We start from the raw sequence: 144,179 nt of genomic DNA, 5'->3' as shown, positions 1-144,179 counted from the left end.
GGATTGTATCTGAGTCCTGGGAGTTAGCCACCACCTCAAACACATATGTCTTAACTATTTCCCAACATGATTTGAATAAATCTATGGTAAAGCCATGTTGGCGAGGAACCTTACCATTAGGCTGCTTGGGAAACTTCTTCCATGGAGATGGGTTTATTTATATTTTTATTATGCTCATTTTTTATCACTCTTGGGATATGCTTCACTATCTTTTGAATGATGTTTGATGTATCAAGTAGGGGATCCTTCGCAATCTTATGAAAATGTTGAACCAATACCTTCTCAATGTCTCTATGTGCCTCGTGAGACTACTTAGTTGTGTCCTTAATTATGAGAATTCTATTAGAGTTTCGATGTTCTATTGCAGATCCATGAAAGAATTTAGTATTTTTTTCACCTTTTTGGAGCCACAAGACTCTCGACTTTTGTTTCCATAAAATTCCTTCTTGAAGGAATCTTTCCTCCCATTGCTTTAGAAGTTATGCTTCCTCGCTCTTCCTCTCCTTAGTATACCCTTCTTCTATCAACAATTTTTGTAACGCGTCCATCTTAAGTGCCAAATATTTTTTGCCTAGAATATATTACAGAACTCTATTTTTTTCCACTGCGTTAGCTAGGATTTAATATATCTCTACTTGGCCTGCAGTTTAAACATCTTAGAGTCTTGGATTGGGAGCAGATGTTCTCACCATTTTTTGATATTATTCATAACTGAGGGGTGATTTATCCAAAAATCCTCAAATATGAATAGTCTATTTTTAGGTGGACCCAACATTGCAATCGTTAACACAATCAAACCAATGATTTGATCCCCCACAAGGGAGAATATTATCCTTTATATCCATCCCTTGCATCAACAAATCCTCCGATATTAGGAATCTATACAACCTAGATGTAACTTGATTCTCCCTTCCTCGCTTGTTGCTCCAGGTAAAGATTCTATTACATGTCTCCATATCTATTATATTTTATTCTTCAATGAATTGTTTAAAGGTATCATAATCTCTATCAATTCGCCTTTGCCCACGTTTTTTTTCTACCAGAGAAGTGATCAAATTAAACTATTCCCTTATAATCCAGGGGAGATGATGTTTTATTTCTTTGAGATCCTTTAGGGTCTGGTTGAAACTTAATTTTTTGTCTATCCTCTATTGACTGTAAACATTTGTGAACATAATCGAACCAGGACTCCTCTTATCTTCATCTCCATATATAGGAAAAATATAGTGGCTTTTGCATCTACTAGATTCATAACCCGTGGGTTCCACCAGGAAACCAGTCCTCTTGCATCACTTTGGGCTTCAACCTCTAAGTATGTAAACCCCCTTCCTAATTTCCTATCCACTTCCTTAATCTTCTCTATTGAGAATTTATTTTCTTACAGGAACACAATATGGTTTTTCCGTTTTTATCTTTTTCTTTAACAATATTTGTTTTCGTAGGCTATTGAGGCCTCTTACATTTCAAGTTACAACTTTCATTTTTAACTACAGAGGTAAGGTGGAAATCTTAGATCTCTCATCTTACTTGAGTTAATCAACATTGCTCCAAATTCTTAAAGGGCTACGTTGTTCAACTTCCTTCCTCGTTTCCTTCGTGTTTTCTTTGGTACCGAGAGGGTCTGAGATTCTGAAGCCTTGATGCCCATCTCCCCAATTTATTCATGTGATTGTTTATGCCCTTGAAGCTTTGCTTCCTCCCACATCATGTAGAAGTACTGGATTTGGTCCATTTGTTTTGTTGGGATGGCCTCCAATCCCTTTTTTCTCCACTGTTCCACCATATTCTGTAATTCTATCCCTTCCCTTTCCACTATATCCTGAAGATTTGGGTCCTCTATTTCCACTTTACTTGGGGCCATTTCAGAATCCCCTTCAAAGTATTTACCCAGATCTGGCATTTCCATATTTTTAATAGGGTCTATGGGGACTTCCATCATTCCTTCCTCTTTGTCCTCCTCCTAATTCTCGATTTTATCTTCTCCATTACTATTATCCTTGAGATTTTTCTCCAAAAGAATCCCAATATTATTCTTCGATGTCTTTCTCCCTCCTTGATTTTGTTGTTGTTGTCTCCTGTTGGAACATCCTATTGGGTTTGGCTTTACAAAAACTTCTGCATTTTTATGCTCTTGTTCTTTACTCTACTCCTCAGACCTATTCAGGGGACAATCTCTGATTAGATTCTCATGATCATGGCATCGTCTACATCTAAAGGGAATATTTTCATAATCGACAGGTTGCAACTAGATTTCATCCCGAAATTCCAATTTAATCGCTTATGGTAGCGCTCTTGACACATCCATATCCACACAAATATTTTCATATGATGTGTATCTGCCTTGCAGAGATGCATCTAAAATCTTTACAAACTTCCCTAACGTAACTCCTATAGGCTTCCAGTTCGAGGGTAGCCAATAATCCAAGGGTAGGGAAAAACAACCTGACGCATACCTAAACATTGGTAAATATCTCTTTTTTGGAGTAAATTTCTCTTTCTACATCCACATGTAAAGTCATGTAGATGCAAAGAAGTAGGGACCTTCATCAAAGACTAAGTCCCTGTCCCCAGATGAACAAAGACCAATGTAAAAAAAACCTTTGTACCCTAAATGCAACTCAATCTCACCACGAGGCTTTCAGTGATGCTTGATCGAGTCACATAAATATTTCTCTATGGGCCATAAACCCATGAAATTTAGATGATCAAATGCTTTCGTATGTGTTCCCTGAAGTCTTGGGTTTGGGGATCTGTGAGTAATGTTGTTGGTATTACCGTCGTTTTGGGCTTGCATGGGCCATTCCCGTTAGCCCTTTTTGACTTTTGTTGTTGATTTGATTGGCCACTTATTGTACCTTTATCCACATCTCTTCTATGACCATTGCCACCTTTATTACCTACCCCTATTGCTCCCTAACTAGTTCCTGTTGACCCTTCTTCTGAAATTTTAAACCTTGCCTTGGAACCTTTACCTTTATTAGCTACCACATTTTGTAGGAGGGAGCCCCACTCCCTCTGAAGACCATTAAAACCAGATTCTACCTACAACTGCTCGAAAATACCTAGCTATCATGCCTCCTAGGATTGCATATCAAATGTTTTCCAAAATTATTTTTCCTAGGTTCTAGAAATTATTGTTTAGATGCTTGTTTTGGGAATTATTTCTTAGGAACTTCACCTTTTGCATATTTTTCCATTGATTGATATCATTTATGGATTCCATGGAATGGTAAATCTAATTAAATTCAAATTTATTGGTAAGAACATATGAAGTATATTGTCACTAAACTTGAGGGAAAAGATATACCAGTTATGTTCTTAGAGGTTGGTTCTAGAAATTATTGTTTAGATGCTTGTTTTAGGAATTATTTTTTAGGAACTTCACCTTTTGCATTAGATAAGTAGCGTGAACTCCTTAAATGTAATAAAACTAGTGTTTTTTATCGTAATATGGTGGATTTAAATGATGCTAGCAATGCTACCTAAATTTACAAACTAACATTTTGTAATGACCTTTCCTAATTCTTAACTACCCACAACTTCAGGACAAGTCATTGTTGTTGTTGTTGTTTGTTTGCTAAATATATTTAATTTAAATATCTAATTAATTAACATCAAGAAAACAAATAATTAGAACTTGTTAAGTGATGCTGGTAGAGTTTCACATTAACACATTTAGTTAAAATTTCGCCGCTTTGTATAACGCTAACTTTGTTATCATGATTTCAACACAACTATGGATAATAATGTCATCAAATTGTACTTCTTACGACATGAATAGAAGTGTATTCCATGTTATTTACTTTACCATTAAAATTCTCTAACTTTTTTTTCCACTCGAATCATATATATAATTATTCGTTTATTTCAGTTATCACTATTATTAATAACCAATAAAATTTTTAAATTCATATTAATCAATAGGACACACCTTACTCCCTGGATATATCAAGATAATTATATGTAACTTGTGGATTGTTTGAGATTTAATTCATTATCATTAAACCAACGTTATTTAATATAAATAAAATTGGTCCTTCACCTAACTTAGAACAAAAAGTTGGTTAATTAAAGACAACTTAAAGTCTACAATTCATGGTGGGCCCATCGAACATCTATGGTGATTAATTAGCTATTGTCATAACAACCAGATATGGAGAAATTTTGCAAATATCCAATTGGTTAATGATACAACCACAACATACATTGTTTGTTTGTTATTTTTTAAATGAGAGTGAATTTATTCTAGAGTGTCCGCCCCCTTGAATTATTTACATCTCAGTTAATAAATAAAATTATATTGTTGAATCCATTGATTTGTAGCTTTTCATCTCAACAAGTTGATTCAATTTGAGTTTTTTCATTGCGTTACCTCTCATTACAGTATTAAATTCCATAGCCCTATGTGGAATTCATAGGATAAAATTATGAAGTAATACACATTGTTTACAACTGATCAAGTTGTAATTTTATGTTTAATGACCGAAGAGTGAATCTTGTTGCTCCACAACATAATTTTTAATTTAACATAAATGTGAATTTAAATAAATCTATTCTTAATGGCTTCGTTCAAGGTATAGATGAAGGTTTGCATAATCCATCTAATATTGTTAGTTAAGAATGAGATTAGCAGGGTATCTTATTGGCTCTTGGAAACCCCTTATTTGTTAGAATAAAGAATTACTAAGAGGGGGAGCGAACCAATAATTAGTAAGAATATTGAATTTTAAATCTAATTCTTACTTGGAAATCACTAATGTGGGCATTCACAACAAATTACATAAGAAACAATGTAAACCATTCACATAAACATGCACACCATTGATATGAGAAACATACACATATGGACATAGAGATTTAACATGGAAACCCAAAAGGGAAAAATCGTCAATTTATTTGTTAATATGATGCAATCTAATCTCCTACTCAGTTACATCAATTTGTTTGTGAGCACCTACTCACAGGAGGCCCCAACCCCCTTCGAATTAGCAAGCCACAACTTTCCAAAAGGCACCAAACTCATATGAATGCAGGCCACAACCTGCTTCAATCAACTTGGTGAGAACCAGTATTGTAGTAATAATGCTGCAACTCTTGGGCTGCCTACTTTACTCTTATCAACCCGGTAGTTCCTAACAAACTTGGAAGCGACGGTGCTGTATGCACAAGTACTAGTTCTTATTGCAGGTTGTCACTTGATCAGCTGGCGCAAGATCACTAGGAGCTCAAGCCAACTTCTATGGATTCTAGAGGAAGCTCTATATGTGATGAAAGGAAATCTTACTCTACAGAGGCTACTCTAATTGCAAAAAGGAAAAACAGTGAAATGTGAAGTAAACCTAGCAACCCTACTTAACCAACTAATCCTACTTTTTTAGAAAGCACTATGAAAACCATGAAATGAATGCCATTATCTACTCAAGGAAGTAAACAACATCTACTCAAGCTATTTCTAGAAAGAAATGAGGAAAAAACATCTTTTTGGATTTTCATGTATTTTTATGTGAATTTGTCATGCATGTAATTTATGTGTTTGTGAATGTGGTAGCGAATAGGTGGTGATGGAGGGCAGTTTTGGGACTTGAGAGGATGCAGGATGGTGTGGATGGATCCTAGGAGGTCTTAGGTGGCCTTCTGGAGGGTTTTCCCGCAATCGGCCTTCAAAAAGAAGCCTACAAGAAAATCTACAGGAGGACACAAGGGATCTACAGGAGGTCTACAGGAGGATGCCGAGAGCAATTTTGAAAGTTTTAAAGGTGTGAGAGTGGGTGGAAAGGGTAGATGAAGGCTGGGATGATGTGTTATGGCGCCTAGGGTTCACCAAGGATCACTAGAAGAGGGAAAGACGGTCGGAAGAGAGGAATAAATCCTATGGAAAAACGCAGAAAACTAAGGTAGAATTGAGGTGAACTTTGGGCGACCTGTAGGGCATAAATCAGGGAGAGAATGTGATGGCTGATAGGCTACCTACTATGAGAATAAAGCTGCTACAAAATAACTGGCAGTTAAACAATGAAATCAAGCAAGCAAGGAAATTAAGTACATCAAAAAAACAGAATTTTGCATCAAGCTAATCTAAATTATGAGCTATGGAAAGAAATGCTGAAAAATGCTACAAGGAAAGAAAGCATGGAAGAAGACTTATTGCAAAGACAGAAATGAGCATGGTGAAAGAGATCCAAAGCAAAGCATTAACCGTTTAACAAACTGCAACACTAAAAATCCTATGGAGAAGGAAAATCTGTGTTTTTGTGGCAGCAAGAGGGTCTTGGCCTCAGTTCATGGTCCCAAAGGGAGAAAAGGAGGCCAAGGCACTGTTGCTGGCCTTTTGTATCTTCTTTCTATCACTGTTTAACTTGCTATAGAAAAAACTAATGGAAAAAACCTTCTAAATCACCAAAAGCAACCTATTCTTAACCCAGAAAGAAATTCATCTAACAACAACTAATCCATAAATTGAAACAAAGCATATAAATAAAAACAAGAGGAGCTTGGCTGCTTGGATTGGGCCCTAGCCCAAGAGCTTCAGCCCTTTGAGGTAACTCAGTGCTAGCTCAAGAAGAATCTCATCTTTATTATCAAAATAGTAATAGGATTACATGAAACTGTCACCAAAAGTAAGCTCAAAGTTGAGCAGAGCAAAATTGCAACAAAAATTCGACCCTAGTGAGGCCCTAGGCCTCTCTACTTATACAACTAAAGCTCCCAACAACTTCCTTAAAATCAGGGAGGCTTGGCTCCCAAAACTCGAGATAAACATAAGTTATCCTCCACTTGCTCGGCTGCCTCCTAGTGCATTGATTTGGTTGTTTGTGCTCCAAGCTGCATGAAGGAGAATTCGAAGTGGGGATTAATAAATGAGGGGGATTCCCTCCTGTAAATACTCTCCTTTGTCCACTTTGAATTATTGCTGCCAATTGTCCACTTTGTCTTCAAAATTCAACAAAAATTTGCATTAAACACATATTAGACCTCATGGCATCATAACTAACCCAACTCACTCCCTAAGCATAAATATAATAAAAAAACGTGCAATAAACTAAGAGAATGGTTGATTTAACTATGTTAGGAGGCAAAATGAGCCCATATAATTACCCATTTATGGGGCTCATCATCACCCCCCTACTGAAGGTGTTGCTCATCCTCTAAGCAACTTAGTCCATCCCCTCATCTTTGATGGCCCTGGTTGTCTCCCTAACATCCCATGTTTATGATGTGATCTCCTCTTCTTTGTCATGGAATCCTGCCTTTCTGTCTACCTCTTCCGACTGTTGTTTCTCTTCTTCCTCTTTTCTGCCTTCTAGCATGCCTAGCAGTAGTGGGGGACTCAATTTGAGGCCAATCCAATTGACCCTTAAACTCTACATGGAGCACTTGTATAGTGGCACTCTCCCTAATGCCTCTTTCATCCTTGTTGGGGAGTGATACTCCCTGATCTGCAAATTGTGTGGTAGGGTGTTCCACCTCCTCATACAAGCATGAATACAGTCATCCCCAAGTAACCTTTCCATATCCTCAAAATGTGCAATGGCTTGAGCCTGATCATTGATATATTTAGGGGCAATTTGGGGATTATTTGCAAGTAGCTGGTGTGTGCTGATGAGAGCCATGGGATCTGATGGCTCAACTCTGATCATTAGTAGCTCATTCTACTCCTTTATTATCAACTTTCTTATTTCTTCCACCCTTAATTCTTCATGATTCATCCATGAGGCCATGGCCATTAGTTGTAGGTCCCCTAGCTTAGCATTGGGGTCCCACACATTCATGTCTGTGAGGGCCATGTTATGTAGATAGAATTTTGCTATTTTCCCCTTGTCTTCTGATGAGATTTGGTCACATAGGTCCATAAACTGTCTGTAATCTTGAAAAGGCATTGTGCCTCTTTGTGCCAAAGTCTTTATCTAAAACTGTAGCCATTGGTCCTTGAGGTATAATCCATAGGATTTTGCTGGTGTTCTACATTGCAGTGCCTCCATGGACCAGCTGGCCATGCATGCCAATTGTGTCTCTTTCTCCTTTAGCTGCCTTCTTAGCAATTCATTTTCAGTTTGGAGTTGGCTTCTTGCAATTGCCTCCCTATGTCTGACAACACTTAACTCCCTGCCCATTTCTCTAAGCTTGTTCTCCATGTGGCCAACATCCTCAACTCCCTTGGATTTGGCTATTTGCATCCACCTATGTGTTCTTATTCTTTCCTTTTCTAATTCAAAGAATAGGGGATTGCAAATGTTTGTGGAATTATCCTTCCTCCTTCAAGGAGATGGTAATAGGAGGCAAGGCTGGGCTGGGGATCAGGTTCTTGTGGCTCTGTAGCTTCCTCCTTCCCCTTTGGCTGTCCTTCTATCCTTTTTTCAAGTTTTTCGGTCTCCTGTAGTCTTGACAGGGTCTCCTGTAGAATAGTCTGTGCCTCCTGTAGAACTGTTTTTGAGTCCTGTAGTTGCACTTTTTCCTTCCAGGTGGAAGATCTAGGAGTTCCTCTTTCATATGTGATAGGGGTTTTAGAGGGAGATTCTTCCCCTTTGACAGTGGGTGAATCTTCAATTGTAATGGGCACTGTTGAAGATGGTTGGGGTTTCCCTGATTTGATCCTTGTGCTTTTCCTGGCCTTGAAATACATTGAGGTCTACCTCTTCCTCTTTTGTTTTGGTTTAATTGGGGTGTTGAGGGTAGTGAGAGCAGCTGCTACCTCTCTTTCTAGGGTCTCAGGAGACACTTCTGTCTTTTCTGCTCCTTTTTCTCCTCCTTCTGTCTTTTTCTCTATCTCTATTTGTTTTGTTTCTTCCTGCTCTGTTTTGGTTCCTTCCTTCTTCCCTTCTTGTTCCTCGGTTTCTTCCCCTTCTCCCCCTTTCCGCTCTTCCTCCTCACTATCAAAAGGACTGATATCATAGGTGAGGGCCTTTATGTCATCTTTTGCTGTCATGTTTCGGAAAATTTCCCATGCTATGGGGATTGTGAATGTATGGAGGGCCTCTTCCACTAAAATTTTAATTAACCCATGGTGAGCCAGCTGATCTGGACTCCCTGCCTTGAACTTAATGCTGGAGTCTATGAGGGACTGCAGGAGGAAATAGGGGATGCTGAGTTTCTGGGGTGTTGGAGTGTCCATGCCATATCTCAGCTCATGAAGGATTCTAAAATGGTAGCCATAGACTATGCTATACCTCCCTTCACAGGAAATATATTTGATGATTTGGTAACTAACCTCATCCCAAGGGTAGGGTATGCTTGTCCTTCTAATGCCATTTTTATCTTCTACAAGATGTTCATTGTTTTGGAAGAAGTTTTTCTTGGCAGCTTGTCCAATTGGTTTTTCATCTTTGCTCCAAGGTAATCCAAGAGGAAGGGTAGTAACCCAACTGATAAATTCTGAGGTGATTTCCATGGAAAGACCTCCAAGAGTGATAGTAGCATGGGTTCTTGAGTGAGGTACTAAAGAAAGGGCAAATTCCTGAGCAACTTCCTCATCAAACCCTTGGAATTTCTCAAAAAATGTCATCTAATTTGCCCTGGTGAATATGGCTACTACTTGGGGATGTTCATGGAGCCTGGTTGAATTAGTGGGCTCCTTCCTCATGAATCTTCCTATCGTTGTTCTTATACCCATTTTGAACACCAAATGTAGAGATGGAGACAAATTTTTTGAAGAAAACAGGAAAACAGAGGAAAACTGTGTTTTTTTAAGAAAACAGGCATAATTTTTTTTATGTAATTTCTCTTCTTCTATGGACTCAATTCTTCCTCAAAATGATATCATTCCTTGCACATATTGATAATCAAGGTGAGTATGCATGGAACCTACCTCCTCAAGCCAGAAATCGAGCAAAAAACCTGTGTTTTCTTCTTCAAAACAACTCACTGCCCCTCCTGTAGAATTGCCTGTAGGTGCTCCTGTAGAACCTGTAAGTGCTCCTGTAGAACGCCAATAGCAGGAGGATGGATGAGAGTGATGGAGAACGATGGTTTCAAGGCTGTGGGGTGGCAAGGAGCTTGCTGCAGCTAAGTGGACAAGGATAGAATGAAAGAAAAGGTGGTGAGAGTGTTTCGAGGAGAGTACTTATTTCTTCTTTTAGATATTTCTGGTGATGGGGGTGAGTTGGAAAAAGGTATGTTGGCCATATTTGGACCGTTGGTACCCACATGCCTTGTCATCATGGTTTCTTCCCGCAATCACCTCTCATCATTGCATCGGAGTTTGCAAACCCTCCACTACTCGTCCTTGGGATCTTTCTCTGAGTTGACTATGCGCACGTGCTGTGACATTTTCAGATGAGTGCAGTCAACTGGACGAAGGTGGCCAAGTTAACTAGCCACCTTTTCTCGTTCAATTGCAACCATCTCATTCTCTTATGCATATCTTTCAATTACACAAATGCAATAGAGGAGAGGGTTAGTCACTTACCTGTGAGTTGAATCTATGTGCTGTGAGTGTTTCTGGGAAAACTAGTATTCCTAAAGAATGCTAGCCCTCTAGGTTTGGCAACTACCCTAGAAACAACAGTTTAAAGCAATTCAATGATTTCTTCTATGTGTAATAGATAAGAGAAAGATAATGGGACCAACTCGGAACTTCTGCTTAATCCCTTGCTTGCTCTCTCTCTCCTTTGACAGAACCCGCAACTCCTCCCCGTACTTAACATGCTTGGAGAGTACCTGCACAAGTACAACAACAAAGAACTGTCAAAGCATCATGATCTATTACAACATAAACATTACAGAATCAGATATATAATGAACAAATGATAACATTCATAAATGATAACATTCACAGTTGCACAATCATATGGAAGAAAAATTGAAGAACTTTATTAATAGAAGGGAGAATTACAACCCAGTTGTATGATCCAACATCATCCTCCCAGCTTCAATCTTTCTTCACCTCATGAAATAGTAAGATCACACCAAAAATACAATGCTCTCTCCTTAATTACAAACTATCAACACTTACTTGCAATTCACCATATTCCAGCCTCTAGATCTCTTGGATGAGGGATCCATTTATAGATGTGTGCAAGGGTGTGAGTCATCCATGGGGTTTGATTAGTGTCATTCCACTTGTTACATTTGGTTCCACAAGAGAGGGGATAACTGAAGTTTAGATCCCTCATTCATCCTTGGGCGAATTCAGAGAGGCAAGTGGCATAGGAGAATTTCTAGAAGATTCTATGAGCATCCACTTAGAAAACAGTCACAGACATTTGTCCATCCTCACCCATTGCACCCTATAGAAGGCCTAAACAATATGCATCGCACCTTGGCAGTGTATCGCTCAGTATGCATCGCACTTTTCCCATGGTTCAATCAGTATGGTCTAGTTTAGGCATTTTCTGGATGGTTTCTCAGATGGAACTTTTGGGGAATGATGTATTCAGATGACTATGTTCCTTTAGGGTATGAAACAACTCTTTTAGGGTTTATGTGCCCAAATATGTCTATAATAGTTGCCCCCTAAAGCATGAAATCGTAAATATTGATGTCGGGTGAAATGCTTTATCATGAGGATCCAAAGTTTCGAACTGGAAGGTGACCTGCATAAGTTACAATATAATACATCATCATAATATAATTTTCATGATCTAGCTGAGGGAGGCATTCCCATGCTCAGCTTTATAAATTTCATTTCATGTACATAGATTAGATAGTCATCTGCAGATGCAGATTGGTGATTCTTCAGATATAGAGTCATCGTCCATGGTTAGGATGATTGTCTGTGCAGAGCCTTTGTACATTCGATTTATATTCTTGAATATATCACAGCCCGGATGGATGAAACTAGATCCGGGGTCTTCAAACTCATTCAATCTTCATTCGATGTACAAGCCGATCCATGTGAAAATATGTTCTGAAGTAGAACATGGAAAGACATCGCCTGATTACCAGCCAATGATGTAAGCTGTTAACATACGCAGGAGGAATCACCGATAATGATAATGGCCCTCAAGGTACTACAATACAATTCACGTGGTGTGAATATATGATCCGATGTCGAACACCACACAAAATCTTCCGGTCGAAGGCCATTGATGTCAACCTGTCCCCAAAAGTGAGAAACTTGCCATTGATGCATGCAAGCTTCAAAGCACTGAAAGGGTTGTTTCTAAGTCAACTTCTTGGATAATGAGCTGATGTCAACAATAAGTGACTCATCGTAGGAGGGCCTTGATGCATCCCACATCTACGACACGAAACGAAGCAAAAGATTTTCTGGAGGTGAAAGCGAACTGACGACACAAGGTTCATGAATGGCGGTCATGAAAAAATGAGGGTTGGAGGTATTGCAGTGGATGAGACATTGACTGGATGGTGATTTCTCAATTGAATGACTTCTCGTGAACATGTCGGAAACACTGAGATGAATTGGTAGCGTTAACCCCAAAAGATGGATGGTATGAAAGACCAATGGTGAGATGATCGATGAAAGGAGTAACCCAACCCAACTCAATAATGGAGATGAAGTGAAAGTGTCATGTTCAAGGGCGACTTGCTACCATAAATTCTTCAAGATTTTTCCCTTTTTCCCCAGTCATTGTTGACCAGTACCTCTTTATTTTTGTCAAGCTTGAGGAGGATAACATATGCTTGTTCTGTAATTCGCCTTTCGGGCAAATTTGTCGCTATGTTTTAATGAGTCTAGCGATAGTGAAACTTGGTCTCGTCTAGAATGGACAAGTTTGTCGCTATTGTTTTAACGAGTTTAACGACAAGGATAACTTGGTCCTTTTCATGTTTAGAGAGTTTGAAAAGGGATGAAAAGAGAACTCCATAAGTTCTTTTTCGTAAAATAATCACTCAGGTCTGAAAAAGGATAAAATAATACAAAAGGGATGACTTTTCCAATCACTTTAACGAGCTGAAAAAGACAAGTGCTCGACAATATTTTCATGTTTAACAAGTCTGAAAAGGGTTTGAAGAAGACTCGATTTTGAGGAACGAGTGGTGTCAAGGGTAGCAACTGGTTCCGGTGATTTTGGAACTTCTCAAAACATGTTGAATTCTGTGAAGAGGTTGGCTAATAAGACCACTCATTGCAACTGTTCCTCAAAAAGGTAAAACAACCAAGTGAGAGTGTATGGTCGACCAAAGGGATGGTGGTGATGGGAGGTACACAACCAAGGTTCAAAAGGCTGATAAAATGGCAATCACAAAGGTTAAATTTTTAAAATGGGTTCATTTTTTGACAAGCTTGAACCATGGGGGAACTATGCTTGGATTCGGTTTCATTTTTACACAAGCTTGAAACGAAAAACTATGCTTGACTTCAGTTTCATTTTTACACAAGCTTGAAATGAAAAGAACTATGCTTGAGTTGGTTTGCATGCCCCCAACATGATGAAAAGGAGAGTCCTTGTAACCAGATGGAAGTCACTGCGGTGAAGCAGGATGGCTTCGTCCAGAATAGACAAAGGTGAATGGTGTGACAATGTCTAAATGAACTAAAGGCAAAGCTCACTGAAGAAGAAGAGAATAGACTCTCTAGATGGTGTGAACCGAAGGCAAAGCTCACTGGGTATCCTATCATCCTGGAAAGACCCTGGTTGGCTACTGCCGATGCCTACATCAGCTGTCAAGTTGGGAACATGACCATCAAGAACGAGCATATGTCTAAACAGTTAATCTTATACCCTCCTGCCCAACCCTTGGTAGAACATGATATACCTCTCTTGTTGGAGGAGGAGGATGGGGATGAAATCTATTCTGCACCGCTTTGTGCACTAGAAACTGCCATGGGGGGGAAACTGCAAGATGAGGATGATATGATTGAAAATTTGATTCAGAATCCACCCCCTGGTGTCTTACCATTAGAGGACACAGTGGGAGAAACCCAAAACGACCCCTTAACTGATCTCTGTGTGGCCGACCCAACCTCTCTCCGTGTTAAGAATATAGAGTTCGGCCTAAAAAGAACCTTGAAAATCAATCCATCCCTATCCACTTCCCAGGAGAAGGAGTTGTGCAGCTTATTGAGAAAACATCTAGATGCCTTCGCCTGGGGTTATAAGGAGATGAAGGGAGTGCGCCCTTCAGTGTGTACTCATCATATATACATTAAGGAAGATTGCAAACTAGTCAGGCAGCCTCAAAAGAGGATGAATCCAGCACCTAAAGTCATTGTTAAGGAAGAGTTGCAAAATTTACTTGATGCAGGATTTATCTACCCCATCTCTGACAGTGAATGGGTCTCTCCTTTGGTGCTAGTGCCAAAGAAAAATGGTAAGTTGAGAATCTGTGTCGACTATCGGAAATTGAACAAAGCCACTAAAAAGGACCATTTTCCTTTGCCTTTCATAGATCAAGTGTTAGATAGTCTGGCAGGGAAAAGTTTTTCTCCTTTCTAGATGGGTTTAGCGGGTACAATTAGATTCAAATTAGCCCAGAAGACCAAGATAAGACCACTTTCACTTTCTTTTCCGGAAACTGTGTGTTCTACAGGAGGCCCTGTGTTTTCTATAGGAGGCTCCTGTAGGAATCACAGAGAGCCAGAAATGGTTCCAAAAAGCAGTTTGAGGGACTGGGAAGCTTTATGATGAACATAAAAACCCTCCTACAGCTATCAACCCTCCTTCCCATCCATTCCACACCTGCATCACATCATCGTCTATTCTCTTCTTCTTCAGTGAGCTTTGCCTTCGGTTCGGTGAATGGTGTGACATTGTCTTTCGAGAATAGACTCTCTAGATCAACAAGCTGATATAGAAAAGATTGTTTCAGAGTATGATGTCTTGTTTCAAGAACCTCAAGGTCTGCCACCCAAAAAGGGAATAGTACATGATATTATTTTGCAGCAAGATGTTCCTTTGCCTAACATTGGGATGTACAGGTTATCTGCTTTAGAGAATGCTGAAATCAAGAAGAAGGTGCAGGAGTTGCTCGAGAAAGGGTTCATCAGGCCTAGCACATCACCATGTGGGTCACCAATCGTTTTGGTGAGAAAGAAAGATGGCTCGTGGAGAATGTGCATTGATTATCGAGCACTAAATAAAATAACGATAAAAAATCGTTATCCCCTTCCTCGCATAGATGATCTTTTAGATCAATTGAAGGAAGCTGTTTATTTAACCAAGTTGGATTTACACAGTGGATACCATCAGGTCAGAGTTGCAGAGCAAGATGCATGGAAGACTACTTTAAAAAAAAAGCAGGGATTGTATGAATGGCTGGTTATGCCTTTTGGCTTGACCAATGCCCCTGCTACTTTCATGAGATTAATGAATGATGTACTCAGACCTTTTCTTGATGATTTTGTTATTGTGTATCTGGATGACATTCTGATTTTTAGTAAAACATGGGAAGAACATTTAAAGCATGTTAAGCAGACATTAGATGTTTTGAAAAGAGAAAAACTTTATGTTAAACTCTCCAAATGTGAATTTGGAAAAACCTCTCTAAATTATTTGGGTCATATAGTAGGGGGAGGTGAATTGAAAATAGATCCCTCTAAAGTGGCAGTCATTGTAAACTGGCCTAAACCTAAGTCTGCTACATAAGTGAGAAGCTTCTTTGGAGCAGCACAGTATTGGAGGAAGTTCATTTCAAATTTTTCCTCAATTGCATCTCCCTTACATGCTTTGACAGGATTGAACAAGGCGTTTCAGTGGGGAGGCAAACAGTAGAAAGCCTTCGACACCTTGAAAGAGAAAATTAGTACAACACCTGTACTAGCACTGCCAGATCTAAAAAGACCATTTGAGATCCAAACTGATGCCAGTGACTATGCCATGGGAGCAGTGTTGACACAACACGGTAAACCCATATGTTATCATTCTGAGACTTTTAATCCTGCAGTAGTTAACTATCCTACATATGATAAGGAATTGTATGCATTAGTTCAGAGTGTGAAAAAGTGGAGACATTACTTAATGGGCAAAGAAATAGTAATACATACTGATCATCAGCCACTTCAATATCTACACTCCCAAACTAAGTTGCAACAATCAAGACATTACAGATGGATGGGTTTTCTACAACAGTTTCATTTAGTCATCAGATATAAAAAGGGCATACATAACAAGGTTGCAGACATGTTATCTAGATCCATTATAAATGCATCTACCATACTTAAGCATAATTCTGTGCTACATGAAATCTACATAGAACAATATGCTCAGGATATGGACTTTAAATATGTATATGCAACTTTGAGTCAAGGCAAAAGAGTAGAAGAATTGGACTATCATGTGAAGGACCGACTCTTATATCATTGTGGGAAACTCTGCATTCCACAAACTAAGAGAGCAAAGATAATTAGGGAAGCACACACTTCTCTGCTATCAGGTCACTTCGGGGTAAGTAAAACAGTTGCACAGCTGCAAAGGTTCTGTTATTGGCCAAGAATGAGTGAGACAGTTTCTAGATATGTAAAGGGGTGTGCTATGTGTGCTAAAAGCAAGCCCAACAACAGAAAACTAGGCTTGTACACTCCATTGCCAGTTCCTTCTCACCCTTGGAAAAGAATTTCCATGGATTTTGTTGGAGGACTGCCTAAATCTAGGAAAGGTCGTGATTATCTATATGTTGTTGTGGATAGGTTCAGCAAAATGTGTATTTTGATACCCTGTAGTAAACATATTACAACTGAACAAACTGCAAAATTATTCTTTGAACATGTATGGGTTCATTTTGGATTACCCACTTCCATTATATCTGATCGAGATGCCCGATTTGTGGGAAAGTTTTGGTCCAGTTTGTGGGAACTAATGGACACCAAATTAAGGAAAAGCACAACTTTTCATCCACAAACAGATGGCTAGACAAAAGTAGTTAACAGAACAGTGATCTAGTTACCGAGAGGATATTGCAGCAAACACCCTAAGATTTGGGATGAACACTTGTGTTATGTGCATCATGCTTACAATAGAGCCAAACACTCTTCTACCTAGAGATCTCCTTTTGAGACCTGCTTTGGTTTCATACCAAGGTCTCCCTTGGATTTTGTCTTTGGTAAAGATACCATGGTTGATGGACACAGTGATGTGGACAAAGCAACTAGGTTCATTGAACAGATCCAGGAGATCCACCAGGCAGTACAGGAACAACTGGAAAAGAGCCAGGCCAAGTACAAGGCTAGGCATGATAAGCATCAGATGGAGCATAGTTTTCAAGTTGGAGACCAAGTCTGGCTGTATATCAGCAAGGACAGGATGCAAGGTGAAGGTAAGAAGCTAAAACCTATCAGGTATGGACCCTTCAGGATACTTGAGAAGATTGGTGAAAATGCTTTTCACCTTGATCTGCCAGCTTACATGCACATCTACTCAGTCGTGAACGTAGATTTCTTGAGGTTGTTTGAACCTTCAATGATTGAGGACCGTGAAGAGTAGAGTCAATTACCTTCTATTGATGACCTACTACCTGAATATCTTAATGAGTTGTAGGAAGATACAGTGCTGGACAGGAAGGTAAGGACAATGCGCAGTGGACAGGTGGAATACCTCAGAATTGGGCTTAAAGGTTCGAATCCGAGCAGTGTGAAGTGGATTGAGATTGGACAAGTGAGACAACGGTTTCCTCACTTAGTCGATGCTTGAAGAAAACCAACTTTTGGTGGTCCAAAATCTTTTTAGTTGGGAGGCCGTGATCCAAACCAGATCCATAAACGACTGTCATAGAACCATGACTATATCAGGATGAAACAAATCCTTGAAGAATCCAAAACAGCAATCGAAAACACCCTGAACTAGTGGCCATGGCAGCCGGCGCGGAACGACAAGGACCTTGGTCAAAGCACGTTGACCGAGGCCCATGGAGACTGCGCAGGAGGTCAAAATAGCCCCTGGGAGCCTTGGATCGGGAAAAGGAGCTGATTTTCGATGCGTGTTAGCGCTCGCTGGGCAAACAGGGCCGAAAAGGAGGAGTCTTAAGCACTCGGTCGCGTGGGGGAACCAGAGGACCGCGAGCGGAAAAAGGTAAAGGCGCTAAAGTACAAAGGCGAGACCCGCACCCTGGAAACCGACGGTATTGATTAGGGCACCCTTGAACGGTAAGCGGTTTTGGAGAAAACAGAGTGAGCACCCTCAACGATCAACGTGTGGCAGCGAAGGTGAGAGAAAAACCGCTGCGATCGCACGTTAGCGGTCGAGCAAGTCAACCGCGCTCGACGTGCGAATGACGTTGGATCTAGAGGAGCCCAGATCGTATGGTTGAGATTGCATCCAATAGATAGAGCGGAATTGATAGGGGATTAAGCTGCGATTTAAGAGGATTTGGAATCCGTTGACCGCCACGGTGGAGAAAGAAACGAATCAACGAACAGGCTGGCGTTGTTCTAGTGAGGACACGTGGCTAATTCTCGAGTGTTCATGCTGACACCGAACAGGGAACTCCAAGCACATAGGCGACAACTGAATCGACGTAGGCGGGAGAGGAACCGAACAGGCGTGGAGGTCGAATGGCTAAAGCCATAAATAGAGATAGTGAATGGGGATTCAGAGAGAGATTTAGAATGAAGAGTCCAAGCGACCAAGAGAGACTGTGAAAAGTGAACCCTGAGAGGAGGACTGAGCACAGAGAGCAGTAAAGCCAAGCAAAGGAGACAGAGGGCCGAGCTGACCATAGGCAGCATTGAGCACCAGAGAGCTTGAAGAATCAAGCCTTCCCATAGAGGAATCTATCCAGATTGAGCATCACAGTTGGCTCTTTCCACTGTAGACCGAGGGTCACAGAGCTGGTAGGAAGAACAAGAGTCTGTGTACTCCAAGTGGCTTGGGGAATCCAAGAACCACCTTGCCAAGCAAAATCTGCTTTAAGAGAACTCATATCGAGTCCCTGCATTGTAATTTCTCTACTGAAAGACACAATAAAACAAGGCCACCACTGAAGCTGGACCGGAGACGTAATGCTGGAGAATAGGGTGAACTCCTTATTAAAAATTGTTTGTGTCTTTGTATTGCTTACTGTATTTCTCTGCTGTCTTTCCATTTATTTTCTGTGGATTGGAAATATGATCATTCTGTTGTTTCAATAACACAGAACACACACTAGCACATGGGTCTGTAATACCTTTTATTTAATAAATCTTCACTGAGGTCACCCATAGGGTGATTATCATATCACTAATTAAGGTAATTTTGCTTACAAAATTTTCCTAGGTATCAGAGAAAATCAAACCATTGTGTTCCTTAGCCTCATAGACACTGTTTGAGACTAGAAAAAGTGTCCAAGCTACATAAACTAACAAGGTGTATTCTCCCCCATTGTTTGACCTCAAGACCTTGGTCCTCTTCTCACTTTGGTTTTCCATTTGGACCTTGAACTCGTCTAATCAAAGACAAATTTTCCTAGAAATGTCATCAATGAAAGTCACATGGTACAACACACCCTACACTAGTACCATTGACATCATTCCACCCACATTTGAATGTATAATATCCATGATACCATTAGACCTACTCTCGTTACATGGAAAATTATCCTTAGCATTATTTCCAATTACACACCCTTTACACATGCCTTGTTGCTCAATACATCTCCCTCAATATTAACAATGTCCTGTAGTGCAAGTGTCCCATCCTCTTGTGCCATAGGCCACATAAGTTGTTGTCATTTTCATGTACCAAGGCCTGAATAGGTTTTCACTTCAACTTTTATAATTTTCCCTCTCAAAACCTGATGTTGTGTTAGAGCTAGGCTCCCAATTAGCACCTACCCATTCTAAAACATAACTAGAAATCATTTTTCTTCGATAACAGAGATTGAGAGAAAAATTTTCTTTAGAATTTGTACATACAACACATCCTTGGCTTCCAATGATCCTATTGGCTCAAGTTGGAATAAAATGGTTCCCTCTTCCTTCAATGTATACTTAGCATATCACCAAATTCCACATGAAATCCTTGAGTCTTTCTTCATTACACTACTAAATAGTTCTTGTGCTTCTATTGTATCATGTGATGCATGACTGTCAAATTAGCATGCACTCTCAGTGATGGTGTTGGTAGAAGGACAAGAAAATAATGGGAATTCCTTCTCATTTTTTTTGCAAACTCATTTAGTTGAACCTCTATTGATTCTATTGTCTAATGTGACTTCCACTTCCCCTTCTTCTCTAGACACTATGATGCATAATGCCTATTATTGTGGAAAATGATACACTTTTTCTTACTCATGCCTTTCTTCTTCCCTAGCTAAGATTTTTCCCCTTCATTGTTACCCTTGGAATCCTTCCCTTTTCCCTTTGTGGCCTAATGGAATAGGGATAGGTGCCCCTACCCATTAGCTTGAAAACGCTCTCAAGCCTCTTCTTAGATGCAATTGTCCCAAAGCCTCTCCCAATTGTGAATTTTCTCTTGAGTGCAAAATCCCTTGATAAATGATTCCCATGGATTGGTGAAACCATTCAGCGCCACATTTACAAGTTCTACATCCTCCACTTTCTCCCCAATGGTTACAAGCTAATCATGTATATGTGTGATCCTCATGAAGTATCTGATAATGTTATTAGACCTTGATATCTAGATGAATCTAAACGTGTTCTTCAATATCATCTCCCTATTCATATTGTTGCTTTGGAACAAATCCACTAGAGCCTTGAATATCTCTCTAGCTGACTACTTCTCTACCAAGTGAGGGATCAAATGATCCTTCATCGTATCCATTATCATTCTCTATGCTCTAATTTCCTTATTTTCATGAGCCAAATTCAATTCTACACATGTCAATGTAGGAACAACCCTTTATATAATCTCCCAATGGTCATGCTCCTTCAAAAGGAAGGTTACGCTCGTTTTCTAGGATAGGAAGCTAGACACTCCATCCAAACTTTCTTCAAACTTGAGACTTTCTACTATCATTTCTAGATCTGATAAAAAGTGGTCATGTGCTTACTCCTTCAAGCACCCATAAGAATAAAATTATTTTTTTATAGATATGTTAAGATCTCCTTATAGATCAAATATATATACTACACATTATTGTAGCTCTATGTTTTGGTCCATTAAAACATGCATAAATTTCGTTTCTACCAAACTACTAAATGAGTATGACCTCCCTCTCTCCCTTTGAAATTTATGGCCTCTACTAATATTATTTTTGTTTGGTTTACTATAAAAACTGGAAATTTCCCTCCCTCTCACAGTGAAATCTCTAATACCATGTTAATTTTCCTCACTCCTAAAAACTAGCAAATTTATTTTCTAGTAAAATTCTTAGTTGTAAATTAATGAAAATTTTCATCTTACTAAATAAATAACTCTTTTATGATTTTAATAGTAAGCAAATAAACAATAAACTAACAAAACCAAATTGAGTCAATTTCACAGAAATGCACATAGATATTTACACCCTTAAAATATACTATTCATAATTAAATTCTCAACATACAAGGGCTCCCATCCTATGAAAATGGCCTACAAAAGAGGGTCATTAGAAAATTACAACAAAATAAATACCCTGGAAAATCTAGAAGTCTACCCCTAAAGAATCTCTATCTACACACTTGCGACCCATATGACCTTTGTACAACCCAATTTGTACACTTATGATTTGTAAAATCTTTGTATAGCCTGATCTGCACATGACACATGTGAGTTTTATTCATATGGCCTACACACATGTGGCTCAATATCTCTTTTTTGCAACATGTGTTGCTTTTACCAAGATTTACAACTTGATGCATGTGACTTGAGTGTCCTCTTGTTGCAAATTAGGAGCTCATAAAATATCTATAGCCTCCTCATTGAATAACCTCCACTTTATTTCCTAAATTAGAATATTTTCTTGCTTTTGCACTATTTCCCTCCTTCCCTTTGCATACACACTTGTATGAAACTCCTTCACCCAATCACTGAGATCCTCACTATCTCATTATGTTTTGTGCTCACTATTTTCATGTCTTCTTCGTTCACCTAGCCTTGATTTTATAAGCTTGATTTGTTGAACGAATCCATAACACTAATATCCAAAGTGATTGACAATTGAGATTAAATATCAACTCATATGAGTTAAATGACTAGGATTCATGTAAATCACTAATGCAAACAACCTTTGTATTTCAATAGATTAAACTCACTTTTCTTATAAAAAATAGCTTTGCTTTAATTAATCCTTTAATTAAAGTGAATTTGCTAAGGTTGAAGACATTGTATGACTTCCACACATCTAGACATTTAGACCTATGGGAAAGTACCTCTCTAATGCTACAATCATCAATAATATCAAGGCCATTTTGGATGATTTTGTTCCCCGGTTATCTAATTAGGCTTTCATCTAGGTTTTTTGGAAAAATATTATTAATGGAAGGTCTCTTATTTTGGCAGGATTTGTGGAATCATGAGCACCAACAATAATACACTTGTTTTTCTCTTAACTAAGCTCAAAGGTTCATTTGTTTAGACAAAATAGTTTTAGAGAGCCTAAGATTTATGATTATTTTTAATATACCTTTAAATGGGTTGATTATGTTATAAAGGGACCAAATATGGAGGAATGGGACGCCCTTATGTACTATGTGGAAAGGGACCTTTATGTTTGGTAAAGCACTCATCCAATATTGTTCTGTGCTCTGACTAAAGGTGGAGCTTGAGGGATTTTATATTGCTTTGGTTGAGGAGGTTCCCGGATTCTTTTTTAAACACAAAGTATGGGGGTGATTGTTGCTTCATCAAGGGTTCACACTCAAGAGAAAGTTTCATAAAATTGGTGTAACACATTTTCTTGCACCATGTGTGGTAAGGATAAAATGATTGAGCACTTTTTTTGGAGATGTCATTCTATCAAAAAATTTTGTGCATTCTTTCAAGATGAATTTCTCTTCTTTCTCACTTCCCCACTTTTTTGGAAAGGTCCTTTCTTGCAGGGTAGTTGGATGATTTGGGACAATTGTGAATCATTGGGTACATATTTGATGCACTAAAATTGGTTTTATGTGGAAATATTGGTGCAAATCTACTTTTCATGATGACTTATTTCCCTTTTGCTTATGGGAATTGTGGAACTTTAAGCAAGAGTTCACTTTTCTTGTGAAATTCATATTAGTATCTTTTGTTGATATTTTGTGTCCCTTTCATATGATTTTCAAGCTTATATGCTTGATTTTTTGGCCCAATTGAGGGTGAAATTTTCCCAACAACCTATTCTAAGTAAGTTCTAATTTTCTTTGTTCCATGATGTACATTTTTGTTTTATGAGAAATATGCACCATTTATCAAAAGACCAAATTGAAATAGAAAAAACTATTGTGATGACACATGGTGTGAAACATTGGCTCCACAAGATATGCATGGAATTATTTATGAGAACAGGGCATATGTTTTTGTTGATCCAACATTGCAGATCAACTGGAATATCACAAACACTTTTTCTATGACTACAACCATAAAACGTGGACTATTTCAAATGTGTGGGGGTGATTGTGGTAAAGTGTGTGTTAATCAATTAGTAAAATACCATTTTGATTGTCTATTGGGATATTTATAATAAGGTAGATTGGAATTCAACAAAAACTTCCATAGAAACATGAATGAAGATTTGAAGTTAGTGAACGAAACTCTATATTTGTAGTTGGTAGGAAGTTTGTTTATAACCTTATTGCTACTATGCCATATCTAGTAATATCATTTGGAGCATTTTATAATTCATGGAAAGGAGTAAAGATGTTCGTTGGAAAAGCAACAAAAACAATTTTAAGGTATGTGAAAAGGAAGTTGTATTAAGGAATTGAACATGCACAATGTGATAATTTCAAATTGGTGGGGTATATAGATTTATATTGGGTAGGTTTGATAGATGAAAGAAATTATACCACATGATATTAAATTATACCACATGATATTTTTCAACACGAATTTAGGATTAATTCCATGGGTTAGTAAAGGTGACCTATTGTTTCATAATCCTCTATAAATGTGGACTGCAATGAAATTGCTACGATGATGTGATACACAATATTGCTTAGAACAATTTTTTGTACTCTACTTCCATGGCGAACCATATACATTGATCTCCTTCTAGGTGATTCTCCAATCATCCTTGTAAAATCACTGTGATATGTTAAGTAATATCCCATCAAATAGCTTGTGTTAAGAAAAATTGTTTTTTCTTCTAATAGAGGAGGGAATGTAGGGTTGCATCATTTTGGGTCAAAATTTTAATCTTGTTTAGACATATATTTTCTTATAAAATTTTCAAAGGGCTTTTTTAGTTTTATTTCTTTTAGTTTTTAAACTCTTAAAGATCATATTTTTATAAGACCTTTGTGTAGCGCATAACCCTTTATCGCATCTTTTTTAATTGATAATTAGATTGTTCCTTTAAATAAGAAACATCAGTCTAGTAGTAAGACACACATAAAAAATTTATTCTAGTTGTAAGTCTACTAAAGAAGTGTTGAAGGACTCTAAACCTTGACTTTGTAGTATTGCACAACTCTTGGCAATGAGTTGTGTAAATAAAGTTTTTTTTTTTTTTTGAATCTCAGCAAAAGACAATGAGGGATCTGTTTGATATTCAATTCTTGCACCAAAATATAATGAAAGAAATGTTAGTAATGTTTCAACACATAATGGGTCAAATTCAAATCATCAAATGTTTCACAAATGTCTAAACCCCCATTTGAATCAACCACAAAAATCAAAATTGTTCATTTCAAGGGACTATGAGTGCTTACAAAGATGCTTGGATTTATAGCCTTGAAGTGTATCCTCAAACATAGAAATTTACTCATGAAATTATGATAGTCAAAGTACATATTAATACTTCAACTTTGACAACGTCGTAGGTGTTAGGTCCCTACAATGTATCCCCCTTATTGTTATTTTTGTGCCCATGTAGCCCCCATATTGTTATTGTTGTGCCCCATAGAAGCTCTTTATTTTTATGTTGTGCCCTTACATTATTATTGTTATGTAGGCTTTGATTATATTGTGACCCCTTAGACTCCTATATATACAAAGGAGATCTTGTCATTTGTATCATCGAATAATTGTTCATTTATGTAATGTAAAGGAGGTTTCCCCCTCGAAGAGGATAATTTTTAAGTTGTTGATCTATCTATTTGTGAGTTGGTTGTATAACATTTGGTATCAAAGATTTGGATTCTAGGGTTTCGCTTCTTCAAACAGGTCATCGTGAAATTTTCATTATAATTTTTTTTCTACAAAGCTTCAGAAGATTAAATTGAAACCACGTGGAGAAGAAATCTTGGTGAACCTTTTGTATGAATTTCAAAAAATGTCTCTGTACATTTTTGGAGGTATGATCCGAGGACGTTAGGGTTTTTGTAGGCTCCAGAATTCCATCTCAAACAGGTGATCTAGGGAAAATGATCATAACTTTCTGTCTGGGCATTAGATTTGAATTTCGTAAAAATTGACTAAAAGAGAACAAACTTTAGTTTTTTGGGTATCATTTTCAAGGCCGAAGGTTGAAACAGTGACACGTGGCACTCCATACAACTTCACTCTACTGAACCAGTCTATAATTAAGTCATCGTGGGATATTGGGCATAAATCTTTCTTGAAGAATCCAATCTTGGCATGAATTATTGGGTTGGAAATAAGATGCGTAGGGCTACTACAAGACTGAATTTCAGAACTTGGAGATCCAAAATTATAGAGTTACAACCGTTTCAAGATCGATATTCTAAAAGCAAGAAAAAGGTGTGTATTTTTTTTTAAATTGCATAACGTTTGTTTGAAAATTCAGTTTGAAGTGATTCCAAAGCCATATTGAAGCACATATATCAGTATTGGGTTCTAAAATTCCTCCTAAACAAAATAATTCTACACCCATTAAGCCCTTAAGAAATCTCTATTATGATGCATGAAGAGGAAGAAATGTAACATGTTATATCAAAATTACGGGACCAAGTGCAACAAATTTTGCTCTCACAAAGAGCAACCAAATATGAAATGAAAGGTGACATGGATGGTTTAAAAGTAGACATCGAAGTTTTAAACGATGGAATGGAAGCTAATATGGATGGTTTGAAAGTAGACATGAAAGGTTTGAAGGAAGGTTTGACAAAATTGTTGTAAGAAAGGCTTCCCAGTGATGACAAAATAATCCATGAAAATCATGATGACAACAAAAGGAATATGAATTACGATTTTAGACACTGTAACGTAGGGTTTAAGAACCACCACATTCCAAATATAGAGATGAGGAAGTTTTATGGCAAGGATCCGGTAACATGGATACTACAGATGGAGCAATATTTTGATCTACAATATGTGCAACCCTCACAAAATTGCATCTTTATATTTAGAACCCAATCAGTTTTTATGGTATAGATGGATTTTTTCTTGTAAACCACTTGTCACCTAGTAATTTTTTATGGAGAAAATGATAGCACATTATGAAGATACAAAGAGAAACACCTTCTTTAGCCAATTGATAAATCTCAAACAAAAGGGTTCAATGGCAGAGCACATTGAAGATTTCCAAAAATTGAATATTAGGGTAACCAATATTCCAAAGGAGTGTATGATTGATGTCTTCATAGGGAATTTAAAAGATAACATCCAACATGAGGTTCACCTTTGGGAACCTGATTCGTTGGAGAAGTCATTTAGGGTGGCAAGAAAATTTGAAAGCAAAATTATGGAAACAAGGAAATCTACCACTCACAACTATAAAGATGGAAGTGTTGTTGCTCCTAGTCTTCCATAACCAACAAGGTTGACATCACAAAAACTGGAGAAAAAAGAGCAAAATGGCTTTGTTATAGTTGTGATAACAGATACATTGAAGGTCATAAGTGTGCTGAGAAGAAATTATTCTACATAGACTGTGAAGAGAAGGAAGAAAAGGAACAAGAAACATCAAAAGAGGAGGATATACACCAAGAACCAACCCTAGAGAAAGAAGAAATTAACACAAACATATCTTGTAATGCATTGGTGGAAATTACCACTCCTCAAACTCTCGAGATAGAAGGATATATCAAGAAGAAAATGTAATAGTGTTGATTGATTTGGGTAGTACCCCTAATTTTATTCATTGTAAGATAGCCAGGGAATTGAATTGCTTCCTATATCCAGCAACATAGTGTCAAGTGATGGTTGCAAATAGAGGAACTATAAATTGCTCTGGAAAGTGCCATAATATTAAGCTAATAATGGGGGATATGTATTAAATATTCCAATGATTTCCATTTCAATGGGTGGTGTTGATGTTGTACTAGGAGTCCAATGGTTACAATCTTTGGGGACAATAAGCTTCAATTTTCAAGAAATTTTCTTGAAATTTTTTTAGGAAGGAAAGGAAGTTGAATTGAGTATCGCAGGGAAACTGGGAAATATAATAATATCTAATGGCATGACAAAACTTCTGAACAAGTAACAACGGGGTGTAATTGCACAATTATGATCTCTAGGGGTTCAAACATAGAAATCATCTATTTCTCCAGATCTTCAAAAAATCTTGGACAATCATTCCAAGGTGTTTGAGACTCCCAAAGGCCTCCCACCTATTTGGGATTAGTATCATGTGATTTATTTGATTCCAGGAATTGTTCCTACAAACATAAGGCCTTATAGATATCCTTATGCCCAAAAGAGTGAAATTGAACATATGGTTGCAAAAATGCTAGAGGCTGGCATAATTCAACCTAGTCAAAGTTCTTTCTCTGTTCCAGTATTATTGGTGCATAAGAAGGATGGATCATGGCATATGTCCAGATTATAGGGAGCTCAACAAGCTCACTATTAAAGATAAATTTCCCATTCCTGTCAATGATGAATTTTTGGATGAATTAAATGGAGAAATTTACTTCACCAAGCTGGATCTTTATTTAGGATATCATCAAATTAGAATGAATATTGAAGACATTCCAAAAACAACATTCATAACACATGAGGGTCATTATGAATTTTTGGTCATGCCTTTTGGCCTTACTAATGCACCTTCAACATTTCAAGGTTTGATGAATTCCATTTTCAAACCATTCCTTAGAAAATGTGTGTTAGTATTTTTTGATGATATACTAATCTACAACAAGTCTTGGAAGGATCATGTTCAACATGTTGACAGGGTGCTCAAAATTTTGGAGGAAAAACAATTATATGCAGAAATCTCCAAATGTTTCTTTGGAGTACAAGAGGTGGAATATTTGGGTCATATTGTATCTAATGAGGGTGTTAAGGTAGATCTTAACAAAATTAAATCTATTAAGGAATGGAAAATCCCTACAAACATAAAGCATCTTTGAGGATTTCTCAGGTTGACAGGGTATTATCACAAGTTTGTTAAGATTTGTGGGAGAATAGCGGCACCTCTAACATCATTACTAAAGAAAGATGCATTTTATTGGAGTACATAAGAATTGAAGGCCTTTGAACATACTAAAGAGGCAATGTGCCAAGCACCGGTCTTAGCTACACCAAACTTCACAAAAAAATTTATTATGGAATGTGATGCTTCAGGAAATGGAATTGGTGTGGTTTAATGCGAGAAGGAAGACCAATTTCTTTTGAAATTTGTCCAATCAAAGGAAAGTATTTACACAAACATATTTATGGGAAGGAAATGTTAGAAGTACTACATGGACTAAAGCAATGGTGACCTTACCTAATGGGAAGACACTTCAAGGTAAAAAAAATCATGATAGTCTTAAATACTTTTTGGAACAAAGATTATCTTCAGAAGAGCGGAAAAAATGGGCGACAAATATGTTGGGTTGTGACTTTGAAATCATCTACAAAAAAGGGAAGAAAAATGTTGTTGCGTATGCACTCTCAAGAGAGGATGAGGATGTGGAAGCATTGCTTTGTGCCATTTCTATTATCCAACCTAAGTCAATAACCAAAGCAAGGGATGAATGGAAGAATGACGAAGAGGTGTGGTCACTCATTCAAAAGTTGCAGCAAGATCCTAGTACATCTGATACATTTAGCTGGAAAAATGAGTCATTATAGTACAAATATTGCTTATATCTTTATAAGAATTCCCAACTGAAACAAAAGATTCTTTTGAAATTTCAAACCTCTCCCTTAGGAGGGCACTTGGGATTTTTAAAAACTTACCATAGGGTCAAGAAGGAATTTTTTTGGGATGGCTTTAAATCAAATATTCACAAGTTTGTGGTAGAATGTTTGGTTTGCCAAAAAAATAAAGTTGAGACAATTAAGACCACGAGTCTATTACAACCTTTATCCATTCCAAGTCAACATTGGGAGGAGGTCTAATGGATTTTATCATAGGTTTAACCAAGTTTGAAGGAAAGAGTGTCATCATGGGGGTAGTTGATATACTTACCAAGTATGCACATTTTTGTGCATTATCTCATCCTTTTAAAGCCAATACAATTTCTATTGAATTTATGGAAACAATTCCAAATCTTCATGGAAATCCAAATATTATAGTAAGTGACAAAGATCTTATTTTCTCTGGAAATATTTGGACGAAATTATTTTCTTGTCTTGGTACTCAATTAGCTCATAGCTCACCTTATCATCCTCAATATGATGAGCAAAATGAGATAGTGAATAAATGTTTGGAAGGATATCTTTGTTTCTTTGTATCTAATAAACAAACACGATGGGTCAAGTGGTTACCTCTAGTTGAATGGTGGTATAACACTTCCTTCCATATTGAAACAAAAATTACCCCATTTATAGCACTTTATGGATATCATTCAATATCCATCACATAATCTTTAAGAGAAAAATCTAAGGTTCAAGCAGTGGAAGATCACATCGAGCATCAACAACAAGTTCTCCAACTCTTAAAGGATAACCTCACTCTTGTGTAGAATCGAATGAAACAACAAGCAGATCAACATCATAGTGAAAGAATTTTTGATGTAGGTGACTGGGTATTTTTACAGCTACAACCATACAAACAAATGTCTCTCAAGAAAGCTAATAAGGATAATAAATTATCACCCAAGTACTACAATCCTTACAAGGTGTTGTAAAATATTGGTACTATGGCATACAAATTGGAGCTTCCTACATCTTCCCGATTACACAAAGTTTTCCATGTTTCATGCTTAAAGAAGGTTATCGATAACAAGTTGTCACTTCAAACAGTGTTTCCAAAACTTTACGAATAAGGAAAAATCATAGTTGAGCATTAAGAGGTCATAGAAAAAAGAACCCGACAGCTATGGAATAGATCAATTTCAGAGTATCTCATTAAGTGGAAGAAATTAACTGCTAAAGATTCCACATGGGAGGATGATAATTTTATGTGGTGGCATCCATAACTACTCAAGCATTGAGGACACCCTTTTTCGAAGGAGAGAGGCATGTTAGGTCCCTATAATATTAGTTTACCCCCCTATTGTTATTGTTGTGCCCCATAGAAGCCCACTATTTTTATGTTGTGCCCTTACATTATTATTATTATGTAGGTTCTGATTATATTGTGAACCCTTATACTCCTATATATAAAAAGGAGGTCTTGCCATTTGTATCATCCAAGAATTTTCATTTATGTAATATAAAGGAGGTTTCCCCCTTGAAGAGGATAATGTTTAAGTCGTTGATCTCTCTATTTGTGAGTTGGTTGCATAACAACAAGGCTATCTTGGATAGAGTGGGACAATTGAATTGTTATAAATGATGTGATTGTTTCAAGATAATGATTTCACCCCATTGGTTATATTAATGAAACCACCAAGTAGTGGTTGTGTCTCCAAAAAACTAGGCAATAATAATTTGATTTGTGATTAAAATTGAAGTTCAAGATTTAGATTTGGATGAAATTTGATGTTTGAAGTTTATTGGAGAACATTTCTTTCATATACCATATGGACTTACTAACAAATTGGTTGGAGAAATCTTTTCAACTCACATTGAATATTGCAAGAAAGTTACAAAAGGGATCTTCTTTTGAGTCATAGTAGGATTTAAAATAATTTTTCTTTTGAGGGGAGCATCTTAGGGTGTCTTTTATCCATCTTACCCTTCTGTCTAAGGAAAAAATTCAACATAGAAATAACAAAATGGTAATGGTAAAAGTCCAAGAAAATACTACAATTATTATAAAGTGTACAACCATTTTAATGATGAGTTCCTTTCAAACAATCTAACACTTTAGTGCTTGACCAAAAGAGAAGAGAAGAATAGCTTATGTCGATTTAAAAATATCGTTCACACAAAATTTTAGAATAAGATAGGGTGGTTCATTGCATCATTAGTAATGAGAGCATGCAAAATTCCATTTCCCAAGTTGTTTGTCAATATTCATATTTTTATTTAATTTTTGTAGTAGATTAAAGTAAATGAGAAAAGTCCACAAGTTGATAAACTTGGTCCTATTAGGTTTTCTATTGGTCCTTCCATTGATATTTTTAATGTGATGTCACTCTTATTGATTATCATGTTCTTCTCTTGGAAGACCTTATCGAAATGACTTCCATGCAACATGTGATGCATATCCCAATAGTTGTTTATTGCAAAAGGATGGGAAAGATTGAAAATCGTATCAATTCAAATCTTTGATCTCCACTATTGTACATGGAAAACTTGTTATCAAATTGGCCAATATTGTTAAACATTTTTTTTTCAAAGGTCAAAAATGATATTTTTAATTTGCATCCACATGATGCAATGATGAATCTTTTCACTACACTATTTTTTTTATGATCCTAAAGTCTTCTTATTCATGCATACTCTCTAGATGGCATCATTAGATAGTGCATTGGATTGTTCTTAGCAATTGATTTTGTGGAAGAAACTTCTTCCTTCGTGACAAATAGTTCTTCTTTCTCACCTTCTAATCCCTTATCCTATCTTATGGATATCTAGTTTATCTCTGGCACACTTTCTTCTTTACAATTTTTTGATGTAAATATTGGTCCATGTATTTCATGTTTTATCTCTCTTTATGCTTTCAGGGTAGCTTAAGGGATCCCTATAGATTGACATCATTGATTGTACGTCCTAGTCCCATTGACTTACTTTTTAATCATTTGTTGGACATTAATAAAATTATATAATCTAAAGATATTCCTTTTTTTAGAGTTGTTAAACATTCAATTAAACTTTTTTTGCGAGGGGGGTGGGGACATCCTAACCAACCTACTTATTTAAATTTTATTTGTTGGAATTATGATACAGGTGTTGTCCTTGATGGCAACTCACTCAGATGTCAGATCATGGTGTAGCAGGTCAATAAAAAAAAATTAATGATCAGAGAGAGGTATACGCAGGTTCATCTTGACAAAGGAGCGTATACACGCGAGTTAACAGACCAAAAGGAGTGTATAATGTACACACACACTTTCACAGAAGGAAAGGTGCGTATATCTTGGAAAACTAAGTTTTCAGGTATTTGGTCCATGGTATTTTGATCCATGGTATTGGTCCGAGGTATCTAGTCAGAGGCATTGACCCTAGGTATTTGGTCCAAGGTATTGGTCCTAAGTGGTTTTGGTCCATGGTATTTAGAAAGGCCTAAAACTATAAAAGGAGGAGAAGATCATTAGGTCAAGTGTGCAAGTATTGAATAGCTTATGAAGTGTGAGATCTAGTATGCAAGTTATGGGTTTGTGATGCTTTGCTAAGGATGCACCTATGTGGTGAATGAAGGTTGATGGACCTAGATCATGAAGACTAAAATGCATTATCATTATATGGTATGATCATGAATAGTTCATATCTGAATACTAACACATGTTTTATCCTTTATATATGATGATCTAGGTATGTATGAAGTAGAAAATGCAGTGAAGGTATAAGTAATTATTTTTAGATCTGTACGATGGTTCCCTTTGGTAAAAGGGCATATACACATTTTTTCAACACAGCCAAGTAGCGTATACCTTATGAACCTGATGGTTGAAGTATCAGTTACTTCTGATTGCTGTTACAGAGATCTGGGTTCTACTTTGTGTTCTAGTGACTGTGTTTTGTTGACTAAGTGATTCAGTTGGGGGTGATTCAGAGAATGATGATTGGTTAATGCAATGGTTGTATTGTAGTGGTGATTGATTTTGAGCTTCAATGTTGTTGATGGGTCCAGTATGAAATTGGATGAAACGTGGCCTTTCAGATTGTGGTGTTGTGTTCTAGGTGTATCCAGTCTGAAAATTTATGAAACATGGTCCCTAGAGGAAGAGAGATGGTCGTAGCCTTCAGTAGGCCGGTGCCTACATACTAGTAAATATATCGGCTAGTACAAGAGCCACAGGGTTGTAGCTCCCTTCCAGTAGAAGCTGGAGAACGAGAGAATGTTGTAACCTTCTACAGGTGGGTGCCTGTTTACTGGTATGAATCTGCGTCAGTACAAGATTGTAAACAGGTTTTTCTTATATTAAAGGAAGATAGCAGTAGGTGGTTTTTGTCTCGCATTGGGTTTCCACCGTATATCTTGGTGTTCATGTGTGTGATGATCTGTTCTGTTTTTACTGCACTTGGTTACTATTTATATGGTTAATGAAGTTCTGATGCACTAATTAAAGATCAATATATGATGAATTAACTGAATCATAAGTTTGCTGGATATACGCTAGTTGCATTAAACACAGTTGCGTGTACATGCGAGTTCCTGTAACTGAAGTAGCGTATATGAATCTGATTATGGAAATGAAAAGGTTATTGATTTGCTAATACTAATTCACCCCCCCCCCCTTCAGTATTATTTCCAAAAATTGGTATTAGAGCAGGTCCTTCAGAAGAAGCTTGATCACTTGAAGGGAGATCCATGAAAATGAATAATCAAGAGAACATGGGATCCATCAGACCACCAATCTTCGATGGGAACAATTTTGTTTACTGGAAAATAAGAACCACAGCCTATCTACAATCGCTTGGAACGGATGTTTGGGAAATTGTTGAAAAGGATATACATTTCCAACAACGATTCCTACAGACACGGCAGGTAAAAAGGATTATGAAACCAATGCCAAAGCTGTCACTATTTTATTGGGAAGCTTGTCAAAATCAGAGTGTGTCAAATTCATGCAGCTCAAATCAGCGAAAGAAATATGGGACAAAATCATTCTAAGCTACGAAGGAGACTCTCAGGTGAAACGTGCTAAGCTTCAAACTCTCAGAATTCAGTATGAAACTCTTAAGATGCATAGTGATGAAAGAATAGCCAATTACTTCCTTCATATAGATGAGGTTGTCAATTGTATGAAGAATTTGGGTGAAGAAATTAAGGAAGTTGTCTTAGTTGAGAAAATTTTGAGATCCTTGTCTGCTAAATTTGAACCCAAAGTGTCTGCCACAGAAGAAAAATAGGATCTGCAAAATATCACTATGATGTAGCTTCACGGAATCTTAATTACTTTTGAGATGAGAAAAGGATGACCATCAGATATGAGAGAAGCCGCATTTAAAGCATCAGCAAAGGGAAAAGAAAAAATCTATGAATTAGGACACATTTCAAAAGAAGAATATGAGGTAAATTTTGTCAAGAAGCTTCAATGGGGTTTTGGAAGGTTCAAAGGTAAGCTACCATTCAAATGTTTTTCTTGTGGAAGAGTTGGTCATTACGCTGCTAGATGCCCTCATAACAAAGGAAAGATGTTTGAAGAAGGTAATAGAATTTATTATACTCATGATGATAGTGATGTCTTGTCAATTAGTGATGAATACGATCAAGAAATTAAACTACTCATGGCATATGAAAATAATGTCTCGGAAAAGTAAGATTTCCTTAAAGAAATCAATCAACTTAAAATCAGTTTGGCAGAAAAGGATACAGTCATAAACACAGTGACACATCAACTCACTGAAAAGGTTAGAATTTGAAGTAGTAAGTATAAGAAAAGAACTTGAAAAGACAAAGACTCTAAATCTTAGATTTGCTAAAGGATCAGAAACGTTAGATGAAATCCTCAAAGTTCAGCGTTTGCCCATTATAAAGATTGGCCTTGGTTTTCATGAAGGTGAATCTAGCTCACAAGGTAAGGAAAGAAAATCCAATGAAAAATTTGAGATGCTCCATAAGGAAATAAAAGTCAATCCCATCAACAACCAAGGCAAAATTTGTCAAAGAAAATCTGTTTCTCCTAACTGTGGAAGTGATAGTCAGTTATCTCCTTCAAGGAATGATGTTGAATGTTTTATATGTCATAATTTTGGACATGTTGCAGCCAGATGTAAAAGTAGAATGGTTCAAAACCATCACATAGAAAGATCATCACATTCCAGGTACTTTAAGGGATATTGTTTTTCTTGCAATATGTTTGGTCACAAAGCTATTGATTGCAATAAAAGGAATATGAAACATGTAAGATGTTATGCATGTAACAAGTTTGGACAGAAAGTAAAGGAATGCAGGAGCAAAGTTCTGACATCAAATCAAAATGTGCATACATCATCATAATCCAAGGTATTGAAGAAGATGGAATTATTGTTAGAAAGATGTGGCATAGCTCAGTTTGCAGACATAAAAGACCCAGGGGAAGCTGAAAGTATAAACCTTCAATATTCCAATTTTCATACGCAACTATTATGAAGAGAAGTCACATATATACACGATTTAGATGTTGCACAGTCGCATATATGGTGCTCTGAAGAAAAAGCAGCAGGACAGACACAGGAAAAGAAGTCTGATATGGTTCGGTCATGGTATGTGTTGGTTGGCACAGGTTCTGGGGGAGCATATGCTTCTAATAATGCATTGTTGGCATTATCTTAGAATATCTCGGTGCAGATTTTGTTTCAGGGGGAACAGGTTCAGGGGGAGAACATGGTTGCTGGTCTAGATGCTGATTGACAGATGCTACTGATGATAGTTGCTGATGACTATCATGGTCTTGTCTAAGACATTTGGTCTCTGTTATATATGTCATGTATATCTTTTAATGTAATGGTCATGAAAAAGACCTAATTTGTAACCCCACTATGCATGGGATGGTTGATGTAATGGTTTTGACATGTATAAGCAATTGATATATCCCCACTTGGTTGGGTGGATGAGTCAAATTTGGTATATCCCCACTTGGTTGGGAGATGGATGTATGTATGAGTCATTGGTGATAGGAAGGTCATTTGTGATGCATGTATAGAGTCATGTTCTTCTTTTAGAACATCTTTTTGCAGACCTTGCTTGTGCTCAGGGGGAGCATGGACTCGATCATGGGAGCTCAATCAACACACTTCAACATATCAGAGAATACAACATGCACTCAGGTGGAGCATGACCCTTTTCCCTTGATGTCAAAGGGGGAGAGTGACTTGGTATGGTTGTTGCCATCAAGTCCAAAGGGGGAGATTGGTGGCATTATGATACAAGTGTTGTCCTTGATGGCAACTCACTCATATGTCAGATCATAGTGCAGCAGGTCAATAGCAAAGAATTAATGATCAGAGAGAGATATACGTAGGTTCATCTTGACAAAGGAGCATATACATGAAAATTAACAGACCAAAAGGAGCGTATAACATACACACGCATTTTCACAGAAGGAAAGGCGTGTATATATTGGAAAACTAAGTTTTGGTCCGAGGTATTTGGTCCATGATATTTTGATCCATGGTATTAGTCCAAGGTATCTAGTCCGAGGCATTGACCCCAGGTATTTGGTCCAAGGTATTAGTCCTAAGTGGTTTTGGTCCATGGTATTGAGAAAGGCCTAAAACTATAAAAGGAGGAGAAGATCATTAGGTCAAGTGTGCAAGTATTGAATAGCTGATGAAGTGTGAGATCTAGTATGCAGGTTATGGGTTTGTGATGCTTTGCTAAGGATGCACCTATGTGGCGAATGAAGGTTTATGGATCTGGATCATGAAGACTAAAAATGCATTATCATTATATGGTATGATAATGAATAGTTCAGATTTGAATACTGACGCATGTTTTATCCTTTATATATGATGATTTGGGTATGTCTGATGTAGAAAATGTAGTGAAGGTATAAGTAATTAGTTTTAGATCTGTACGCTGGTTCCCTTTGGTAAAAGGGTGTATACACGTTGTTTCGACACAACCAAGTAGCGTATACCTTATGAACTTGATGGTTGAAGTATCAGTTGCTTCTGATTGCTGTTATAGAGATCTGGGTTCTGCTCTGTGTTCTGGTGACTGTGTTTTGTTGACTGAGTGATTCAGTTGTGGGTGATTCAGAGAATGATGATTGGTTAATGCAATGGTTGTATTGTAGTGGTGATTGATTTTGAGCTTCAATGTTGTTGATGGGCCAGTATGAAAATTGGATGAAACGTGGCCTTTCAGATTGTGGTGTTGTGTTCCAGGTGTATCCAGTCTGAAAATTTATGAAACGTGGTCCCTGGAGGAAGAGAGAAGGTTGTAGCCTTCAGTAGGCTGGCACCTACGTACTAGTAAATATATTGGCTAGTACAAGAGCCAGGGGGTTGTAGCTCCCTTCCAGTAGAAGCTGGAGAATGAGAGAAGGTTGTAGCCTTCTGCAGGTGGGTGCCTGCGTATTGGTATGAGTCTGCGCCCGCACAAGATTGTAAATAGGTTTTTCTTATATTAATGGAAGACAACAACAAGTGGTTTTTGTCCCGCATTGGGTTTCCACCTTATATCTTGGTGTTCATGTGTGTGATAATCTGTTTTGTTTTTACTGCACTTGGTTACTGTTTATATGGTTAATGAAGTTCTGATGCACTATTTAAAGATCAATATATGATGAATTAACTGAATCATAAGTTTGCTGGATATATGCTGGTTGCATTAAACACAGTTGCATGTACACGCGAGCTCCCTTAACTGAAGTAGCGTATATGAATCTGATTATGGAAATGAAAAATTTATTGATTTGCTAATATTGATTCAACACCCCTCCCCCCCACCACCCCCTCTCAGTATTATTTCCAACATTGTTGTCAAAATTATCAAGCTGGAAGATAATTGACCAAGTTGATTAATGATGGAAAAATTCAACATCCTACATTCCCTTAGGGGTTTCAGGATCTACTAGTTTCTAAAAGGGACAACGAAAGGAGTTTGTGTACATATTGTAGAGCACTATTAAGAAGATATATACTCTTCCTTGAATTGATTATCTTGAAAGGAGCTAAAACATTTTACTAGAATTGGTCTTGCTTTGGTTATTTTCAAATGATAATCAACCCTTTTAATATTTGCCAAATGTTCTTAATAGTAGATATGTTATTTTTTAATAGGTAATGATGTAGTTTCTTTTATGAGTATCATTAATGAGCTTTTATTACCTTATTTGGAAAATTTGATTTATTTTATATTGATGTAATCCTTGTTTACAATAATAATGGAAAGATCATTTGTGACAAGCTCACATTATGCACAAACATCTTGAGAATCTTTGACATAAATCCAAGCTCAAAAGAGTTTCTTTGGGAAAGAATTATTTTTATATCTGAGTTATGTTATTGATTTCAAGGGGGTGCATGTTGATATTGAAAAATTTTAATTGATGTTTGAGTAGGCCAATTCCCACCAATGTCTTGAACTTTCAAAGTTTTATGGGAGGTGAATATTATCAAGAATGATAATTTACTTTAGTCTTTTTTTCTTGCACACTTAAAAACTTACGAGAAGTTGTAAGCATTTTTCTTCGTATTTAACTATTGATGACGCTTTTTGACAACTTAAGCATGCTCTATGACGCTATGCTCAACACCTATTCTCATTTCTCCTAACTTTCAACAACCATTTTCTAGTAGAAACTAATAGCTCACATTTCTTCTTGGGTGTTGTTCTCAAGCAAGGACATCCATTTGCATATCATTTTGAAACATTTCTCAAGCTAAGTTGAAATATGGTATAAACAATAAATAATTTTATGCATTGATTCAAGAATTTGAGTGTTGGAAACATTTCTTGCTTGGTAATATATTATTCATACAAATTATTAACTATTATAGTTTCTCAATTCGCCTTCAAAGAGATGAGAGTTTTTCCAAGTGAAGTGGGATTCTAACTTACATCAATTGCATCTAATGGTTAGGTATGAGAATAGGAATGGTAACCAAATTGTTCATTTTCTTAGTTGGTCACCAATTTTTGTCTTAGTCAACATATTTGATAATAAATGATGTGATTATGGAATGGAAACATAATCTTGTCCCTTTTTGCATCAAAAACATATCTTTTCCCCTATACTAAATGCTTGATTGACCTCTTCTTATCTAAAATAAAGATGGATCCATACACTATATAGTGTTTAGCTTCTTCAACTCAACTTAAAATCACAATTTTTTTCTTAGATGCTTATCTATCAAGAGTTGTCATGACTTGGTTAAGAGTGGGTTCACAAAGAGTCTATGTTCAATATGTGGTTGTCTTGAGATAATGACGCACATTGTTTATAATTTAAGTTAGATAAGATTTATTAGAAGCATGACCAATATCAACATTCAAAATTATTTCGTAGGGAAAATATTTGGCGAACAATTCTTTTTGAAGATTCACACTACCTAGTGATTTGGTTAGGATTTGGCATCACCTTCGAATCACTGCAATGCTCACCATTCAACATTTATGATTCAAGAATATTTTTTTTGTTTTTATGAGCTTAGTTTGTTTCAATCCATTTGTCATGTTTGGTGAGAGGAGGTAGGAATGGGATTGATAGTTAAAGGAAACATATTGATAAGGGATGCTAAATATTGTTTTTTGGTAAGCTTAGAGTATATTACCTCACAAAACCATAAACTCTGGTGCATCATTCATCCATCCATTGCCAACATGTTTTATGGTAGGTATTCTCAATCTACCCAATGGGAACCATATGTTTTTGACCACTTGCCTATAGAATATTTTGTCCAAAACTTCAAAAGTATTAATAGTTGTAACATAATTAGAGCATCTACTGCATAATCATGAAACAAAAAATTGATAGATATCATTTAATAGCTAGCAATCGGAAGATCTAATAGGTGTCTAATATATATATATATATATATATATATAAATTTTATAGCTAAGTGACAAATTAAAACCATGGGATGAGATTCCTCTTTTTGAGAGGACCAATTTTGACTATTGAAGCGCTTAATTTGGATAAGGGAAAGTTTATTTTTGAATTAAATCTAACATGTGCATATTTGATTAGGTCGGCCCTAAAGAAAATTGGACACCCTTGGAAGGCTATAAATACAAGTGACCTCAACGTCATTTTGACATCATCATTGTGATAATTCTTATTCTTTCTTTTGTTTTGCTCACACAGTTTTGATATGGTTAGCAGAGATTGGCTCTCAGAGGTCCGAAATTGCAGGGTCTGAAGATCGCACACGTGTTTAGGGTTTTGAATTGTGACCACAGGTTTGAAATAGGCAGATTTCGGTACAATCACAGGCTCGCATGGTGCTTCATTGGGGGAGAAATACCATAACACATGCATTCATATTGGGGGATATATACTAAGGAAAAACTCACATAATATATTGAGCATATAATAGGGGGTAAAGAGTTTTTATATTGGTAGGTATTCAAAAATTGAGCTCAAATTTAATGAAATAATATAAAGGGGTATAAAAAATGTTAATGAAAAATTGTATACCTACAATATATAGTGCAATTAGGGGTTTTTTAAATTGGGAAGGTGTATTGGATTCATATTGGTAGGGGCTTAAATAATGTGATTTTTAGAGGTATTTTACAATATGTAGTCAAATTAAGGGTATTGTTTAGTATGCCATAAACGCATGTGCTATGTCATAGGTTCATTGAGTGAAGACCCTATGGAAAGTTCATGAATGCAATTAAAGGGTTCCAACCACATGCACGACACTCTCTTTGTGCAGTTGGGACCTAGGGTTTTTTTTTATTAGTTGACCACAGATTTCGCTCATTGACCGCAAGGTTTGTCAGTTGACCACAGACAGTGACAATTGATTGCAGGCTTCTGAAGCAGGGTTGTGATTATTAGCATTGTTGGGTTCATCTCATGAATGTTGTATAACTAATATTTCTAGATAGAATTATAGCCGAAGACATGGACCATTGTACTCTCTTTTGCTGAATCATTCAATGAAAATCTAACAAGAAGAATAATTTGAAAGGGTTTTCCCCATAGTTTGTTTTCCCCTGGTCTCCGATCAATCCTGGTGTCTCTATGTGTGAATGTTTTTCTTCTATTGTTCCTTTATGTTTCACTACATGATGACGATGTTTTTCTTTCTATATAATTGCATATGTTGTTGAATAATGTTATGATGTTGTTGGGTGAATTTAATATGAAAATAATGAAATGCAATTATCAAAACAAAGAACAATATAGTTGTGACAAAAATCAACATGGTATAAAACATGGGCTGAAGAAAAGTAATTGAAGAACACCCATATGAAGACACCATTGATGGAAGCAAGAGAAGATGGTGGAGATCTAAAAGAATGTTAGGGTTTGAAGGAAACCATAGACAATTTGTGTATTAGGGTTTGATGGATATTATGAAGTTATGATTTGGAATAAACCCTGGATTATAAAAAATATTTTAGATATGCAATCTAGAAACCCTAGCATGATCAATGTGAAAATGTTCAAGCACTTGTGACATATTTGATGTAGCCCTATATGGGACAGTCTCAATTAGGCCTTCGTTATTGATGAATTTAATGAATATGTTGAACACCACAATGTTATATGGATGATGGATAGTCACGACTCTTTAAGGTTGGTTCAAGAGGAAGATGATCACCTCTATTTGTGAATGATTTTCTTCTATTGTTCCTTTATGTTCCCCTGCATTTATGATGATGTTTTTATTTCTATATAATTGCATATGTTGTTGAATAATGTTGTAAATATGAATAATGTTATGGTGTTGTGGGTTGAATTTAATATGAAAATAATGAAATGTAACTATCAAAGAAAAGAACAATATCCCTAAGAAAAATTAACATGGTATTAGAGTTGGGTTGAAGAAAAGTCAATGAAGATCACCCGTATGATGACACCATTGATGGAATCAAGAGAAGATAGTGGAGACCTAAAAGAATGTTAGGGTTTTAAGGAACCCCTAGGCAATTTGTGTATTAGGGTTTGATGGATATTATGAGGTTATGGTTTGGAAGAAACCTTGGATTATGAAAAATATTTGAGATATGCAATCTAGAAACCTAACATGATCAATGTGAAGATGTTTCTAACACTCTCATCCCACATCTACCCAAGTAACCGGCCAACCAGGGTAAATATGCAATGAGATGCCACTATAATGGGCTTCAACCTCCTAGGTGACCTTAAGGAAGTGGAATCAATGGAAACACACCACACAAACCTTCCACATCAGTAACATAACTCCCAGGAGCCATCCCAACCATTCAAGTAACTAGCCCCTGAAACCAATTGAAGTTTTAATGGATCAAACCCCTAGACGCTCCCTTGATATGGACAAGGGTGCATCTGGGAGGCTCCAATCGCCCCCACAACAAGGTGTGGGTGTGTCTGGGGACTTTTCTCCTCAGTCCTATTCCTGTGACTTCAGGATTTGTGCCACTTTTTCAGGCCCTAATCCTAGGTCACTACCTAGAACTCAATGATAGGTTCAGAAATGAAATTTCACAGCGGAACAAAGATACATTTGTGAAAACATCAACAAGAACTAGAATGGACCCCTACTAGCCATGACAGGCATTTCGTCTAACATATCACAAATATGAAATCTACAGGTCTTAACAGTAGAGTTGAACATAGGGGTCTCATACTTATCTGAGATTCACTACGAGGCATTGTTTCCTTATCGCATTAGATGCATTATCATCTATTAGGACATAGATACATTATTCGCTCCTTTACAAGTAAAAACGTGAGGAGAGACATACATGGCCACTGTCATAATACATGTTCATAACTAGCCTAATAACAATAGAAATATCAAGGAGACAACAACCATATAATCCACATACAAACCAGTATGATACTCATGAAATAACAAGGAGAAATAACCTCATATTAATGATGCAAAGGCCAACTGGGTTTGGGACTTTTGCGAACCACTCGACCATAGGTTGAACCAAATCTTTCTTTTAGCCAATCACCCCCATGCCATATTCCAAGCATGAATGTGGGACTCAAACCAAAAGAGCCAACTAGGAATTCCTGAGGCTAAACCACCTCACCTCATCAATAGAACTAGGCTTTACTGTAATCCCCACTGGATCACTAGGACAAAAAAATAAACATGTAATACCAAGATTTACCATGATCTCCACTAGATCACTATGCCAAAACAAGTATGGATGCCATTGGATTTCTCCACCTACACCGTGAGGAATTTTCCTGTCTCCTAGTTTTTAGGCTTTACCGCAATCCACATTGGATCATTAGGCCCTAATCGAGACTCCACCCTCTAGGCTTTATCGTATATCCCACCTCGTATTCCTAGGTCTGATCAAGGGAAACCACCTCTAGGATTTACCGTAATCCACACTGAATCACTATGCCCTAATTGGGACTCCACCCTCCATGATTTACCGTATGTCCCATCTTGGGATTCCTAGGCCTGATCAAGGCCAACCACCTCTAGGCTTTATCGTATATCCTGCCATTCGTCAATCGAGGATTCCTAGGCCCACTGAGGCACACAATACATGGCTTTACCACAACCCACAGTCCAGTGCATGGGTTACTAGGTCAGTGGATTTACTGTAATCCATAGTTTGGTTCAGGGATTACTAGGCCATGTGTTCTTTCATTCAAATATCCACCTCACTCAACTTCGAATCCAATTGGAAATCCATCTCAACCAAAACATGAGAAACCCATCACATCATGGCTATATGAAAATGGAAAGGCTAGGCTGAAAAACATTGTCACGCCTAGCAAAACCCATGCCAATGAGAGAGAGAACCAAGAACACACATGCAACACCATGCATGCCAAATATAGCAACGAAACCACACATGCAAATTGATACCTACAAAGAGTCTTGTTGTAACTTATTAATCCATCTCTTCCCTTTTTTAATCTTTACTTCCTCTTTGCCTCATTTTCCTTTCTTAATCCAATGTTTAAATGCTCCAAGAAAAACTCTAAGTGTCCAAGAGTATGAGAGAGAGAGCTCCAAAACTGAATTGACCAAAAGCCCTTGAACTGATCCTCATAAGCCTTTTTATCAATAAGGCCTCTATTTTCTTTAATTTATCAATAAGGCCTCTTTGCCTCATTTTCCTTTCTTAATCCAATGTTTAAATGCTCCAAGAAAAACTCTAAGTGTCCAAGAGTATGAGAGAGAGAGCTCCAAAACTGAATTGACCAAAAGCCCTTGAACTGATCCTCATAAGCCTTTTTATCAATAAGGCCTCTATTTTCTTTAATTCCCATTATTTTCATTCATTTTCCTCCTCACGTGCAACCTATTACCTTTCACCTTCCTTTTCTCCTAATTTCCATTATTTTCCTTTCCAAAACATTTTTCATTGCCTTTGCTAATTTCCTTAGCCATAATAAACCAATGAACACCCACACTAGGATGTTTTTCCCCACATTCAGCTTGGAATACGTGTCCCATGACCTTGGTCTTATATTTTTTATATGTGTTTTTAACCAGGGTTGTTACAATGTTCAAGCACTTGTGACATATTTGATGTAGCCCTAGGTGGGAAAGTATCAATTAGGCCTTGGTTATTGATAAATTTAATGAATATATTGAGGGCAACAGTGTTATATGGATGATGGATGGTCACAACTCTTGAAGGTTAGCTGAAGAGGGAGATGATCACCTCTCATTGAAGATAAGTACTTTCTCGACTTATGTTACTCCATTATGCATTTACTTTTGTTTAGATCATTAATTATAATTCCTTCATGTATGTTTGAGTATTAGGATACTTCTAACCTCCTAATGAGATGTGATAAGAGGATCCTTCTTGAGGATCATCTGATGGTGCAGGAAAAGATGGCTAGTGTAGAAGAGAATAGATAGTGTTAATAAAGTGCCCCAACTGCCAATGATAAATAAGAAATTTCACATCTATCTGAATATTACAAGGCATATATTGTGTTTGTTCCAATGTTATGTTTCGGCTGCAAATATTGGATGGCAAGGTAAGTCCTAAGGTATGATGGGAATTTCACCTTCACAAATGGCTCATGCATGCATATGAAAGTAAGTTTGATTCATGGGACTTATGATGAGATGGTGCACTTGGTATTGGAAAAATATCTTACATTTTATTAAGTCATGGTAAAGCTACTTGGAAACATTGATCTTTTGATATATTAGTATACTTGATATTTGAGAATCATCTTTTATTTTAGACATAATGGATTTCTTGATATTATAAAGAAGGCTATCACATTATATATGGTAGCTTGATACTATTTTTAATGATTGTGATAAGCATGATAACCATGATGATAGAAGTGTAACAGTAAGATTGATATTCAGGCTCTTCTTGTTGACCTTGTTTAGATTTTTGATAAGCTTAGTGAATTGGAAAATGTGATAAATCTAGATGCCCTGTTATGAAACCAGCGTATAGAAAAGATAGATCAACGCCTTAGAATTCAGCCTCTTCGAGGGGGCAACCTCCTTTACATTACATAAATGAACAATTATTCGATGATACAAATGACAAAACCTCCTTTCTATATATAGGAGTCTAAGGAGTCATAATATAATCCAGCCGACCTAACAATAATAATATAAAGCCACAAAAATAACAATAGAGGGATTCTATGGGGCATAGAAATAACAATATGGGGGTAATAGGGGCACAACAATATAAATAAGGGGTATAACTACAATAGTAATGGGGTAATCACTAGTATTATAGGGACCCAACATGCCCCTCTCCTTCAAAAAAGTGTTGTCCTCAACGCTTGAGTAGTTCTGGATACTTTTGCATAAAATTCTCATCCTCCCATGTGGAATCTTCAGCGGATAAGTTCTTCCACTTGATAAGATACTCTGAAATTGATCGATTTCGTAGCTATCGAGTTCTTGTTTCTGTGACTGCTTCCGGTTCCAATATAATTTTTCCTTCCTCGTCAAGTTCTGGCAATATTGTTTGAATTGGGAGCTTGTCGCCTATAACCTTCTTTAAACATGAAACATGGAAAACTGGGTGCAATCGAGAAGCTGCAGGAAGCTCCAATTTGTATGCCATAGTACCAATCTTTTGCAACACCTTGTATGGACCATAATACTTTGGTGATAATTTATTATCCTTCTTAGCTTGCTTTAGGGACATTTGCTTATATGGTTGTAGCCGTAGGAATACCCAATCACCTACATCAAAACTTCTTTCACTGCGATGTTGATCTACCTATTGTTTCATTCTATTTTGTGCCAACACGAGGTTATCCTTTAAGAGTTGGAGGACTTGTTGTTGATGTTCGATGTGATGTTCCACTACCTGAACCTTAGAATTTTCTCTTAAATATGATGTGATGGATGGTGGTTGATACCCATAAAGTGCCATAAATGGGGTCATTTTTGTTGCTGTATGGAAGGAAGTGTTATACCACCATTCAGCAAGAGGCAACCATTTGACCCATTGTGTCTGTTTATCAGATACAAAGCAACAAAGATATCCTTCCAAACATTTGTTTACTATCTCAGTTTGCCCATCAGATTGAGGATGATAAGATGAGCTATGAGCTAACTGAGTACCAAGACAAGAAAATAATTCTGTCCAAAAATTTCCAGTGAAAATGGGATCTCTGTCACTTACAATAATCTTTGGGTTTCCATGTAGCTTTTGAACTGTTTCCATAAATGCAGTAGAAACTGTACTGGCTTTAAATGGATGTGATAATGCACAAAAGTGTGCATACTTGGTAAGTCTATCAACTACCACCATGATGACACTCTTTCCCTCAGACTTGGGTAAACCTGTGATAAAATCCATTGAAACCTCCTCCCAACGTTGGCTTGGAATGGATAAAGGTTGTAATAGACCTGGTGTCTTAATTGTTTCAACTTTATTTTGTTGGCAAACCAAACATTCCGCCACAAACTTTTGAATATCTGATTTAAGGCCATCCCAAAAAATTCCTTCTTAACCCTGTGGTAAGTTTTTAAAAATCCTCAGTGCCCTCCTAAGGGAGAAGTGTGCAATTCCATAAGAATCTTTTGTTTTAGCTGGGAATTCTTACAGAGGTATAAGCGATCTTTGTACCATAACGAATCATTTTGCCAGCTAAATGTATCAGAAGTACTGGAATCTTGTTGTAGCTTTCGAATAAGTGCCCACACTTCTTTGTCATTCTTCCATTCCTCCCTTGCTTCGTTTATCCAATCTGGTTGGATAATAGAAATGGCACACAACAATGCTTCCACATCCTCATCCTTTCTTGAGAGTGCATCTGCCACCACATTTTGCTTCCCTTTTTTGTAGATGATTTCAAAGTCATAACCCAACATCTTTGTGACCCACTTTTGTTGCTCTTCAGAGGATAATCTTTGTTCTAAAAAGTATTTAAGGCTATCATGATCCGTTTTAACCTTGAAGTGTCTTCCCATTAGGTAGGGTCGCCATTTCTTAAGTGCATGGAGTATTGCCAACATTTCCTTCTCATAAATAGCTTTGCTTAAAAACTTTCCCTTGATTGGACGACTTTCAAAAGCAATGGGTCTTTCATCTTGCATTAGAACAACACCAATTCCATTTCCTGAAGCATCACATTCCACAATAAAGGTTTTTGTGAAGTCCGGTGTAGCTAAGACCGGTGCTTGGCACATTGCCTCTTTAAGATGTTCAAAGGCCTTTGTTGCTTCCGGAGTCCATGAAAATGAATCTTTCTTCAATAATGTTGTTAGAGGTGCTGCTATTCTCCCATAATTCTTAACAAACTTGCGATAATACCCTGTCAACCCAAGAAATCTTCGAAGATGCTTTATGGATGTGGGGATTTTCGATTCCTTAATGGCTTTAATTTTGCTAGGGTCTACCTTAACTCCTTCATGAGATACAATATGACCCAAATATTCCACCTCCTCGACTCCAAAACATTTGGATCTTTTTGCATATAATTGTTTCTCATCCAATAGTTGTAGCACCCTGTCAACATGTTCAACATGATCCTTCCAAGACTTGCTGTAGATTAGTATATCATCAAAAAATACTAACACAAATTTTCTAAGGAATGGTTTGAAAATTGAATTCATCAAACCTTGAAATGTTGAAGGTGCATTGGTAAGGCCAAAAGGCATGACCAAAAATTCATAATGACCCTCATGAGTTCTAAATGCCGTTTTCGGAATGTCTTCAATCTTCATTCTTATTTGATGATATCTCGAACGAAGATCCAACTTGGTGAAGTAAATTGATCCATGCAATTCATCTAGTAATTCATCAATGACAGGAATGGGGAACTTATCTTTAATAGTGAGCTTGTTGAGCTCCCTATAATCCGGACACATGCGCCATGATCCATCCTTCTTGTGCACCAATACTACTGGAGCTGCGAAAGAACTTTGACTCGGTTGAATTATACCAGCCTCTAGCATTTCTGCAACCATACGTTCAATTTCACTTTTTTGGACATAGGGATATCTGTACGGCCTGATGTTTGGAGGAACACTTCCTGGAATCAGATGAATAGCATGATCATGATCACGCATAGGTGGGAGACCTTTGAGAGTCTCAAATACCTTGGAATGATTGTCCAGGACTTTTTGGAGATCTGGAGAAATAGATGATTCCAATGTGGAAACATCTAGTGAACATAATTGTGCAATTACACCTCTTTGCTCCTTTTTTAGAAGCTTTGTCATGCCATTAGAGCTGATTATCTTTCCTGGTTTCCCTGCAATACCCCTTAATTCAACTTCCTTTCCTTCCGTAGAAAATTTGATGAAAAGTTCTTGAAAATTAAAAGCTATTGTACCCAAGGATTGTAGCCATTGGACTCCTAGTACAACATCAGCACCTCCCATTGGAATGGAAAGCATTGGGCTAGTCAATACATATTCTCCCATGGATAGCTTGATATTATGGCACTTTCCAGAGCAATTTATTGTTCCTCCATTTGCAATCATCACTTGACACTTTGGTGCTGGATATAGGAAGCAATTCAATTCTTTTGCTACCCTACAATGAATAAAATTGTGGGTGCTTCCTGAATCAATCAACACTATTACCTTTTTCTTCTTGATTTGTCCTTCTATCTTGATGGTTTGAGGAGTGGTAATTCCCGCCAATGCATTACAAGATATGGTCGGATTTATTTGTTCTTCATCTAGGCTTTGTTCCTGGAGTATATCCTCTTCTTTTGACCTTTCTTGCTCCTTTTCTTCTTCCTCTTCACAATCTATGTAGAATAATTTCTTCTCAGCACACTTATGACCTTTTGTGTATTTGATATCACAACTGTAACAAAGCCCTTTTGCTCTTTTTTCTTCCAATTGTTGTGGTGTCAACCTTGTAGGTTGTGGAAGACTAGGGGCAACAACACTTCCGTCTTTATAGTTGTGAGTGGTATGCTTCCTAGTTGCCATAATTTTGCTTTCCATTTTTCTTGCTAACCTGAATGCCTTCTCTAATGAATCAGGTTCCCAAAGGCGAACATCATGTTGGATATTATCCTTTAAAGACCCTATGAACACATCAATCCTATGCTCCTTTGGAATATCTTTTACCCTTATGTTCAATTTTTGGAACTCCTCAATGTGCTCCATTATTGAACCCTTTTGTTTGAGACTTATCAATTGGCTAAAAAAAGTGTTGCTTTTTGTATCCTCATAATGTGATATCAATTCTTCCGTAAAAATTGCCCAAGTGATAAATTGTTTACGAGAACAAAGCCATTGATACCATACAAATTGATTTGGTTCCAAATATACAGTTTCCATACGTACCTTTTGTGTGTTTTGCACATTATTGAGATCGAAGAATTGCTCCATCTATAATATCCATGTGGCGGGATCCTTGCCATCAAACTTCCTCATATCGATTTTTGGAATATGGTGATTCTTCGATCCAACATTAGCGTCTATGGAATCATGATTAACATTTCTTTTGTTCTCATCATGAGTTTCCTTTACTACCTTTTCACCATTAGTAAGTATTTCTTGTAGAAAATTTGTCAAATCTGTCTTCAAATCTGCCATGCCTGTCTTCAAATTTGTGTTCAAATCTATCTTCAAATTGTCCATCTTAGCTTCCATGCCATTCATCTTAGCTTCCACGCCATTTATCTTAGCTTCTGTTAACTTTTTTGAGCGTGACATTTGTTGCACTTGTTCTTGTAATTTTGATATATCATGTAGCATTTCTTCCTCTTCTTCATGAGTCATGCTAGAGCTTTCAGGTTCCTTACTAGGTGTTTGCATTTTCTTTCCTCGGGGCATCAGTTACCGATAATAATTATCTACTATGCCCTTTGAATTCCTTCAAAATAAATTTTCAAACCAAGCTTAAGCAAAAATTTAAAAAAATCTACACACCTTTTTTCACTTTGTAGGAGCTTGATATTGCCTCTGATGTATCTCTGTACTTTCCAATCATCTAGTTCTGAATTTGTGACCTGTAGAAGCTCTCTATGTCTTCTTTCCAATGCCACTAGTTTGATCCAAATTGGATTCTTCAAGAAAGAGTTATGCACAATCTCCCAAGATGACCTGATTATAGACCTTTCTAGAAGAGTGAACTTGTATGAAGTGCCACGTGTACAATTTTCAATATTTGGTTCTGAAAAAGATATACAAGAAACTATAGTCCATCCTCTTTCTGTACCTTCTTACGAAATTTCAATCTGATTCCCAGAGAGAAAGTTATGACGATTTTCCCTAGGTCACCTGTTTTGAATGTAATTCAGGAGTCTGCAAAAATACCAACTTCCTCAGCTCATATCTCTGCAAATATCACACGAAAAGCTCTGAAATTTGGACTCAAGGTTCAACACGATTTCTTCTCAAATGGGTTTTTTTTGAGACTTTTGAAACGTCACAGAAAAAAATTTATAGCGAAAATGCCACTATGACCTGTTTGGAGCAGCGAAACCCTAGAATCCAAAGCTCTGATACCAAATGTTATGGAACCAGCTCAAGAAAAGATAGAAAAGATAGATCAACGCCTTAGAATTCAGCCTCTTCGAGGGGGCAACCTCCTTTACATTACATAAATGAACAATTATTCGATGATATAAATGACAAAACCTCCTTTCTATATATAGGAGTCTAAGGAGTCACAGTATAATCCAACCGACCTAACAATAATAATATAAAGCCACAAAAATAACAATAGAGGGATTCTATGGGGCACAGAAATAACAATATGGGGGTAATAGGGGCACAAAAATATAAATAAGGGGTATAACTACAATAGCAATGGGGTAATCACTAGTATTATAGGGACCCAACATGCCCTGTCTTGATAATTAAAAAGAAGTGATGTAGTGATTATGGTATTTGAAGTATGAGGATGCACCTACTAGCTTCCTTTTTCATATGACTCTAACTCTTGATGAAAATTTGATTTCATGTTCATATGTGGTGATGAAGTAGTTGATGCTAACATGTTATATATATGATATAGTGTGACTTTATGATCTAACAGTTCTCTTGATGCATGACAATATTACGATATACACTTGATGGCTTGAATAATGATGACTGAAGTGACTACTCATTAAGAGGGAGAATCTCTCTATAATATACCTTCACCTATTATCATTTTCATTAAATGTGTAAAATATTTTTACTATTAAAATAAGATTGTTGACATAAATAAACAAATATCTGGTATTGTTTGTTTGCAGCAAGTTATGGTCTAAGAAGAGAGGGATTCCCTTAGTCTAAGCCCCAACTATGCGGAAGAGATCTTGTCAGTGTGGTTATAGGTCTCCAACCACATGGGAGAAAGTTATTGGGGATTACGATTGTCATTAAACCAAAACCCATAGTTGTTAGTCAACGATTGCATCGTCAGAGATGTAATGATTGATAGTTCGTAGATATAGTTTAGAACTTAGACATGATGACTGAACTCTTCAGTGAGTTGTTTAAGAAGATACCAGATATGAACATGATGATATTTTTTTGATCTATAGAGATCAAGACTGATCGAGAACACTGAGTCGGCTCTTCCCCCTTGTCTGAGCTCCCAAGGTGAGGAATTGAGATGGAGGGCTCCTGGGGTTGAGGGCTATCTGGACAATAGGGTCATAGATGTTGCTCCCTTATCTATTACCCATAGGGTTGGATATGTTGCTCCCCTATCTTGGTATTTACAGAGTATACCCCAGTTGGCATCATACCCACAAGTTGGCCTTGTTGGAATTACCGCTCCCCGTTTGGCCAACAGGTTGAGAGAGTACTTGGGGGTGTACAACCCAAGAGTATTATGATGCAAGTGACCTACCACATGACTATTAAGCGTCATTGTTGGGAAGATCAGTGCGAAATAGGATGGTTTGAGATGTGCTCCCCTATATCTCCTATTGCTCGATATGGGGTTGATGATGTTTTTCTCCCCCATGAGATTATGGGTTGAGATAGGCTCCACGCTGGCAATGATTTTGGGTTTAGATGTGCTCCCTGATGTAGCTTCAGGTTGAGATGTGTTCCCTGATATTGTTTTGGATTGAATGTTCTCTCCGACGTGATAGAGGTTGGTAGCTTAGGCTCTCCTCCAATGTCAAATTATTCTTCTTTTAGATTCGATAATGTTCAACATATGATAAGAGACAATCAAGAGATAAGTTGGGATAAGCAGAGATGAGCAGTTTCGAAATTTGATGACAAGATAATTGAGAGAGGATATGAATTGATTACAGGATACAGTTGGAATTTCTCCCTAGCTGAGAGGGAGTGTTAATTTGGCAGCTCAGTGACAAATTCCAACCATGGGACAAGATTCCTCTTTTCTAGAGGACCAATTTTGACTATTGAAGCACTCAATTTAGACAAGGGAAAGTGTATTTTTGAATTAAAACCTACATGTGCATATTTGATCAGGTCGGCCCTAAAGCAAATTGGACACCCTTGGAAGTCTATAAATACAAGTGACCTCAACCTCATTTGGATATCATCATTATGATTAATGTTCTTCTTTCTTTGGTTTGGCTCGCACATGTTTGAGATGGTTCACGAAGATTAGCTCGCACAGGTTCGAAATTGTAGGGTCTAAAGCTCACACATGTGTTTATGGTTTTGGATCACAACCATAGGCTTGACATAGGTAGTTTTTGGTCACAGTTGCATGCTCATGCATGCGTTGAAGAGGTTCCAACCAAACACACGACACTCTCTCCATGCGGTTGGGACCTAGGGTTTGCTTTGATCAGTTAATCATAGATTTCACTCGTTGACTGCAAGGTGCGGCAGTTGACCACAGACAGTGACAGTTGATCACAAGCTTCTGAAGTAGGGTTATGATTATTAGCATTGTTGGGTTCATCTCATGAATGTTTTTTAACTAATATTGCTGGATAGAATTATTAATGAAGATATGGACCATTTACTCTCTTTTGTTGAATCATTCAATGACAATCTAATAAGAAGAATAATTTAAAAGGTTTTTCCACATAGTGTGTTTTTCCCTGGTCTCCGACCATTTGTGGTGTCTCTATGTGTGAATGTTTTTCTTCTATTGTTCCTATATGTTCCATTGCATTGATGATGATGTTGTTCTTTCTATATAGTTGCATTTTTTTTTTAATAATGTTGTAAATATGAATGATGTTATGATGTTGTGGGTGAATTTAATATGAATATAATGAAATGCAATTGTAAAAAAAAAATCCCTAAGAAAAATTAACAATATCTTTCACACTAGATCCTAGAGGAGTTGACATAGTGGTGATGCATGGGAATATGCACTGAATTTGAGCCAGATGTGCATCCATTCTTTCCATATAAAATTGTTGATTTCTCTACATATTTCACATCCTCAAGACTTGCAAAGACATTGTACCTTTCGGCTTATCTCCCATTAAGGGCCCTCTTTGCTTAAGGGGGCCTGACCCAGGTTCAGAGTTGTTTGCGCCAACCAAAAAAACCCTGACTGTTGTCCCTTTCGGTAACAACTTGCATAGAACAGGCTATAGTCTCACCCGAAGCAGTATTAGGGGATGCTAGAACCAGGTTTTTACATCCAGGGACATGTAATAAGTGGTTCTTAAGCTCTGACAGTTCAGATATGCCTTCGCGTAGAGTGGTATCCTTCTAAGGTTCGTTACTATAAATCAAGTAAAATGGCTTCTAGACCTTCGCGAAGGTCTACGATTAGTCTTTACGGACCCTAAACATGCAAATTATCCACTTTTGTGCATTAATAAATAACCCTAGATTTGCCTTCGCGCAGATCTATCCAATTCATTAGAAAACATAAAAGAATTAACCCTTAACTTTGTGAACACAGATAATTACTTCATTCATGCAGAAATAAGATAGATTTAGTAGTTTCGCGCAACATTTATTCACTATTCCATGGAAAACATATTATAAAGCGACAAATCATAACATAAACAAAATCAACAATAATGCTCAGATTGCAAGATAATTCTTCAAAATTAGTCTTTATTCATTCTCAACGTTTAGATTACAGACTCTTTCACCCTGTGCACTTATCGCACTTATCTGTAGGGTTCCGTGCACTCAGCTACGGATTTTCCAAGGCCTCCTATGCACTTAGCTGCAGGAGCCTTCCCCTTTCGCCTAAGTACAGGAAGCAGAGCCTTCCTGCTTTAGCACTTGCCAAAAATAGTCTCTATCTTACTTTCCTACTCTTCGTTACCTCTTAGACTTGCTATGACTCAACTATATATAGCTTTCTTCAATACAATACCATGGTTTGTGGACCATGCGTGAGTCTCAAAACTGACCTATTTACTTACCCAAACAAGGGGATAAGACCCCTTTGACTCCTATATACATGCGCGCTCCGCATCCACATTTCACGAAGGCTTTACAACTTTCACAAAAACTTATACAAAAATTGGGTTAACTAACCCCAAAACTGACCCTAAGGACCCTATCCCAATAGGCTGTCTTAAGGGGGTCTGACCCAGGTTAAAAGTTGTTCCTGCCAACCAAAAAAAACCTAACTGTTGGCCCTTTCAACAACAACATGCATAGTGCAGGCTACAGTCTCACACGAAGCAGTATTGGGGGATGCTAGAACCAGGTTTCTGCATCTAAGGACATGTAATAAGTGGTTCTTAAGCTTTGATAGTTCAAATTTTCCTTTGTGCAGATTGGTATCCTTCTAGGCTCATTACTGTAACTTGGGTAAAATGGCTTCTAGACCTTCGCGAAGGTCTACGATCAGTCTTTGCGGACCCTAAACAGGAAAATTATCCACTTTCGCGCATTAATAAATAACCCTAGATCTGCCTTCGCACAGATCTATCCAATTCATTATAAAACATAACAAAATTAACCCTTAACTTCGTGAACACAGATAATTACTTCATTCATGCAGAAATAAGACAGATTCAGTTGTTTTGCACAACATTTATTCACTATTCCATGGAAAACATATTATAAATTGAAAAATCATAACATAAACAGAATCAACAATAATGCTCAGATTGCAAGATAATTCTTCAAAAATAGTCTTTATTCATTCTCAACATTCAGATTACAGAATCTTTCACCTTGCGCACTTAGCTATGGACTTGCCAAGGCCTCCTGCACACTCAGCTGTAGGAGGCTTACCCTTTCACCTAAGTAAAGGAAGCAGATCCTTCATGCGTTAGCACTTGCTCAAAACAATCTCTATCTTGCTTTCCTACTCTTCGTTACCTCTAAGACTCGCTATGAATGAACTATATATAGCTTTCTTCAATATAATACCATGGTCCACGGACCATGGGTGAGCCTCAAAACCAATCTATTTACTTAACCAAATAGGGGGCTAAGACCCCTTTGACTCATATCTACCTGTGCGCTCCGCATCCACATTTCGTGGAGGCTTTACATCTTTTAAAAAAACTTATACAAAAATTGGGTTAACTAACCCTAAAAATGACCCTAGGGACCCTATCCCAACAGGACCCCAACACAAATATCATGACTCACCCTTGAGTTGCTCAGTTGGCACCTCAATCTTGTTGCGAAGATGACCCAACTCAACTTGTAATACTACAACTTTGGCATCGCTCTGCGCTGCAGCCTGCTGTGCTTCTTCTACCAATTTTTCTGTTGTTGGGCCCTCCACTTCTAAGCGCATTGTCCTCTATGTCTGTTGTAGCACCTTTAGATTTTCTTGGAGTGATAGAGTAAGCTGATAAGCTTCCTCTAGCCACAACTATAATCTGGTCTTTAGAAGGTGTTGGATTGTATGGGTCTGACCCAGGTTCAGAGGTGATTTAGCCAAGCAAATCTCGATACTACTAGCCCTTTCGGCAACAGTCCGTGGAGTGCGGACTGAGGTCTTACCCGAAGTAGTATTGGAGGGTGCTAGAACTAGGTTTCCGCACCCTTGTGATGTCTGATGGGCTTCTGAAGGTCCACGGTATGACCTGTCGCTACACGTACTTGTGATCTCTTCGCAACCTGTGGTGCGGCTTCTGGGCAGTCCTACTTGGGGCGCGACCCGTATAATACCCAAGTCCCTTGCTACTTAACCGATTACTTAACTTGTGTGTGTAATATTTATGGTTATTACAGCATATTCAACAATCATATCAGTGCGCGTGATACATAAACCAATACAAACATAAAGAAGATAATGCACATCAAATACACAAAAATAGGAATCAACTTCTCTTTTATTAATCTTCAATCCCGCTTACAGACTCGACACCACCTTGTGCACTCAACTGCAGGGGTCCATGCACTCATCTGCGAACTCTACTAGGCCTATGCACACTCAGCTGCAGAGACTCTTCCTACTATTACAACCCAATACAATTTAGAATCCTACACTAAGCTTGAACCATTCCTTCGCTACTTACTTTATCATCCACTATCTTTACAACTTAGAGCCTCACTCTATTTATACAATCCCATGGTCTGCGGACCATGGGTAGGCTGACATGACTTTACATTACATTGCATTACTTTAGGGCAGATAGCCTATGACTTAACCTCTACTTCGCACTCTGCGCCCGTAATTCGTGCAGTCTTACAAAACCTTTGACCAAAACTTGGGCTTTGAGCCCCAAAACCTACTATGGGGGGATTCCATGCCCAACAGGCCCCCAACACAATCATCGTGACTTGTCCTGAGTCACTTATGTTGGTGCGGCGATCTTGGCACGGAGCCCCTCCAACTATTCTCGTACTGCCCGGAGGTCCGCGACGCACTGTTTTTTTGTTTGCTGAACCTGCTGCATGCACTCTTTTGTTGCTTGTGAGGCTCCGCTATCTATCTTAGCGCATATAGTCCCTACATCTGCATGATCTTGCCCTCAATCTCGACCGTAATGGTGAAGGCCTCATTAATCCAAGGCTGGACGCGTGCTTTGAGAATGGCCTCTTTCTATCTTGTAGCATCCACCTGCTCCTTTAGCGCCCTTGCCTACTGCATTTTAGCCAGTCATTGGGTGAGGACGACTGTTTGTGCCATTCCCCTGACACTATCATACTGTTGCTGCAATTCGCGCGCCTCTGTTTCCAGGTGCTGTTTGTTGGGGTCCTCCTGCAAGGATGTGAGGACATCGAACGCTTGATCCAACATAGCAGTGCAGTCCTGCACCACCCTTCCAATTTCTGCCAATCTTCTATGAATCACGCTAACGTGTTATTCTTTAACTTCTGGAGGAGTGGAAGGTTGCACCTTCATCTGTAGCTCAGCAATCTGGAGTTTCAGCTCCAATTTCACTCGTGTTGTTTCCTCTTGCGCGCTTCAGACTCCACTTGCCAGACTATGGATCTGCATCTCGGTTGGTAGGTCTGCGATGATGGATAATTTTGGCATGCGCCGACACACTTCATCCATTGTTTGTGCGATCTGTCAATTTTGTGACACTAGCTCGTCACGCTGCAGGCTGAGTTGTTTGATGTTAATCTTTTGCTCACTCAATACCTAGATGCGCGGCCTTCCCATGCATGTAACTCTATTGTTATGCTGTCCTGCAACTGGTACAATGTGTCCCATGGAAGGGTAGCCAAATTTATGCCAATTCCCTTGATCCGACCCACTGCAGCTCTGTCTTCCTTGCTCTCCATTGTTAGCACTCCTTCCGGTAGCACTATGGTGTTGGTCATTTTTGCGCGCAGTAACTGCTAGGCTGCTGATGTACCTGCAACGCCGTAGGCAACTACTGTTCCTTCCTTTGGGGCCTACACCTGAAGTTCCTGTAGTTGTGCCCTTAGGGGCCCCAACACATTATGTTGCTCCGTCATAGCTTCCTGGAGCACTTCCCTGGTGACCTTGCGAACTATGTCGCCGATATCATAGAGGTCACCCTCTGTCAATGTAATTGGCTTGATGTCTAGTTTGGAAGCCTTGGCCTTCTTTCGTGGGCCTGATCTTTCCATAACGCGCAACCATTTCAGCTGTGTAGATGTTGTGCTTAGGTCTGCGCCTTCTGTTGTGTCCTCTGCTCCTTGTCCTGTGGATAAGTTCGGGCCCTCTTCCCCCTGCATCGTGGTGGCCCCTGTTGCCTGTGCTGCTGCTACTTTGTCGGTGGCCTTGGCTTGCTTTGCGGCTGCCTTCACTGCCTCGCGGGCAGCCCTTAGCTCCGCGGCCAACTGTTCGTTGCACTTTTGTTGAGCCAACTGGTTGAAACGTAGCTTGGTGGCATCCTTTTTCTTTTGTGTCACTATTCTATCTTGCTCCTCCAAATTTAGGGCACGCCACTCGGGAGACCATGATTTGAGCACGAAGATGATGGCATCATCAATTGCGATGAAAGGAAGCTTGGTCCAGTTCTTCGCCAGATCCTTACGGCCTTGATATACACATTGTGCATATCCTCCTTGAAGTCTACAAAGCTCCGCAGAATGTTGTACACTGTGGGGGATAGGCGTGGACTCCTATTAATCCACATCCAGACGCTCACCTCCATGAGCACCCAGAAGATCTTAGTTTCACGGATCCGCGTGGCGTCCTTCGTAGCCCAGAGCGACGCATATTTTGTAGCCTCTGGCAAGTCCTGTTCAATATGAGGGAACTGACTGTCCTCAGGCAATTCCCCTGTCACCAATAAAATAGACAAGAACAACCACGCGTAGTGGAAGGTCTTGCCCTTCTCTTGAGCTTTGTTGTAGCTGTTTAGGAATTCTTCGTAGAGGAACTCAGCCTAGTTGAATTGGACCCCCTCCGTGCATTATTCTGCCAGCGCAACGACCAGCATTGGTACCTTGTCTCCACGGAATTTTCTCATCACCTTCCCGGCCAGCAGTTGGGTGGCTACACGCACCCATTTATCTTTAATGCTATTGATTGTGTAGCCTCTCTTTTTCTTTTCCAATTTGTACTTCTTCTTCATGGCCTTTGCGAGCGCCAAATCTCCGCTTTTGCCAGCTATCTCCGCGGGGTCTTTTCCCTTACAGGGAAGGCGGGAAATCCTATGGATAAGCTCCGCTGTGATGGGAATAGGCTCCTCCAACCATAAGTACCCATGGTGCACCAGGCAAAGTAGCTGCCTGATGACAAAGATTGTGATAGGTGCACGGTGAAGGTGTGGAATCCAAAGTAGGCGGAGTAGTCCAGCCTTCTCCACACCACGCAGCCATTTCTGTGGCTCTAGCACTGTAATTGACCCCGTCTTGCTCTGTTTCATGAGGTTCTCATTCTCTAAATGTGGGAACTTCTCGCTGTCTGCGAGGTCCAAATCTTCAAATTTCATTATGGGCACGTGGCCCAGGGCCGAGTCCTCAAACAGAATTCCGTTTGGGAGGAGCGGGGTTTGGAGTGTGCTCTTAGCAGCATCCAAATCCTTGGGTACCTTAGCTTTCCCTTTCCTTGGAGGAACATACTCAGGCAATTTTGCTACAACACGCACCTGCTGGATGTCTTCTTCCATTTATTCATCCACCTTTATCTCATCTATGAGAGCCTATAGGTTCTCCTCCTTATCATCCGTCTCAATGTTGACAACCTTTCCCTTTTCTTCCATGGAAAGTTTACCAAACCACGGATTTCGCGGAGACATGTGGATTGGTCCCGCTACCTGTTTATCCTTCTTGGGCCTCGGCATCCGAGGTGATTTCGGAATTTTCGGCACATCGCCAACCTGCACCGTAGGGTTCTGCGCGACTTCCTCGGTGGTACTCTCTGCAAAACCCACACCTCTTCAGGTAGTTGTCATTTTTTTCGACCTGTCTGTGGTTGTTCGCAAACTTGGGGGCTCAAATATTGCTTGGTGCTCCACACTTTGTGTTCTTCGTAATAGCTCAAATCTCAAACGAACAAGTGTTGTCTTGTGGCTAGTCTTTGGAGTTTTATAACGTATTTTGAATTTTAATTCAACCGTTCCCCCCACTTCTAAGTCATTAATGCATTCTTGGTGGCAGATCATCCCAAATCTAGCTCTTAATTCGTGTCTTAATTGCTCACCGCCCGCTCCCTTTTGCCTTAAATTGGACATCTCATCATGAACAGTGACACCAACGGTCACTTCCCAGCCTACCCCATGGTAGTGCAACCCCCTATGCGTGGTCGCGATCCTTGTGACATGTTGATTCTGCGCGCATCTCTCTTATTACGCAGCTCCCACACAGACTCTTTTATAGTCTCGTGCTCTCTTTCAACTGTTTGGAGTGTTGAGACTGTGCTCCCTACTACTATTCAGGTGGTTGCACCACCTATGCGAGACTTCAACTCAACTTCCAGCATAGGCCGTGAAAACTCCTCAATTGTCTATGCGACCCCTAGCGCGGTGCATTCTACCGTATGTAGTGCGCTCCCTGGTTACTGTGTTTGGTGAGGTGCGTTCATAGCCATGGAAACAGAGTCATAAATTCATGGCGACATTCTTCTAACGCAGTGGTACAATCACCTGTATCTCACCTTTTCTTCCATGGTTTATCGACGAAACATGCCTACGTGATCTCGTTTTCTAGCCTCTTGATCTCAATGTCCATCAAAATCCTTTTCTTCCTTAACCATACTCGATCCTTTTCAAGTTCTTGAAGTCTAAGGTTCCCTCGTCGAATGGCTTCCCAAATCCTTATATGGTCATCCTCGTGTAGCCATGTGATTCCTTCGTCCTGGTATTTGTGCGCTGCCATAACTGTGGTAGCTATTATGTGTGGATTCCTTTTGGTATTCCCTTCAAAAGTTTCAGTTTCTACTTTGTTTCGCACCTTTGGAATCATCTCCGCACTCGGGTTTTTGCACATGGTCCTATAGGCCCATCGAACTGCTGGCACACATAAGTCCCAATCACTTTGTCTCACCTGGTGAACCTTGTTCAGTACTCCGTGCATCCTATGGAATGCCTCGTCATGGATAATTGGTAGTGCATGTCGCCTTTCATGCTACTGTGGTTTGTTCTGATTCTCTAGGCTGGGGGTGGTGTGCCCTTGTGCGGACTATACAACATATGTCTCTACCCATCGGGAAAGGTGGGCACGCAAGTTGTTTTGCCTACTGATTGGCTTTCGTTCGAAGCTGGGGTTTTCCAAAACATAGGCACATCATCCTTTTACACCCACGCCAATCTTCAAAAGTTCCTTGATGCGTACCCTACTATCATGTGAGTGTTGCGTGCAGTGCCCACTTCAGCACATCGAACCGCTACTGTTCTAGTACTTTACTTTCGAATTTACTAGAAATTCATCCACCGCTAACAATCCATCATATATCAGCAGCTCCCTTGCCTCTGTTGTTATGCAAAGCAATGACCTGATCATCATGTTGTAGTTTAGTGTTGTTACTTCATGCAGCCGATTCTGCCATCGCTCTATCTCTTCGTCTGAATCCAAAGTGCAGGAGCTTTCCTTCCATCTGCAGTCAAATTCACCCAATCCTCTCCTTATGCAGTTATCTTGTAGATACAGTCGAGATCGTCATCACTATCATCGTCGTGCACCGGTTCAGTGTATCACGCTCCTTCGGCTGGATCTAGCGGTACTACTACGTGTAGGACTTTTTCTCAAAGATCATTTTGCGCTTCTTGAAATTTATGATTCCATTCATATCGGTAGCCCAGTCTATTCGTAGTAGCTTAGGATAGGGATTGCTGTCATTTACAATCTCTATCACTTCAAAATATGCCTACACGCTCACGCCTTCAATATCAACTGTCACCCCATGCAATATTCCCATGGGCAAAATCTTTTGTTGGTTCGCCATTCATAACTGAATAGGGAACCATTGTAACGTGGGTCTTCCCATGCATTCCCATGTTTGCTTTGGTAGTACATTCGCGTCCGAACCTAGATCCAGGATTACTTGATCCATTTTGTACTCGCCTATTTGCACAGTCAACCTCATCTCCCTTCCTGTGCACAATGCATGCTTTCCAAGTTTTCGGACCACATGCGGTTCTCCCGACCTTGCGCACCTAGTGATAAGTTCCTGTAGTCCTTTGAATGCCTTGTTGTCGCATAGCAGTTTCATGCATGTCTTTAGAAAGGTAGTGAGCATTGAAGGATCCATCCCTGGTTCTAGTTGATCCTTACTACCTGAAGTGGAGGCCTCCATGAAGCTCTTCTTAGCTTCCATGAATGTCTCCTTCGTGCGTTCTAAGTCAAACTTGGGTTCCTTTGTAGGAGCCTTGCGAACCCACGCGTTGTCTTCTGGTTGCTTCCCTTTATCATCTCCCATGGCCATACCACTCTTGAGCATCATGTTTACATTTGGGTCTTCTTCGCGTGGTTCAGACCTCATCATTTGTAAATTCTGGGTCAGAGGGGGCTGGAGTACCCCCTTTTCATGCATCTTCACTATCAGCGAAGGGCAATATTCTGCCTCATGATCAAACTGATTACAGTACCGACATGATATCCTAGTCAGGTTTGTACAATCACGGGCATAATTCCCTGGCCCTCCGCAATTGTAAAAAATTATCTGTCAACGACCCATTCCTGGTCCCATTCCACCTCGACCCCGATCGTGCCCTTGAAACCAAGCATGCGCCATCCTTACATTTGGTTCGAGGGCTCGCATTTTGGTCTGCACCCAGTAGGTAGGAGTCTGATCCATCATTAGTTCATAGCTTTGGCAGGTGCGTTCATCATGGCCTACTGACCTGTAGAAATTACAAAACAATTGTTGGGCCGTCTGCATATACTTTTGCAACAAATGACAATTATCCATGATGTGTTTTCCTCCTATCTGGCAAATCACGCACCATAATGCAGGCGTCGCGCTTGGCCCCGCCTATGCCTATGGTCTTAATGGAATTGGCCCTCCCCCTACCAACTAGTTTGCGAACACTAGAAAATGCTCCTCGACGTGCCCTTGGCCTTTGCATTTTATGCACCATACTTCCTCGCGCACCTCCGGCCGAGTTGTCCTGTACTATTTCAAACTTTACATCTCCAAACACAGATTCTGCAGCTGTGCATGGATTTGTTGGACTCCCAACCTAGGGTCTTGTATAGGGGTCTCATGCAATCTCATTGCCATCTCCAACTCTTCGGCCTGGGTGGAAAGTTTTTGTTGTGATAGTGTCATCCTTAAGTGTGGCGTAAGTGAGGCCACAAACCATGTGCGATGATGTTTATCTATTAACATCATATTGGCTTCACGAATCGTACTCTTCAACCTTTGGTCTAGATCTTAGGGGGTCTCACCCGGGAGCATCGCAATCTCCTTAAACCCGATGATTGATTGTGTCTTTGAGCTTGGCCTATTAAATTCCCTGTTCAGCGCGGTCTGGATCTCTGCAATTCCTGCGTTCAGGTGTTCATTAGAATGCTTGATATACCACGTTAATGCACGATCCTGTAGCACACTCACTAGTGTGGCCTTGTTAATATTATCATCCATGACGCCCTGTGCTTCCCATATTTCCCTTACCACGAACCATAATTGGTTCGGATCTTTATTTCCTACTCCTCTGAACACCGGTAGTTTGATCACACTTGCCATACTGAACTACGGTGGTGGCGGAGGTGGAGTGGGTGGAGATGGAGGTGAGGGTGGTGAAACGGGTGGCAGTGTGGGTCGATGTGGTAAACGCGGAATTCTCTGTCTTATCAAACTGACTGCGCTTCTCGGAGAGACTTTCGCGAGCTCCTCCTTGCTTTCCCGTGAGGGTGAAACTGAGGGACTGTTTTCCAACTCCTCACTACTTCCACTTCTATAGATATTTCTGCTTCGTGTAGTCCCAAACATTAATTTATTCGCATAACCTGCTTTTCACACAGTAGCATCTTAATCCAAGTGTTCAAAGATTTAACATACTTACCTCGTGGTCCTTTGAGAAAACGTCGATCTGCCTCACTGTAGCTGATGGTTGTGTCTACTACAAACTCAGTGATAAATCCTCGTATTATTCGGTCGAGCCAGTGGTCCACAGCTCGCACTATCTTATCTTCTAATGCTTCTAGTCTGCACACTAGTTCCAGAGTCCACACTATTGGTTTGTCGAGCCTACACCTTCCCTGGCTATCTGCTAACTTCATAATCCACTCATATAGCTCAGACAGAAAAGATGAAAAGAAAATTTCGTGGATTTCGTGTACAAGTAGCGTTCCAACCACTGTTCCTTAGATACTCGCGGATTTCTATTTTCCTGTGTGACGAACTCACGAATCTTCTTGTCTAACCACTCTTCAATTTCTTTCTTCGTAGGATTCTAGTGGCACAACATCAAACATCCTTTATGCAAATCCCGGTCCTGACAATGGAACCATTTGTTGGCTTGTATGGGCCTAACCCAGGTTCAGAGGTGATTTAGCCAAGCAAATCGTGGTACTATTGGCCCTTTCGGCAATAGTTCGTAGAGAGCGCACTGAGTTCTCACCCAAAGTAGTATGAGAGGGTGCTAGATTTCCGCACCCTTGGTATTTCTGATGGGCTTCTGGAGGTCCGCGATCTGACCTGTCGCTACGCGCACTTGCAATCCCTTTGCAACCTACTATGCTACTTCCGCGCATCCCTACTCGAGGTGCGACCGCTATAATACCCAAGTCCCTTGCTACTTAACCGATTACTTAACTTGTGTGCATAAGATTTATAGTTATTAAAGCATATTCAACAATCATATCAGTGTGTGCTATACATAAACCAATACAAACATAAAGAAGATAATGCACAACAAATACATAGAAATAGGAATCAACTTCTCTTTTATTAATCTTCAATCTCGCTTAGAGACTCGACACCGCCCTGCGCACTCAGCTGCAGGGTTCTATGTACTCAGTTGCGGACTCTACTAGGCCTCTGCACACTCATTTGCAGAGCCTCTTCCTACTACTATGACCCAATACACTTAGAATCCTACTCTAAGCTCGAACCATTCCTTCGCTACTTACTCTATCATCCATTATCTTTACAACTTAGAGCCTCGCTCTATTTATACAATCCCATGGTCCACGGACCATGGGTAGGCTGACATGACTTTACGTTACATTGCATTACTTTAGGGCAACCAGTCCTATGACTTAACCTCTACTTCGTGCTCCGCACCTGCAATTCACGGAGTCTTACAAAACCTTTGACCAAAACTTGGGCTTTGAGCCCCAAAACCTGATGTGGGGGGATTGCATGCCCAATAGAATGGCCTCTTTCCTTTGAAATTCTTCCACCTGTGCTTGCAGTTGCTTTCCTTCCTGTAGCTTCGCGAGGCATTGCATTGGTACCAAAGTGCATGTAGTCACTCAGACCTCATCATACTTATGTTGTGTTTCTCAGACATCGGTGTTCAACTTTTGTAGATTCAGGTTCTCCTGTAGATTTTTCCATAATTCCATTGCTTGGTCGAACATCATTGCGTAGTCAGTGACTGCGGTATCCAATGTGGTCATTTTCACCATGATTGCTACTCTGCATTGCTCCTGTACCTCTAGCAGAGTCATTGGCTGCAACTTCAACTGCAGCTCTGATATCTTCATTTGGAAGTCAAAAGTAACCTTGCTGACTTCATCCTTTGATGCACGTACTGCAACAACCAATTTCCTTACTTTTTTCGAAGCTTCGACATCCTTAGGGATGTTCAATTTTGGCACTGTTTTGCAGGCCTGCTCTATCATTGTCTCTAGGCTCTGACTTTGTTGTTTCATCTCCTCCTTTGCCTTCAGTGCCTGTGATTTTTCTGTGAACATATGTTCATTATTTACCTTGAACTCATTGATGACTTTAAGGGCGAGTTGTTCTCTGATCTGCAACTCATCTAAAACCCCCTGATGTAGCACGTGGAGGGTCTAGAGCGATAGCGCGGCCAAATTTACTCCCATTTCTTTCATTGTATTGAGCACAGCGTGATCCTCATCTGACTCTGTGCATGAACCCTTTTGGAAATGGTATGACTCTGAGGTCCAGAGTCTCTTCCAGCTCTGTGATTATTCCTCTTCCTTGTGTCAGGCTCGCTTGCACCCCGTTTGCTTTCCTGACACTTGCCTGAATCCTACTAGTTTGGATCTATAGCTCGCACAGATCCTTTTGGATGCTCCCCAGTGTCTATATGTACTGTTGCTCAAACTTATGTAACAACTTAGTGATCATGTCTGTAACCTTGTCACCGATCTCATCGAGATTTCCTTCTGTAAGCACCATTGGGTCAATGTGCATCTGCTTATCAACTTATGCTTTTTACAATGTCCACCCGTCTTCTCTTGCCCGCACCTTTTCAAGGTGAATGAAGTGCTCTACTCATCTCCACCGCCTCCTTCATGCTCCGAAAACTCCTACTCATATGTGTGTTGTGAAGCTGACTTTTCAACTTCTTCTGTATCTCGACGTTTTTTCTCAGCCTACTCTTTAGTAGCACACTCTTTCTCTGCCCATTTTTCCTCCACAGTTGCCATAGCAGCAACTTCCTTATTCTTCTTCTCAACTAGAGCTCGTGTGGCCTTTTGAGTGGCTTCCTTATGCTTTTGCGTAGCAGAGCTCTCTACACCTTTGCTTGTACCCACACCCAGCTTCGTGGGTTCGCGCCACTCTATTGGCCAAGTCCCCACGATTTCCTGCAAGTTCGTCTCAGAGACCAAGTATGGCACCTTGTGCCATAGGTGCTTTGGGTCCTTTCGTGCTATGATTGACACACTGTGGAAATCGACCTTGAACTTCGTGTAGGTCGTGAATTGCTCGAAAAAGGTTGGGTACAATCTTGTCCTCTAACTAATAAACATGTGAAGGTCCATCTCCATCAGAATCCAAAAAAAAGTTGACTCCTTCATCCTTTCTTGATCCTTTGTTGTCTACAGTGAAGCGAACCTCGCTGCCTCGGGTAAATCTTCTCGCCGCGGAGGAAACTGACTGTCCTCTAGCAATCTCCAAGCAACTAAAACAATAGATAATAAAATCCATGCATAATGGAATGACTTTCTCTCTTCCTGAGCCTTGTGACAGATCACAAGGAACTATTTGCATAGATATTTTTCCTAGTTGTATTGAACATCCTTCACGCACTGGGCTGCTAGTGATACTATTGGCGTCGGAACTTCGCCTGTGTGGCATTTCGTCATGATTTTCCCTGCAAGAATATGGGTGGCGAACTACACCGCCTGGTCCTGAATAAGGTGTGTATAATATTCATGTGACTTCTTAACAAGCCCATATTCGGTCTTCATTTTATTTGCTAATTCTCTTTCCCCACTTTTCCCTCCAAACTCCTTGGCAAGGTTCGCTCCTTTGTAAGACATCTTCGTTATCTGATGGATTAAAATGTCTGTAATCGGGATGGTCTCCCCAATCCATAGACACCCATCATGCACCAGCGCGAAGTGCTGGCACACACACCATGTAAATAGTTTATCTATGAAAATGCGGCACATAGAGCATGTGCAGCAACCCCACCTGCTCGACACCTCTGACCCACTTCTTGGGTTCCAACCGCATAACCTCAATCTCTTCATTGTATATCTTCGTCATATATTTGTTGGTCGCCAAATGTGGGAACCTCTCGTGGTTCGCGAGGTCCCAATCCTCCATTTTCAGCACAAGAATGTGCGTTAATGGTGTGCCTTCAAATTCCACTTGTTCAGGCAATAGGGGGTCGAAACTGAGAATTTCTTGGAATCGGGGTCTTTGGTAACCTTGGTTTTTCCCTTCCACGGAGGGATATATAGTGGGAGCCATGAGATAGGATTGACCTCTTCGGCATCCAATTCCTCCACACCTTGGTATTCCTCCTCCTCCAAATCAACCACTTTCTCCAGTTGTTTGTATTTTTTCTCCTTTTGTCGCACCTCTGGATTCTTCCTCGGTGATTGTCTCACCAGCATCGACTTCTTCTTCTTTTCTTTGGCTGTAGATTTTTTCGGCCTAGGCGACCTCGGCGCGGTAGCAACAGGGGTTGACACTTCCATACTTGAACTCTCAGGGCCTGGCGCGTCAGAAACAACAACTTCGGAACTTACGGCTTTAGCGGGGTTTGTAGCAGTCATCTGTTCTATGAACAACTCTCGGGATTTTGTGGTGTAGTTTGCGAATGAGGGGCACATCACGAACTCCTCCCAGAATTGATGACTCATAAGATTCAAATAGCAAAGTGCCTGGACAACTCTTAGAATGCAAAGTGTTCTTCGGTGGACCAACACGCATAATTTATAGGAAGTTTTGAATTCAAATCCGACCATTCCCCCCAAATTCTGATAATAAATGCATCTTTGGCAGCAGATCTCTAAAGATTTTCGCCATAAATGGCACCTACCCACTCCTCTTAACTGATTTTTGGCCATCAAATCGTGAATCGTAACCGCAAAGGCTATTTTTGGGCCCATCTGTGAGGCACCATCCTCCATGATGCAGCTCATCCAGCGCAGTTTCACCTGTCGTGCCCCTGTCATCCATTGTGTAGCCTCCCTACCATGTTTTTCATTTAGTCGGGCAGTCTAGTTTATAGTCTTGCAATCCCTTGCAACTGCTTGGATTACTAAGACTATCCTGCTTCCATATAGTCATTACGCAGGGGCAGGATCCCCTTTATACAGCTTCACCCTACTTCCGTTCCCTTTTCCAGGGAATGGTTCCCCATTCAGCTTCGCGAGTTGAACTGCACCATCATCTGTGATTTCCTTCATAACATATGGTCCCAACCAGTGCATTTGAAATTTTCCTGGAAATTTCGTGAACTTGCTGTCATATAATAGCATTAAATCATCTACCTTGAATGTGCACAACTTAATATGTCGATCATGCCATACCTTCTCGCGTTCATTTTGCACTTGTTGGTGAAACCTTGTAAGGAAGCGGTCTTCTTCTAACTCCATGACCTGTACGAGTCATTCCTCCAAGGTCTCGTGATCCACCATCTCTGTCAATGTTGCAATATGTAAACTTCAGACAATATGTTCCATAGGCATTACTGCTTCAATTCCATATACCAATCTAAACGGAGTTTGTCCTATCAAATTCTTGCAGGTTGTCTTATAATTCCACAAAATAGGAGGTACGTGCATGTCCCAATCATTCCTTTGTGTATTGTGTATCTTCATCAATGCATGTTCCAAAATCTTGTTAAAAGCTTCCACAGTTCCATTCGCTTGTGGGTGATAGGGCGTTCTCTTCTGATGATACACCTGAAACTATTCAAGCATTGTGTTGATTATTTCATTCAAAAAATGTGTACCCCTATCACTCATCAGAATCTTAGGGCATCCAAACCTTGTTAAGACATATTCGAATAGAAACTTCACAGCAGTGGCTGTTGTACAATCCTTCACTAGTTGCACTTCCGCCCACCTGGTTAAATACTCAGTTGCAGTAATGATATATCGTGCACCCGTCTTCTTTCCTAGTGGTTGTATTGGACCTATAAATTCAATGGCCCACTTATCAAATACCTGCAATGAAACTTGAGGATTTAAAGGAAATTCGTCCCTTCGCGAAGGCTTCCCTGTCCTTTGGCAAGCATCGCACGCCTTGCAGTATGCCTTAGAATCCTTGTGTAATGTTGGCCACCATAACCCAGCGCGCAAAATATTCTGTGCGGTTGCTTTTCCTACATAGTGACCTCTTGCCACTCCTCCATGGGCTTCAGCTAGGATACTAGCACATTCAAACTCTAGAACATACCTTCACAAGATCTCATATGTTCCCATCTTATACAAATGACCCACAATTATTGAAAAATCCACAACGTGAACTACTAAATCCTTCTTTTGTTGAGTGGAATAACCTTCTGACGCTATTCCCATTAATAAAAATTGAATAATATCGGCAAAATGATCATTCGCAACGTGCACCATAAAGAGTTGCATGTCTAGAAGTCCTTCCTCCAAACTACTTGGTTCCTCACCTGTTTCAATCCTAGATAGATGGTTTGGACCCGCATTCAGTCTTCCAGGCTTCACAATCACTTCAAAGTCATACTCCTGGAACAATAGTAACCATCGGCATATCTTCCCCCCCAACATAAGGTTATTAAATAGGTACTTTATCTTGGAGTGATCTGTATACATTTTAAAGTTCCCTCCCATCAAGTAATGCCTAAACTTCTGTAGCGCGTAGACCATCACCATCCCTTCACGCTCGGTAGTGGAGTAATTCTTCTCAGCTTTGGATAACTTTCTACTCGTGAAAGCTATATGATGATCAATCTCTCCCTCACCTTCATGTGTTAATATTTCTCCTAACGCAATGCAAAAGGCATCGACATGCACATGAAACTCCTTTTTCTAGTTTGAAAACACCAAAATAGGCATTGTCACCATTTTCTCCTTCAAGACATCCAAACTACACTAACAATCTTCATCCCTGTAAAACATCGCATATTTCTTTAACAATTTCTCCATCAGCACGGTTACCTGGGCATATGCCTTGATATACTTCTTGTAATACCTAGTGTGTCTCAATGTCGCGCGCAGTTGTTTCACATTCCTAGGAGCTTCCAAGTTCACAATTACGACGATCTTCGCCGGGTCCACCATCAATCCTTGCTTACATACAACATGGCTGAGCAAAAATCCAAAGGGTACACATAATATACACTTATTCAGGTTCAGCATGATATGATACCTTCGACATGTATCCAGTATGAGGTGCAGACTTGCAACATGGCACTTCACCAACCCAAACACAATCCAATCATCAAAATACACCTTTAGGAATTTGTGAATAAACTCCTTGAATGTTGCAATCACTATCTGAGAAAAGATTGCAAGCGCGTTCTTCAATCTGAAAGGCATAAATGTATATTGAAAGCAACCCCACTCAGTCGTGAAGGATGTTTTGCTTCGATCTTCCAGTGCGATCTTTATTTGATGATAGCCCTAATATCCATTAGTAAACGAATATGCCTCTTGTCCGCCAACATTTTCTAATACTTCTTTAGTAAACGGTGTTGGAAACAGATCATGTACATAGGCATCATTTAACTTCCGTATATCTATGCATATGTGGATCTCACCCTTCATCTTATTTTCTTGGACCACCATTGGGCTTACCCAATCTGATTCTTCTACTGGCTCAATAATACCAGCTTCCAACATTTTATCCAGTTTTTAGTGCACATTCTCCTTATATTTTGGTTTCATCCGATAAGGTCATTTCTTAACAAGCTTCGTATCCGGTTTCAATGTGATCTTCATAACACCTAAACCTCCGATAATCCCTTTCAAAACTGAAAACTTTGTTGGGAACAAATCCTAGTATTCACGTAGTAGCTCAACTACTTTATAAATCGTATCTTCGTCCCAATAATCTCCTATCTTCACGAACTTAGGTTCTTCTTCACATTCAATGTTTACTTGTCAATTTTTTAGAGGCTCTGATATATGCGGGTTTGCCACCTTCGGTCCTTCAACCTCACGCTGTCCTTCGGTTTCAAGAATGGTAATATTTCGTGGATCATCCTCTTCTTCTGCAGCAGTCACATTATAACATTCCAATGCATGGCGCAACTCTGAACTCCAATTTGGCTTAGTCCATTCTACCAGTTCCTTAGATGTTTTGAATATCACAGATTTTATCTCTTGTGGCACCTCATCAATGATCTCAAACCCATCCTCGAAGCTAAAAGTTAATAGAAATCTCTCTCTTAAAATCTCTCACTCAGTCGTTCCATGGAAAAGCTCCGTCTCCAAATACCAGTTCATTGGGATTGTATCTAATGTACGATAGAAGATGTGCACCTATTCTGGTTGTGGTTTTGTCGCCCAGGCCTTAGTCCATGGTGCCAAATGATCGTGCGGATCATCCTTCCTGCTGTATTTTTATGGCATTCTAGTATTAGCATACCCAAACCTTAAATTCAGCATTCTCCTGTATTATTTCCATCTAGCAAATTTCTCCTTATGTGTACCCCACCAACAAGCAGGCGTAGCATGCATTGCCAATTATAGTGCCTGGAATCGATGTTCTTTCGGTACTTCCCTTTCAAATTCATCCAAAAACAACTCCACATTAGTCAAACCATCATAATGTGAAAGATTTCTTACCTCAGTCGAGACACATCTTAGAGATTTGGTCATCATATTGCAGTGGAGCATAGATACTTCATGTAGCTAATTCTGCTAGTGTTCAAGCTCTTCATCTAAATTTGAGGCACAAGATCTCTTCTTGTCCCACGCAATTCATTCATCAGCTGTAGGATTGACCCAATTCTCATCTCACGTTGTTATCTTGTATATTTGATCTATATCATCGTCACTTTCTACATAGTCATGCACAGGTTCAGTATAACGCACTCCTTCTACAGGGTCTAATGGCACCACAACCCTGAGCGAATTCTTCTCAAATGACATCTTCCGCTTCTTCAAGTTGATTACCCTATTCATATCAATAGCCCAGTCAATTCCTAGCAGCATGGGGTATGGGTTACTATCATCCACTATTTCAATGACCTCAATGTCAGCCAGTGCACTCGCACCTTCAATGTCCACCATTACACTGTATATGCATCTCATTAGAATAATATTCTATTGATCTGTCATGCGTAAGTGAATAGGATACCATTGCAGCGCAGGTCTCCCCATCCTTTCCCATGTCTTCTTCAACAAGACATTCGCATCAGACCCCAGATCCAAGATTACCTGGTCCATTTCATAATCACCTATCTGCATAGTTAGCCTCATCTCGCACCCCATTTGCATCTTATGATTAACAATCTTTCTTACTTTGCGTTGTTCAATAAGAGTCTTCTCCTTATTAGCACACTTATCTATTAATTCTTGCAATCCTTCTAGTGCTTTTTGGTCGCGTAATAACGTCATACAATTCTTCAGGAAAGTAGCTAGTATTGAAGGATCTACTTCTTGTGTCGCACTAGTCTTTAGCATTTTCTCCTGACTTCCTGAGGTGGAGGCCTCAACGAAGTTATTTTTTGCTTCCATGAAGGTTTCCTTAGCTCAATTGAGATCAAAATCTACTTCCTTCTCATCATCCTTGCATACCCATCCACCTTCCTCAGGTTGCTTACCCTTATCTACACCAATTGTCATACCACTTCTCAACACGATATTTATACTCTGATCCTCTTTGCGGGGCTCCACCCTCATCATTTGAATGTTTTGCGTAGGCTATTGCGGCTATGCCTTCTTTTCTTGCATCTTTTCCATAAGGACTGGACATTCCTCTATAACATGGTCAAATTTTCAACAATACTTACATGAGGGATGTGTGGGGTTTGTACTATCTCGCGTGAAGTGCCCTGCTTCACCATAGTTATAGCAGATTACCTACCCACGCACTCGACCTGGTCCAACGCCTCTTCTGTGTCCTCAACCTTGAATCCTCCATGCGCTACTCCTGTGCCTTGATCCTAAGGCTAGTTCTCTGCCTACATTCTATAAGTAGGGGTTTTATCCATCATTAGCTCATAACTCCTACAATGGCGTTCATCATGCCCTACAGACTTACAGAAATTGCAAAATAACTGTTGAGGGGTTTGTACAAACTTCTGCAATAGATGGTAGTTATCAGTAGCATGTTGTCCTGTAACTTGATAGATAGCGCACCACAGCGCAGCTCCCACGCTCATCCCAACATTATTCTCTAGTTTCAGGAGTATCATGTCCATGGCTCTTACACTTCAGACACCAGACCTCAGTGCGCACCTCTGACTAAGCTTCTTTTCCTTTCTTCGGGTTCTACAATTCCAAGTACAATATCTCTAACTGGGAATGAATTTGTTGCACTCCCGGATATGTATCTTGGATAGGTAAGGCATCCAGCCTCATCGTGACCTACAAGGCTCCCACTTGCATTTCTATCTTCTGTTGTGACAGAGGTATTCTTAAATGTGGCAAGAGCGATGCTATAAACCAGTCGCGATGTTGGGAATCTGAGATTATCATATTAGCCTGCTTAATTAGGCACTTCAACCTCTGATCAAAGTCCCAAGGTGTCTCATCTATCTTCTGTTGGATTTCCTTAAATTCAATTACAGATTGCGCCTCTGACTTAGGCTTATTGAACTCCTTGTTCAAAGCTAGCTGGGTATCTACCAACGTCGCGTTGGGGTTATCAATGCAATACTTGATATACCATGTTAATGCATGATCCTGTAAGGCTGTAACCAATTGTGATTTCTTAATATTATGATCTGTAATGTGTTGTGCTGTCCAAACATCCCCTGTGACAAAAAAAAATTGTTATGGATCTTCGGTCCATGTTCCTTTCAAAATCGGCATCTTCATCGTGGTCACCATGTTGAATGGTGGGAATGGAGGTGGAAGGGTGAAGGCGTAGGTGTATGAGGCAGAGGTGGAGTGGATGGATGAGGTGTCCTTGGAATACCCTATGTAATTAACTGAACTTTACTTCGCGGCGTAGTCAGCGTTGTCCCTTCGTCGCCGCTTGAAGGGGGTTCATGAGCGGACTATATTATGGGTTGGATCCTTCATTTATTCTAAAGAATCTCCTGCTTCGTGTAGCCCCAAACATCAAGGTAACTACATAACCCTCTTTTCGCATAAAAGCATTTTAATCCAGGTCTTCAATTATTTCAAATACTTACCTCGCAGTCCTTTAAAGATCATTCATTTTGCTTCACTATAGCTATTATTTCTATCGATCACGAAATAAGTCACAAATCTTCCCAATGTGAGATCAATCCAATGGTCCACAACCCGTCTGATGCTTCCCGATGTCGCACCATTTCAAGAGTCCACACTATAGGGCCTTCGAGCCTCCATGTCCCTTGACTATCGGTCAATTTAGACAACCACTCGTATAGTTATTTAGGGAAAAAATAGAAGAACGTGTCGTTCTCGTCTATGTACAAAAATATCTACAACCATTGCTCCTTGGATAATTTACAGCGCCTGTTCTCCTGAGCCGTGAATGCGTGCAATTTCTGATCAATCCACTTATTAAGCTCTTTCTTTGTTGGAAACCATTTATCACGCATTTCTTAGATAGATCCGGGTCCTGGCAACAGAACCATTCATTGGCTTAAGGGGGCCTAACCCAGGTTTAGAGTTGTTCACAACAACCAACAAAACCCTAACTGTTGGCCCTTTCGGCAACACCCTGCATAACACAGGCTACAGTCTCACCTGAAGAAGTATTGGGGATGCTAGAACCAGGTTTCTGCATCCAGGGACATGTAATAAGTGGTTCGTAAGCTCTGATAGTTCAAATCTACCTTTGTGCAGATTGGTATCCTTCTAGGGCTCGTTACTATAACTCGGGTAAAATGGCTTCTAGACCTTCACGAAGGTCTACGATTAGTCTTTGTGAACCCTAAACAGGCAAATTATCCACTTTCATGCATTAATAAATAACCCTAGATCTGCCTTCGTGCGAATCTATCCAATTCATTAGAAAACATAACAAAATTAACCCTTAACTTCATGAATACAGATAATTACTTCATTCATGCAGAAATAAGACATGTTCCATGGAAAACATATTATAAAGAGCCAAATCATAACATAAATAGAATCAACAATAATGCTCAGATTGCAAGATAATTCTTCAAAATCAGTCTTTATTCATTCTCAACATTCAGATTACAGACTCTTTCACCATGTGCACTCAGTTGCAGGGGTCCACGCACTCAGTTGCAAACTTGCCAAGGCCACCTACGCACTCAACTACATGAGCCTTCCACTTTCGCATAAGTGCAGGAAGCAGAGCCTTCCTGCCTTATCACTTTCCTCTATCTTGCTTTCCTACTCTTTGTTACCTCACTCACTATGACTCAACTATATATAGCTTTCTTCAATACAATACCATGGTCCACGGACCATGGGTGAGTCTTAAAGCCGACCTATTTACTTACCCAAACAAGGGGCTAAGACCCCTTTGACTCCTATCTACCTATGCGCTCTGCGTCCACATTTCCCGGAGGCTTTACATCTTTTACAAAAACTTATACAAAAATTGGGTTAACTAACCCCAAAATTGACCCTGGGACCTTATCCCAACAGACCTTGCCCAACAGGGTTTTCATTTTCCAGTAAAGAGATAAAGCTTGATAGTATTGCTTTTTCCTTCCCCTAGTGTGGCTAGGGTCAAGAACCCACTATCTTATGTCCTTTATGAGCTCTGAATCAAAGAAGACCTGCCTCTGTCATACTTTCATAGTCTCTAGGTTCTACATTTCACTCCAAATTTCCAGGGGTATTGTTGCATGAAAGGTATCAATAGCCTCTTGGACCTGTTGTTGAGCTCAGTTTCGACCCTGTGGACCACAATCTCCCACCCCCCACAACTTCTACTTCTTATGTGTTGACAATACATTTGAGTTGACTAGAATTTCCTTCGTGGGTTAACACGGAGTTGGCTAAGAGAGGGTAACTAGGTGTAGATATAAAACAAACATACAAGCCACATTGAAACAAGAGGTGTAAATCCCATAGAATATGTGGTATTACTTAGACAAAATAAAACCTATCACCCCTGGTATAATTACAATGAGATTGGAAATCCATAACAAGAGAGGACAATACATAAACCCATCACAGATAAAGGGACCAAATGTTCCAACAAGAAAGGCTTGACATCATCCACCTCCAAACAACAATGCACCCCATAATTCCAATACTATAATCCGCAAAGAAACTTACATTCTTGTAACCAAATAGAGCATCGACATCAAAATTAGAGATTCTAGAGGGATGCGGAAATACTCAAGGAGAGGTGATTTCCAAGTGTCGAGTGTGAAGCCAACATATTTCTCACCATAGCCTCTGAGAATGGTCAAGCTATAGGATTTTCCTCTCTACTCACAGGTTGATTTCCTAATGCCCTTTCTTAGCATCATACCTCAAATATTCAAATCATAAATATCCTTAACACAGCTAGTACAGAGTTTCCCTCTAGTTTTATAATCTGTTAGAATTGTTCTCCTATTTTTCTAGCTGTCATAATTCCAAATTAGACTTGAAGCATTATCTCTCTCAAGCCCAACACCCACTTGAAAAGCAGTCCAGGTGTCACTTCCATAGGATACAAGCAGTTTCTTTACATGGATGTTCTATAGGCAGGCTTGTTGCACCCCTCTCTTCCTGCATTTTGCGTTCCTCATGGATATCGGGGAATGATATAATCACATGTATTTCATTTCACATGGGTGGCCACACCACCCCCTCCATTTAATGCTCTCACAAACATAGGGTTGCAGGCACACAACCCCAAGTCGCCATACTCCTCAAACCTCGCCCCATCAGGGTAAGGGATGCTAAAGATTTATTTAGGCCTACATATTCTAATTTTATACCTACCTTAGTAAAGAATGTGGTCTAGTTATGTCTATATCCTCTACCTTAATTCTCTTGCTTGTAACTATTTTTTTGTTAATGTAAGATGTATTTTGGAAGAAAAAACTTATGGTGTGGAAAGTTTTGTTCCCATCTAATCCACACTTTGGGTTTACTCTTCATATGATCATCACACACCAATAATTGATTCACACTCTTCCTTCTATGTTGAACATTTTGGGGTTGCTTGAACTCGTCATGCTTTAAAAATATATTTTTATTGATCCACGATGTAGAAATTTGACAAATATACATTTGGTGATGTGCTCTACATAGTCAGTAAAAATGTTCCAATAAAAAATGTGGGCTATATCAATTCCTTCTTGTTCTTTGAGACATTGAGAGTCTTTCTCAATTGATTATCTTAGTTGTATACCTTTGATCACGAGACATTTTGATTGTGTCTTTGTATCAGTTTCCATATTTTGCAAAATGACCATCCTTATTCCTTGAAACAAGGCTATTGGCACACTAAAATCAAATAATGAGTTTTTCTAGCATGTTTGGAGATATTGTTATGAACCTTGCACCTTAAAAGTGATAAGAAACCATAATGATCTTCATGTCTTTTAAAGGATTTTGAGGTGCCTTTATTGATTGGTTTTGTAACAACAAAAGCTACACCAGCCATGCAATTTTATCTAGCCCAAGGGTGAACCATACTTACATGTGTGCTTTGCACATTGTGTTGCACATTTAATGTCATTAATGCCAACTGCAGTGTTGTCATTGATGTGAAAGGAATTTTTGCAAAGTCATTGATGACTAAGGAAGTGCATATGTTATCAATAATGCACAAGGAAGCTCAGGTGGATCCCTTCCCATGATCAAGTAGCATAGGTCTAAATAGGGTGAGCGAATGATATTTGGTGATTCAAAAGTGTGCCCACATGGAATAAAATTTGGCATTCCACGATGCACCCAGAACGAAATTTGGTGTTTCCACAAGGAAACAAGGTAGGACAAAGTATGAGACCATGGATATTGAATGTCATATTGTACTAGCATGGAATGAGCAAGTCATTTTGGATACTGGGTATCGGATGAGCCCTTAGGGATTGAAAATGCTATAGTGGTGTAGTTTATACAAATAGAAGTGAAAGTATTTCATACTAAAATTAAACATTTTTTTACAAAATGTCACTTTTTTAATCTTGCTCGCTAATTCGTCATTAAACCTTAATCATATTAAATCAACTATGATTAGCATATATCGGACGAGATTAGAAATATTAAGCATTTAAGCATCATATGCTTCATTGATTGAGCATCATGTTATAATGTGAGCATATTTCCAGTGTGATGCAACAATGGTGGGTCTCGTACGAGGGTATCGGAGCACCAGACTTTGAATGGTATAAAACAAAAATGTTAGGTTGGTATCTAGTATGACGTGGCACCACATAGATGATGAGTGGCAGATCTAATGATGTGGAAGTAGCAGCAAGTGACATGTGGTAGGAAGAAATGGAAGTTTTAGTCAACCAATAGGGCTTTGGTGAGTGACACATGGCAGTGTCAGAGGATGACCTTGGCAGATGGAACACGTGGCAGATGGTGATTGGTCCACAATGGTTTGATGTGATATACCTAGATATTTGAGGACTCATGCCAAGACCATGTTTGGAAAGGTTTTCTCATGTTATTGGTTTTGGCCAAAAAGCTGAAAATTCATGGTTGGGGTTCGTGTGCAAGTTTGGTATACTAGAGTATTGAGGTTATGAGAGTGGACAACAAGCTTTAGCACTCTGGTATGCAATGTCCCAATGTGACAGGTAAATTACCATCAATTGTAGAATCTAGTGAAAAGTTCATAAATCAACAAGTACTAAGGTATCAAAATTAGCAACTATACCAGAGCTCTCTATATGTAGTGGTCTGGTATGGAAACAAGGTTTTAGCCTATCACAGTTCTACATAGAGGAAAAGATCCAACACGTGTTCGTGGGTGCTTGATGGTTTATCTCTTGGAGAAAAAGGGGTATGAAATAATCTGAGTATCTAGACATCTGTTTATATAGAAATAGACCCTCTTCAATGACTTGGACTCTTGATTCAACATATATATATATATATATATATATATATATATATATATATATATATATATGGGATTTAGTAATCTAGGTGTTTCTGACAGTGTCTTTGTTAAGAAGGACCCAAAATCTGGATCTATCAAAACTAATCATTTAGGAATGTGGTCTTGACACAAGGTCATGTGGGTTTGATGGTTGATCCCTTGGATCTAGGATTAGTGTTGGGTAACTAGGGTAAGAAAGTCACATCCAAGTATTCGTGCATCTGCTATACAAAAGTGGACCCAGATTCTAGATCTATTGGAACATCTCTTTTAGAGCATTTTCATGATGTGTTATCATGGGTGTTTGATGGTTTAAGCCCCAGGGCCAAAGAGTTATGAAATTTGATAAAGTAACCTTATTCATCTAGATCAGATCTCCATGGTATGTCAGCCCACATCTAGATCAGATCCACAAAGGCATGTCAACTCTGATCAAGTTACTCTTATGTTGTGGTGGCCCTAACCAACTCTTTGTTGACTTAGTTATGAAGATTTGCTATAAATAACTCAAGCCAAAAAGTTTTTGTTGGTGTGTGTGTGTGATATGGCTAACTAATCAAAGTATATTAGTAAGGGGGAGCATGGAGAAGTTTGAGGATGAAGTCTAAGGAGGTTGTGTAGACTATAGACAGGATTTCCAAAAAACTGAGCACAAACAAGTGTGAGTTTGGAAGCATGTAGTAGTCAATAGTGCGCAGTGAAATAAGTACATAATAGAGAGAAGTGTGTAGTGTCACAAATATTAGAGTTAGTATCATTTGTATAGCTATAAAAATACAAGGTATAATGTAGTATGCAAAATTAAAAGAACAATGTACAAGAGTTGTGAATAAATCAGAACATAACACAAAATCATTACTAATCAAGGGATAGGTGTGTCCTTTAGGCCAGTCCCTGAAAATCAAGGGATAGGAGTTTCCTTTAACTTGGTCCTTTTAAATTAGGGGATGAGTGTCTCCTTTAGTTTGGTGCATATAAATTAGTGAGGTAATTGGTGTCTTCTATAGGTTGGTTCCTACAAGATCAATTATTCAAATAAGTCTTGTGGTTTTCTACCTTTAATGGTTTCCCCGTATATCTGGTGTTATCATGTGTGGCTTATGTGATTGATGCATTATTTGGTTTGAATTATTTAATAAGTTTAAATTGGCCATGAAACTAATTCAACCCCTCCTCTTAGTATAATCATAATTTCAACAATTGGTATTAGATTTAGGTTCCTTCAATAGTATTCTAACCACTAAGTGGAGGAGAGAGAAGAATGGAGCTAAACAGAATTAGGGTTACACTGTGTGAAAATGGGGGATTGGGATCGACCGCCCTGATCTATCCCTTGGATGGCTCACAGGGAAACAAAGGATCCGAAGCACTGGGTCGCTAGAGGGTTCTGAATCTTGGGTGGGCGTATTCTGAAGATCCATATTTGAGTGAACAACCCGATTACTGGATCGTTGGAGACCTGGAATTTTCAAAAATAGGAGAACCATGTACTACAATGGACTCCAAATTCAGCGCAACAAAATCTTCATCGCTCTTCTGCATTCGGCTTCACTTTCGTCTTGGTCCCATAGATGCTGGTACACACCATATGGAATGGTTTAAGAGGGCTCCTTGTATTTCATTGATGGACTGTTGTTGGAGTCCCTGCGACTAGCGGTGACAACATATATTCAAGTGAACAGAGCACGTGATATTCATCTGATCTGTGACTCGGAACCCCACTGCAGCCTCAGTCTTGCATATGGCTTAAAATTGGTGAGAGGCATATCTTTGTGTGGCTCACTAAGGAAGGGACACAGGTTAATCAATGCGGTGGTGGAGGTGGGACCACTGTTACAACATCACCTGCTCCTAGTCACTGGGGGGGATGGGCAAATAACAATACTGGGTACTCTGGGACCAAAAAGTATTGTTATTGTTGGCAAACTGGATAAATGCCCCCTTCTCCTGATGCGCCACACCAACATTTTATCCCCCATACCTCGGTCGACTCAAGAGATGATTTTTGGCACTAATGAGTTGGCCCTAGTTCCAATCTTCGCAAACAAATGCACTATAGAGTCCACTATGCCATATTGGCTTCCCATAACTGAGTGGTCTATAGCAACAAAAGGGATTATGGCTCCCAAAACTTGGTATTTCCTCTCCGTTTCCAAATCTTTCTAAAAACCCCTGTTGGGATTTCCTTATTAATCTGGGTAAATAATATAGACAGAGTGAAACAATTGAAGCACAACATCTCGCAATATGTCAGATACCCTGCCCAAATGCAAAATTTGATATATGATGGTAGAGCATTATAGGATAACAGGTCTTTGAAGGATTATCATATTCTATCAGCATCCTCCATAACCCTCAACGTGAGACTTCATGGCGGTGCTGCGACATCCAACAAAACAAATAATGCGAGAGGTGGTTATGGGAGCAGTACTTCGAAAAACACAGAAGTCAAACATAAGCAAAAGAATGGAGGAGATTCCTTCAAGAAAATCCTACAAGGAAAAAGAGTAGATACAAAACCAACAACACAAGTAGGTCCTTCCCCTAGCTCATACATTGTGTAGGTTTTAACCCCGTACATAAATTCTCTGCATACGAATTCTAGAACACAGAAAATAAACAATGCGAGAGCATAACACATAAAACACATATACACAGAGATTTTCCCTTGGATCCCAAAACCGGGACTACCAGCTTGATTTTTCATTATTTTCCTTTCAATGTTACAATACATATATATACATGCCGAAGCATCCAATACCATGGACTGAAAACCATCGTGTCCAAAACCATGTGTGAAAAATCATGCACAAAACCATAGGTAGGTCAGCCCAACCTAATATAGGGTCCAAAAACAGAAAATTTTGGGGCGTTGCCCCGAACCCCATAGAGTGGGGTTACCTGCACCCATCAAACCCCCGTGACTCCCCCACTACGCAATTGGCACAACGAAGGGGGGGGGCTCCGCCCCCCTTCTAACCCCTCGGTTAACTATGTGGGCTAGTCGTGGAAAGAATATAACACAACCCAACATTCTCCCACTTGTTGTTTTCTTTCCACAAGGGCCACAAGAGAGCTTAGTCATTTATCTAGCCTTGCAATGCCCATTGTTTCTCTACACCAAGATAACTTCTTAGAGCTCATAGATTTTGTCAATGCATCTGCAATATTCTTCAAAGTGTCCACCTTTACCAGCAACACTTTTTTGTCTTCTATCATATCCCTCACAAAGTGATAATGAACATCAATGTGCTTTGTCTTTGAATGATATGCAGGATTCTTTGCCAAGAAAATTGCACTTTGGCTGTCACAGTCTATCCTTATAGCTCCCTGTACTAACCCCATACTTGAACACAATCTCTACAACCAAACTGCTTCCTTGCTTGCGTGAGTGGTTGCCATGTATTCCACCTTTGTAGTTGATAGTGCCACTACAAATTGCTTTTTACTCATCCAACTGACTACACCTCCAAATAGGTTAAACACATACCCACTTGTAGATCTTCTCTGATCCAGATCTCCAGCCCAGTCTGCATCAACAAAGCCACAAATATCCAACACTCTATCCAATCCTGGTCTTCCTTGGTAGCACAAACCATAATCACTAGTGCCACGCAAATATTTGAAAACCCGCTTCACTGCTGTCCAGTGCTCCTTCCATGGTTTTGACATAAACCTGCTCAATACTACCACTGCATGTGCAATGTCTGGTCTAGTATAGACGATCGCATACATTAGGCTATCGATTGCACTTGCATATGGAACACAGGACATGTCCTCTTCCTCTTCTTGTGTCTTGGGACACTGTTCAGCAGATAAATTTACACCTACAGGAATAGGAACCTTCACCGGTTTACTATCCTGCATATTAAACCTCTACAATATTGTCTCGACATACTTCCTCTGCTTTAACTAGAGCTTCCTCTGTGCCCGATCTCTTTTAATTTCCATGCCCAAAATATAGTTTGCAGCACCAAGATCTTTCATGTCGAATTTGGAGGACAAATGGGTCTTCAAATCCTGGATATTTTCTTTGTCATTTCCAACCAGCAACATATCATCCACATACAAGACCAAATAAATAACACAGTCACCAATTAGTTTAAAATACACACAGTGATCTTCTTTGCTTTTGGTGAAGCCAAGTCCCTGTATAAATGTATCAAATTTCTAATACCACATCCTTGGTGATTGTTTTAACCCATACACAGACTTCTTTAACTTGCATACCAGTTCTTTCTTACCCTTCACCACAAAGCCTTCAGGTTGCTTCATGTAGATCTCCTCTTCCAGATCCCCATGAAGAAATGTTATCATCACATCAATATGTTCTAACTCAAAATCAAAAGCAACAACAACAGATAAAAGTAATCTAATAGAAGTTACCTTGGCAACAGGAGAAAAAATATCACCAAAATCAATTCCCGACACCTGGGAATAACCTTTTGCTACCAACCAAGCTTTGTATTTCTCCACCTTTATTTCTGCATTTGTCTTTTTCTTGAACACCCATTTCCTACCAATGGGTTTCCTTTCAGCCGGCAACTCCACCAGATCCCAAGCTTCATTTTTGTGCAAAGATGCCATTTCATCAATCGTGGCCTCTTTCCAGAGTTTTCCATCCTCTAAATCTACTGCTTCCTTCACAGTTTTGGGATCATCATCAATAATAGATAAAGAAAAATTTGAACAGAAAGTAGATGGACTATACCTTTCTGGCTGCCTTCTTTCTCGAACTGATCTTCTCATACTCGGAGTTTGTAGCTCTTCATCTTCTGATTCCTCCTCTGCTGTAGAGTCTGATTCTTCCTCCTTTAGCTCAAACTCTATCTTCTTAGGTTCCTTTCATTGGACTTCATGTTTAATAACATCTTTCACCTCTTTGAACACCACATCTCAGTTGTATACAACCTTCCTTGTTATTGGGTTCCAAAGCTTATAACCCTTTAAACCATCCTTATACCCAATAAACATGCACTTTTTAGATTTACTATCCAACTTGGTTTGTTTCTCCTTTGGAACATGTACATATGCATCACATCCAAATACCCTCAGATGTGAAAGAGAGGGTTTCTTACCAATCCATACCTCTTGTGGAGTCATATCCTCCAACGCTGATGAAGGTTATCTATTGACCAGGTAACATGCTGTCTACACCGCCTCTGCCCAGAATTCCTGTCCTAACCTGACACCACTGAGCATGCTTCTTGCCCTTTCCATCAATGTCTTGTTTATTTTTTCTGCAACTCCATTTTGCTGAGGTGTATATGGAGTAGCCCTCTGTCGAGCTATACCACACTTCTTACAGAATTCTTCAAATTCCTTACTGCAAAACTCTCCATCGTTATCTGCCCTCAGCACCTTTATCTTCTTCTTAGTCTAGTTTTCCACCAGAACCTTAAATTCTTTAAACTTGTCAAAGACTTCAGATTTATTCTAAAGGAAATATATCCATGTATTCCTTGAGAAGTCATCTACAAATGATACATAGTACACAGACTTACCCAGTGATAGAACATTCACAAGTCCAAACACATCACTGCGCATAAGCTCTAATATCTGTGTTGCCCTCTTACCACCAGAGGGGAAACTCACCCGATTCTGCTTCCCATATACACAATTTTCACAGAAATCAAAATCCAAAGAGCTATTACTCATACCTTCTACCATACCTTTACCATGAAGTATTCCAAGGCCCTTCTCTCCAATATGTCCAAGCCTTTGATGCCACAACATGGTCTTCTCTCCAGAGACCACTAGATTTTCTGCTCCACTTTTAGGAACCACGGAACTGTTGCACCCATCAACAACAATGCTACCTTGTAGCTTGTACAGAGTTCCAATTCAAACTCCCCACATCAATACCAATGTCCCCCGAACCATCTTGCAGGTATCCTTCTTGAGCACTGTTTTTACACCTGCATCATCCAGCTTGCTTATAGAAATCAGATTTCTGGCTAATGCAGGAATATGCAGAACACCCAGAATTGTTATAACCCTTCCACCTTGCAACTTCAACTTTACTTTTCTGCGACCAACAATTCTAGCCTTCTTGTCATCCCCCAAGAAGACATCACCACCATCATATTTCTCATACTCGTAGAACCACTCTCTATGGGGAGTGAAGTGAAAGGATGCACCTGAGTCAATCAACCATGCCTCATGATCTACATGTGTATGTGAAGAAGCCAAGTACACATCCCCACCTTCATGTAAGGTGGTTTTCACCTCTGCAGAAGGAGCATCATTAGATCCCTTTCCTTTATCAGGAGCTTTAGATTTACAGTCCCTTTTGTAGTGCCCTTCCTTTCCGCATTTCCAGCACACCACCTTTACAGGTTTTCCTGGAGATTTATATCTTCCTTTAGATTTAGATCTCCCACTCGATGACTTATTTTTGTTTCTATTCTGGGACCATCCTCGTACAGACAAGGTATCACCATTCTGGCTCTTCATATTTTTTCGTCTCATCTACTCCGTCAACAAATGTTGGTATCAAATTATGACTATCCATTCCACTTAAAATCCTCTTGTGATTATCATTTTTGACCATTTAACCTTCATATTCCAGCTATAATCCTTAGAAACTAAATGATATGATGTCATTATCATTATTTTTAGCTTGAAATTAATTTTTAAATTATTATGTTAAAAATGACATTTTTCAGGAAATTACAAGAAATTGTGACTTCCTGTAAATGCTCCATTGTTTGACATGTTGCACAGCAGGTGATCGAATTTGAAGATTGTGGGCATGAAGTAAAATGTACACGGATGGTGGATCACCTATCCACTTTCAGCTTTGAAAGAAACAAGTATCTGGTCAACACTGGTCAAACCCAACCACTACAGCAAGATTTCTAGATTTTGTGAAGAAAATAATTTCTATTTTGAGAATTTTTGCATAAATGAAGGAACTGTTTCAATTTTGACCTTCTTGGATGTAATTAATAGAATTCTGTTAGGATAATATGGAGGAGGAATAGCTTCTTTTGTTATAGGATTCATGATAAATAACCTATGAAAGAAGACTATGTTTTTCAACTAGATGGTGAACATATGAAAGTATAGTTTGTGCATTTTTAATCTCAAGATTTAATACAGACTTCATTATCAAGTTTATGCTTCCAGATCCAATAGTCATACTCTCCTGAATCGTTTTTCAGTGTGCTTTTGAAGTGTTGAAGGGCCCTCATCACTACGTTGGTATACTCTGTTTTCAAGTTTCCTTACTAGTTGCATATTCGAATTTGAAAGTTAGAAGTTATTTTATGTGCTGTAGTAAAGGTTATGTTATTAAAGTTATCAATTGAAAAGGACTTGCATTTGTTGTGAAAAGAACCTTGTAAAAGGATTCAACCAATTCTGATCTTGAAAATTGATATATATGCTTGTTGTCATACAATTTCCATATTTGCTTATTGGCTTTGACTTTGAAGATAGTTCTAGTTTGATTTCCAAGTGATGCATATTGTAATTGTTAAATTCAATTTTCAGTTTGATAAGTGATTCTTGTAAAAAGATTCAACTATTATTGGTTTGCAACATTACTCATCTTATTCACTGTTTGATTTAGTCAGTTATTGAAATTAATTTGGATTGTTATGATTGGGAAAAGTTTTATTGAGCAATATTCTTGTAAGGGAATGATAGGATTTAAACCAGCCATTAATACTCTATTTTTGTTACTTAGGCAATCAGAATTTGATAAGATTTGTTTTATCTAGATTGATACTTGAGTGATTGAAAAGACAATGAAGGACCTCTTGTAAGAGATCATTGTTAATTTCATTTCACTACGTTGTTATTAGAACCTTAGATCCTTCTAGATCTATATACTTTAGGTGAGCACCTCTAAGTGTACTTTCCCAGGTTGATAAAGGAATTAAGAGCTTAACTTATCTTAGTAAGTAGAGACCAAACATTTTGGCGTCGTTGCTGGGGAGGTGCAATTTCACTCATGTTTATTTATGTCTAGGTTTAGGGATGAGAAATGAAGATTCACAAAAACCCCCCAACCAACAACTAATCCACCATTAGGAGCAGAACCATTAGAAAAGATTGAGTGCACAACACCAACTGGAAAAGTTACTGTGGAAAAACTTGAGGGAAAACAAAGATCAAGCCAAAGACTTACTTTCATTGAAAGACAAATCCTACTAGCTCATCAAGAAAAGAAAAGATATATACCTGAGACTTCTACAGTAGGGAAATTAAAAGAGAGTAGTACAAAAATCCAACAACCTATCTTTGAAAAAAAATTTCCTCAAGAACTAAAACAAGAATAAGAGATAGAAGCCTTAGACAAATCACAAATTACAATGGCTGAAGACAGAGGATCCAGAGGACCTACTCCTGAACAACTAAGAGAGTATGAGAAACAAACGGAAGAAAGAAGAAGGAAAAGGGAGAATGAAGAAAAACAAGGAAATGATAATATGTTTGGAGGAAATCCAAATCCACCAGACACAGAGGAATCCACATTTAAATTTCCAATTCAAGATAGAGGAGAGTATATGGACGAGGAAATTAAAATGAAGAATATACTGTCATCTGTATTACCAAACTTTTATGGTATGGCATCCGAAGACCCGGACTCATTTTTGTTCGAATTTGACATAGTATGCCGAACCTATGGATATACCGATGATGCACATAGACTTTGACTTTTTCCTGCTACCTTAAAAGCAGCAGCACTTAGGTGGTTCATGGGATTAGGTGAACATTCAATCACTGATTGGGATGACATGAGAAATATCTTTTTGAAAAAGTATCAACCTTATTGTCGATCAAAAGATTCTAAAGATGACATCTTTAGAATGAATCAACAAGAAGACGAGACCTTAGAGGAATATTTGGAAAGATTCTCATATAATCTACAAAAATCAAAACATAGAACCATGTCTATTGATCTTATTCGAACAATCTTTCTTAAAGGCATCCGAGATGAGTATCTAGATGACCTCAATCTCATGGGTAAAGGGGACATTTCTAATTTACCTTTTGAGGAGATTGTTGACTTGTGTCAAAAGTACTCTAGAAGTAGGACAAGAAATGGACAAAGAGCCATGACATAAAAAATCACAAAATCTACTACAGGAAATATTACTAGAGCTGAACTAGGCAATTTATTTGAAGATTTCAAAACAGACCTTCTAAGTACTTTGGGGAAGCAAATAGACACTTTGAAAACAAAGAAAAGATAAGATGAAAAAGAGCGAGAATTATCTATATTCTGTCCCAAATTCAGACAAAAACATGCTTTGAAAGAATGTCCTTTAGATAATGTGCAGATTTGTGGGTTTTGTACAGAAAATCATGACACTAAGGATTGCACAAAGATGAAAATTTGTAGAATTACAATTTGGAAGCCAATGCAGAAATGGAGAACATCTATTTCATGGGAGCTATAAGGCCATGGAAGCCAAGACCTCCAGGTATGTATCAAAATCAAAATTTAGCAAATTATAGCATGCCTGTTCAAAATTCTTGGAATGTTCCTATGCCTTGCCAAAATTGGTTTAATCAACAGCAACAAACATACCCACAAAATGGATGGAAAGGATATTCTTTTCCTCAACAATTTACTCAACAACAACCTCAGCAATATCAGCAACCATTTGCTCAGCCATATCCCCAACACTATTAGTCACAATACTCTTAGCCATATCCACAACAATACCCTCAGCAACCAGTAGCTTATCAACAACAGAATCCTCAACAAAATTTACCTACTCCTCCACAAATAAATTCACCTCAGCTACAACTACCATCCAACCAACCTCCTAGACCCACACAGCTACCAGCTCAACCCATAGCTAACCCAAACAACCAAATAGATAGACCAGCTTATAGTGTAGATGAGGGACCATTGTACCCAACTCTGCCACTGCAAAACATTGAACTAAGGTCAGGTCGAACTCTGCAAAAAGAACCTCCACCTGTTCAAACACAGTCACAAAAAGAGAATCAAAATGATGAACAAGAAAACCAACCACGTAGCAAACAAAGTGACCCAACACAAAACAATCTAGAACAGGGTCAACAAATCAAAACACTACAACCACCTCCATTTCCGGAACGATTACTTCAACCAAAATTACCCACACCATTGCCACAATTTGATGTTCTTGATGAATTGAGAAATGTGTATGTCAAAATTCCATTACTCTAGGCAATCAAGGATATTCTGATTTATACCAAAGCCATAAAAGAGCTCTGTCTCAAAAAGCCTGCAAAGAAAAGATTTGATCCACAAACAATACATGTCATTGGCAATTTAGCCGGCTTGATGTCAAATGGCATTTCCATGGAAAAATATGTTGACCCAGGCATACCTAGAGTCACAAATTTATAGTCAACCCCAATTGTTTTGGAATTAGCAGATCGCTCTAAATTCATTCCTGAGGGGGTACTGGAAGATATAATTGTTTCATTGGACTCTTGGGAGTATCTAGTTGATTTCTTATTACTCCAGCCAAAATCAAACTTAGGAGGAATCCACTTATGCTTGGAAGACCATGGTTGGAATCTGCTAATGCATTCATTGGATGTAGATCTAGTAACATGATCATTTCTAGAGGCACAAAGAGAAAACAACTTACCTTGTACCCATCAGCACAAGCCCCAACAGTAACACAAAACTTATGGCTTGATGACAAGTACAATGATCAAGAAGAAATATACTATGTTTTAAGCATCAATCAAATGTATGATATTGAGGAGAACAACAATGAAGATTTAGTGGAAATGTTTATCTCCCAACCTGATGTTTCAGAAGAATTGAGAAATGAACAATACACTACAGTAGATCACATGTTGGCACAAAGCTTTCAGGAAACTTGTACTATGTACTCTCTGAAAGCAATATTTGAGGAAATCTTTCCAATTGACTCCATTACAAACACACAAAGCAAGACAATAGAAATCAGTCCAGGAAAAACATTGAACATTGGGGCCTTTCTAAAAACATCTCAGGAACAAAAATTGCTTGACTTTCTCAACAGATACCAAAAGGCATTCGCTTGGACTACACTGACATGTAGGGAATTCACCCAGAGACTTGCACTCACCATATCTATACAGACACTAATACTCAATCAGTGAAGTAGCCACAGAGACAGATGAATCCCATGCTCAAAGAGGTTGTAAGAGATGAATTGCAAACATTACTAAAAGTGAAGTTCATTTACCCCATTTCTGACAGCCAATGGGTATCTCCATTAGTAATAGTTCCCAAGAAAAATGGTAAATGGCGAGTCTGTGTTGACTATCGAGAATTCAATAAGGCCACCCTTAAAGACTATTTTCCACTGCCATTTATTGACCAAGTTTTGGATACATTAGCTGGAAACATGTCATTTTCTTTTCTTGATGGTTTTAGTGGCTACAATCAGATTAGCATAGCCTCAGGAGACCAAGATAAAACAACATTTACCTGTCCCTGGGGCACATATGCTTACAATGTCCTACCATTTGGCTTGTGCAATGCACCCTCAACATTTCAGACACAAATGTGTTGAGGTATATATGGATGATTTTTCAGTATATGGTGATTCCTTTGACAATTCTTTGCAAAATCTTGAGAAATTTTTACAACAATGTATAGAAACCAACTTGTCTTTAAGTAATGAAAAATCTTATATGATGATGAATGAGGGAATAGTCTTAGGACATCATATTTCTCCTGAGGGAAACAAGGTAGACCAAAACAAAATACAAATTATTGTTGAATTGTCCATTCCAACAAATCCAAAAGATGTAAGAAGCTTTCTTGGTTATGCAAGTTATTATATGAGATTTATTGAAAACTTTAGCAGGATAGCATTGCCTTTGTTTAAACTTCTTGCAAAAGATGTAACCTTCAATTGGAATGAGGCTTGTCAAAATGATTTTGAGAAACTCAAAGAGAAACTAAGCACTGCTCCAGTTTTAAGGGGACCCAATTGGACTTTACCTTTTCACATTTCAACTAAGGCATCCGACACAACAGTAGGGGCTTCATTAGGGCAAAAAGAAGATGCTTTAACTTATGCCATTTACTTTATCAGTAAAAATTTGACTATGCTGAACTCAACTATACAGTAACGGAAAAGGAAATGCTTGTAATTATACATGCGGTGAACAAATTTCGTCATTATATAACTGGATATGAAGTCCTCGTTCACACGAACTATTCTGCCATTATATACTTAATGAAAAAACCTATTACTAATGGCAGGATCACCAGATGGTTACTCTTACTACAGGAATTTAATATCACCATGCTAGATAGACTAGGGAAAGACAACCAGTACTTTTCTAGACTACAAAATTTAGTTGAAGTTGTCCAAGTTGAAGATTCATTTCCTGATGAACATTTGTTTGCAATTTCAGTGTTAACTCCATGATATGCTGATTTAGCTAATTACTTGTCCACAGGAAAAGTACCACCATCTTTTAGTTCAAAGGAGAAGAAAAGGCTGATCAAACAAAGCGCAAGATATTCATGGGTTAATGGCGATTTGTTTTATACTAGTTATGATATGATCATTAGAAGATGCATTAGAGAGGATGAAATTATTGATATACTAACCTCATGCCATGATCAACCTTGTGGTGGTCATTTTGCAGCTAAGAGGACAGCACACAAAATTCTTAGCCTTGGCTACTATTGGCCATCAATTTTCAAAGATTCAAAGAAGTATGTAAGAAGTTGTGACAGCTGCCAACGCATGGGCAGACCAACCACCTCCAATGAGATTCCACTACAGCCACAAGTGCATCTAGAGCCATTTGAAAAATGGGCTCTCGACTTTGTCGGACCCATCAATCCACCATCCAAAGGTAAAAATTACATTCTTGTATGTACCGATTATGTGACTAAATGGGCTGAAGCAAAGGCACTTGCAAGGGCAACTGAACAAACAGTAGTCAATTTCCTTTTTGAAGAAATCTTTGTTAGATATGGAGTACCTAGAGAGATAGTAACTGACCAAGGGACTCAATTCACATCAAGACTGGTTCAAGAAATTACTGATAAGTACAAAATCAAGCACAGATAGAGCACACCCTACCATCTGCAGGCCAATGGCCAAGAGGACTCTACAAACAAAACACTAGAAGGGATCATGAAAAAACAGTGGCAACAAATAGGAAGGATTGGGTAGATAAGCTCAATGAAGCACTCTGGGCATATAGAATTACTTGGAAAAACACAACAGGGTTTACACCCTATCAGCTAATGTATGGCAAAGAGGTCATGCTACCAATAGAATTTCAAATACATATAAATTGGCTGCAGACTTAGAAATAGATCTTTTTGAAGCCCAACAAGAAAGAATCATGCAATTGAACCAGCTGGACGAGATGAGACAACAGGCAGTGAAAAGGACAACAATGATACAACAACAAAGGAGACAGTGGCATGATAAGTTAATCAAGAAGAAGGAATTTCAAGTTGGTGACTGGGAATTAATCTTCGACTCAAAATTCAAGGATTACAAATCTAAATTTACAACCCACTGGATGGGCCCTTATGAAATCATTGAAGTCTTTGAGAATGGATCAGTCAAACTAACTTCAATTGACCAGGAAGGATAGACATATCTAGTGAATGGACACAGGCTAAAGCTTTATCATAAGCCTATCAGCAAAGAAGACTTCATGAGGACAGTATCACAGAAAAAGGAGGTACAGATAGTACAACAGTCAGCTGTAATATCCAAGCCTTAATCAGTTTGTATTTTCTACAAAAGAACAACAACAACAACAACAATTAAAAAAACACAATAATGTTTAGATATGAAAACCAGAGATGGCATAATCTAAACACGAATTCTTATGAGGAAACCAAGAAATTGGCTTGTAAGAATTCCTTTTTAGCTTAGATTGAATTGCAAAATAAAAGGATTTTGAAAGAAACATGACTTGAGGACAAGTCAAATCATCAGTTGGGGAGAAGGAAGTCTGAACTTGTTCATGCTTTTCTATCTCCCTAAGTTCATCTCTAGCAGAGGAAGAGATTTGTCTTTACATTTTCTAATGGATTCTTAAAAAAAAATGATTGTTGTTCAATATTTTCCAAAAGGATTTGATTTTAAAATCAGAACATATCTCAAATAGGGACTTGTTATATAGAATTTCTTAGAAAGGGACCTGTTATATATAATTTCTTAGAAAGGGACCTGTTCTATGCACATTTTCAGAATGGGATCTGTTCAGAGGAAGATTGCACCTAAGAAGAAGAAAATTGCAAAGAAGAAGACTGCACCCAAGAAGAGGAAGATTGCATCTACAAAGAAGACTGGACTGCACCTAAGAAGAAAGAGATTACATTTAAGAGAGAAATGGACACCATCACAGGTCTGAACTATGCCTGAACATATCAAACAACAAAAGCCAGCCTCCAAACAAAGGGATATCAGAGGACTGTAAGAATTGTCATTTTAATATTTTTAATTTCTTTTATTAACTTCAATTTTTAAATGATGGTTTATGATGATTATTGATTTTAGTTTCTAAATACCCAGTTTATCCTATATCATTCATTCTTATATCTTGTAGGAGTCAGTCCTACTCTTCTACCTATATCCTATAACTGTAACCTATTTCCTATTTTTGAACATTAGTCCATTCTTCTATCTTGTATACGTTCCTAAAAGCTTGATCCTTAAAGCCTACCTTTTCATCCTATATATATTCCTAAAAGCTTGATCCTTAAAGCCTACCTTTTCATCTTGTACATATATTTCAATCAACCTACAATCATAAGTATCAACAGATCTACCAAAACTAAGCATGCATACTTAAGAACCAATTAAGTCACCAACTGTAGTTTAGAAGTCATTAATTAATAGGCTATAGAACTGAATTTTGAAGAAGGGATCAGGGCACGAAGACAAAGGATTTAAAATATTTATGGTTTTCAACATAAAGATTTTTAAATCTGGAAAATAAAACATATTTGATAGACAAAGGGTATGTGATCATAAGTAAGGATTAACGGCTAGTTCAACAAATCATCATGACCCAATGCTCTTACGATTTGTAGGTGCCATAATGATCCATATTCCTCATAATTTCAACGAAGGGCTTGCACCATACCCAATTTCATCATTCAAAGACCGCTGCCAGGACTTCGTAGGTCATCATTAAAAATCCTTGTGTAAGGCATTGAAGGAATTATCAGTGAAGTATATGTTGTGTGAAGAGACTGAGGATTCATTGCATAAGCAAGTAATGAATGGAGGTCGTAAGAATGAAACCACCATGTTAAAAAGGAAGTAAGTATTATATTCATCATGGAGTATAGGTAGAAGTTCGAACCTGTAGAAAACGTTGTGAATTAGGGTTGTTTACCATTCTGAAGGGCAATCCTCTCTGAGATACATAAGGGTATAGCGTTACGAGTATGTTGACAATAACAATGTCAACATACGAGTAAAAGGGCCACGACACAGGGGAGACTCTACAGAACTGGTTGAAGGGTATTTTGATTTAATTGGCAGCGTCCTCCATTAAACAAGAGATACGCATAGTACTTAGGCTCAGGTAGTTTCTTATCGTAACTATGGTGAAATTTGTTTTTACAGCATAAGGGAAATACAATAATTTTCTACAAACTATGGTAGAATTCTTTTTACAACTGTAAATTCTTCTTACACACAGGGTAACAGGAGATAAAAAATTTTCTCTCATGGCAAACCGAACAGAGCCACAACAATTTGACCCTACCAAATACCATAAGGACTGCATAGACATTTTTAGGGAAAAACAATGGTTGACATTCTTAGAGAAATTTAATGGGCATAATGAGCTAGCAGCAAGGGAGTTTTCCTCCTCATTCAATGGAGAGAGGGCTATTGTAGGAAAATTGTCTTTTAGGGTCTCAGAAGACACAATTGCTCAAGAAATAGGTATAAGCCCAAGAGGAGAAAAGTATTTTAAAACCAAGCAATTCAAAGAGAAAACATGGACACATTCCATATCTAGGACAAGGGTATCATCAGTTGACTGGAAATCAGGGATACCAAGGAGTTGGCTCATTCATCCATCGGATGAAATAGTTTATGTTATTCAAAAATTTATAACCTGTGAGGGAAGATACATCATTGTATTTCTTTATGATATCAAATTGTTAATGCATCTAAGAGGAGACTGCATCATAAGCTTACCATATTTTCTTTTGCAAAGCCTGACTAAAATGTATAAGACCATACAAAAACAAAGGAAAAATAAGGATAGGAGCCTATACCATTTTGATTTGGTAAAAATCTTTATTGAATTTGAACTGCAAAAGATAAGTGTGATATGGAAGAAATTCTTGGTGACTAATGAGTTTATGGCAAATGAGGAGCAAGCAAAGCAGCAGAATCCATAGGAGGAACAACATAATTTAAAGGAAGGGCAGTAACATGCAGAACTATTGATTGATGTCGATGTTATATAGGAAGACTTTTCAGAGTATAGACTAAGTAACTTTGTTCCATCCAGCATCAGTATCAGAACAAGGAGGCTGGTAAGGTAGGAGGCTGAAAGGGCTGAATAGGATAAAATTTTCTCCACTTACACAAGAAGGTCAAGAAAGACTAAGTTAGGCCAGAAAGAGAAAACGGTGGAAGAGGATGATATTCTACAATAGGCACAGTATGACTACATACAAGGATTGGAAAGTAAAGACAAGGAAAAGGAGCAACAAGAACAGAAATTCTTAGGTAAAAAGAAAAGAAAACTGGAAAGGAAAGTTGAGAAGTTACAACAACAGCTTATGGAATCAGAGGTTTTGGAAAGAGTGGTGAAAAGAGAAAATGAGACACTCAAAATACAAAGCAAGAAGTTTCAAGATGAGAATGAAAAATTGAAAAAGAAGGTTAAGAAACTCACAGCCTATAAAATGCAAATTTGTAGGAAGGCCTACAAACTTTACAAGCAAAAGAAAGAAATTAAAACCAAGTATCAAATCTTGAAGATAGAGTATGAAGCCCAAATGAACATCAACACTTTACTTCAAGTAGCAGAGGCAGAGGCAAAAGTCAGAATTTGATAGGTTAGAACTTATTTGCATGAGGGCATGCAAAATCTTGAGTTTGGGGGAATGTTGGTATCAAATTATGACTGTCCATTCCACTTAAAATCCTTTTTTGATTATCATTTTTTACCATTTAACCTTCATATTCCAACTATAATCCTTAAAAACTAAATGATATGATGTCATTATCATTATTTTTAGCTTGAAATTAATTTTTGAAATTATTATGTTAAAAATGACATTTTTCAGAAAATTACAAGAAGTTGTGACTTCCTGTAAATGCTCCATTGTTTGACATGTTGCACAGCAGGTGAGTGAATTTGAAGATTATGGGCATGAAGTAAAATGTATACGGATGGTGGCTCACCTATCCACTTTCAGTTTTGAAGGAAATAAGTGTCTGGTCAACACTGGTCAAACCCAACCACTTCAGCAAGATTTCCAAATTTTGTAAAGAGAATAATTTCTATTTTGAGAATTTTTGCATAAATGAAGGAACTAATTCAATTTCGACCTTCTTGGAGGTAATTAATAGAATTCTGTTGGAATAATATGGAGGAGGAATAACTTCTTTTGTTATAGGATTCATGATAAATAACCTATGGAAGAAGACTATGTTTTTCAGCTAGATGGTGAACATATGAAAGTACAGTTTGTGCATTTTTAATCTCCAGATTTAATATAGACTTCATTATCAAGTTTATGCTTCCAGATCCAATAGTCATACTCTCTTGAATCATTTTTCAATGTGCTTGTGAAGTGTTGAAGGGCCCTCATCACTACGTTGGTACACTCTGTTTTCAAGTTTCCTTACTAGTTGCATATTCGAATTTGAAAGTTAGAAGTTATTTTATGTGTTGTAGTAAAGATTATGTTATTAAAGTTATCAATTGAAAAGGACTTGCATTCATTGTGAAAAGAACCTTGTAAAAGGATTCAACCAATTCTGATCTTGAAAATTGATATATATGCTTGTTGTCATACAATTTTCGTATTTGCTTAGTGGCTTTGACTTTGAAGGTAGTTTTGGTTTGATTTCCAAGTGATGCAGATTGTAATTTTTAAATTCATTTCAGTTTGATAAGTGATTCTTGTAAAAAGATTCAACTGTTATTGGTTTGAAACATTACTCATCTTATTCACTGTTTGATTTAGTTAGTTATTGAAATTACTTTGGATTGTTATGATTGGGAAAAGTTATATTGGGTAATATTCTTGTAAGGGAATGATAGGATTTTAACCAATCATTAATACTCTGTTTTTGTTACTTAGGTAATCAGAATTTCATAAGATTTTTTTTATCTAGATTGATGCTTGAGTGATTGAAAAGACAATGAAGGACCTCTTGTAAGAGAGCACTGTTAATTTCATTTCACTAGGTTGTCATTAGAACCTTAGATCCTTCTAGATCTATATACTTTAGGTGAGCACCTCTAAGTGTACTTTCCTGGGTTGATAAAGGAATTAAAAGCTTAACTTACCTTAGTAAGTAGAGACTAAACAACAAGGATGAGACTATTTCATCAAACTGCAAGGTAGTTTCATTGCTACTTATTGCAATAACCAGACTATCCCACGAATCTGGTAGAGAACACAACAAACTGATGCACTTATCTTCATCTGAAATTTTAATATCAACAGATAATAACTGACTTACCACAGTATTAAATGCATTCAGATGTTCTGTCACTGAGTCTCCATCTTTCATCCTCAGGTTATACAGCTTTTTCCGTAGGAACAGTTTATTCACCAAAGACTTAGATTGGTACAAAGTCCCTAACTTGTCCCACAAAGCCTTTGTCGTAGCTTCCCATGATACATTCAACAATATTGAATCCGAGACACACAATCGTATTGTGCTCTTAGCCTTCTGATCCAACTTCTTCCATTCTTCATCGGAGACTCCCATTGGTTTAGTACCCAGATCTACCGTGATCCACTGATCTTTATCCACCAACAGATCCTCCATCTTGAGTTTCCATAACTCAAAACTCCGACCATTAAATTTCTCGATCTCTATCTTTCCACTACTCGCCATATTCTTTCACCATGTTAACTACGTGGGCTAGTCGTGGAAAGAATATAACACAACCCAACACATTGTGGAGCAACTGAACTCCATTCCAGAACTTGAAATAGACAATACAGAAACAAATGAGCATTGTTCTACATTTGAATCACAAGCCATCATTTGTCATTTCAACTATTTCTGGCCAAAACCTATTGAGCTTTTTCATTGGATTTTGACCAATTGGCCATTAGATTGTGAAATACACCTATGCTCCAAAGGGTTCTTCATTGTAAAATTCCCATCAACGGAGGCAAGAGACATCATATTACAGGATGGACCATGGTTTTGGGGATCGATGGGCCTATTCATCACACCTTGGTTCCTAGATTTTGATGCAAACACCATGGTTGTCACCAGAATGTCAGTGTGGGTCTGACTGCACAATCTCCCTCTTCATTTTTGGGATGAACAAGTTCTTGCAGGTATCGGGAACATCATTGGGAAATATATCAAGACATATACCCAAAGATTGGAAGAAAGGATCTACACACATGAATGTATATGTGTGGAAGTATATCTCAACAAATTACTGGATCGCATTCAACTGATCCATAAATAGAGGAATTTGACTCAGCTTCTAGACTATGAGAACACAACCTTCAGATGTAGAATTTGCAGGCAAACAGGGCACCTTCAAAATATGTGTCCAGATGCCAAGAAAGACACTGGTAGAAAGAAGAAGAATGGGAAACAACCCAAAGGATGGAATTTCCCTCCACCCAAGCCTAAAGAGGAGGAGGATGAGGCAAATGAGGAATCCATACTTTTTGGGAGAAACCAAACAACACAGGTACTAGAAACTTAGGGGGAACACTCTCGAGATCCCATTGAACCACATAACACTCAGGTAAAACCAGTAAACATACCAGAAGCAATGGAATCAAGTGGGTACAAAATTATACATTCATCAGAAAATTCAGATTCAGACAAGGAAAATGAAAGACCTTATGGAAATCAGCTTGCACTTGTCACTTCTTCGTCGTCTCAAGGGGGATGGCGCAAGGTCGAGAAAAAGAAAGGGAGAAAAGCCTAACTTTTATCCACATTGTATATTATTTTGAATATTGTATGCTTCTTCTTAACATCAGTCATGGACTTGATGATGCTATGTTTCTTAGCAAATACAACATGTAATTTGTTTTCACTAATAAAATTATGCTTTTTGCTGGGAAAAAAGTAGTCTAACCACTAGAAGGAATATCCAATAAGAAACATGGTGAGTCAAGATGGTGGTTTCACAAATAGAGTTCCCATATTTAATGGAACAAACTATGATTTCTAAAAAGTGAGAATGAGGGAGGGAGGTTGGAGCGAGAGGGGTAATCCTTAACCCCGACGAAATAAGAACAACATTCGCTTGAGACTGGGAATATCCACAAACAACTAGGCAGAAGAGTATGCATTGTGGTAAGGATTAAGGTTGGTGCTATCTGAAGGAATAACACATATTTTTGGAGACTCCCAAATCACCATCCAAAAGCACATGAACTAGCTCAAACCAAGAACTTCAATCCAAATCCAACAATTCAAAGAACAACATTATTGATGGATAGATTTGATTCCTTGGAGCTATACCACATTAAAAGGGAAAACAATGATTTAGCAGATACACAAGTGAGTCATGTTGCTTTGTTAGCATAAGAAAAAATAAGGGTTAATGAAGGCGCACCCACCATTTTTCATATCCCATAAATTCATATGAAAGGAAGGCTTCGAAAATGAGGAAGAACCTTGAGAGAAGAGATTTGTCTGATAGGGGAATTAAGTACCATAATTATTCCATGGTATAGTTTATAAGCAAGGGAAGTATATGGAATAAGTTGGTGCCATTAACACACAGCTGTACAATATTAAATACTAGTGGTAACATGAAGGACATTTGGGCTCATGCAGGAAGAAACTTAAGGCGGAAAGGATGTATTGAAAGGGTGATCTCTGAGATCGAGGATGATTAGCTCAGTTTGATTGTGTTTTCATACAACTCGAGGAAAGAAATTGTGAATTCTAGCATGGTTACAGGGCAAAAATTATCACAACACATTAATAATGGGAAATCCTCTCACACCATCAAAATGGAATTGAACATAGCTATAAGAAGATGGCTCTGGAAATTCTATGCATTATGGTTAGTTGCACATTCCCATTAGGCTAAAGTGATGGCTTCATCGTCGAGAAATGGTGTTGGAGATGCATCCAACAATTCCTTTGAATCTTTTAGGCAAGAGGTCAAGGATATGGTCTCAAAGATAGCAGGCCAAATTATCTCGGAGGCCAGGTCTCATTTCACCATTATTGTGAACTAGTTGGGGAGTTTATAAAAGGATGTAGAGAGTGTCTAGGTGTTTAAGGAGGTTATTATGACGAGGCTAGGAACACTGGACAAAAAATTCAAGAACCTCAATGAGAAGGTGGATATTGTTGTGGTGTTTGTCTTGAAAGAAGTCTTCGTACTTGAGGAGGGTGGCGCCAATGATCGAGTCAAAATGGGAGTTCCCTCTCGAGATCTCACTGTGCAAATGGAGATGTAGCAAGATTCAGAGCAGTAGGAACCTGAGGTCGTGGGTTAGTTGGGGGATGTAGAAGAGGAAGAAATGGAAGACGCAGTGGAGTATCCCACCTAGGGAGTTGAATAGATGCAATACAATAGTGATTTTTCGTTATTATTTGTGTGTGTGTGTGTGTGTATGGTTTTTTGTTAGTATTTGTGTGTGTGTGTGTGGTTTTTTGTTAGTGTGTGTGTATGGTTTTTTGTTAGTGTGTGTGTGTGTATGGTTTTTTGTTAGTATTTGTGTGTTTGTGTGTGTGCGTGTGATGCAAGTATGCTGAAGTGAATGGAATTTTTTGGAGAATGTACAAGAAAAATCATGTTGATTATCTGGAAACGATGCATGTGAAACTCTTTGTCTCTGGACAGAGTGATTTTGGAAAAATGAAGAAATTTCATCATTAAAATTGTAATGGATCTGGCCAGATTTCAGTTTTATTAATATAAATACAATCATTCTTTAAAATTAAAAAATATATATAAAAAAAATAAAGTGATAATGAGGATGTATCTAATATCTATGGTTGTTGATGTTTGGTATGCAGTGGTGGATGGATATAAAGAGTCAGAAACTCCTTTGATTGATAAATATGACAAACTATATTTCACCTACAATGCAAAGGAAATGAATGCTATCATTAGTTGCCTCTCTGAGTTAGAATTTGTCAAAGTTATGCATTGCAAATCAACAATAGAGATATGAGATAAATTAAAAAGGACCTATGAAAAATATTATTATGTAAAGCTAAACTTCAAGTTCAAAGTTTGAAATATTAACGATGAAAGAAGATGAAAACATAACATCCTTATTCCTTCATGTGAAAAAGGTAGTTAATATTATTAAAGGTCTTGATGAAGCAATTGAGAAGCTTCGGTAGTTTAGAAAGTTTCGAGATCTCTCCCCTCTAGGTTAAATGCAAAACTTTTAGCCCCCTGAGAGAACTAAAATATCTTAGGCAATTATCCATGGATCACCTTCATGGTAACTTTACAACCTATGAGATGAGGACCATTAAGGAGAAATCAATATTGAGGGAAGTAGCCTTCAAAGTATCAAAAAAGAAACATGATGATCATGATTGTTCAAGCTCTGAATCTGACGAGGAAGAAGCATAATTCATGAGGAAGCTGAAGAGAGGATCCACCAAGTATAAAGGTAATCTACCTTTCAAGTGTTTTAATTATGGTAGAATTGGTCATTATGCTTCTAAGTTCCCCTATGAAAATATAGATAATGATGAAAAAAATAAAAGAATAAATCTAGGAAATTCAAGAAGGAGAAGACTTTCAAGAAGAAAGGATTATATTCTAAAGAGGACAACCATTCATCAGGAAAAGAGGGAGAGCAATCATTTTATGAATATAAGGTGAAATATTTCATTCTCATGGATATGGAGACCCATAGTAATGGACAAGAGGAAATAGAGTCAGGTGAAGAAGAAGGGGAATTGATTAGTGCCTTGAGAGAAATAGACAATCTTAAGAAAAATAATAAGAAACTAAGATATCTACTGATGAGGTGTGAAAGGAAAGATCATGACTCTGATGAAACGCCAATCATTCTTATAAAAACTAAATTAGAAGAAGCTAAGAGTATTGAAGAAATACTTTTAATTTAGTTGAAAGAGAAGTCAAAGGAATATGAAAAACCAGAAAAATAAATTGTTTCTACGAAGAAACAATTAGAAAAGGTAGAATATCAAGCTAATTATAATCTATTTTTTTCCAAAGGAACCAAATCCTTAGACACAATTCTCATTAGACAAATATATCCCATCATTGAAACAGGTTTGAGTTATGAAGGAGAAACAAGCATGAAGAAATCCGAAAATAGCGAACCAAAAAGCTATGTTGAAATGCTCAAGGAATCCAGTAGCAATGAAAGCAGAGGCGCTAACAAAGACTACGAGTATAAATACTCAAATCATCAAGGCAAGAATCACTCAAGATAAAGTAAATAACCAAAAAGATCTCAAAATTCCTTATTAAAATGGTCAAAGGAGAGCTAGTAGAACCCTTTCTCTACAAAGGTCGCTTCCTCCCAGGTACCAAAATTTATTTTATGGCTATTATTACTCATGTACTAATTTTGGTTGCAAAGCTATAAATTGTAGAGCCTATGTTAGAAACAATTATTTGCAAACATCATCAAATAGGTATAAAAAATGTATAAATCTTCAAAAGAGCAATGATGAGGGAAATAACTCTTTTGTTCCCCTAATGGATCTCATTTAGTGCTACAACTGCAATAATTATGGACACAAGGTAGTTAATTGTAGGATTCAAAATAGATCTTGCAATCAAGATAAGAAAATAGAAGAAGTGGCAAAGACCTAGAAGAAAAAGAGACATGAAAACAAAAAGAGTGTGGCTTTGTCTTGCATGCACAAAACCAGGGAAATTAGTATATTGACAGTGGGTGCTCAAAACAGATGATAAGTGATAAAAGCAAGTTTCTGACTACGAAAGAAGATAAAATAGGTAGTGTTTCCTTTGGAAATAATGCACAAGGAAAGATAATTAGCAAAGGTAGGGTCTATTTAAACAATGGTAGAGGTCAAGCTCAAAATGTCATGTATGTTGACATAATTAAACACAATCTCTTGAGAGTAAGTCAAATGTGTGATCAGGCGTATGATGTCAACTTTCACTCTAAAGGGTGTGAAATCAAGAAACATGTTTACCAACTTAACAAAAAATGTAACCTCAAAACGAGAACACTAGCCGAAAAAATCCCTTTTTTTGCACAAAAAACATGAAAAACACCCCAAAATCGAAAAGTGGTGATGTTGCATCACCCTTTTTAGGGTCAAAATTCCAACATTTTTTAGCCATGACATTAAAAACCAAAATCATGATAATGGAAAACCTTAAAATTCCAACAATTTTCAACCATGTAATTAAAGATAAAATAACATAACTCTGGAAAAAACTTAAAATTTTGACATTTTTTAACCATGGAATTAAAACCAACTATCACAAGTAAAAAAAAACCTTAAAATTTCAACATTTTTCAACCATGACATTATAAACCAAATATCGTGACTATAAAAACCTTAAAAATCAAAACCTAAATCAAAGAGGAATTCTACCAAAAGCATTCTTTTTTAAGGCTAAAAGTATAGCTCGTTTGAGATATTAGCCTAATGCAACTTGATCTATTTTCAATGGGGTATTAAAAGTGCAATAGTTTTTAGCTATGGTTTATAAAATAATCATTAATGTACACAAAATCATGAAAGACACCCCTAAAAAAATGATGGAGCACAAATTCTTTTAATTTTTTAATTAAAAATATGAAAAAAAAAATATTTTTTTCTTAAGAATCATATATATATATATATAACTATAAAACTAAAACGTACTAAATTTTAAAATATTATTTAATAAAAAAAACATTAATTAAAAAATCTATTATAAAAATAATAATAAAATAAATAAAACCTTAAAATATTCATATACTCTAAGAAAAAAAAGTAGTCCCAAATATTTTTCTTCAACACTCATCTTAGCATTCAAACCTACCTTGCTCGAATCTTGGGTTTTCAGTGATCCATCCTCTTGGTTATTGACCTTGGGGCTCCTTTGGTTGAAAACTCTCTAAAATAATCCACTTGCACGATCTTCTTGACAAAATTAGACAGTTGGACTTTTTGAGCCCTCAACACAGTTGGAAGGCTAGTCCTTCTTAAGATGGTCCTACAAGCCCTCTTTATCTATAGGATTTATGTATTGGCAACCCCAAGGGGGTTCTTCGCTCCATTCACAATTTATGTCACTATTTCCTATGGGGTGGAGCAACTCATGATTGTCAATGGACCTTGCTCACGTGGGATAAAATTTTCTTGCCCAATTCTGCTGGCGATTATTAGGTCGCTAATTTGCCACCATTTACCATCATTAACAGTTATTCATTTTACCATTTATCCTACATGTTAGCTCATTGATCACCTCATTTACCATGATTTCTCGTAAAAACACCATGACACACTTTCTTATCCATTAGTGGTTGATTAATATCATTTCCTTCATTTTTAATAGGTTAAAGAAAATTATTCTATGATTTTACTAATTTACCATATTTATTCTTGAAGTTATTTTTATAGCCAAATCCATTATTGGCAAATTTGCACACCTTAAGGAGAAATCCTACTACCTAAGTTTTGTTACTAGGTAGTGTGATATGGTTCAGTTCCTACTAGATCATGCCTAGTTTGAATGCATAAGTCACCAGCTCTCAGTCAAATCTTTGGTCAACTTTAGCAGCAAATTCCAAGAAATTAACTTCTGACTTCATTTCTAGGTAGATGAGATGAATCTCAAAAATCCAAGACATAGATATCATGCAGAATGATCCAAATTAGGTGATTTGCAAGTAGATTTTCCATATTCATTGTCTTTTAGGAGATTAATATTATTTTTCTAAATATGAGTTTTTCAAATTCCGTGAATGGATGGTTTGATAACATGTCACCCAACGCCCAGTCAGCAAGGAGGTTGGAACGAGCTATGTTTTAGTGAATTTGTAATGGGGAGATGAGATGTAATTAGATCTTGGTCTATATTTTAATCCAATAGCCACTAAAATTGTATTTGATCTCATCTTTTCTAAGTTTATGGGCAAAAATTCTATCCTCCCATCATTCCTTTGTATAAATACATGCCCAAAAATCAAAAGAGGAAGGAAGAATTAGAGAGTATAAGCCTCATGTATTGAAACATTTTGTAGCTAATATAACTTTGCTAGTATCTTGTTTCTTGTGTTGTGTTGGCTCTGATTTATTTTAGAGTTATAGCATTTGAAAACACTGTGTTTAATTTATAAACATGTGGCCCAACCAGGAAGGGCCCCTTGCGATGAGGATGCATGTTGTCTTCATTTATTTACATAGTTTCATTTCTTTTCATTGCAGATTGAATTTCATTTTATTTGTAGAATAGAATAGATTTGATTACATTAGTTCATGATTAGCCTACAATGGTCCCATTGATGTTTACAATTGATATTCTTGCTTGTTTTTAAATTCAATCATCAGTTTGATTGGGAATTGTGTATCTAAGCATTCATAGCCTTGTTTAGTTGAATCACAAGGACAAAACCTTGTGTAATATGTCAATGCAGACTCTTGTGTAACCTGTGGAACTTACCTGAATTAAACCATTATAAGTTGATGATCAACTTCATAGTAATATTTTTTTTAATATATTAGTTCAATTAAATCACAAGGACAGAGCCTATGTAATTTGCCTATGTATAACCTTGTGTAATATGTGGCACTTATCTCAACATTTAATTTTTTCGATTTTTCATAGATTAAAAAAAGAAAATAGAAACTAAGTCTTACCATATATTGTGCCTTACACTTCACAAGCTTACCAACTAGGATTGATGAACTAAATGTAACATAATTCTTTTGCAATTGAATTAACCAACATTTTCGGTATAGTTGTCAGGGAAATGTACATAGGATTTAGTTTTTAATTTAGGTTGCCTTTAAATTACATCAATTTGGGGGAGGAGAAAGGGTAATATGAGAGGTATGATCCTACACAGCACCACTGTGAGGTTTCTCTAGAGCCTTCATTGTTCCTTTCATGCAAGTGTGTTTCCTCTATTTATGAACTAACTTGTACCAACAAATAACTTGGTGATAGTAAGGTCTCAATAGCATGAGGAGTTCAAATTGTGGTTTGCTTTAATTTTACAATTAATTTCATTTCATTTTTTTCAATAAATTAAAATTTAATTATTTTTAAAGTGTTTTAAGAACCCTCCATCTATTAATATATGTGATAGACATGGATTATCAACCAACAATAATAATTCAAGCATGTTCAAGAATTTTTTGAATAAATAAGAATGTTACTCCAAGATACATTTCAAATCCTAGAAGTAACTAGAAACATATGTGCATCTCAAGAGGAGCAAATCCTGATCACCATCAGGAGCATACTTGCACTCCAAGAATAATTAGAAGGGAAAATTTTCCATGAACAACATCCAGAAGAATATCTAAAGGGTACCAAAGAATCATGGACCACGTTTGATGGAGAGTGACCATTAGAATTTAAGATCAAGGAGTCCTTGACATACCTATCATCTAATACTTTATGCATCCAAGAGATCGGCCATCCAATAATAGAGGATCTAAATGACATGGTAGAGGAGGAAATATAGAGTGGTCCAAATTAGAAAGTGAACCAAGGGCATCACAGTTATATTGAACTTTGGGTCCTGTTGACGATGTTGGACCCGCAAACATGTCAGGGGATCTCCCTAGTAAGAAGTCCCAAATAGACCTCAGACCGTTTGGTGTAGGAGTCCCAGCAGTGGGTCGTACAGTATCGCCTTGACCGCGGTTGCACACAGAGGTAAGTAGGATGTCCATGTTGGTAGGAATGGTGTGACATGCACAACAAGCCAAGGAAGGTGTGTGAATGGTCCTAACACATGGAAGGTGGGGTGAGTGCACCCCTTGGAAACCTATGGAAACACACGGATTGGAAGGGAACACACGAGCAAAGATGCATCACAAACTGGAAGTCATATGAACCAACAATCCAAAGTGACGGTTAAACCAACAGCACATCTCAGTAAGATTCATACATACATATACAAAAAGAGTCTATACATACATGCGTAAGCAAAGAACTACATATATCATTAGAGTAATCAAGATAATTGAAATACAATAAAAACATATGCATGAAATGTGTTGGCTTTGTTATATTAAGAAGTGAAAGTTCCAATCATACAATACAACCATGACCAACCACTAGTCCCGATAACGGAACGTTATTGTCACTATTGCCTACTCCTCCAAAGAGATGTACTAGCTCTGCACTGTGGAGAAGTCAAGGTTCGTTACAATACACGCCAAGCTTTCTCTAAGATACTCCTATCAGAAGCTTGGCTACCCAAAAATCCTGTACAATGAATTATGAGGTTTTATAAATAGCAAAGGGTGGGGTGACCCTTGACATTCCCCTTTATGACTCTTCACCTACCCTCATGATTCTTCACCTACTACATGGTTGTTACATTCAATTATCGACACTTGGACTTTCACTTTAGAAGATGTTACATGCAATCTGCACATGTACCTATGTGAGACAAAATAGGCTTGAGCAAGCCATACAAGCTATCACTAACACTCAGATATTTGTGGAGAGAGCAACTCTTCAACATCCTCGCGATGATCGACGGTGGTGAACTAATACCAAGCTTAGTCATCTATGATGGTGTCTACACACTCAATGGCGACATCCTGTTGAAAGTGAACTCTTGCCTCCATTGCATCCGGGTACACTGATATGGCTCCTTTGTCCAACTCGTCTAATACCATGTGCATCATCATCTTGAGTGCAGGAGGACCAACAACATACTGATGCATAGTGCCTGTGTTGATCTCCAAGTGTGTGTTGGTGACTATGCACATCAATTTGTCAACTTACATGTTCAGCTTCAATCATACTTGGTTGTTGTCCTCACCTCGATGAGTGTGCCAATGGGTAGGATCGCATGCGTGTGCACAATGACATCCATGCTCCTGAACACTCTTGCATGCGATCAAAAACACTGCTCACCCTATCTACTCTGTGCCAGCTGTTGGGATGTGTCTATAACCTATATGGGCATAGTTTCATCAGTTTGTGCATGTTGCACCTCCTATTGTACCTATTCTTGCTGCAACACCTTCTCTCATCTGTGCAACTCCTGTTCTTCCTTGATTTGTTGCTTCAACACCTGTAACTCCTTTGTTTCTCTCTCTGCCTTCACGCGATCCTCCTGTCATGTTGTCACCTCATAGCCTCAATCTCCAAAGTTGCTCTCATCACAAGTGGATTTGCTTGAACTTGCAGCTTTGCTCTGCCTCTGCATTGTCAACAACCTTCCTCTTTCCTTTTCTACGCGCAGGTCTGCTACCTCATGCTACTGCTGATGGTGATGCTCGTTGTGATGTCACTGCCATTTCATCTTGATATCCTTGTCTATGAAAAACTTGATGTCTCCATAGATAGGCAAGTTCATAAACACTTGATCGACTGCATCCCCGGTTGCTCTCTCAACGGTGTCCTTTGACTCTGGTTTCTGGGGTCACTATTCTTGTACTGCTGAGAGGAAGACGAACACCTATGATACCTGGAGATATAGTGACACTCATGGCAAGAAATCTATCATTTGAAAACCAAAGCAAACTGGAGGACTGACATGCAACATACATGTGTGACTGTTTGTGAAGATTGCGTAATTTTCACCGGGAGGTTGGGAGACTAACTGCCAGAACTGCACAAGGCACAGTCCAGGTTGTTGGGAGGTTGACTAACTAATGGAACTATGCAATGCACATTCCAACCTAGCTTTCTGCGGATTGAAACTGTGTAATGTGCAATTTCAATCAGCAGTGACATGAAAACCAGCAAACTGCATTGCGCAGTTTCTGGGGCCAGCAAGGCACTGCCTCCCAAAATTGTGTAATGCAAGCTTGGAGGTCAGTGCTGGGCTAGACTTGCACAATTTCTAGAGGGAAAGTAGAGATTTCACTTTCATAAATGCACAATGTTAGCCGGGAAAAGTAAAGTCTGGGCCAAGGCAGCCCAGACCCAGTGACGGGCGACTGAAAACATGAGAATTTTGAATGCATGGTGAAATTGAGTGTAAACAAGAGTGAATGATCGTGCATGAAAACAGTAAGTGCAAGATTCAGGAAATGGAAAACATGCATGTGTGTGAAGCGGGTTTCCGCAACGGCGACCGTCGGTGCAAAAACAATGTCATGCATGTGACAATAATGAGATGCAAATGAAAACTAAAATGGTGCTTCTACAAGCTAACATACATTAAAACGACAACAAGTGCTCATTTAAATCAAGTATACAACACTTACACAAAGAGAAACATAAAAAGTGACAGAAACGCAATGCAAAACATGAGAAGCAGACTTACCCTGAAACAACGAAGTTAAAAGTGTCGAAGACTCCTGGATGCAATGTGGGATGTCAAAGCTACAAGATCAATGTGAGGAATGAGCTCTGTAGTGTCTGGTTCATAATTTTTGATAGGATTGAGGTTATGACATGCATGCCACAAATCTAGGAAAAAGCGACACTTGACAAGAGGTTTCTAAAATGACCTTTGCATGTAACCTCCAGCTGCTAAAAATAGATCCCTAAAATCTAGGGATGCCTTTTACAAGTTGCCTTTTTCTATTTTGGGAAAAGAAGCCCATGCATACAAATCAGTTTTGATTGGTCCCAAATGGAATCAGTCAACTTAAAGGCACATGCATCGGTTTGTGAGCCTGGGATGAAAATTTGCACAGTTTTTGGGGTAAGCAAAGCTGGTAGTCCGTCAAGCATTACAAAATTTCTGGGCTGAGCAGGTCACTGCCTCTCAGAATTGTGCAATTTTTTGGCCGGGGCCCAATGCTAGGTCAGATTGCATAGTTTTTTGAGAGAGGACTGCCTGACTATTTTGCACAATTCTAGAGCCCAGCATGTTGCCCAGCTGATTTGCGCAATTTCTGGAGGGAAGGCTGGTTCCCCTCCAGAATTGCGCAATTTTCTGGGGGAGTATCTGAGCCAACAAATAGTCTAAGTCTAGAATGTAGGTTTGTGGGAGGGAGAAAACAAGCTAACATGCACATCCCATCAGGCCACTAAAACTCAGTTGAAGCCTATGTACTTGACAGTGCAAGACATGCTGCTAAGGATGGTTGGTAGGGAGGCTCCAAAATGAAGCTAAGGAAAAATTTGGAGGGTGGTTGTAGCCACTACAACACTTGGCGACACACTAGTAGATCTCCAGCTCTCTGCATGGACCTTGTTCATGAAAAGCAAGTCTAACACCTCTGGAAGTATTGTTCAGTTCTCTAATCGTCTTGGCTTCCACACTTGCTTGATTGTAAGATGTAGCATCCACCATGCTCTTGATCAGTCGGCACACATTCCAAGCCAAGCCAACACAATTGTTTCGATTGGGATGAGGGGTATATTAGTGCACAAGCCATATGATAGTCAGAGTTTAAGTTTTCATCTTTGGTGTTGCTCCGCTGCCAGCAGGCTTGGACAGTACCCCAGCAGAGTCACGCAGGAACACAAGCATCGCTTCGCTGCCAACGAGCCTAGTCAGTACCCCGGCGGAATTACTTGTATCACCTCTCTACGCAGGAAGCCTTTCTCTTCTTTCACCTTATTCATTTTCATTTTTTTGAAATTTTCACATTTTCATTTTTTCATTTTCATTTTCATAATTGTGCATAGCACTTATTCATTTCAAAGGCGGAAGAGGGATCCCGACTTATTGAGAGCAGAAGAGGTTTTTCCTTCAAAGAAGTAGTTTGTATATACCTCTGACGTGCTTGTTAATGTTTTCCCCCTCACCTTACTCTACTTGACTGAGCTGACAAGGGTTAACCCAAAACAACCGACTAGAGTAGGTGACACTAGTTAGCGTGCAAGCGTTGTGTTTTCACCAAGGCTCACTTCGATCAGAACGTATTTTCCATTGATGTATCATGGACTGAAGACAACAAGTTCTTCATATAGAGGCAAGACAACAAATAACCAAGTATTGATAACTACATAAGTCCTCTTGTACTTTACCCAGATTGTTTCAAGAGTCACACACAGTTTCATGTGAAACTAACCTATGAACGTAAACAAGCAAAAAAACAACAAAACAAAGAAAAAGTAGAAGTAAATGCGTAAGAAAAGTGAGTAAGCAAACAAGCAGGAAAACAAACAAACGCGCAAAGTAAGAAGCAAACATTCATGCAAGAAAATAAACCAAAAGAAAACACTACACCTACTCCTAAGCTAATGATGCATGGGCTCACATAAAGTGATACTTCCAATGCAGCCACCAATGCATTGGTCGACCCATGTTGGTGAAGGCATGGTTCACAAATAGTACAGTTGTGTGAACCAACAAACATGAAAGATATAACAATGAAGTCAAACACACTTCGAGTTTAAATGTGTCCACAGAACATAAGGAGTGCAAACATGTGACATGCAATCCATGGACTTACAATGGTGATATGCTACACTGCGTGCATATGTTAAGTGTACGCATTCTCTTGACTGTGATATGCAAGCAAACGTGAGAAAGGTAGACCATTTATGTTGTGCAAGTGTGCTTGATGTGTAATATTCCTCTAATGCAAGAGCTATGGGATCGTGTAATTTGAGTGGAGGAAGAGAAATCTGGGTGTTTGGTTGATCTTCAACGCAAAGCAGAGAGTGATGAGGAGCCTTGCGCGTTTCAACAATTTCTTGATCGGAAGTGAAACCAACCCCAGGACAGTGAGGGCCTGACATAACCATCAGCTCGGGCTAAAGTGCCTCGACATCCTATGGGGTTTCGACCTTGTCGATAGGTAGATCGTCGGAGACCAATGGCTTAGACAGATTAATAGTGAGTGAATCAACATTGTGGTCAAATGAAGAAGTACAGAGATCACGACATCCACGATTAGAAAATCTGGGATGTTTGTCAGCATCCTCATGATTTGATGAATCATGCAGAGGGGTAGATGAGAAGTAAGAACGTTCACCCTCTGTGTTTTCAAAAATGACAAATGATGGATTGAACAGATTTTTAGAGGAAGATGTGTCCTCTCCGCATTGTAATGAAAGATTAACATTCGACGTGTCCTGTGAACGATCAGAAGTAGAAACATCCGAAAATGAGTTTTTACAAGGGAAATCAACAGTTGCATAATCACAAGGGATGTCAGGATAGATTGGGTGAGGCGTGGATGGAAGGGAGTCATCCTTCACCACGGGTTCTTCTTTAGATTCCCGCACACACTCATCATGAATGATGGCGTAGGTTGGCTGCATAACACCAACTCCATCTACAACTTGATCCACGTTCACAACCGGTGAGGAGTCTGGAATGGAAGAACAAGAGACATTACAATCCAGAGGATCAACAGAACACGGGGATGGAGGTTGAGGGAACGAATCCACGTGACAACCAGCAGGCTTGCAAGCCAAATCTGTGCAAATATCAGGATCAGGTGGGGTGGGAGGATGTGACAGTTCAATAGATGTGTGTGCATGTTCTCCCACAACACTCTGCATTGGTGGAGTTGTTTGATGGGGTGAAGGCATATAGCCACTTGTGATAGCAATTGTGCATGCCTGTGATTACGCAGCTCCATCACAGAATTGTGCTAAGCGGGATTCGAGTGATCTCAAGAATTGTGGATTTTCGGATATGTAAAGAAGATACTCAAATCTTCCATCAAGAAATTCCCAATCAATTTCATCTTTGGGAAATCGGTATGAAATATTATGAAAGCACGTGCAAAATCATTCAAGTGATTCATTAGGTTCTTTCCGTAATTCCAAAATTTCTATATTGAGTGCTTTACGGTCAAAATGATTGAAAGCACGGTTTATCTCTGTGACCTTGAGAAAGAGATGAATGGATTTTTTAGGCAATGTGGCACACCATTGCATGGGGTGCCCTCGAAGCATGTAGGCGAATAGCGCCCAAATTATGTACTCTTCAAATATTCCATGTCTTTCACATGATCCTACAATGTCGACCCCATGCCTAACCAAGGCTATGTAGCCTCCACCATCATATGTTTTATGTGACAAGTCATCCCATGGCTCTTCCGAGATTTCGAAGTCGTTTCCATAAGACATACACCCCGAAAGACGAACTTTGTAGTTAGTCAAGATAGATATGCAAATATTCAAAACAAATTGTGAGGACTTAGCTCGTCATCTGGCCCTCCTTTTAGTGCCAAAATGTTGATGGTGTTGGGCCTGCCAACATGTCAGGGGATCTCCCCAGTAAGAAGTCCCAACTAGACCTCATATGCGTTTGGTGTAGGAGTCCCAGCAGTGGGTTGTACGGTATCGCCTTGACTGTGGTTGCGCACAAAGGTAAGTAGGATGTCCTTGTTGGTATCAAGGGTGTGACATGTGCGGCAAGCTAAGGAAAGTGCATGAATGGTCCTAACATACGGAAGGTGGGGTGAGTGCACCCCTTGGAAACCTGTGGAAACATGTGGCTCGGAAGGGAACACACAAGCAAAGATGCATCACAAATTGGAAGGCAGGTGAATCAACAATCCAAAGTGATGGTTAAACCAACAGCACATCTTAGTAAGATTCCTAAATATATATACAAAAAGAGTCTATACATACATGTGTAAGCAAAGAACTACATATATCATTAGAGTAACCAAGATAACTGAAATACAATAAAAACATATGCATGAAACATGTTGGCTCTCTTATATTAAGAAGTGAAAGTTCAAATCATACAGTACAACCATGACCAACCACTAGTCCCAATAATGGAACGTTACAGTCACTGCCGCCTGCTCCTCCAAAGAGATGTACTAGCTCTGCACTATGGGGAAGTCAAGGCTCATTAAAATACACTCCAAGCTTTCTATAAGATACTCCTATCAGAAGCTTGGCTGCCCAAAAATCTCATACAATGAGTTATGAGGTTATATAAATAACAAAGGGTGGGGTGACCCTTGACATTCCCCTTTGTGACTCTTCACCTACCCTCATGACTGTTCACCTACTACATGACTGTTACATTCAACTATCGACACCTGGACTTTCACTTTAGAAGATGTTACATACAATCTACACATGTACCCATGTGAGACAAAATAGGCTTGAGAAAGTCATGCAAGCTATCACTAAGACTTGGATAGTTGTGGGAATACCAACTCTTCGACATCCTCGTGATGATCGACGGTGGCGAACTAATGCCAAGCTTGGTTGTCTGTGATGGTGACCGCGCACTCAATGGTGACATCCTGTTGAAAGCGAACTCTTGCCTCTATTGCATCCGGGTACACTGATATGGTCCTCTGTCCAACTCATCTGATAACATGTACATCATTGTCTTGAGCGTAGCAGGACCAACAACATATTGATGCATAGTGTCTGTGCTGATCTCCAAGTGTGTGTTGGTGACTATGCACATCAACTTGTCGACTTGCATGTTCAGCTCCAGTCGGAGTTGGTTGTTGTCTTCACCTCAGTGAGTGTGTCAATGGGTGGGATCGCATGCATGCGCACAATGACATGCATGATCTTTAACACCCTTGCATGTGATCGATATCACAGCTCACTCTGTCTACTCCATGCTAGCTACTAGGATGGGTCTATAACTTATATGGGTGCAGTTTCATTAGTCTGTGCATGTTGCACCTCCTGCTATACCTATTCTTGTTGCAATTCATTCTCTCATATGTGCAGCTCATGTTCTTCCTTGAGTTGTCGCTTCAACACCTGTAACTCATTCTCCATTTCTCTCTCTTCCTTCGTACAATCCTCCTGTCGTGTTGTCACCTCATAGCCTCAATCACCAAAGCTGCTCTCATCACAAGTGGATCTGCTTGAACTTGCAACTTTGCTCTGCCTCTACGTTGTCAACAACCTTCCTCTTGCCTTTGCCGCGCGTAGGTCTTCTACCTTTTGTTGCTGCTGATGGTGTTGCTCGTTGCGATGTCTCTACCATTTCATCTTGATATCATTTTCTATGAACAACTTGATGTCTCCATAGATAGGCAAGTTCATAGACACTTGATCGACTACATCCGCGCTCTCAACAGTGTCCTTTGACTCTGCTTTCTGGGGTCGTTTTACCTATACTACTAAGAGGCAGATGAACACTGGTGATACCTAGATACATAGCAACACTCATGGAAAGCAATATGTTAGTTGAAAACAAAAACAAACTGGAGGATTGACATGCAACATACCTGTGTGACTGTCTATGAAGATTGCACAATTTTCATCGGGAGACTGGGAGAATGACTTCCAGAACTTCACAAGGCATAGTTCGAGTTGTCGGGAGGCTGATTGACTGCTGGAATAGCGCAATGCATAATCCAAACTGGCCTTCTGAGGACTGAAATTGTGCAATGGAAATTTCAGTCAGCAGTGACATGCAAACCAACAAACTGCAATGCGCAGTTTCTTGGGCCAGTAAGGCACTGCCTCCCAGAATTGTGCATTTCAAGCCTAGAGGTCAATTTTGAGCCAGAATTGTGTAATTTTTGGAGGGAATACAGAGCCTTCACTTCCAGAAATTCACAATGCTAGCCGGGAAAAGCAAGTTCCGGGCCAAGGCAGCCCAGACCCACTGACATGTGACTGAAAACAAGAGAAGTCTGAATGCATGGTGAAATTGAGTGTAAACAAGAGTGAATGATCGTGCATGCAAACAGTAAGTGCAAGATTCAAAAAATGAAAAACATGCATGTGTGTGAAGCGGGTTGCCGCAATGGCAACCGTCGGTGCAAAAACAGTGTCATGCATGCAACAACAGTGAGATGCAAATGAAAATTGAAACGGTGCTTCTACAAGCTAACATACATTAAAATGATAGCAAGCACTCATTGAAATCAAGTAGACAACACTTACACAAAGCGAAACACAAAAAGCGATAAAAATGCAACGCAAGACATGAGAAGCAGACTTACCTTGAAACAACTAAGTTGAAAGTGTCGAAGACTCCTGGATGCGATGTGGGATGTCATAACATTCAAGAACAATGTAAGGAATGAGCTTTGTAGCATCCAGTTCATAAGTTTTGATAAGATCGAGGTTATGACACACATGCCACAAATCTAGGAAAAAGCAACACTTGGCGAGAGGTTTCTAAAATGATCTTTTCATGTAACCTCTAGCTGCTAAAAATAGATCCTTAAAATATAGGGATGCCTTTTGCATGCTGCCTTTTGCTATTTTGGGAAAAGCAGCCCATGCATACAAATAAGTTTTGCTCGGTCCCAGAGGGAACCAATCAACCTGAAGGCACATTCATTGATTTGTGAGACTGGGATGAAAATTTGCGCAATTTCTGGGTTAAGCAGAGTTATTTTTCTATCAGGTATTGCACAATTTCGAGGCTGAGCAGGTCACTACCTCCTAGAATTGCGTAATTTCTAGGCTGAGTCCCAATGCCGGGTCAGATTACGTAATTTTCTGAGGGAGGACTACCTAACTGTTCTGTGCAATTCTGAAGCCCAGCAGGCTACCCAGCTGATTTGCACATTTTCTGGAAGGAAGGTTGGTTCCCCTCCAGAATTGCACAATTTTAAGTAGAGTAGGATAGAATAAAGAAATAAATAAAATAGTAAATATAAAAAAAGTCTAGTTGTGAAAACCAGTTAACTACCGCAACTAGACATGAGTCTTGCTTGAAAACCTGGCTTCCTGGTGAGCATGATTCACAATAAGTTTTGTCATTTAATGTTGGTTCCAATATTTTGTTATGGTTCTTCAAAATATTTTTGGTTTTATGCTCAAGTTGGATGATGTGGGATTCCTTAAGGCCACCTTCTAACAAATCTTGTCCCATCTACTTCAACACCATATTTGGGACCAAGATCAGAGATTTTTTTGAGTGCGTTGGAGCTTACATACATCAATGGAAAGTCTTCTCATTGACAACAATGGGAATACAACAATTTCTCTTAATTGTCAAGATCTTGTAGGTTACTCAATTTCAGTACATTCATTCATACATGTCAATGTGCACTCTTGTACCTTGACACTCATTGACATTATTGGTGAGTTGTCCCGTATTGTTTAACAATTGCCATTAGTGGTCAATAATCCAATGAATTCTTTCTATGTTCAACTTCAGCTAAATCCATTCACATAGATTGAATTGCACAAATCAGGGTTATATGTGAAGACTATATGGTTTATGGTATCAATGACATATTTTAGCAATTTTCTTGTTTCAGAGTTTCTTTCAATGGTATATTATTTCAATAAAATTTGTCATTCAACAACAACATGATAGTAGCTACTACAACTCCTCTTAATTTGTTTCCTTTTCCAACAAATCAATAAATTTAGATTAGTTATTACAGTCAACAACATCTTGCTCATTTTCAAAAATTCAAATGTTCTCTTGACTCCATACACTTCATCTTCATCCCTTATCTAGTATACATCATGTTTCATGGTTTCTACTTCAATACACAGTACCATTCCAAGACTTCATCAAGCAGCAGGTAATCAAAGACTCGGCTTTAGGCTAACCCTATTTCATCAAGAAGAAGACTACTTTCAGATTTTGAAGCTACAGAAAACCTGTTGTAGCTATGAAAAGTTGTTGTAGAAGATTGTTTGATGGTTGTAGCAACTTGTGTCAGAGGCACCTTTTGCACAAAAATTGCAAGCAAAGGAATCCAAATTAAAAAATTCTGAAACATGGGATTTTTTGAGAGTATGATAAATTGAGTATTAGTTAGGTGAAATTGCAAACAAATGCATGATAAGGGATGCATAGGCATGTTGTTAAGGTTGCGTTAATAAATTTTTGTAAAAGTCACAATTATTATTTTATAGCAAATTTATAGTTTTTTATGGTTGTTCGTGTCCTAAGATTGGATCTTGGCTTTGATATGGCCTCAAATCATGAGTATATGGTCATCCACCCATTAGCTAATATTCCAAGTCCACCTCGTCAACATAAGAGTAAGGTCAAATTGTTCATCAACACATAATGCAATGGAAGAGTACCTGAATTAAATCAACCTTAAATCAACAATGAGTTTCAGACCTCTAGCAGCATACATTTGATTACATAGATCCTACTTCATCCTGCAGCACAAATATGAATTACAATCAAAGGTAAAACTTGAGGTAAAGTCAGTGTAAGTTTCTTGATTTATTAAAAATTTAGGAAATTTTGATAGAAAGACCATTTTTTCTATTCCATTTACTTTTTCCTTTGAACCACCATTTTCATCTCCATATGAATTTCACCTTTTCACATGTCCTTTTGTAACCCCATCTATTGGTTATACTCAACTATAAAAATCATATATGTACTCTATTTTGGAAAAGATAACGAGTTAGTTCTTGAGTATTAAAGCAAACATCAAAATGCAGTACCAAAAGTACGATAACCTCTATTTTTGTATTCATATATTTTAGTAAAAAATCCTGCAAGAGACAAAAGCATCAAGTTCTTCCATTTACCACCTGTATACGAATGAAAGAAATTTGGTCATGAAAATGTAAAAATAGAGTTTGTAAATATGTATCCTATGCAATCAAATGCACACATGAGAATGATAAGTATACCAAACAAAGACCATTGATCAAGTACTTCGCCTTATTTGCATGAGGACATGCAAAATTTTCGATGTGTTGGAGATGTTGGGTCGCTAATTTGCCACCATTTACCATTATCAACTGTTATTCATTTTACCATTTATCCTAAAATCTCGCTCATTGATCACCTCATTTACGATGATTTCATATAAAAACATATTATGCATTAATGGTTGATTAATATCCTTTTCCTTCACTTTTAATAAATTAAAGAAGATCATTCTATGATTTTACTAATGAAATTCTATCACATATATTCTTGAAGCTATTTATTTAGCCCAATCCATTGTTGGCACATTTTCATACCTCAAGGAGAAATTCTACCACCTAGTTTTTGTCACTAGGTAGCGTGATATGGTTTGGTTCCTATTAGATAATGCCCAAGTCACGCACATAAGTCTCCATCTCTTAGTCAATACATTTGGTCAAATTTAGTAGCAAATTCCAGGTAGTCAACTTTTGGCTTCATTTCTAGGAAGATAAAGACAAATATAAAAATTTTAAGGCATGGGTATTGTGAAAAATGAGCTAAATTAGGTGTGAGTAGATTTTATAGATTCATTATGGTTTAGGAGATAATATCATTTTTCTAAAGATTAATTTTCCATGTTTCATGAATGGGCAATTTGCCAAAGTGTCACCTGACGCCCAGTCAGCAAGGAGGTTGGAACAAATTATGTTTTAGTGAATTTGTGGTAGGGAGATAAGATGTAATCAGATATTGGTTTATATTTTGATCAAATATCCACTAAAAATGTATTTTATCTCATATTTTCTAAGTTTATGGGCAAAAATTATATCCTACCATCATTCCTATGTATAAATACATGCCCAAAAATCAAAAGAGGAAGGAATAATTAGAGATCAGAAGTGTGATGTATTGAAAAAATTTGCAGTTAATATAACTTTTCTAGTCTCTTATTGATTTTGATGTGTTGATCCTAATCTATTTCAAAGTTATAGTTACAACATTTTAAAGCACTGAGTTTACTTTAGCAACATGTGACCCAACCAGGAAGGCTCCCCTATGACAAGGGTGTGCGTTGTTGAAAATAGCAACAAGAAATGATAAAAATAGAAATGCTAAAAATAGCATTGCTATAAATAGCATTTCAGGATATACTCCAACTTTGTTGAAAATAGCAAGAAATAGAAATGCTAAAAATAGCATTGCTATAAATAGTGTTTCGGGATATATTCCAATTTTGATTTGTCCTTGAATCAAAATTGAGAATTAAAATTCGAATTTAGTCTCACTAGATGCTTGAAAAATAATTAATTAATTCATATTGAGTTAATTAGTTGGAGAAATTCAAACATGAAGTCTTTGTGAAGACATGCAACAGTTATCCCTTTGATTGAGGAAGTTATCCCTTAATTAAGGAGATAAGGATGAGTTCTATTTGAGTTGTAATTAGTTAGCTCAGTTAACTGAGTTAAGTCCAGTTAAATTAGTTCCAAACAATTGGAGGAAATAATTGTGAGTTCATTCAGTTAATGCATGCATGCATGCAACTAGTGTTCTCCAGATAATCGAATATTCTCTCATAAATAACCAATGCATGTCAGTGAAGACAGAGACCCAGTTGAGATTAAAGATAGGGACATTGTACTACCAGTTGGAGGAATTTTCCTATAAAGGAAACTCATACATGGAGAAGGAATTAACTCCTTTAGGATTGCGCAGTTATTTCAGAGGTCAATGTTGTGTGTGAGGTGAGAATCACATAGGTTGCAACTGGAGGACCAAGGAGAAACATCGCAAGGAAATAGGAGGCTTGGAGGACTGAAGGAAGGCATATGTGTTGTCTATTCTGTCTATGAGCAGCAGTGATGGATTGTACTGAGAGCTGGATAGCTTGAGAGCTAAAGCTTTGTGTAATCATGAGATATTTCCACTTGTATGATAATACAAATAGTGGGGATTTTAGCTGAGGCTTTCCCCAGAGTATTCTTCTGTGTTTCATGTGTGATTGAATCTTCTTCTCTGTTATATGTGTTATGTTTGATCTTGCTCAAATCAATTAAGCTTATGCAAGTTTGATAGTAGAAGTAGATTAAGTATTTTGCTTTAGTACATTGCATAATCAGTTTAATCTATAGTTAGAATTTCTACAAGGTATCAGAGCTAGCTGATCTATAGAGAAATTTCTACATGGTATTGGAGCAAAGGTGATCAAAGCGAAGAACAGTATACAAAGAAGGGAGAAGTTCGAAGTTTAAAGTTCTTGATTGAAGGTACAGAACCGATTTCTTATCACATCTCAAATTTCACCAATGGCGTTCAATGGCTTGAGACTCGAGTATGCCCTGGATGGCAGCTCGAATTGCATATTCTGGAAGGATCACATGGAAGCGGTATTAGAGGACAATGGTTTGAAGGACTTCATTGATCAATAAGTCCCCAAGCCAGCAGCAGCTAATGCCCAAGAATTGGCCGAATGGAAGAAATCTATGGCAAGAGCGAGGAGGATTCTTTTGGATGGAGTTCGAGACCATATTGTCTCAAGTCTCCATGGGAAGGAGACTTTGTTTTCAATGTGGAAGACATTGAAGGATCTATATTAGAACAGTAGCGACCAGAGGAAGCTGGTGCTGAAAGACAAGCTTCGGAAAATCAAGTGTGAAAAGAGCGACACGATCTCTACATATCTGAACAAGCTCACCACCTACAAAGATGAGCTTGGAAGTGTAGGAATCACGAAAGCTGATGATGACATGGTGAGCCTTGCTCTCCTTGGTCTTCCTAAGAGCTGGCATAGCTACCAAGACTTAGTGAATGGAAGAGAGAAACTGCCAAATTGGGAACGACTGTGGTCGGATTTGATGCAGGAGGAGATCAGGAGGAACACCAGAGATGGTTCTTCATCCAAGGAGGATGAAGAAAATCTAGCCTTAGCTAATAAGGCAAGGAAAGGGAAGGAGAAGGATTCTCATCCCAAATCAAGTTCTTCCCATGGTGGGAAGAAGATTGACAAATCTAAAGTGAGATGCTTTAATTGTCATGAAGTGGGCCATTATGCAACTAATTGTCAATTGAAGAAATAGAAGAAGGGATCCTCAGAAGGATCTGAAGGTGAGGCATTGGCCTCTCAGTTCGAATTGGACTTTACCCTCATCGCATGCATGGTTTCATCGATGATGGGTTGTGGTTGGTTTCTTGACAGTGGAGCCTCATTCCACATGACCAGCGATAAAAGTTTATTCAGTACCTTGGATGATAAAGACCTCAATATACTCATAGAGATGGGTAATGATGAAAAGTATAGTGTTTTAGGAGTGGGCACAGTTGCTTTTCAGAGGGAGAATGGAACTCTCATTACCTTGACAGATGTGTAGTATGTGCCAAGACTGAAGAAGAACTTGGTATCAATCACCATGGTGGAGGACAAAGGCTATGATGTTGTCTTCAGTAAGGGAAAGGTTTTCCTTAGACACATCACCACAGGTTAGGTGAAACAGATCAGTTCACAAGTACAAAACCTATATGCTCTTGAGGTTCAAGTTGCATGTAAAGCCTTGAGAAGCAAGGCAACTGTTAGAGACTTGGTGGTTTAGAGGGAGAGTACATTACCTCTCAACATGCAGCCTCAGAAGAAGTCTCAGACAATTGTGGAGGAGCCACAATTGGTGAAGCAGTTTCAGGAGGTTGTGGAGCAGCCGCAACTGGAGAAGTCGAGAGGAGACCGAGTGGAGGCATCCACTCATGCAGAGACCTCCAGTAGGGGGAAATTTCGAGCCAAGTGGGCAAAGGGATCACATGCAGCCATACCTCTAGGTGTGAGGTGGGGCGATGTGAAGTGATAGACCAAAGAAGGCTGAAATAGGGGTAGGATCCTTAAGGTACCCAACCTCTTTGATTAGACCTTGCTATGGGAGCCCTGACGAGGAGTAGCAAGACTGGCTGAGTGGGTAGAGACAGATGCAGATGGAGCGGAAGAGGGAGCTTGTTAGGCCCCTATACTACTAGTGTAACCCCTTATTGTTATTAGTACAACCCACTTATTATATTGATGTACCCATGTAGTGCCCATATTGTTACTATTGTGCCCTTACATTATTATTGTTATGTTTGCTCTGATTATGTTATGACCCCTTAGACTCCTATATATAGAAAGGAGGTCTTTTCATTTGTATCATCCAAGAATTGCTCATTTATGTAATGTAAAGGAGGTTGCCCCCTCGAAGAGGTTGAATTCTAAGGCGTTGATCTATCTTTTCTATCTTTTCTTGAGCTGGTTTCATAACATTTGGAATTAGAGCTTTGGATTCTAGGGTTTCACTGCTCCAAACAGGTCATCGTGGAATTTTCGCTATAACGTTTTTCTGTGTTGTTTCAGAAACTAAAAAAAAAAACCCATTTGAGAAGTCACGTTGAATCTTGGATCCAAAATTCAGAGCTTTTTGCGCTATATTTGCGGAGATATGATCTAAGGAAGTTTGTCTTTTTGCAAACTCCTGAATTACATTTCAAACAGGTGACCTGGGGAAAATCATCATAACTTTCTCTCTGAGCATCAGATTGAAATTTCGTAAGAAGGTACAAAAAGAGGACAGACTGTAGTTTCTTGTAGATATTTTTCAGAGCCAGTGGTCGAAACAGTGACACGTGGCACTTCATACAAGTTTGATCTTCTAGAAAGGTCTATAATCAGGTCATCTTGGGAGATTGTGCGTAACTCTTTCTTGGAGAATCCAATTTGGATCAGACTGGTGGCATTGGAAAGAGGACATAGAGGGCTACTATAAGTTGCAATTTTAGAACTTAAAGATTCGAAAGTACAGAGTTACAGTCATTTCAAGATCAAGCTCCTAAAATCAAGAAAAAGCAAGATGAGGAAGTTTGATGGCAAGGATCTGGTAAATTGGATACTTTAGATGGAGAAATATTTTGATCTACATGGTGTACCACTGTTACAAAAGGTATGTATTGCATCTTCATATTTAGAACCGAATCAATTTTTATGGTATGAAGGGCTTTGTTCTCGTAAACAACTTGTTACGTGGTCAATTTTCATGGAGGAAATGATAGCACATTATGAGGATACAAAGAGCAACACCTTCTTTAGAGCAACACCACAACAATTAGAAAGAGTAAAAGGGCTTTGTGACATAGTGGAAAGAAAAATTATGGAAACTAGGAAGCATACCCCTCACAACTATAAAGATGGAAGTGTTGTTTCTCCTAGCCTTCCACAACCTACAAGGGTTACACCACAACAATTGGAAGAAAAAAGAGAAAAAGGGCTTTGTTACAATTTTGATAGCAAATGCACTAAAGGTCATAAGTGTGCTGAGAAGAAATTATTTTACATAGAATATGCAGAGGAGGAAGAAAAGGATCAAGAAACATCAAAAGAAGAATATATACGCCAGGACCCCACCCCAGAGAAAGAAGAAATGAATCAGACCATATCTTGTAAAGAATTGGCAAGAATTACCACTCCTCAAACTCTCAAGATAGAAGGACATATCAAGAAGAAAAAGGTGCAAGAAGTGAAAGATCACATCGAGAAAGAAGAAATGAATCCAACCATCTCTTGTAATTCATTGGTCGAAATTACCACTCCTCAAACTATCAAGATAGAAGGACATATCAAGAAGAAAAATGTTCAAAAAGTGAAAGATCACATCGAGCATCAAGAAATGAATCCGACCATATCTTGTCAAGGATTGGAAGAAATTACCACTCCTCAAACTCTAGAGATAGAAGGACATATCAAGAAGAAAAAGGTTCAAGCAGTGAAAGATCACATCGAGCATCAACAACAAGTTCTCCAAATTTTAAAGGATAACGCCACTTTGGTGCAAAATCAAACGAAACAACAGGTAGATCAACATCGTAGTGAAAAATGTTTTGATGTAGGTGATTGGGTATTTTTACTGCTACATCTCAAGCAAGCTATTTATGAGAAGGAAATGTTGGCAATACTACATGCACTTAAAAAATGACGACCTTACCGAATGGGAAGACTCTTCAAGGATGAGGATGTGGAAGCATTGTTTTGTGCTATTTCTATTATCCAACCAGATTGGATAAAAAAAGCAAGGGATGAGTGGAAGAAGGATGAAGAAGTATGGCCACTTATTCAAAAGTTGCAAAAGATCCCAATTCAAACAATATTGCCAAAAATTGAAGAGGAAGGAAAAATCATATTGGAACCTGGAGCAGTCACAAAAACAAGAACTCGAAAGCTACGAAATCGATCAATTTCAGAGTATCTCATCAAGTGGAAGAACTTACCTGCTGAAGATTCCACATGGGAGGACAAGAATTTTATACAGAAGCATCAAGAACTACTCAGAAGCATCAAGAACTACTCAAGCATTGAGGACAACACTTTTTGAAGGAGAGGGGCATGTTAGGCCCCTATACTACTAGTGTAACCCCTTATTGTTATTAGTACAACCCACTTATTATATTGATGTACCCATGTAGTGCCCATATTGTTACTATTGTGCCCCATAGAAGCCCACTATTGTTATTATTGTGCCCTTACATTATTATTGTTATGTCGGCTCTAATTATGTTATGACCCCTTAGACTCCTATATATAGAAAGGAGGTCTTTTCATTTGTATCATCCAAGAATTGCTCATTTATGTAATGTAAAGGAGGTTGCCCCCTCGAAGAGGCTAAATTCTAAGGCGTTGATCTATCTTTTCTATCTTTTCTTGAGCTGGTTTCATAACAAAGCTTCAGCATTAGAGGGCGTTTCTAGTCCAACAGGGAGGTAAATTGGAAGATCATTTACTTACTTCTTAGTAACTGAGTTGCAGTGTAGCAGTGGGCAACACAATGCAACATGATGAGAGGAGGTGCAGTGTGGATGCATGTTGGGAGATAGGACCAGCAGCAGCACGGATGCAGCAGTAGGAATCAGTGTGATTGATGCAGTTAAAGATCAAAGTGACAGAGGCTAGAGTAGTCAAACACTGAAGAGGACGGTAGTAGCAGCACGGATGCAGCAATAGGAATCAGTGTGATTGATGCAGCCAGAGATCAAAGTGACAGAGGCCAGAGCAGTTAGATACTGAAGAGCACAGAGGTGCAGAGTTTTCAGTGGACAGAGGCAATAGCAATCAGAGACTTTGATGATAGAGGCATCATTCTGATTCAGGTTGGATGTTTTTTTTGTTTCTGAGTTGCCGGAGCAACAACACTTAAGAGAAGTGTTGCATGCAGAACATTCCAAAAGTTCAGGATCGGGTTCCAGTTGAATGCCTTTCTTGTTGAGAGGGAGTGTTGAAAATAGCAACAAGAAATGATAAAAATAGAAATGCTAAAAATATCATTGCTATAAATAGCATTTCAGGATATACTCCAACTCTGTTGAAAATAGAAAAAAATAGAAATGTTAAAAATAGCATTGCTATAAATAGCATTTCGGGATATATTCCAATTTTGGTTTTTCCTTGAATCAAAATTGAGAATTAAAATTTGAATTTAGTCTCACTAGCTATTTGAAAAATAATTAATTAACTCATCTTGAGTTAATTAGTTGGAGAAATTCAAACATGAAGTCTTTGTGAAGGCATGCAATAGTTATGCCTTTGATTGAGGAAGTTATCCCTTAATTAAGGAGATAAGGATGAGTTCTATTTGAGTTGTAATTAGTTAGTTCATTTAACTGAGTTAAGTCCAGTTAAATTAGTTCCAAACAGTTGGAGGAAATAATTGTGAGTTCAGTCAGTTAATGCATGAATGCATGCAACTAGTGTTCTCCAGATAACTGAATATTCTCTCATAAATAACCAATGCATGTCAGTTCAGACAAAGACCCAGTTGAGATTAAAGACAGGGACATTGTACTATCAGTTGGAGGAATTTTCCTATAAAGGAAACTCATCCATGCAGAAGGAATTAACTCCAAGATTGTGCAGTTATTTCAGAGGTCAGTGCTGTGTGTGAGGTGAGAATCACACAGGTTGCAGCTGGAGGACCCAGGAGAAACTGCGCAAGGAAATAGGAGGCTTGGAGGACTGAAGGAAGGCATATGTGTTGTCTATTCTATCTATGAGCAGCAGTGAGGGATTGTAATGAGAGATGGATAGCTTAAGAGCTAAAGCTTTGTGTAATCCTGAGATATTTCCACATGTATGATAATACAGATAGTAGGGTTTTTAGCTGAGGCTTTCCCCAAATTATTCTTCTGTGTTTCATGTGTGATTGAATCTTCTTCTCTGTTATATTGTTCTGTTTGATATTGCTCAAATCGATTAAGCTTTTGCAAGTTTGATAGTATAAGTAGATTAATTATTTTGCTTTAGTACATTGCATAATCAGTTTAATCTACAATTATAATTTCTACATGGTATCAGAGCTAATTGATTTATAGAGAAATTTATACACGTGTTGCATTCATTTATTTGCATAGTTTTATTACTCTTCATTGCAGATTGAATTTCACTTTTTTTACAAAATAGAATAGATTTTATTACAATTCATTATATAAGCTTTGGTTACATTAGTTCATGATTATCCTACAGTGATCACATCGATGTTTACAATTAAGCTTCTTGCTTTCTTTTAAATTTAATCATCATTTTTACTAAGAATAGTGTACATGAGGATTCAAAACCGTGTTTAGTTGAATCACAAGGATAATTGTATAATATGTTAATACAGAACCTTGTGTACCATTTGGCACTTGTCTCAAGCAAATCATTATAAGTTTATAATCAACTTCATAGTAATATTTTGTTTAATAGCTAGCTCAGTTCAATGGAGCCATGTGTAATCTACCTATGCAAAACCTTGTGAAATCTGTGGCACATGTCTCAACATTTTTTTATTATCAATTTTGCGTAGATTAAAAAAATAGAAACTAAGTCCTAGAATATATTGTGCCTTACACTTCACAAGCTTACGAACCCATATTGATGAATTAAATGTCAAAAAAAATCTAGTGCAACGGAGTTGACTGGAAATGATGCCTCTGAGGGGGACCAAACCTCTAGAAAACAATATGGAATGGAAAATTAAATCGGGGACTAAGTATGGCAATATAGTTGACTGGAAATTTGGAACCTAATGGAGTAGAATAAGACACTAATACAACAAAACTTCTTTTGGGAAATTAGAAATGGAGTTGCTCCCAAATTATGGAATGAATCATGGCAGCGAATGCCAAAGCTGACCTAATAAGCGTAGTACATTTAGTTGGCATATTTTATGAAAATAAAAGGTTATACCTAGGTTACTCAATATTGTAAATCTCAGGCAAAAAATTCAACTTGGCAGTCATGGAAAACCAAGGAGGACTAGGACTTTGAATTTCCTCGGCATGAATGATCTCTTCTCGAGAAAAATATTCAAAAAGAGAAAAATCCCAAATACAGAAGGGGAATATAACCTAAGGTTTGGATATAAGACAATTTTGAACTTCTCTATCAAGGAAGCCTACTTTAATGCCTCTACTTTTGATTGATTCTCTAGAGGAAAAATATGGGACTATATTTGGCATAAAAAATTGTAGACCAAGGTGGTGCATTTATTGTGGGTGCTAGTCAAGAAAATAATGTTTCACTTGGGGCAACATACAACACATAGGCTTTGAATGTCCTTCCTATTATTACTTATGCAATAATCATCAGGAGACAACAAAACACATTATTAACAATTGCCCATTTGTACAAACTTGCCACAAATTTTAGGAAAATGGATCGCTACTACATAGATATTTTGGAAACCATGTCTTCTTAGTGTTCCTCCACCTTCAAAAATCCCATACTAAACATATCTTAGGCCCTTTCCCCAAGATTCATTCTTTGGTCAATTTGGAAAGAGAGATATAATTGCATTTTCTAGGGAGCTTACATGGAAGAAGAAGTTGTTTAGTTGAAATCACTTAGGCCCTTTCCCCAAGATTCATTCTTTGGTCAATTTGGAAAGAGAGATATAATTGCATTTTCTAGGGAGCTTACATGGAAGAAGAAGTTGTTTAGTTGAAATCACTTAGGTATATAAGAGAGACCATGCTTTAAGTATAATGGTCTATGGAGGCTTTTTCCTGCAACAAACACCCTCCAAATTTTGGTCTACACTTGAATTTGGAGCCTACTGTGGATCTTGTGATCGTTCATTATGGAGTCACTTTATGTTTGATCGATAAGTGTCAAAGGCACATGCTCACACATGCTCAGACTGCAACAAGTTCATGAGTGCACTCTTTTATGAAAGCTTGAATAGGCATAGCACAATTCCATCAAGACAGTTCATGTGCGATGTTTAACCTGTGCCGACAGTCAGTGCACACTTTCATTGACATTCTCTCACTATTGGTTGCGATTGTACTTCTATTTCTGTGAGTTTTTCAAATTGTCACTTTTACGCACCTTCACTTTCACGAGTATCACTTTCATGTTTCAATTTTTGCTTTCGATTACCTTAATTATTATCTTTTTCATGTTATATTTTCTCTGGCATGTGTTGATTTCACCATCGTTTGCATATCGCAAGTGTCTCTCGCACTTTTCTCTTCATATAGAAAATGTCGTATTTTGGCATGGTAAGTGTCGCTTATCGTGTAAAGTGGAGTTTTGGATTATTTCAAAGGGTAACTTTAATGTTGATGAGTCCTTATAGTCCTGTAAATATGTATTACACTTATTCTCAAATATTTATGCACCATTGCACAAGTGTCGTCACTTTCGTCTTAAAGTGTACCTTTTTGTCGCACTTGGAGAGGTATGTTATATCATTGTCACATTGAGGACAACATATTGTTTTTTTTTTTAGTGAAAAATGTTGCATCGCCAACTATTATGAGTGTTTGATCATGATTTATTTTTCTCTCTATTCACTTGAGCTTCATTTATCCCACACTTAGCCTTATCTAGAAAATTTCACTCTCGGACAACTTGAGTTCACTCAGCCTTCCAGAACTATGCGCTGTGTAGTATCAACCCTCAAGCCCTGACATTGCCTCTTAGAATACACATTGCGCAACCATAGTGCCTAACCTTGCCCCTTGAGCTCCAAAACTACACAATTTTTTCCCTCCAATCAGCCACAAATATGACTGCGAAATGTCAAGCCTCAAGATTTTAGCCTGACCTCTTAAGCTGCATAATCCATGAGACTATTCTCCCTCCAAAACTATCTATTGGGAAACTTCAAGCCTCAAGCCCCAATCATGAGCCCTTGAACCCCTCAATTGAGTAATCTTCCATCTTGTTCTCCTGCTAGAACTCCGCATTAGGGAACTCCAAGCCTCAACCTTGAGCTCTTGAGCCCCTCAACTGTGTAGTCACCTAGTATGGCCTCTCAAAACTATGCATTGTTAAAATTCAAGGATCAAGCATCGATCTTGACCTCTTGAGTCCCTCAACTACATAGTTCCTTAAGTTTTTCCTTCCAGAATTGCGCACTAGGAAATCTCGAGCGTCAAGTGCCAAACTTGAGCTCTTAAACCCCTTAATTGTGTAATCATTTGACCCTAACCATCCTGAACTGTGCATTGCAAAGTCTCAAGCCTCAATTCTAGACCTTAGCCCCTAGAACTGCACAATCCCTATGTCAATCACTCAATCAAGTAAACATAATGAGCATGAGTAAAATTATCCAACACATGATCTTGAGTTTGCAGCGATCATACTTGCTTTGAAGATGTGGAGGCATTATCTTCTTGGCAGGCAGTTTATCTTGATGATTGATCACAGTAAATTGAGGTATATATTTGACCAACCGAATCTAAATAACAAGCAAGCTAAATGGTTGGCCACGATCAATGAGTTTTACTTTGATATTAGGTACATTAAAGGTAAAGAGAACAGGGTAGCAGATGCTCTTAGCAAGAGGATACAGGTGAATCATATAGCAGCTATGATCTCTTATGGGATAGATTGATAAGATACGATATTGCAGGCAAGACAGCAGGGTGACAGGTACATGGAGCTTATGCACAGGTTACAGCAGGGTACATGTCATCAGGATGTGGATTATCATCTAACAACAGATGGCTTGGTCATATTTAGGGGCAAGATATATGTGTCGGGCAGTAGTGATCTCGAGAAGCTTATCTTGAGTAAATTTCATGCTAATCCATATTCAGGTCACCTAGGATAGTAGAGGACATTGTCAACGGTTAAGAAGTTATACTATTGGTCAAACTTGAAGAAAGAAGTGGCAGAGTTTGTGGCTAAGTGCTTGGATTGTCAACAGGTAAAAGTAGAGTGTAAGAATTCAAGTGGTCTACTATAGCTGATTTTGATTCCAAAGTGGAAATGGAAGGTCATTTCCATGGATTTCATTACAGGTTCATCGAGGACATCTAGACAACATGATTTTTTCATGGTCATGGTTGACAGGTTGACAAAGGTAACACACTTCATTCCAGTGAAGTCTACTTATTCAGCTAATGATGTAGAATGGGTCTTCATCAGAGATGTAATGAGGTTCCATGGTGCTCTGAAGAAGATTATGTCAAATGGGGATTCCAAGTTCACTTCTAGATTTTGGAAAGAGTTATTTGCAGTGTAGCACCCTCCTCCCACATTTACCCAAGCAATCGGTCAGCTGGGGTAAACGTGCAACAAGGTGTCACTATAATATGATTTGACCTCCAAAGTCACATTGAGGAAGTGCAACTGACGGAAACACACCATACAGACATCCAACATCATCAACAGAACCCTCAGAGGACAAGTCAACCACTCAGACAGCCTGTCTCTAGGTCCCACTGTTGTTTTAGGTCTCTTGGGCCATAGTCGCTCTCATGCTATGGGCAAGGGGGTGGCCAAAAACCTAAAGCCACTCTCATAGGCCTGCCTTCTAGCGACTGTGGACAAAAATTGTCAGTGTTGTGTCAATGATCCCGGGATTTAAGCCACTTTTTAGGGTTAGAGCCTAGGTCACTGCCCAGAAGTGATCCATATCTTCGAATCAGTAGGATAACATGGAAATGATAGTACTAAAGAAAATACTTATTCAAGACATTGACTGGACCCCTACTAGCCATGACAGAGATTTCGTTAAAAATATTTCAAATGTGTAATTCATAGTTCTGAGCATAGGGGTCTCATAATTAGCTAAGAAGCACTAAGAATCATTGATGCCTCAATGCATCATCTGCCATTACATCCATTAGGTCATAGATACATTGATCATTCAATTATAAGTAAAAACATGATGAGAGCCACATATGAATGTTGTCATAAAACACATACATAACCAGCATAATAGCAGCAGAAAATACTCATGAAAGTACAATCATATAGACCACATATAATCCATCAAAATGCTCATAGAAATACAAGGGAAATAACCTTTCATTAATGATGCAAAATCCAAACCCGGGATGAGACTTCCGCATTCCACCCGACTGTAGAATGTTTGAGCCAAATCTCTCTTCTGCCATTCACCCCAGTGCCATATTCCAAGCATGAATGTGGGATCTCATAGAACACATCAACCAAAACTCATCCAAGGCTTCTAAAGGCCATCCACCTCAACCCATCAAACAGTGATTCCACCTCACGGTTGGACATCACAAAACCATCATTAGATTGGTCTCCATCCAAGCCTTCTAGGGCTTCAAGAGCATTTTTTCCAACCAAGGCTTCCAGGACTAGTAAATCAACCCACCAAGTGCTTCTAGAGCATTTTTCCAACCAAGGCTTCTAAGACTAATAACTCAACCCAATTTGTTACAGGGCTTCTAGAGAGTTTGTACAACTAGGGCTTTGTTGACAGTGTTGGACCCGCCAACATGTCAAGGGGATCTCCCCAGTAAGAAGTCCCAATTAGACCTCAGACTATTTGTTGTAGGAGTCCTAGCAGTGGGTCGTAAGGTAATGCCTTGACCGCGATGTCGCACATAGGCAAGTAGAATAACTCTGTCAGCAGAAAGGGTGTGACTGATGCAGTGCATCAAGGAAGGTGTATGGAAGGTTCCAACACTTTGAAGGGGGAAGGAGGTGAAGGTGAGTTCCATGTTGAAAGGGATCAGTCCCAACTCGGTTAGGAACACACAACACAAGGGACATGCACAGCTTTCGGTGGAGTAGTCCACTCAGATGCGGCAGTCACATCAGACAAGGTAAGATAACACGTACAACACTCACGGATCAGTCTGAGATGAGTGCGACAGTTGTTATCGCAAGGTTCAAGTGAAATATCTGTCTGATGTCCAGAAGAGCAGTTGACACGGACGGTGACAGCATTAAAAACATATGCAACACATTAACAACAAGATTCATATAGTTGCATGTGATTCAATTCATACACAAGTACGTAAGTTAAACAACATATATCATTAAAGCAACCAGAGCAGTCCAACTACAATAAAAACATATGCATGAAAATGTGTTGGCTCTTATTACATAAAGAAGTGTAAGTCACAACCATACAATACATCCATGTAAACCTGCTAGCCCCAACAGTGGAACGTTACAGCCACATCCACCTGCTCCTCCAAAGAGATGTACTAGCTCTGTGTAATGGAGAAGCTAAGGCGTGTTACAATATTGTCCAAGCCTTCTTCAAAATAGTCTTAGTAAAATCTTGGCTAACCAAAAGCCTATACAATGAGTTATAAGGGATTATTTATAGCAAAGGGTGGGGTGACCCTTGGCATTCCCCTTTGTGACAGTTCAACTACCCTCATGACTCTTCACCTACTGCATGACTATTACATCCAACTGTTGACACTTGACTTACACTTGACATGACTCGACATTACAATGCACATGTACTCATGTGAGACAACATGGCTTGAGCAAGCCTTGCAAGACATCACTGACACTTGATCCCTTGTGGTGAGACCAACTCTTTGACATGCTTGTGATGGTGAAGATGGTGAGTTGATGCCAAGCTTGGTCATTCGTGATGGTATGCATGCACCTCATGGTGACATCTTGTTGAAGCGAACTCTTGCTTTCGTTGCAACCAGTGCATTGGTTCAGCCCCTTCATCCAACTCGTTTGTTAACATGCACATGGTCTTCTTGGGTGTGGCAGAACCGGCAGCACACTGATGCATAGTGTTTGTGTTGATCTTCAAGTGTGAGTTGGTGGTCATGCGCATCAACTTGCCAAAGTACCCATTCGGCTCGAGTTGGACTTGCTTCTTGTCTTTGCCTTGGTGAGTGTGTTTAATGGATTGGATTTCATGCATGCACACAATGACATGCACGTTTTTGAATCCCTTGCATGCAATCAACCACACTGCTCACCATGTCTACTCTGTGTTAGCTGTTGGGATGGATCTTTAACTTGTCTGGGTGCAGTTTCATCCGTGAGTGCACTTCACGCCCACGGTTGTTCCTGATCCTCCTGCAACTCATTCGTTTGTTTGTGCAGCTTCATGTTCTTCCTGAGTTGCTGCTTCAGCACATGCAACTCCTTCTTTGTTACATCTTCTACATTTGTGCGATCTTCATTTCGCGTCGTCACTCCATAACCGGAGCCTCCAAAGTTGCTTTCATCATCAATGGACCTGCTTGAGCTTGCAACCTTGTTCCACCTTCATGTTGTCAACAACCCTCCTCTTACATTCATTGCATTTGGTATGTTGTCTTCAGTTTTTATTCATGATGCTGCTTGCTGTGATGTTTCCACTTAATGTCCTTGTCTATGAACAGCTTGATGTCTTCGTGAGTAGGCAAGCTCATAGACACTTGATTGACTGCATCCCCAAGTGTGATTTGAATGGTGTCCTCGTCTCTGCTCTCCTGGAAACCATTGTACCTATACTGCTAAGAGGCGGATGAACACCTGCGATACTTGGAGACATGGAAACACTCATAGCAAGCAATCTGTTAGTCGAAAACCAAAATGAACATGAGGACTGACTTGCAACATACCTGGGTCAATGATCATGAAGGTTGCACAATTTCAGTGGGGAGGTCGGGAGACCGACTGCCAAGACTACTCAAGGCACAGTCTGGGCTGCTGGGAGACTGGCTGACTATTTGAACTGTGCAATGCACAATCCAGTATGGCTGCTGACTGCTCGGATTGCGCAATGTGCAATTCCAGCTGGGAAGGACTATTGGCCTAGTGACATAGTTGCACAATTTCTTGGGCCAAGTAGCCACTGTCCTCTAGAAATGCGCAAAATAGTCATGGAGGCCAGTGCCAGGCAAGAATGCACAAATCTGGAGATGAAGGTGAGCCTTCCTTCCCAGATTGCGCAATGCAGCCTTGGTGAAGGTAAAGCCCAAGCCAAGGTTGGCCTGACTCGCCGACGGGCGACTGAAAGCAAGTAATTCAGTGAATGCATGGCAACACTAAGTGACAGCAGAAGTCATTGATAGTGCATGCAAAACATGAATGAAAGATTCAGCAAACAGATCAACATGCATGTGGGTGAGGCAATTCATCGGTTGGGCGAACGTCCGTGCAGAACAATTTCATGCATGCGACAGTAGTGAGATAGAAATGAAAACTGAAACAGAGCTAGGACAAGCTAGTATATATGTAAGCGACAACAAGCGTTCAAAGAAATCAAGCAAATAGTACTCCTACAAGCGAAAACAAAAAAAGTGACAAAAATGCAGCATAAGGCATGGGAAGTGGGCTTACCCCAAAACAGTTGAGCTAAATATGCTGACTACTCCTAGATGTGATGTGGGATGTCAGAGATGCAAGGTTGATGTGAGAAATGAGCTCTGCAGCATCTGGTTGATGAGTTTTGATAACATCAAGGTTGTGACACGCATGCCATGAATCTAGGGGAAGTGACACTTGGTGGGAGGTTTCAGAATTTCTCCTTGCATGTAACCTCCAACTGCTAAACATAGATCCCTAAAACAAGGGATGCCTTTGGATGTTTCCATGGGAGAAGCAACCCATGCATGAAAGTATGTTCTGCTCAGTCCCAAGGGAACCGGTCAACTCAGCTGCACATGCAAGAGACTGCTCGACTGTTAGAGAAAAATGCCCATTTCTGGCTGGGAGCTGGGCTAACTACCCAGGATATTTGCACAATTTCTAGGCAGAGCAGCTAACTGCTACCTAGATTTTTGCAAATCCTAGGCTGAACAACCTGCTACTGGGACAATTTGCACAAATCCTACTGGGAGGGTTGGCTGGTAGGATTGCACAATCCTAGAGCCCAGCAAGATGCCATATAGAATTGCGTAATTCTTGGAGGGAAGGTTGGTTGCCCTCCAGAAATGCACAATTTTCAAGGGGAAGTTGCTTAGCCTGTAGCTGGACCAAGTCTGGGTGAGCAACCTATGAGGGGAATGGATCAATTGTGATCGACAGGCTGCCTTTATGCGAGGAAAACACTTGAAGCTTGAGTACTTGATGAAGCAAGACAAAGTGTAGTGCAACGTTGGTAGGGAGGCTCCAAAATAGGCTAAGGAAAGATTTTGGAGGGTGGTTGTAGCCACTACAACAAGCTTCTAGGAACTAATAACTCAACCCAAGCTAAGGAACATGAGAACCAACCAAAAACACATAACGAAAATAAACCCACAATCACTATGGCTATCCAGGAAATGGCAAGGCTAGGCAATCCACTATCAATCAGAGTAATCCTCCATGCCAATTATAGATCACAACCAAGAAACCACATGCATGTGCCATGCATGCCAGAACTAGTGAAGGAAACATACATGCAACTCGGTACCTGCAAGCAAATCTTATGTAGCTGCTGATCCTGATGCCTCCTTGTAATTTACTACTTTTCCTTTACCTTCTTGCTCCAATATCCAATTATGCCACACCCTCCAAGAGTGATCCAAGAAAACTCTAAGTTTCCAAGAGTATGAGAGAGAGAATAATGAGAGAGAGCTCCAACGTTGAACTGACAAAAGGTTACCAACTGATCCTCATAAGACTTTTTATGGATGAGGCCTCTATTTTCTTCATTTTCCATTATTTTCCTTCATTTACCTCCTTACATGCAACCTATGACCTTTCACCTCCTTTTCTCCTCATTTCTATTATTTTCATAAATAAATCTGCCAAAAATTCCTTTTTACCTTTAAAGCCTTAGCCATTGCCTATGCCAATTCTCTTAGCCATAAACAACCAAATGAACACCCCCTAGGATGTCTTTCCCAACATTCAGCTTGGAATAAGTTTCCCATATACCGTGGTTATTGTTTTTAACTCTTATTACATGTAATTTTCACCAGGGCTATTATAGAACCCTCCCCCTTGGGGGACACCGTCCTCGGTGTTCAATCACACATATACCTCAACAACTTGTTGAAATGAGACATACTTCTCATGGAGCTTTATAAGATAGCTCGATGCAGTATTTACAATGAAAGATCTGCTCAAGAGAAAAACATCATGACAACATACCGCAAAGTGTAGCTTTATAACATAACTCATTACGGTATTTACAATGATCATCCTGCTGAACGCCAACTCATATAACATCATAACATCATGATAACATAACCACACGATAGCATAATAACATGACACCCATACCGCATAGTGGATTTTATAACATAGCTTGTTATGGTATTTACATCCATACACGGGTGTACATATAGCAACATCATCAAAATATATATACCAAAACATATGCTAAATCATATATCAAAACATATACTAAACACCATGTCTAAACATATATCGAAACATCATATAGCATATACTAAACCATCATAAAGCATATATAAACCACCATAAAACAAATACCAAACCACCATAAAGAAAATACCAAACCATCATAAGCAAATACCAAACCACCATGTCAAGCTGCTTTGCCTCAACCGGAAAACAAGGAAGGATACATGGCCCGCATCTGATCTCCCATCTCACATGTAGCTTCATGAGGCCCAAAGTGCTTCCATTTCACTTTAACTCGCTCTATTGCTCGGTTCTCGAGCATGAGCACCTTTTATTGCGATATACGCTGAGGCTCTGGCTGGAATTCTCCATTTGGTTCCACCTGCAATATAGACCAATCAATTACATGATCAACATCTTTAACATACTTCTTAAGCAATGAGACATGGAAAACATCATGGGCTTTCATTGTCTGAGGAAGTGCAAGTCGATAGGCTATTGGCCCAATCCTCTCAATAATGTTGAAGGGTCCACAAAACCATGGTGCTAGCTTGACACATGAGCCAATCCGCAAGGAGCTCTTCTTTGGTTTGATGCGTAAGTACACATGTCCCCCAACCTGGAACTCCTTGAAAAACTTGTTCCTATCTGCATAACTCTTCTGCCTATCATGTGTTTCCTTTAGATTTTTATTGATTACCTACATTTCATGTTCCATGTCTACCAAAATATCTGGTCCAATCAATACCCTGCTAACCAGATCACTTCAATTGATAGGAGTGTTACAACTTCGTCCATCACAGTGCCTCAAAAGGACTCATCCTCAATGACTCTTGATAACCGTATTTGTATGTGAACTCTACCAAGGGGAGATATTCTTCCCACTTCCACTGTTGATGCATCACATACATCCTCAGCATGTCCTCCAATATCATGTTTACCCTCTTTGTCTATCCATCTGTCTGTGGATGATAAGTTGTGTTGAAGGCCAACTTTGTGCCTAAACCTGCAAAAAACTCCTTCCAAAACTTGGAGGTGAAATTTGCATCCATGTCTGATACAATCTTCCTTGGAACACCATGTAGTCTAACCACATCTTTGATGAACACCTGTGCCACATCACTATTTGAGAATGTATACTTTACTGGAATGAAGTGTGCAACCTTTGTCAACATGTCCATAATGACCATCATGGAATCATATTTCTTCACTTTCTTCAGAAACCCTGTAATGAATTCCATGGAAATGACCTCCCATTTCCATTCTAGAATCGCGATCAGCTGTAGCAGTCCACTTGGACGTTTACACTCTGCTTTCACTCATTGATAATCAAAACATCTAGCCACAAACTCTACTACATCCCTATTCAAGTTCGGCCAATAGTAAGATCTCTTCACTGCTATCATTGTCTTCTGGTAACCTAGATGACCTGAATATGGTTTCACATGAAACTCCCTCAAGATCACCTTCTTGAGATCACTGCCATCCGACACATATCATGTCTTGGAACCTAACCAATCCGTTTGTTGTAAGACAGTAGTCCAAGTCATGTGCACCTACACATGTACCTGTACCACTACCTATACCTGTACCCTCACATGTGCTTGTACATGTACCTATACCATCACCTGTACCTATACATGTACATGTACTTTGCTGCAACCTGTGCATAATCTCCATATATCTGACATCATGTTGTCCTATCCGCAAGATCTTGTCCTATAAATATGTCCCATAAGAGCTCATAGCTACTAAGTGATTCACTTGTACCCACTTTCTAAGAGAATCTACCACTCTGTTCTCCTTACCTTTGATGCATATGATCTCAAAGTCGAACTCGTTGATCATGGCCAACCATTGAGCCTACCTACCATTCAAATTTGGTTGGTCAAATAGATACCGCAACCCACTATGATCACTCATCAATGTGAACCTCCTGCCTAGAAGATAGTGTCTCCACATCTTCAGTGCATGTATAATTGCTGCCAACTCAAGATCATGCATGGGATAGTTCTTCTCGTGCTCATTCAGTTTCCACGTCTCATAGCATATTGCTTATCCATCCTGCATAAGGACTTCACCAAGTCCTCTCTTACATGCATCTATGCACACAAAAAACTCTATGTTCAGGTCTGCAATCTTCAACAATGGTGCATGTGTTAACCACTGCTTGAGCTGCTCAAAAATAGCCTCACATTCCGCTGTCCATTCAAACTTCTTACCCTCTCTTTGCAAAGATGTGATAGGATAAGCAATCTGCGAGAAGTTCCTGATGAACCTCTTGTAGTAACCTACCAAACCCATGAAGGATCTCACCTCATCCACATTCTTGGGAGCTCCCACTCCATGATGGCTCTTATCTTCTTTAGATCTACTGCAATACCTTCCTTGGAGATGAAATGCCCCACGTAATGTACCTCCATTTGAAAGAAACTACATTTGTTAAGCTTAGCATACAACTGATGTCCTCTCAACAATTTCAACACTGTTGCTAGATGCTCAGTACGCTCTTTTTCATTTTTAGAATATACCAGTATATCATCAATGAACATAATAAAAAACTTATCCAAATATGTACGCAATATATTATTCATCAAGAACATGAATGTAGCTGGAGCATTATTTAAGCCAAATGGAACGACAACAAACCCATAATGCCCATACCTGGTCCTGAATGCAGTCTTGTAAATGTCTTCCTCTTTGATGCGAATCTGATGTTATCCAGATCTCCCCTTCAGCTGATTGAACAAGTCATCAATCCTCGACAAAGGGTGCCTATTTTTTATATTCACTTTGTTCAACTACCTGTAATCAATGCATAATCTAAGAGTACCATCTTTCTTCTTTATAAACAAGACTGGTGTGCCCCAAGGTGATACACTTGGCCTAATGTATCCCTTGCCCAACATTTCCTTCAGCTGCAATTTTAACTCAACCAACTTGAGTGTGCTCAGCCTGTAAGGTTCTTTTGATGTTGGAGTTGCCCATGGCACTAAGTCAACAGAAAATTCTACCTCCCTGTGAGGTGGAAACTTTGTAATGTCCTTAGGAAATACATCTGTGAACTTTTGTAAAACCGGGTACTTGTTCAACACATTTGCATTCTCAACCTCCTTACCCTTATCACTAGAAATGTGCACTACGAATAGCTTGCACCCTTTCCTGCGGCTACACTTTGCTTGCATAGTTGTCACCATCCTAACTGATGTGGCTTTCTTCTTACCTTGCAAGACTCTTGGTTCTCCATTGTCATCAATACACTCAATAGATTTGTCATAGCAGTAAACCTTTGTTCTATGAAGATACAACCAATCCATGCCCAATAGCATATTGTATGAACCCAACGGTAATACATTTAAATTTTCTGTTGTAGGCATACCATTTAAGTCAAATGCGTAATATCTTACCCAATGATGCACTCACTTCTTTTACCTGTAGCCAGCTACACTAACCAAGACTCTTTGTGCAACTCCTTATTCAAACCACACTTATCCACCAAGTCAGGACTAATATAGTTATAATTAGATCTAGGGTCAATCAAAATATAAATAACTTGGTCACAAAGCTTATCGTCCATCTCAATGATAGATGTCTCATGCTCTGCATGTTTGTTATATAAGGTTGCATAGATAGGTGGAATACTCTAACCAACGTCTCCAACAGACTGAACCTCTTGTTCATTGTATATATGGGGTCTACCACCTTGATTTTGCAGACAATCTCTCCTGCGATGATCTTTGCCACAAGTCCAACACTCTATAGGCTTCTAGCCTCCATCCTTATTCTTTTCTTCAGATCGATGTCCCTGTCCTCTATCTGATGCATTGAACCTCTTAGGTGGTGCAACATTCTCCTTGTTATCCATACCCTATGGCCTTGATCACTTTTTATCCCATTTTCCTTTGTTCTTTACAATACCTCTCCAGCTTAGCTTAGTTTCAGTGTTGCGCTTTGATTTTTCATAGCAATGCTTCAGCTTTCGAATGGCCTCCTCCAAATATCTAGGCTCATCGAACTCAATCTTGTCTTTAAATGCAACTGGTAACCCACTAATGAACCTCTAAATCTTGGCCTTCTCCTCTGTGAGGTAAGGCACATATCTCAGTAACTCCAAGAACTTACTAGTGTACTCATCATCTGTCATGGAACCCATCTTTAGTTCATAAAATTACTTTTCCCTGTCATCAAAGTACCTTCTGGAAAGTGCTTCTTCTTAAATAGCTTATCAAACTCACTCCAAGACAAATCTTCCTCATGAATACACCTGACATTCTTCACATCTTCCCACCAAATGTCTACTTTACCTTTGAGACTGAAGGTAGCTACTCTAGCTTTCATGTTCTCTTAATAATCATTCAGCCTGAATAACTTCCTCATGCCAAGAAACCGTGCCTCTGCATCCTGTGGTTTCTTCATTTCCCCATCAAAAGTAGGTGGATTTGCTTTCTTAAATTCATCTTGCAAGTATCCCTTATCACTCCTCATGTAAGGATGATAATGATGACGATCATAGTGCCTATCTGAATCAGAACTAGAATCATACTTGTGTTTGTCCCTTCTCCTCTCCGAAGTGTCCAACAATCTTCCATCTCAGATTGTGTCCTCTCTATCTGATTGGTGACTGCCATGCAATATATTTCCATATGTGCCATTAGTTTTTTTTCTCCTACTCATGACTAATCTGAAGTGGCCCCTATCATTGCAACTCTGACAAGCTCTGAAGTATGACTACATTTACCTCTTCTAACTTTTCCTGTAACTATATGATTTTGTCATTATCTACCTTACAACTCCTTATCTCTTCCTTTAAGCTTCTCAGTGTCACTGCCAAATCAGAAGAGTTCCCAACACCATATTTCTCTTCGGATTCATAGGGAGAGTCTTTGTAATCAACCATCTTGCTAACCATTTGATGTTTCTTCCTGTAAGGTATATCGTGTCATCTAAACCAAATCACAATAAACCAACATACCTTAGTATAGCTTGGGGAGGATACCTTGTCTGCAAGATCAATAGATCAACATGATACATGTATAACATAATCATAACAATATATAAAAATAGTACATAAGCATATAACCATGCAACTGCCATTCTAGCTAGGGTCCAGTCATCAATGCATGACCTTAACACATCACACACTACAACCTCATGCATGACAACATCCACTACATCATGGTACACTTGACCACATGCAAACATGAAAATGCATAAGCATTACATAACCATACATACCATGACCTTATGCATGATGACATAAACCATACCATTGTATGTGGACCATGCACAACCACAATGTAGACAATACACCAACCTACATGCGGATAGCACTCAAGCATGAGTACGGGCCATTCCCACACATAACACATATAATCAAGCATAAATGAACAACACTCATATGTAGCATCATGTAACCCAATACATAAGAATGATATATACGACCAAACATACAAGAATGTAACCAAACAACCACATGATACATGTAAGCAATATATAACAACACATAACTGGTCATATACTCACAGCGATGCATCCCACAAAAGAACATTAAGTTTCTCATGACAACATCACCACAACAATGATCAACATCATGCAATTGCAACAACATATGGAATGCAAGTGTGAGGTACATGCATGCAACTAACATGCATGCATGACCAACACATAGCCTATCCAATTTGATGGGTGAACCATGCTCTAATACCACTCTGTAACACCCTTCTCCCACATCTACCCAAGCAACCAGCCAATCGGGTTAAATGTGCAATGAGAGGCCACTATGATATGATTCAACCTCCTAAATCACATTAAGGAAGTGGAACCGATGGAAACACACCATACAAACATTCAACATCATCAACAAAACCCTCAGAGGACAAGTTAGCCACTCAAACAGCATATTCCTGGGTCCCACGATTGTTTTAGGTCTCTTGGGCCATAGTCGCTCTCATGCTATAGGCAAGGGAGTAGCTAGCAACCTAAAGTCACTCTCACAGACCTACCTGCCAGTGATTATGGACTAGAATTGTCAATGTTGTGCCAGCGATGTCGAGATTTAAGTCAATTTTTCAAGCTCAGAGCCCAAGTCACTGCCCAAAAGTGATCCATGTCTTCAAATCAGTAAGATAACATGGAAATGATAGTACTAAAGCAAATATCTGTTCAAGAACTTGACTTGACCCCTACTAGCCATGACAAACATTTCATCAAACATATTGCAAATGTGTAATCTATAGGTGTAATTCACAATTCTGAACATAGGGGTCTCATACTTAGCTGAGAATCGCTAAGAACCATTGATGCCTCAATGCATCCACTTCCATTCCATCCATTAGGTCATAGATACATTGATCATTCAATTATAGTTAAAAACATGATGAGAGCCACACATGGCTCTTGTCATAAAAGACATACATAACCAGCATAATAGCAAAAGAAAAATATTCATGAAATTACAGTCATATATACCACATATAATCC

This window comes from Pinus tabuliformis, chromosome Q (assembly GCF_031772625.1).
Source record: "Pinus tabuliformis cultivar Carrire ecotype Pingquan chromosome Q, CPIR1, whole genome shotgun sequence".
NCBI lineage: Eukaryota > Viridiplantae > Streptophyta > Pinopsida > Pinales > Pinaceae > Pinus > Pinus tabuliformis.
The sequence above is the reverse complement of the archived record's forward strand: the minus strand, read 5'-3'. Positions refer to the sequence as shown.